Source organism: Ixodes scapularis, unplaced genomic scaffold, assembly GCF_016920785.2.
Source record: "Ixodes scapularis isolate PalLabHiFi unplaced genomic scaffold, ASM1692078v2 PGA_scaffold13__105_contigs__length_92229423, whole genome shotgun sequence".
Taxonomy (NCBI): domain Eukaryota; kingdom Metazoa; phylum Arthropoda; class Arachnida; order Ixodida; family Ixodidae; genus Ixodes; species Ixodes scapularis.
In genome coordinates, this window is record NW_024609839.1 from 82,481,997 (window position 1) to 82,623,876 (window position 141,880).

At 47.8% G+C, this 141,880-nt stretch overlaps 5 protein-coding genes across 7 annotated transcripts; 2 read left to right on the forward strand and 3 right to left on the reverse strand.

Moving 5' to 3' along the window:
• Positions 1-1,564: 1,564 nt before the first annotated feature.
• On the reverse strand, positions 1,565-21,520 carry LOC8026399 (nuclear pore complex protein Nup54). The gene is made up of 11 exons (XM_029971283.3): positions 21,377-21,520; positions 21,142-21,261; positions 19,195-19,521; positions 18,084-18,409; positions 15,463-15,650; positions 9,000-9,196; positions 7,698-7,846; positions 4,830-4,937; positions 4,399-4,518; positions 3,678-3,791; positions 1,565-2,590 (listed from the first exon to the last, which is right to left on the reverse strand). Exons 1-11 carry the CDS (start codon positions 21,468-21,470, stop codon positions 2,471-2,473), a joined length of 1,863 nt encoding a protein of 620 aa, XP_029827143.1. The 5' UTR covers positions 21,471-21,520; the 3' UTR covers positions 1,565-2,470.
• A 1,137-nt stretch (positions 21,521-22,657) lies between these two features.
• Positions 22,658-50,553, forward strand: LOC8026398 (protein cramped-like). Of its 2 annotated transcripts, XM_029971291.4 has the most exons (21): positions 22,659-23,054; positions 23,470-23,789; positions 24,253-24,347; positions 24,908-25,070; positions 26,636-26,707; positions 26,779-26,827; positions 26,901-26,986; positions 30,533-30,729; positions 34,486-34,768; positions 35,943-36,442; positions 37,223-37,366; positions 38,555-38,734; positions 41,630-41,797; positions 43,966-44,179; positions 45,498-45,694; positions 45,759-45,861; positions 46,342-46,431; positions 46,618-46,707; positions 48,044-48,186; positions 48,628-48,774; positions 49,664-50,553. In XM_029971291.4, exons 1-21 carry the CDS (start codon positions 22,993-22,995, stop codon positions 49,772-49,774), a joined length of 3,414 nt encoding a protein of 1,137 aa, XP_029827151.2. In that variant the 5' UTR covers positions 22,659-22,992; the 3' UTR covers positions 49,775-50,553. The 2 variants fall into 2 exon arrangements, with proteins under 2 accessions (XP_040067211.3, XP_029827151.2); XM_040211277.3 differs by lacking the exons at positions 46,618-46,707; positions 48,044-48,186; positions 48,628-48,774; positions 49,664-50,553 and having other exon boundaries at positions 22,658-23,054; positions 37,202-37,366; positions 46,342-46,535.
• On the reverse strand, positions 50,543-53,515 carry LOC8026397 (steroid receptor RNA activator 1). Of its 2 annotated transcripts, none has more exons than XM_029971294.4 (6): positions 53,465-53,515; positions 52,985-53,140; positions 52,172-52,365; positions 51,965-52,073; positions 50,794-50,864; positions 50,543-50,690 (listed from the first exon to the last, which is right to left on the reverse strand). In XM_029971294.4, exons 1-6 carry the CDS (start codon positions 53,481-53,483, stop codon positions 50,592-50,594), a joined length of 648 nt encoding a protein of 215 aa, XP_029827154.2. In that variant the 5' UTR covers positions 53,484-53,515; the 3' UTR covers positions 50,543-50,591. The 2 variants fall into 2 exon arrangements, with proteins under 2 accessions (XP_029827154.2, XP_029827152.2); XM_029971292.3 differs by having other exon boundaries at positions 53,407-53,465.
• A 136-nt stretch (positions 53,516-53,651) lies between these two features.
• On the forward strand, positions 53,652-68,155 carry LOC8026396 (F-box only protein 8). The gene is made up of 7 exons (XM_029971289.3): positions 53,652-54,064; positions 54,268-54,347; positions 56,162-56,291; positions 58,488-58,614; positions 61,181-61,299; positions 62,762-62,946; positions 66,438-68,155. The coding sequence occupies exons 2-7, from the start codon at positions 54,284-54,286 to the stop codon at positions 66,635-66,637; spliced, it is 825 nt and encodes a 274-aa protein (XP_029827149.2). The 5' UTR covers positions 53,652-54,064; positions 54,268-54,283; the 3' UTR covers positions 66,638-68,155.
• Positions 68,156-92,078: 23,923 nt separating this feature from the next.
• LOC121046722 lies at positions 92,079-104,104 on the reverse strand. The gene is made up of 2 exons (XM_040501258.1): positions 100,050-104,104; positions 92,079-92,484 (listed from the first exon to the last, which is right to left on the reverse strand). Exons 1-2 carry the CDS (start codon positions 103,938-103,940, stop codon positions 92,185-92,187), a joined length of 4,191 nt encoding a protein of 1,396 aa, XP_040357192.1. The 5' UTR covers positions 103,941-104,104; the 3' UTR covers positions 92,079-92,184.
• Positions 104,105-141,880: the final 37,776 nt, after the last annotated feature.

Below are 141,880 nucleotides of genomic sequence, written 5' to 3' on the forward strand. Positions count from 1 at the left end.
GTGAGGAGCGGAGTCGCCAAATAAATTACTCCACCAGGGGAGGATTCGGCGCAGCCTTCGTTCTGTCTAATGCAAACGAGGAGAGTGTCCTGTCCCTTAGTAAAGCACTTGGCAAGCTCCTTCCACAAAGCCCCCCCCCCCCCCAATCTTTCCACTTTAGCAGAGCGAACGCTGGAGAGGCGAGTACACTTGCCTCCTCTCCAGCGTTCGTTCTAGTAATGTGTATAGAGTGGAAAGCTTTGCGGAAGGAGCCTGTCCTGCTTCTCGTAACCTGTAGCTTCCGAGACGAAGGGTGGACAAATTGATGTCAACTGCTTTATAAAAGGTGGTAGCTTTCGTCACCTAGCCGAAAATCCAAAACACATGCTCCTCAGGACATGGCCTCGCGCTTCGGGATCTTGGAGGCCCCATGCTCAGGAATGCAAAACCCCTCTACAGAAGAGGCACTGCTCTCCCTCTCCCAGTCGTTCCTCACACACGGCAAGGCTTGGCAAGGCTCTCCCTCGCTCCTCTCTTCCCCTCTGTAGGCCCCTTGTTCCTCTTGTTCTTGCTCCGGCAGCTGCCGTTGCGAAATACCCACGTGGTAGCGCTGTGCGGACACGCTCCCTCGCCTCCCCACTGCCCGCGCTCAGGTTATGTTCTGGTCTGCTCTCTCGCGTACATACAATCGCTTCTTCCACCGCAGGCGTGGTCACAGGTGCCCCCGTGCTAAAAAAAAAAAAAAAAAAAAAAAAACATTTAGGAAAAAGAAAAAAAAAAAATACACGGACGTTTTTGGTTTTTTTTTTTAATGCGGCGATTGGTTGGCGATGTTTGAGGTTTCGGTAAATATGGAAGTGTTACTAAATAAACTTCCAGCTGAGTTTGAGACGACACCTTCTGTTCCTGTCTCTTCCACTTTCGGCTCTTCTAGTTCTCCACCCAGTCTCAAGTAGTTCAAGAAAATGGGAAATCTACACCAGCTCGACTGCACCATTCCAATCTTAACGTTTTTGTGTTTTTTTTTACCAACAAATGCCACGTCTTGCACAATCGTTCCACCAAAGTAAACATCTCCTCACACGGCTCCTACACCAATTCCACTGAAAACAAAAAACCCATTGTAAACATACAGCACATTGGCTAAAGTCAAATCTCCTTTGGGAGATCGGTGGCCAAGTGGTCCAACGCACACCAGCTCGGAGCACGTGGAGCAAAAGCTCGCGCTACAGAACCCAGGGATCCTGGATTCGATCCATACCCCTGCCCATTTCGATCTGGATGAGCATCGGTACCGACGTGCGGTTGCGTATCACTACTGCGCGGTGCACGTTAAAGACCCCAGGCTAGCGGTTGTACTGCACTGGCTAGATTTCTCATCTACAAGTCACCTGTTGAGGCAGACTAAGTTCTAGGCTAAATAAACTTGGGCAGCGAGACTGTCCTCCGACTCCCGGTGACACACCATGGACCTCCTCCACCAGAAAAACTAACCATCAGTCTGTCTTCCTGCCAACTACCAAATGTGCAAATGAAAGCGGACAAAGTTTGCATTACAGTAATCATTTCCTTCTCCTCCTTTTTATTTTCTAATTTTATTACCCCCATAAAAACTCATTTTACATCATCGTTGCGCAACTCTAATTGCTCAAACATGACATGCAAATATATTTACACATTGTTTGGTCAGGCAATACCCGATGGCTGCACCAGTCGCCGACAAGATGAATATGGTAGGGCGTCGCTTTCGGATGCCGGGCCAGCCGCACTCATTGCCTTCCACCATGCTTTGGCGAAGGTAGGAAGCTTACATTGGAGGCAAGACAACTGAAGTACATCCCTTCCACCCTAATCCTGCCAGCGACTAGCAACAATAGAACTTAATAAGGGCTTATGCACCAGCCAAACTCCCGTGAACAGAGAGTCTATCCAGAAAAGTCACGTGGCCATGTGCCGTCAGATAATGCGACCACGTCGCAAGCCGCCAGGTCACGTGATTGAGTAGCACGGCATCGGGCCACGTGACAGAATGACTTTACGTGGTCTCAAATGTACCCCCGCAGACAATACAAGCCAAAACACCCGATCGGGTCCTTTTTCTGCGTCTGCGGTACGCGCACGTTCTATCTCTCAAATTGTCAAATAGTCCAAAGTATGATACCTCAACTTCACATTCTTGTTGTAGTTGAGACCACAGCTCTCTCTAAAACTGGTAGATCTCAAAAGCTCGCAGCACGAAGGACTGTTTCAGCGCGTATGTTTGGTGACAGTAAACTCCATCCGCGGCGTGAAATCTCCGCCTAGAATCGCCCCCTTCATAAACCCAAAACAGATCTCCCGTTAAAAACACGAGCCCATATACAACTTCGCCATTGGGAGTCGTCTTTATACAAATAAAAGCAGAGTTTTGCGGAACGGACATCCCGGCCACCCCTTTCTTCCAAAGGACAGAACGGGCCCCGCCGCCACGTGCAACCTAGGGGCACCGTCACTATCTCCGCTGCGCCGCTGCCCCCTGCTGGAGGCTGCTCTCGACCGCCTTCAAGTCCTCCATGTCCGTTTTCAGGATCTTAACCAGCTGTGAAATCCCGCACTGCTGGTTCTTGAGGTGCTGGTGGAAAGTGGGAGAAACAAAAAAAATCTATGTTGCTTGCGTCGTCGCGACAGCTGACGTACTGCACACTGCTGCACACAGTTACACTGTCGTGTTTAAATTTAGAGGACTTACGTCCTGCTGCATTTAGTGGACGGTGCTCATCTGATACTGTGAAGTCATGTGACACTGCGACATCATGTGACATGCTACACTGAGACATCATGTGACACTAACATCATACAGCACCAATACATCATGTGACACTAACATCATACGGCACCAATACATCATGTGACATCGTAATATCATGTGACACCACAACATCATGTGATACTGTGATCATGTGACACCATAAACTCATGTGACATCATGCGACAGTGACATCATGCGACACTGTAACGTCGGCTCAACAACATCATGTGACGTCAAGCGACACGGTGTTGTCAAGTGACAATGTGACGTTATGTTACATAGAATGATGTGACATTACAGTCTCAAGTGACACCATAACATCCTGTTATGCCTGAATGTCACATGACATCAAATGATGTGATGTCACAGTCTCAGAAGATATCTTGTCATATCATGTCACAATTTTTCCATTATATTTAGTACAGTAGTTTTTTTGCTAAATATAACGGAGAGTTTTTTGTGACATCTCAGTGTCACATGTCGATACCTTGCCAATAATGGCTATTGTCACAAAAAAACCTCTATGTCACGGGGTGCTAGAGTCAAAGAGCCAAGAGATCCTGCGGTTCGAACCTATTTGACATAGACAGCTCGACACTGAGAAGCGCTGATGTAACTTTTACTGGCAGCTCCTCGAATGACAGTTTTACACGACAGTTATGGGAGCCAGCCTATGCCAACTCCTGGTCACCAGGAGAGGGCATGGTCTCTCCTGGTGACAATGGCATTCAAATTGCAACCGCAAAGCGGATCCGCTTCTTTAATCTTTAAACAGCCACATTTGAAACTGCCTCACAAAGGTGAGGCAGTTGCAACTGTCAGTGTAAATGAAGCATTACTGCAAAATTAGTTTCTTGTCTGCCCCAGCCCTTCATTCTCGGCGAGGACAGTCGACACTTCGCAAGCTCACCTCTTTGAGTTGGTTCACGAATGCCGGGTCGAGAGTGCAGCTTAGGGGGGCACTTGCGCACGTCATATGGTTGTTCTGCATCTTGATCTGGGACATGAGCTCATTCAAGCGACCCTGAAAAAGGTGCGGTGGCTACATCATCATCGGGAGCCACACTGACTTGACGAGTTAATTCTCAACCACTTGAAAAACCACCAGCTACCAAGATTCAGAAAATATAATTTGGTTGTTGCAAAAGGGCATGCCCAACGGGAGACACTTGCCACCCGCACTTGGATGCTTTCTATTAAATAGAAGCGCTCATTTTAACTAAACAAGGCAAATCACTTTTGCGGGTAAAGGAAGGTGAATGGCACAGGCACTTCACTTGATTCTAAATGGACACACTTGAGGGTACCACTAAACTTTATAATCGTGCCTGAAACTTGCAGCTTTTGATAGGGCTGAGCATCTGCATTCTGTACTTTATAAACATCTTAGATAAGTTATAATGGCTCCATCGTAGCGAAGATAAACAGCCTCCGCTCTCCAAGAGCCTGCCGCCTGCCGCCTGAAGCAGGCTGAACGGCGACCACATGCATAGTACCACTACTGAATGGTTAATTGAAAATATGTTTCTAATTCTAAAATACTGAATATGATTGCTACTCATGAGCCACGAAGCTTGTGCCCTCATAAAGGCTCATGTACCTCTAGCTAAGTATGGTACTACTAGGCGTACCTTAAACTGTGTAGGGGCACTCAGTTCTGCCAGATTGCTTTCCAGAATTGTGCGCAGCTTCTCCTCTTCTGGCTGGATCCCAAATCCGAGCTTTCTGTTCACCTCTTGATGCACCATCACCTGCACGATTGGCCACAACCGATTAATCGATAAATCAATCGAGAAACGGCGAACCAATACACCTTTCCAAAAAAACTGTCTTAGGCTGCCGCCATCTATTGTATGCATAGCCATTCACTTGGCAAATCATAATTTTATCTTGTGTCATATTTAGATGAATTTCTGATAATTCAAACAAAATTTGTGGCTTCCTGGACTTTGAAAGGGTCTACTATATCAGAGTTCGAATTATAGTGAGTGCACCGTACACTTGTCTGCATGTTCGATTCTCGGCGGAGCGTCTGCGCACGGCAGAGAGCCGTCGGACGCACCTTGAGCACCCTGTGGTTGAGATCCGACTGCTTGCGCTTGTGCTCTTCGATCTTGGCCACTGTGGTGGCGTGTTGGCGCTGCAGCTCCGCGATGTCCTCTGCAATGATCTGAAGGATAGACAGATGCGCCTTATTAGCCCACTCTAGAGCCACTGAATAGGCTACCCCTTAGAGACATGACACTTCCACAATCTTAGTGATTAAAATTATTTTTGCCAGTTATCCAAGGCTCCATCTGAAATCTACCTAAACATGTGCCAAACAATAGCAAGGAGAAGAAAGTGGACCACACGGCAGGGCAGTAAAGAAGGGAGCAGAACATAATAAATCCGGGCGCTCACATCAGCGGTCCCGAGAGAAAGGATGAAAACGAGAGCGAGAGAAGAGCGAAGAAACGAAGCGGACGAAAGGTTAGGTGTGTTCATTTAGCCGGACGAGTTGAAGTTGCTCAAGCGCTTGTTAACCCTATTTAGTTTTATACAATGCATGATTTCAATAGTTTCTTGCCAAGTAAGCTAGAAAAGAACAAGGTACAGACCTTACAAGTGATATTTTGCTGCTTCTTTGTGCGTATTAAGGCGTCGCCAACGATATGAGCCATTTGGGACCGCCAACTAAGACCGCCGAAGTCCACGTCTATGTCTCCCCGTTCCTGAGAGGCTTGAATGCATGAAACCTCTCCCTCTAGATTATTATATTAGCTCTATACCATACGGGGCACAGGTCATCCTGCATCATACACTTTCTTGTCCTCGTGTTTTTTGTTTGCGCTTTCTTGGATGATTGTGACATAAGCCCAAATTGCCATTTTAATGTATCCGAAGTCGCAGGAAACGGTTCTCCATCCAGCTGAAATGTCAAAACAGTCCGTGACAGAGTAAAGCGACATCGCCAGAGCATCCCAACATGGTACCTAAAGGGTTGGTTCACGCATCTGCGTCCGGCCGTGCACGAGCGGGTCGCATTCTCTCGTAACCACTTAAAACACTGGCCCACTGGCACTATCTATTGGGTAGACCCAGAACAGTTACAATCCATGTATAACTAGACTGAAGGCTTTGCAGTATTTGCGATATCGAATCTACCCACATCTACGAAAAATAGCCACTCATACCATTGTTGGAATCATTTCAAGCCCCTGACTTAAGAATAATGCCTAAAGAATGTTAAAACCATATATACACAGGTCGAACTGCTCCAGGGTTGCCCGACAGATGGCGCCAGTGTTAAGCAAAGTGCCTAGATTTCAGTCTTTCCAACTGCTGGATCGGGGTCATGGGGTTAATACAATAGACTCATCACTTTTAACTCCAGTTGTCTAATATGGACTATTAAGCAGGGAACACACGAGCGATGAAAATGGGCACCCAGAAACAGTTTTCATAGCAAGTTGCACAGACGCAGCGACTTGGACCTATGCCACGCCACCACGTCACAGCGTCCGTGCAAGTTGCTATGGAAAGTTTCGTGTGGTGCCCGTGTCTATGGCTCATGTGCCCTCGCTCGAGCCCCAATGAGTGCGCTTCTCAGCAAGCACAGGTGCACTGCAGAGAAGCAACACCCGCGAAAGCATGCTCCGTGGGTTTTGCCTCTCTGCAGTGCACTGGTGCTCAGAAAGAAGCGCACTAAACAGGGCTGCGAGAACAAAAAGTATGAATTGCCGAAAACGCCGCTCGAATTAAGCGCCTTATGAATACTGTAAACGACTTATTTTTCGCGGGCTCAATATTTCGCGAATGAGGTCAAAGCTGAAGTTTTGGAATAATTTGCGGGTTTTCAGTTTCGCGACGCGGTGGGATCTCAATTTTCCGCTTACTCTTGCCCCCGACTGCCAGGTAGGCATATCCGGTATGGGCGACAAAAAAATATCAAACGTTTCAGCCTGCAAATAGTAAAAAAAATAGAGAGGAGGCAAAACGAGAATGTGTGACGGTTACGCTTATGTCCTAAATGCCTTCTATTCGCGTGGCGACGGCAAAACAATGTTTTCGCCCATACTGGAAGTGACGACAATTCAAGATGGTGGCGCCCTTGCAAAAAAGGTCTTAGATTCCAATGTGGTTACATTTTGCCGGAAATCTTTGCAAGACCTATTTTTTGCAAATTGTAGCTGATTTGCGAAATTCGCGAAAATTAGGTCCTGGAGAAAATTAAGTCGTTTGCAGTATATTAAAAACATAGGGGGACAACCAAAATTTTGAAATTTGTTTGAATTAACCAGAAGTACGAAATATCAGGGTTTTAATTATCGCGAGCCTACTGTATAGGCCGCGTTTGCAATATGAGCGGAGAGGAGGGGACGGAAGCCTTGGTCGTCTGCAAATGTCTGCCTTTTCTCCCGCTCTTCTCCTCTCCTCGTGACGATGCAACACATGCGCTCGAGCGACCAGTTTACCCAGGCGGCAATTGGATACACTCTCCGTAGTTTGAGTTGCTCCCTCTCTTAAATCTGCACTCTCCAGCATTAAGCGGCACAGTCACGCTCAAGCACAGTCAAGCAATGATCGGCAATAGCATCTGCTCTCCACCAAGCACCAAAATGGCGGCATCCACAAGAATGTTGTCGTTTATTTATTTACTTATTCAAATAGCCTCCAGGCAAGTGCACTGAAGAGGGGAAAGAGCTATGAAATGTTAAATACAAAGTGCACATATTATTAACACCATTTTTAAACAAAACATCAGGGATGTTAGCGTTTGACGAGGGAAGATGGTTCCAGTCTATCAACGTTTTAGAGATAAAAAATATCTAAATAACGAAGTTCTAAAATCTTATGGTTCTAGTCCACTCAAGCGTCAGCAGATGGCCCCAGAGAGCGCGCATCCAGGCAGATGATTTGGTAATGGAGGTGGGGAGGCCGGTCTCACATCTAGGCGGCTTTGATGCTGCTTGATCTCGTGCTCCTGGAGCTTGAAGCGCCGTCGGAGTTCAGCAAACCCGATCATCGGGACCGGGATGAGCCGATCAGGATCGGGGTTGTCCAGCTTGGCCTGCTGCCACAGCAATGGGTCCATGCCTCGAAAAACAAAGCAACAACCAATCAGAAACCCTAGTCCTCACACCACCCAACATGCCGGCACCTGCCTTTCACTGAATTATTATTATTATTATTAATAATAATACTAGTAGTAGTAGTGTAGGTGTTAGCATCTTCATTTCAGATCAACGCGAAGGGGAGGTTGAGGAAAAAAGAGCTGAAAAATCAGCTTGAAGAGTTCCCTTTTCAACAGAAATTAGACACTTATATACCAGAAGGCAGTCATAGAGTACACACATTTGCACAGACATGCTGCATAAAAACAAAAAGCAAAAGAATCAATATACGACACATTTAAACAGAAGAAAATATTTAGAGCCTAATGAAACAACTCAAATAATTATACAATGTAACGTGACAATAAATGTTAAAATAGATTCAAACGACTTTACTGTCGATTGTAAGATTAGTCCTACCGTCGATAGGTAAATGGTGGCACATGGAAAACTAAGAGACCAGATTCACGACAAGATTCTTAGGCCACAACAACCTAGCGAAAAAAGCTTGAAAGTTGCGCACACTGCAGCCTATGCAAAACCTATCATAATTTTTCGTTGTATGCACATCTTCCATCTTAAGATTGTTTCGTTAACGTGGGTTCAGATTGACAAAGAAAAGTGGCTCCATTTCGTAATAATATTTTAACTTGGAGGTCATTATGACACACAATGCCAGACTACCTAACGAAGTAAAGAAAACCTTAATACCTGGCACATGCACTGTTACGGTATAAAAACCGTTTGATGGATTGGTACGAGCAAGTAATAATAATAATGAAGACTCATCAGAAAAGCAGAAAGTGAACCAAAGCTAAGGAACTGTAGCCACTGATAGCATGAGAATGGCATGGAGCTGTTCTAGCTGTCCCACTTCTAGAGTAAGCTCCCTACCTAGAGTCACGTGTCTGAGTCTCGCGAGCCTCGAGCAAGCACGTGCATCCAAATCACGGCAAGACGCAATAGGCGCACACTGGAGGCAGGGCATCTAAAGCTGGTACCCCACTTTCATTAAATATGCGGCAATTTGGGCGAGATGCCAGTATACTACGTCAACAGACAGCTCCTTTATACTACGTCACGGCTCCGACAAAGTTTTCCGTCAACCACTCGTGGGGCCCTGCCCGGGTCCTCACCACAGGGCGGGTTGTCCAGGTACTGCTTGAGCCAGTCCTTGGAGGGTGCAGCTTTCGACACCACCGCCTGCACGCCCAGGGTCGTCAGCTGGGGCTTCACCGAGAAGCCGTCCATGAACGAGGCCAGCTCGTTGGACGGCACCCGGCGCACCGCCCCCGACGGCGAACGCTCCATCACGTACACCACCAACTCGCACCTGCGTGCATGCAGACGTTGGCGCCCCGATCGAATACGCCTTGAAACACAAAGGTGACGAAACTCGCCACCAATCGAACTTTGTTTCTACAGTTAGTAAAGGCCCGTTTGCACACTTGTGTTTGCTCGGGACTGAGTTTTTGCGGTTTCTCACGACGAGAGAACACTAGAGAGCACACTGGCACGCGGGTGTCATCTATGAGGTGACCCTGGAACTGCATTTGACTAGAGCGGAGGTTTTGCGGTATTTGCGAGATCAAATGTACATACTATCTATGAGAAATGGTAGTTTAAAACATTGTCAAAAAATGTTGGAGTAAAAAAAAAAAAAAAAGAATGCCTGAAAAAAAATTGTAGAGCCCTTCCACTTCACGTGAAGATAGAGGACCAGCGAAGCTGTTATTTTTACGACGTCTAGGACGGTGCCTGGAGGACGACGTCTTAGACGACCTCAGGGACGACTTCTGGGACGACCTCGAGGACGATGTCTAGGATGACCTTAAGGACGACTTCTCGGACGACAATTGAAGAAGACGTCCAGGACGACCTCAAGGACGACTTATAGGACAACGCCTAGGACGACCTCTCGGACAACTTGTAGGACAATCTCGAGTACGACGTCTAGGATGACCTCAAGGACGACTTCCAGGACGACCTCAAAGACGACGCCTACAGGACGACCTCAAGGACAACCTTGAGGACGATGTCTAATACGACCTCAATGTTGACGCATAAAGGACGACGCCTAGGACGACCTCTCGGACGATGCCCAGGGATGATAATAAGGGATCAGGACCTCACTATCTAATAGTGCCAAGAAAGGCTGACTCACACTGGTTTCCCCCTTTTTTTATTTTTATTTATTCATACTTGCCACGACCAATGGGGAGTTTTCTGTCAACAATGTCAACATCCGCGTATGCATTTTTTCCCAGATCCTAGCGGATTGCAGTTTCCCTGTAAAATGAGGAAATATACGGAATAGCCTAGTGTCCCACAGCTACTCGATAGAGGGCTCCAGTGTGTTCTTTCGTAAAAGATTTTAAGAGGTTTTAAGGCACACCGTCTTCCCCAGTTGTACGTCAGTGAACTAGCCTTAACTTCTTACGATACTCCGTTTCACTTTAAGTCTGACCACAGCCATTGCTAAAACTTGATGAAGCCAATCAAGCGCCTTCGTGCCTCCGCTATCGCCCACTCAACCAACCGAGTGCAGTGAATAAGTGCAGTGAATCTATGCGCGATAGGTTTAGCCCAGTTTTGGGTAAGTTACTTTTAAAAAGTAATTTGTTGCAGTTAAAGTTACTTTAAGAAAAGGTAGCGAAGTTACCTTTACAGTTACCGGGACAAAAGAGTAACTTGTTACGGTTACAGTTACTTTTAGAAAGTAACGACGTTACTTTTTTATAACACAAAAAAAAACTAGAAAAAACTAGAAAACGCCCCTCAAAACGTTTTATTGCATAAAACTAAAAAGTATGCCTTTTACTTCGTATTGTAACTTAACAGCAGTTGCTTCTCAAAGTTAGTGTTTAAAAGTTTCCACACCAGAGTAGTGGCGCTAATCAAAATACGAGACATGCGCAGTGCCCACCACATGTATTGTTGTTTCACGGTTGATTCACCCGATTAAAAAGCGTTTACACAGAAAAAAGAAAAACCACAACATAGATAGTGCTTCAAGACACTAAGATGTAATAGTTCAGTCACGAAGTACAATTGCGTGCGTAAAGATAACTAGATATTTTTTCATAAAATCTACATGTGGCTATATTTGGGTCGTGACTCGCGAGAAAGAATGTATTCACAACTTTGTGCAAGGCCAACTTGACACTCGAAATATCGGAATAGACGATTTGGAAAGTGCAAGGAATGGCTGAATTGCACTCGTTCATTGATATATTTTTCATAAAACACTGGAAAGTAACGACAAAAGTAACGTCGTTACTTTCATCGTTACTTCAGAAAAAAGTAATAGAGCTACAGTTACAAGTTACATTTTTAAAAATTAACTCGTTACAGTTACAAGTTACCAAAAAAGTAATGAAGTTACAGTAACGCGTTACTACCTAAGACTGGTTTAGCCGGCGATAGCAATTCCACAAAGACGACGAGCGCCGTGACACTCCGTTGGATCTTGGCATTAGCTGCGGTTGGAAAGTGAAACTGAGTGTAGCGGGCTAAAAAAAGTCATCCCTTTGCCGTAGTGGAGTGGCGGGGGCAGTGGTAATGCGGAATTTGACGTGTTAGTGTGGAGAAACTGCGTACACATGTGGAGACTGGATGCCACGAGGTGGCCCTGTGTCGTGCAATGTAAGCGCACGAGCGCTCCTTGGATGTTTTACTTGTGAGTACTATCTTCTGAGGTCGTGGCATACACGCGACTTTCTCGGAGCCTGTTAGAGTGCGAGACGCAGCAGACGGAGCGTGCGGAAAACGGAGCAATTGGGATGCGGCAGCGCCGAGCAGAGACCTAGCGCCAGATCGCGGCAAAAGAGAGCCATACAGTCAGATCTTCCTCAAGCCGTTGCAACAAAGAAGTCAGCTTTCTCTTTTTTTTTTCTGTTTTTCTCTCGCATTTTAATTCCGCTCCCTCTGTATGGAAGTCCGGAGCACGCTCCTTTCATGGAGCAGAATACCAATGTATGCCTGAACACGCGATGTATTACCCCCGCCGAGAGCGACACGGATGCACTCGAAGTAGAGGTTCGGCTGTCACTGGTGTCCAATCATTGCGGAGGCGAGCGCTGCGTCGGCATTTGACTGGCAGCCGGCCCATCGATTTCCATTACTGGCACCTAAGCGGATACGGTTAGGTGCCCGCCATGGAACACATTCTGCGTTAAAGACTCGTAGAATAAGTCACGTAGAGCAACGGGTTCTCGAACCGGGTTTCTAGCAACCAAGAGGTTCCTCAGAGTATCCTCAAAGGTTCCCTGCACTCCAAAAGTTTCTTGAACGTTCCTACCCTTATCTGTTTTCTCACTTTAAGCACTATCAGGGGTGGAAGCGGGCTAGAGCCTTTTGTATCAGGGCTGGGAGCAGCAAAAGTCCCACTATGGAGCAGTTTTGGAGCAGTAAAACGCTCGCTTTAGAGCAGCTCGGGAGCAGCAAAAATAAGTTTTGTAGCCGTAGAAGTAGGTTTTGGAGCAGGTCACGGAGGTCAAACAAATGTCTAAAAGTGATTTGTTGTTTCTAAATGTGAAAATGAAGCAAAAACATATGCATGCACATCCCAGAATAATTTTCAAGCAACATACATACACACCTTTCTATTTCTATTGCATTGAAATATGGAATATTGGCAATTTATGCAAAGGAAAGGCTTTGAGAACCATTCCGGCAGCAGGCAGAGTCATGATAGACTTTATATGGGAGGCCCCGACAATAAAAGCCTAGCTTGAGCCACGCCAGTACAAAACCGTCTACTTAATAGACCAATTGTAAACATGTATCCAGAAAACTAAACCACTGCAAGGTGTCAGATAAACTACCTTCGCTGACTACAGTTTTTGTTTATTAAAGAATACACATGTTCAATCACTACTTAAAAAGCCCTATATCAAGTTTAGTAACAAAATACAAGGCTACTGACATTTGACAAAAATTCAGATGCAAAATAAAATGTGTATTTTATATCTTTAGACTACCACAGTCACTCGTACATATGCAGCTTTAAGCATCGACTAGAAGAGCAACGCAACCTTATGTACTCCATAAAATGCTGTGCATTGCGTGTCTCCATAAAAAAAAACTAAGGTACCACAACATGTTTCAGAATAAAGCAGTCCTTGCTGACCTGTTTTCATTAAGGGGGGACACTGCCTAGAGCTCAAACTTTTTAACTACTCATGTGATTGGAATGAAATTTGCAGGGGAGATTTAGCTTCAGATGTAGGTGTATTGTGCAAACTTTCAGCTCTCTAGGACAAATTTACATACCTGCATAAGGTAATGTGTCATTTTTTATTAAGAAATCTATGATATGCAAATCAAGCTATTAAGCATCATTTTGACTGCTTGAATATAAAGTGGGGGATATGGGACCTCGGGCTATCTAGTTTTAATAACTTAAATGTAAATATTTCAGGAAGAGTTATTACCTCAAACTATGAGATACATACCTGTCCTCTGTCAATTTTTGAAAACTTGGTTTTTTATCACTGAAGACTTCAACCTAAAACAAAATAAAGTAGATAGCCCGATTCCTGAGTAAATTTCAGTTCAGAAACATCTTGATTGTGGTATCAGAATACTTTCACCTTCGAACAAAAGATTCCTTCGTAGGAAATTTGCAGCAAAAAGTGGAACTGAGAAAAATGCATTCAAACATTGAACTCCTTTACTTTGTTACTGCCTCACAATGTGTTGAAAATATTTTATATCAACGTAACTATTTGGCATATGGTTATCAAATTTGGTGTAAGGGTGTATAATTAGTTTCTAAAACTGAAAACCTCAAAATTAAAAAATGAATTTTTTCAAAAAAATTTAAAGTTTAGGCCCATGTCCCCCCTTAAATACAAATGTTCTTAATCCCTGTTCATAAAATACAGTAATCCCTACACCCAAGTTAACATACAAAGCTATATCTAATTACTTTGGATGGAAAAATATATTGTCTTAAAAATATCACAGCCACTAATACATTTGCAGCATAAACACTGACTAGAAGAGCCCACAGGCTCCATGTTAAAAAAAAAAAGGGTTGTGACTAAGCTGAATCTGTGTAATTTAGATACAACTGAAGTTCACCTTTTTTTTCACAGTTTGAAGAGCAGAGTCAATTTCTTTTATGCGCTCGAGTACTTTGGGCAGTTTAGAGTTCACATCTCTTAGCAGGAGGTGTCCACTCCCCACCTTGTCCATGTCCTTAACTGCCTCACACTTGCTTATGAGTTCTTGTGCACTCAGTAGAAGTGCTTTAAGAGAAGACAGTTTGAACGAGACTGAAAATGAGATGTAGCTGATCAGGCGCTGATCCCTGCGGGGCAGGCTCCTTTCTTACGTGACAAAAAGCCCACCAACTTCTCTCTACCCTACCCTACCCAACCCCCAACCCCCAACCCCCCCCCCCCCCCCCCCAACCAGAAACTTATACGAGTAGAGTGGCTATAGCAAGTTAAGGTGCGTTCTTGACAGGAATCGGCAGCGCGGGAGTGTTGTACGGCATTTCTGATGTAACCCCCACTCCTCCACGCTAAAGGAAAGAAACAAAAAAGTGTGTAGCACTGCCAATTAACCAACTCGCTTAAGATCGCGGGTATTGTTTTCGCCAGTGGTTTGACGGCGGTAGACAACACACGACAGCGTGCACATTCGCGCACACAATGATGGTTTTGGTTTCGTTTTGACAAGACAAATTGAGCTCGAGAACGCATGTGCCTGTGCTCGCGATTCTTCACGGCTAAGCGTCCAAATATGGTAGGCTACCAAATAACAGGTGAAGCTAGTAAAGACCACTTACTTCTGCTCATGTTAATGGCCAAGGTAGCCCACCGGTGCCGAGGCACCAACTCCCACGATCACGGCAAATCGGGACTACGGGCAACTGCATGCGCGCTCCAACCGCGCCAACCAACTATGCCCGAAACCAAACCGATGTGTTCGTATATAAACTCTTTGTAGTAAAAAACGACATCGCACTCTCGATGAACTAAAATCGACGCCTCGCCCTGAGGTTAGACATGGTTCGGAGCCCCAGTCGAGTTGGTACGAGTCACCCGCAGTGACACCTAAGCAAAAGTACACACCTCATGGTGGCCCGTGGCCAACCGTTTTCCGCAAAATTTAAAGAAAACACTAAAAAAAAACAAAAAAAAAAAAAGTTGAAATTGGCGTTTAGGAGCAGGCTGGCGCAGGGAAGTGAATTGGCGCAGGGTGGCGCAATTGGCGCAGCGCTTCCACCCCTGACTATATTAGCAGATCTCAGCAACTTTTCGATGCATAACTATGAGCCAAATACTGGCAGTGAAGCCGCAATATGGCATTTGTTCGGTAATTGAGGCCCAAAGTTGCAACACGAAAACCGAACAACTAGAAGTAATGCCTAACTCCAGCACTTGTTTGGCGATTTAGGCCCAAAGCTGCCAGACAACAGCCACACTACCCGCAGCGAAGCCTAACTTTGGCATCTGTCCGGTGAATTAGGGCCAAGACGCCCAAACTCTGGCCAAAAATGGTGACGTGTGGCTCCACCTTCGCCTATTTAATTCCTAGACAAAAACCTAATTTTCGCCCAAAGAACGGAAACGATCGAACACCCACTTGTCTGGGGAGAGGCTCTTGAGCCCATCCACGCAGACGGAGAGGGTGGGCTTGCTGCCCAGCACTCGATGGAGCCCCTCGACCAGCTGCGTCTGCACGGGCTGCACGTCCTCCAGTCGCTTCTCAAACACCAGGGCCACCAGGCCGTCCTCGGGCTTGGACGTTGGCAGTGCGCTGTAGCCGATCGCCTGCGAGTCAACGCCGTCAGAGACTGCGCCGTTGGAGATGGAGGCGCCGGGGACACGTCACCATTCCCGCCTGGACCTATGACACTTGGGAAGGAACGACAGCCCGGCTACGGAGAGGAAACAACCACGGCTGTTTTACGGTCTCTAAATGCCCAAAGTAGAGTGTAACTACTCACCCCAAAAAATCTTCACATCGGCCCAATGGGCAGTTATATTTTTCAAAAGCGTAATAGTGAGGTGGCCAATTCCGTGCAGAAAATTTCGATCTGCATTGCCCTAATGTTTTCAACACAAAATATACAGGTTATTGCACCAAAGACCGAGTGAGAGTAAATAAAGGGCACAAAGTAGAGAAATGATTTCTTCGGAATAATGTTGTCGACTGCAGCGGATGCCAGTGTACAAATGATAAGCGATACTTAGCGAACTAATGACCTAAAATCCACTCACTAACTTTTTAGGTATTCGCCTTATCTAAAACCTTCCAATTAGGATCTTGTTGCACGCCTTCCAAATCCGCTATAATAATTCTTTGAAGTCGGAAAATTAAAATTTTCCGCGCTATAAATAGAGAAGTGAGGCAGCCTAGAGCCTGCCATATTGAAGCTAAGATGGAAAATTGGCCGAAAGCTGCGAGCCCAAGGAGACACCAGTGTGTGGTGAGCCATTTAAAGGACCGCATGACACTCAGATATGCGAGATTGGTTCAGATTGGTTCGGAGGCTGAAGCCGGTTCCAGGTAAGATCGCTGACACTCTTTTGAGTGTTGGATTTGGTACCTCAAACTCCACATAAACTTGTTAAAGAACAGTATAGAGCAGAGCTTAGTTTTCAAAATTCTAATACAGTCGAACCCGGATACATCGAATTCAAAGGGAATCGTAACATACTTTGATATACCAATAATTTGATATACAAAAATATGTTAAATTAAGTTTGAGTTTAAATTTCCTGGCGCCGCTGCTAATGCCGAAGGCCGCGACAAACGGGAGTTTACCAAATGGAGCATCCAAGACCCACTACATACAGTAGAGCATAGTTGGCAGAGACCGCAAACACCGCCACGCTTATACGCACGCCTGGCCAGAACCTCCACACAGCATAAACGACAAAACACAAAAATAATAATAAAAAAAAAATGAAAGAAAAATGAAAAAGCGTGCAATGCAGAAAAGCCGCTTCCCAGATAACGGGAGGGGAGCAGACGACGATGCAAAGGTTGCCGCCGGCGGCCTTTGCAGCACGTCTGCGGCTTGTTCTGGGTGGCTGCTCGACCGCGGGTAGCAAAGTACAGCAATCTGCGACTTTCAAAATTTTAATTTCTTTTTTAAATATCAGAAAATTTTTATTTGCTATATCCGTGGGAGCTGTTCAATTTCCTTCCCTAAAAACATACCCAAACACATTGAAAAAGTGCAAACAGAATGGGAAATAGTGCTCGCTTCGCTATAGCCGCTATGTCATTACAACCGACTTCCTTATAAACGGTTGCGACAGTATGTCAGGAGGATTAAGGTCCGTAGATACGTACAGCACAGCGCTGACTTTGCACTACCTTAATATCCCGACTTAATGCCCACCCTCCCCGTGTGTGAAATTCGTCAAGAGAGAAGGGTGGGTGACGACACAATGTATAAATGCTAAAAAGCAATAAATAAAATCCAGAAAATAACCATTTTTCAGCACTTATCTAGCAAGGCCACATTGAAGATACACAAGTTGTTTTCCTGCATGCGGCACTTGTTAAAAAACATTTTACTGTCGCGCAAAATAAACTTCTGTTCGCTGCTAACATATGCGTAACGAAAAGCGTGGACGTAGTTTCATGCTCCACGATGGCGGCAACTGAAAAACGACCGTAAACCCGAGCGAGCTCATGTCTGTCGCTGACGCTTCGAAGCTGTAAAAAAAAATTGACCACATCTTCACGTGGTGAATGATGTTGATTGGGGCGAAGCTCTGCTGGTGCTTGTCTGCGTAGACGCTGAGCCGCAGCATGCCGAGCCTTTCGTTCGTTTTCATCCATGTCAGAAAGAGAGTGTGTGGTATGGAATGTGGTTATATACGCATTTGAGCATTTGACCGCAGCACCCTCTCGTCCATAAACGTTGAGCCAATGCATGCAAATTTAACGCGATTATATACGCATTTGACCGCAGCGCCCTCTCCTGTATAGACGTTGAGCGGCTACATGCAACGTTTCATCCATGACATCCCCAGCTCTTGAGTTACTACCACATCTCAGAGCCCCCTACTCGTCCCGCAGTCGTGGCTGAGTTGTTAAGGCGATGGACTAGAAATCCGCTGCCTGAGACTTAGCCATATCCTGTTTCCACACAGAACGCAAAGTTTACTCAGTGCTGGCACTAGCAATAATGCAGCACTCACTTGGCACCATCTCAGCATTGCGCTGTATGTCTGAAACGCACCTACCTTGAAGCAGCAGAAGGGGTTGTCCGGCGTAAAGGTGACCGGCGGCGCCTGACCGGAGAAGTAGCCCTTGCCCGTGCCCCAGAAAGCCTGCAGCTGGTTCCACTTGGCCAAGATGGCGTCACGCTCGTCGTTAAACACCGTGGGCAGGGACAGCGCAGCTGCCAGGTTGGCAACGTTGCCCGCCGCCCCGGCGCCACCAGCTTGGGCGGCGGCGCCGGCAGCTCCGAAGGCAGGTGCGGTGCCCGCGGAGGTCCCGAACCCAGTCGAAAAGAGCGACCCTCCGCCAAAGAGGGAACTCTGGGTCGTGCTGGTTCCCGTGCCGAAACCTGGGAAGGTATGCCGGCGGGGTCTTTGTGATGATGCATGTAATCAAGGTGAGGCACTTAAAGGAATGAAACATAAGGTGCCGCAGCTTCCGTGTAAGCATAGCACACTTAATCCAGTTGAGAATAAATGAACAGGGTAAAAACAAATAAAAAAATTTGCTTAGAAAAGCTAATTTATAAAGAAAAACGGAAGAAAAAAATCCAACATTGTCAGTGCCTATTTTTTTTGCAGATTTCGTCTTTCTTACAATAGTTTCTTTTAGCATTGGTAGTTTGGGGCATAGAAAACAATGAAAATTACAGGAGCCTTTAAGAGTGGAGTGTGATAGCTAAACATAAACCCCCGCTTGTTCCCAAACCGTGCAAGCATGTCTGCGTGGCCTATTCGGTAGCCTGTCTGTCTCGCAACCGAAGGGGCGTGGGCTCACGCGTCACGTCAGGTTTCACGTGAGTATTGTGGGTTGTTTGAAATGCTTGCGCGAGGCCATGTGGATGTGACGTCCTAACCCTATCGTCCAATCAGGATTTTCCCGTCTTACCGACGCCAACACCACCACCGGTGCTGACGTTAAATTTTCTGCGACACGAGCTCCTTAACGTTATTGCGTTAAAACCGTTACAACGGCCTGGTGCCAATGTGTATTGACGGGTGGAGGCATGCCCTTCACTTGTAGTCCGCAGACAAACCCCCCAATGGCGCTTGTTACTCGAAAAAAAAGATCCATTCTATAAGAGGCACACCCCAGTTGAGACAAAAATGACAGCACAACCAGCAATGCTCTTACCTCCGAAATTAAAGCCAGTGCTACCGGTTGATGTGATAGGTGCCGCCGTACCAAAGGAGAACCCCGGAGCGCTCGATGCCGTGCCAAGGCCTCCGCTAAAGTTGAAGGTCGGTGCGGTTGAAGTCGTCTGCGCACCAAAGCCAAATCCGGTGCCGGCAGGCTGGCCAAAGGCAAAGCCGGGTGTGCCGGTCGTGGCGGTGGTGGCAGCTGTGGGCTGGCCGAAGCTGAATCCGGTGCCCGCCGCCGCCGTGCTAGCAGGCTGGCCGAAGCCAAATCCGAATCCCGTGCCGGCAGTGGTTGCGGGGGCAGTCGAGCCAAAGCTGAACCCTGAAATGCGCGCCATTGATTCCGACAGTGAAAACAGAGGAGTTGACTGGAGCCAGTAAGTAACCTACCCTTCAGAGCAATGACACTCCAGCCGCATTAGTGTTTACAATTATTGTCACCAGTTCATCTGAAATTGCAGGAAATTCTTTTGCATCCTTCAGAAATGTCAAAACAGTTTGCAACAAAGCAAGACGTCCGTCCTGCTCTCAGCGCCAAAATGGCGGCGCCATCACACAAACATCGGGAAATGAAGTGCCAATACTCTAAGCATACCTTAGTTAGTAACTCCAGAGCTGACAAAGTGGACCCGTTCAGTGACCAAGAAATTGGGAAAAACATTGCTGTCTACAAAATGAATCAAGTCCTACGTGGTTTAGGTTGAACGCCCCTCCTGATGCCACTCTTTCTGATATCCTTCCTCATGATACGCTGCAAACTACCATCTTTCTCTTTCTAGCTGATTTTTTCCTAAGTGGCTGAGTCAGTGCCAACCATCATTCAACATGTTCTCTTTGTCTTCCTCTTCAGCTCTGTCTGCTTCACTTCATCTTTTTCAAAGCAGTGGCCATAACAGTGTTTGCATATATGGCTAGGACGATGCCAGTCTCAACGGCAGGGCTTTTTTTATAACATCATCTCCGCCTCCTCATTCCTTTGCCCATTCTCAATGCAACTCGAGATATATTGCACATACATTAATTATATAGGGTGTCATGAATTGAGGGGCTCACTCTACAATCAGCCAGAAAAATTGAGTCCGCACATAATGAGCTCAAGATTTCACCAATAGGGTGAAATCTTCCACCAGCTAGCCTGTACTTTGACTTTTTTCTCGTTTTTTTTCTACCCATAGGGTATTTCAGTGATCCAATTTACACTCCCCTCCTCCCCTCCCCTACCAGTGCCAGTGATATGACCCAACAATGTTTGATTTCAACATATAGTCAGATAATACAGCATTGCGTACCTACTGAAGCATGTACTCCGGGTTGGCCTTCATTTTGGCATGCATGCTGGCTTTGCACATTCACTTCAATCCTGTGGGTATATGTTTTCACATTTATACTGGTGTTGAACAGAGTGAAGTGTCTCTACTGTTTCTGAAATGTTGGCACCTGGCCAGATTGTTTGTGCGACCAATTTTTCCTGAATCGTAGTGCATTCAATAAGGTTAACCAGAGCCGAGGAATGCTTCTCAATTTTTGTCGCGCAACTTTACCAACCGAGTGGTCAGCTCAACTGTACTTCTAAAACTTTCTCTACGCAAACGGGATAAAGAAAAAATGCGCCAAAACAACAGACTTAGTAGACAGCCTCCCGGTACTACAAAACCTCTCCCATCATTAAAAAAAAAAAAAAAAAAAAAAAAAAATTACAAGCAGGAGATAAATGGCCATTCAAAGGCAGGGCACGCCACTCCCGCAAATCTCTCTACACTCCACGATTGGCGGTTCCCTCCTCTCCACTCATCTTCTCTCCAGGTTCAATCTGGTAAAGTGGAGAGGGTGCGAGGAGCTTTCCTTGCAACAATCTAGCGCATCGGCTCCCTGGCTTTGATGGGCTCAACAAGTGGAGCTCCCGGTAGCTCGCGACTCTCCCGATATTCAACCAGGTCCTCACCCGTGGTCCCAGTTGTTCCAAAGGTCGGCGCCGTCGTGCTGGTTGACGGAGCACCGAATCCGGCGAAACTGAAGCCGGTGGTCTTCGCCGGCGCACCAAAGCTGAACGTGGACGCAGCAGCTACAACGGAGAGAGCATGTGCCATGTTAACTCGGGCCTCCCCGGAGCCGCGAGAATAAGATAATTCTGCAACTTTTAGGGCAATTTTAGGGGCATGTTCCCATGATCTACGTACGTTGAGTCGCCGCAGGAGCACCGAAAGCTCCAAAACTTTGAGTTGTCGCTGCTGTCGGAGCCTGAAAAGAGGACCCAAATGTGAATCCCGCCATTTTGTTTACAAGGCTGCCTAGCCATAGCCTCCTGCCTAGCCAACCAGCTAGCCGACAAACGGCCGACTGTGCCAAAATATCATACTCTAATTTCTCGATCTCGTTTGAGCACCAGCATATTTCAAACAAAATAAAATAAATATATTTTAATTATGTTTATATATTTATAATAATTGGTAGTTCTACAGAAGAAAAATAAAAGTAAAAACTGGTTCGAGACAGGAAGCAGAGGAAGTGAACATCGGTTCCGATGGCGCAAGTTCTGGTTTCAAACGCGAGCGCTAAATGCCGTCAGCTGGCTGTGAGCGCAACAAGCGGGCCACACCTTTTGATAGCCCAATGCTGCAATATCGCACTCATTCCCGCCTTAAATTCACATTTTGCGGGTGAATATACATATCAGTTAATAAGTTTAATTAGTGGTTTGCCTTATGACGGCATGAGTTAATCGAATAAATAAAACTGGTAGAGCAAACCGATATTGTTTTTTTTTGTTATAATCCACTTATGAGCTTGTTACGAAAGCCATACAACTCAATTATTTGCCTCGTTAATAGCTTATGCGCCTTATAGTTATCAGTGCGAAGACTTTTCAACTAGGCTGAATTGTTTGTCAACTGGGGGTAAATATATATCCTTTATATCGGCACACCAAATAATACGTGCTGCAAAAATATAACGATATAATAAATATGATCGCGGAAACAAATATGACGAAGTATGCACACTGCGACGTATATATGTATATAAACGACGATGTGCATCTTATCGAAATAACATATTACTTCGGTAGAATAAATAGGATACATATCGATAGACCATATGTACAGATCGAAATAAGCGAGAAATTTATTGGTCGAGGCCTTTAGCAAACTCTCAGCAAACAGAGATTAAATTATTTTGCATAACTTAATTAAAACACAATTGGACATTTTCATAGGAATACAGTAATAATTAGATAATTGTTTTTGGCATTCACGCAGTGAACTCACAACGATGTACGGAATATTCTCAGCAGTTAAAAACGTCCTCACGCGGTTTTCACCGCGTTCAGAGTCAGGGGCGCGTAGCTTTTTACAAAAACAAACACATCCGATCGAAATACAAAATCCGGCGAGTGAACATAAGCGTTCGCAGATTTCTTTTTTTCTCTTTATGACACAGCTCATGCATACAAGATATGTCAGGGCGCACCACAAAAAGCCCCCATTCCAGCTATCGGGGGGGGTTGGCATTTCGGACCTCGAATAGCCGAATTGGCGCTCTTCGCTGCGGCCGAGCGATAGTTAGGCGACGTTGCCTCGTGCAGTTACAATTCCTCAGCCGTTTTCTTCTCGTCTTACGCAAAGCAGTCGGAGCTTTTAATAGCTGGCTGGTATCACAACAAACCGCGGGCGATCGTCATGCGAGAGGTGCCAGCGCACTGCATCTGACGTTTGGTGCGAGGCGTCGAGTCTCCGCATCGGCGCTTGGATACTGCCGAGTTCAAGATGCCGGGATCGTAGCCCACGTCGCCGGTTCGATGGTCAAGCGCAGAAGGCTCGGATCATGCTCTGCACAGGACGAGAAACGGCCAGAAGACATGTAAGCTTCCGATCTCCTTCCCTAAGCCTACTGTGGAGGGGTGATCCGTCGTTGTCGCCATGTTCGTGGGCTCGTTTTTTCGTCGTGTTTTGCCTCGCGTCGCTGCGAGGCCCACGCGTGGCGAGCACGGCTGGCGGGGCTATGGGCCTCTGACAGCGTCGGACGAGCGTGCCAGCTTCGAGGCGAGGCACTCCGAGCCGCTTTCCCAATGAGAGATGGACCGACCCGTCGCTGGCTGGGGTCCGATGTTTGAAAACGATCGGCGGCGGTAGCCATCTTACTTCCGACAGCACGATCCGTTTACCTCTCTCTTCCGGGGAATTTTCGTCGGTGCATTATTTACGGCAGTGTTTCGCATTGATCCCCGGCGTTCAGTGTGAGCGTGCACGTGCCCGTTCTTTGGCCGCTTTTGCAGATCGGAGGTCCAACGAGACGTTGCCGGGGAAGCTCCAACTCCCGTCCGGTGCAGCGAGGTAGCGACGACGACTACGGCGACGCAGCAGCTTACTCGGACCCGCTCTCAGAATGCACCGCGCGTTACGTCTCCGTGCGGAGTGCAGGGTTCGGACGACGGCCCGGAGAAACTCCAGCAAGAGGCCAAAAATGCAATGCCGGCTCAACGGTCCAGCCTGCGTGTGCTCAAGAGGCCGCGCAAGGATGTCAGCCCGCCGCCACCGGTCTCGGCGACCGGCGCGGCCGCGGCCGGCGGCGCAGCGGCCGGCAAGAAAGCCACCGGTAGGTTAATTCCACTGTTGTATTCCTTTCAACCAGTGAACATCGAAAAAAGTCAAGATTTCTGGTGAGAACCGTGCGTGCCGGATGTTTCGCGCGCTCAGCAGATTGCTGTCAGTTGAGCTCACTCCAACATGGATGTCGTCGGTCTTTTTAAAGCGTGTGTGCCGCAACTATGACCGATCGGATGCGATTGCGCTGTTAGACTTAACGTAGACTTGAAGAAGAAGAAGAAAAAAAAAAAACGGAAGAGTGAAAGCACACGGTTTGTTCGCACTGCAGGTGAAGGCGTTCCAACGACCCTTCTGGGATGACGCGAGCGAGTTATGCAATAAAATCGGCGTGCTTGGTTCGATAATCTTAAGCGCTCTGGCGTTTCTTCGTGTCTTTTCTTTTGACTTGGATGGAGCCTTCTGAAGAGGGAGCCGTCGAAATGCATTACAACGAGAGCTCGTTTCCCTCGCAGTGTCCAAACAAGCAGGAGACGTGGGCAAGACCCGTCGCACATGGGAGCAGTGGAGCGCAGATGATAAGAGCTCCTTCTTCGAGGCTGTCTGTGAGGTGAAGTCACTTTTTATAACTTGTGTTTTCATTTGGGGGTCGCGGCCCAGATTTCGAGCATGTGCTTCAAACGGAAGGCTGGGTTTGGGTGAAGGAGATAATTACGTAATTTTAGCTGAAACAGTGTGGATGTTCGATGCATGCAGCGAGTGGAGTGGTTCAGCGGAACTGCCTTAGATAGTCGCCTCTAAGACAAGCTGGATGCTTTCGGCAATGTTTTACAACACATGATCTAATTGACAGATCTGATCAAAGTGCCAACTATCGAAGGCGATGTAGATGAAGGGTGTCCAAAAGAAACACACGTCAATCTTTGTTGGTGTTACATTGAGTAATGTATCAACTAACTCAGAAAAGAAGCGACTAAGCCCTCAAGGTGCTGACTATGATGGAATGAAATCTGCTATCAAATTTTAAAATTGGGAATCCATATATGATAAATGTAGACTCTAGCGCACGCATAGATTAGTCTTGAGCTGTTTACTTAGCCCGTGAATGACATGCTAAATAAGCATTCTTTTTGTAACGGTGTCCGTTTTCCGTGACATGTGTGTTTCCAGTTTGGCAAAGACTTTGAGAGCATCCAGTCATACATTGCCCAGCGGAGCAAGAAGAAGGGCGTGCCGGCACACTGCATCAAGAACAAGGACCAGGTGCGCCACTTCTACTACCGGACCTGGCACAAGATCTCCAAGGTCATGAACATCGGAGAGGGACGAGAAGGTATGGGTCACCCGTTTCATTCACCTTCGACACCCGAGACTTATGGTGCTGGGGCAGAAGCCTCACAGTTCTGTTCATAAACCACTCTTTAAAGGGCCCCTGAAAAGAGAGAAAATGTTGTTTTTCTTTTTAAACAGTCTGGTTGGGACACACTTGTCAAAAAATAAATTTTATGCTAAAATTTTTTTTTAGAGCAATGTTGACGTCAAGAGATTTATTTGAAATTTTGCGCGCAAAGTCCATGACGTCATGGGTCATTCCGGAATGACCATCTCGGTCGTGAAGACGAAGCCGATCCACCTCTCCTCCACGCGCCCGAAATACCGAGAGAGAAAACAAGCGGAAAGGAGGTGACTGCCAACTAAATCGCGTCTTGCGCCCTCAATATTGTTCTAAAACTTCTTTTTTATTTTCGCGTAAAATTAATTTTTTGACACGCGTGTCCTACTCAGACTGTTAAAAAAAAGCAAAAAAACTCGAAGCGGAGCTTCTAAGGGCTAGTTTTCCCAGGATCGTGACCGGTATCATAGAAATGTCAACACAAAATCCTGGTTGCCGTTGTCGCTCATAGACGGCGGTAGCTGTCCCGAGTGTTGTGTTTGCCGATTGTCTGCTTGCTGCCATTGCTCATAGGTGGCAGCAACATTTCCTCGGTGGACGAAGAGTGGGAACGGAACGAGCAGCGATGTGCATAGCAGCACAAATGGTTCCGCAACCGCCGCGAGGCCCTTATCGCCTAAAGTTCACTGCGTCGAGCGCTTCAAATTCCCCTGCGAAAGAAGAGCAGATCGCTCGCCTGGAAAGCCACTGCCAAAAACGGAGCGAGAGCTCCGCTGCTCTTCCTTTTTCACCAGAGTAGAAATGCTGAAAGCTTTTTAAGAAGCATAAAATCACTAATCTGTATCGCTCAAACAACTGAAGAGTAGTTTAGAAATGTCACATCAACTCACGATGGCTGCACTCGCCCTGAAGTTTTGAGCCTGTGTAGGTGTTAGTTCGGCTCTGTTTTCCTTAGCTATGAACCAACCAAAGCAAATCATCACATTACTGCAGTCTGCTGAATTTTGGAGACAAAAGTTTGATAGGCCCCAGAAATGTCTCCCCAGAAATTTTTGAAATTTGGTCATCTGACAATTCCCAGGGTTTTAGAAGGAGGAGAGGGCGGCTGCTGCAACTTTTGGTGTTCACGGCACTTCCTGTACCGCAGAGCAGCAATTTCGTTTGCAGGGATTATGCGGCCCTATAGCTTAGTGCCAGACAAGTCTGCCAAACACAACAATCTGGTACGTCATGTACTTTCAAATTCAGCATCGTCTTGTCCAGCGGAGGCAAAATATAGAGGTGGGCTGGACATAGTAGAGATGGGCAGTCGGCCAGACTGGTGGGTGGCAAAACCACTGCCGCCCACTGCGGGGAGAACCCAGGTCCCACAGTTTAAGCAACTTACGGATTTGTGTAGACACTGTGCACATAATTACCTATTGTGAGAGCCAGTAGTGCAAATTCGTTTTTCTGATCAGTCTCGTGCACTCTTTAACGAACGGTGAAATTGTTACGCCCCGCAGATGTGAAAAAGCAGACGCAAGAATTGTACGGCCTCATCAACTACGCCGAGCTGCGCAAGAAGTACAGTGCGAGTGAGTAAAGTTTCTGCTCTTTCTCTGCCAAGGCACACCATTCTCTTTCACGCACGGCCTTCCTTTCGCAGGCATAAATGAGAAGAATGGGCAGCTTCTGACGGAACTTGTTCTAACTGGGTAAGGAGCTGCGACATTGCTTCTTGGGCCGTTGGTCCGCAGAAATTTGCATGGCGTCCCGTTGTTGTTGCAGATCTACGGTAGTGAAGATCCGGGGGAAGCGGATACGCATCAAGACACCTCTGTGCCGGGCGCTCAAGAAGCTCAACAATGTGGAAGGTGCCGCTCACTTCATACACAAAACAGTCCCTGCACTCGCAGTCCGTTGGCGTGGGATGAGAAACAAGTGTAGAGGAAAGAGTGTGCCTTTAAGGCAGACAGTCAACACATACCACATAAGCATTTGGCCTGCAGTCGGTGGCAGGTTAAGAAGCCAGTAGGTGCTTTGCCTTGAGCGCGAGTTTTCTGCCTTTGATGGCGCTGTGTCGCACGCACAGCCAAAGCCCGGCAGAAGGCAACAAGTGCAGGCTCAAGGCAGAGCATCTACTACCGGGTGAAACAAGGAGACGGTAGGCTCTTTAAATCGACCGGAAAATTTGGTTTCTTAACCTATCGCGCTACGACTTTGTGCAGCGTTGCCCACAGATGGTGCATTTTTTTTTTGTAAAATTTGCAAAGAGCGAACTTACCTGAGGAAAAAGTAAAGAAAGAAAAAGGCTTAGCTCCTATGGAAACGCAGCGACGCCACCGGTCTTCAGACAACACGACACCGTTTCGCACGGGAGACAAGAGATGGCGCACCAAACGCCGGCAACGAACGAGCATACGGCGCCGAGAGCAGGCCTTTTTAGCAGACAATCTTTTCGACTCAAAAGCGGCGCGCGTTCCGCAGGCGGCGACAGTAGCAGAAACAAAAAAGACAGGCGCGGTAACAGCAAGGAACTGCAGTTCCTTGTCTGCAAAAGGGCCGGCTCTCTGTGTCGTCTGCTCGTTCGTTGGCGGCAGTTGGCGTAATGACTGCTTGCGCCATCTCTTGTCTCCCGTGCGAAACGGCGTCGTGTTGTTTGCAGACCGGTGGCGTCGCTGCGTTTCCATAGGAGCTAAGCCTTTTTCTTTCTTTACTTTTTCCTCAGGTAAGTTCGCTCTTTGCAAATTTTACAAAAAAAAATGCACCATCTGTGGGCAACGCTGCACAAAGTCGTAGCGCGATAGGTTAAGAAACCGAATTTTCCGGTCGATTTAAACAGCCTACCGTCTCCTTGTTTCACCCGGTAGTTGACAGTGACTGTTGAACAAGCCAAACTGGGTTTCGTCACGTTCGAATTCAGTGAAGCTCAGAGATACCGTCTCTAGGTTTGTTTGTACTTCCGTTGGTGAAATGATTCTTTCAGGATATGTGAAGTTGTCATGAAATGCTTGATGATCATAGTGTTTAGGAGCAGTGTAATGTTTTGAGGGAACATATAGAAAATTATTGGATGACTCGTCAAATTGTACCTTAGTGCATGAGTTCCTAAATTGTGTTCCTAAGAACCCAATAATTCTGCCTTAGAGGTTCCTTCTTAGATCATCCCCCTCCCCAAGTAAAATATTTTACCTACTTAGGAAGATCTGAGCCATCACTGACACAGATTGAAGTACCAACAACCGCCTATTTATTGTGTATGTAGCCCATAGGATTCTGAACTATTCTGCTGCAACAGTGCTGAAACCTGGAGGCGTTTCCTGGCTCTCAATATAGAGAAAGTGGTGTTCCTCAAGATTGAGATGTTTGAGAACTGCTGCCTTAGTGGTAGGATTGCCACCGGCCCGATTTTTGACTGGCACGGTCAGTTTTTTCTGGATAAAAGGCTGGTTGCCAGTCTGTATTTAAAACCGGCTGTCATTTACCATTTTTTTCCAACTACCCAAGTGCAATTTTCTTTTTCTTGGAGGAGGGAGGGCAAAAGTAAAATTTGAGGGTTTCATGTGCCAAACCTACGATGGGCATCTGGCACGCCCCAGCGGAGGACTGAGGATTAATATGAACCACCTGGGGATCTCTTCACATGCAACCGAAAGCTCGGTGACACAACGCCTTTTCCGCAATAAGCCTTTGTCAGATTGCGGGCACCTTGGCCGGGATTTGAACCGGCCACCGTAGGCCAGTGCTTTGCCTTGGATCCACTGAGGTGGCTGGTGAGGGTGGGAGGGGCGGGGGGGAGGCATTTATAATTATAGTCTATACTCTGTCTCACCCTCCTACGATGTACTAAAGCCCAATGCTACAGGCCAATCACGAGCCTGTTAGAAATCGCGTGGTATATATTTGCTCCGTCGTACGTATCAGCGCGTGAAGATGCATCATGCGAGGCGAGTTTTTCGTCTGCTATCGAGCCCTCGCGGCGGCTCCGTCTGCTTGCTTCTACTGAAGACTACTGACATGATTAAATACCATCTGGAAGCGATGCGGTGAAGAGAACACTGGATCAGAACCAGTGACCATTAATAAATGAAGGCGAGTCGGATCGAGTGTTCGACACGGGAGCATATGTACGAACCAGGTGCGGAAGGGAGATACAGGTCCGGGTACGTTTTACCTTACGTACACAAAGATTAGATTGGATTTATTGTTATGGCTTAGGCGAAACAACTTTATGTCAGTGTTGCCTGCGCATCCTCTAACTTCTCTAAAGAGTTGACATGTTTACGAAATATGGCATGAATGTTTATGAAACTGAATACTATGTACCTTTACTTCACATATATAAAATAGAGTACTATCACATCAGAGAACCATATGCGCAAGAGTAGTGCTGTTCGTATTTTGCGTATCGGGATTTCTCTTGCGCACTCTTTCGCAATGCAGATGCTTTTTCTAAGGTAGTGCTCCGCCCGCCAGCCTTCGGGCCCTAGTCCATCGTAGGGTGAGACGGAGTGTAGACCATCAACGTTATCGGGTATGTAGGCATATGCATTGTCTCTTTCTAAAGACCGAAGACCAGATTGCGCTTCCCACTTTTCCCCCACTTCCTCCTCTCCCTCCTTCTACTTTGTCCACCGTTGCCTGTTTCCTCCTCCCCCATGGGGAGGAGGATCTTCTGCCTTGCAGAATCTCGAGTCTGGTCGTCGGCCTTTGAGCTCATTCCGTACAGAATGTCCTAGCCCCTGAAATTGTTTATTTAGCAGCAAAGAAGTCGTCACTAGGGTAAAAAGTTGGCGCGTTTACGATTCAGCGTAGCATGTAGAGAGTGCAATTTACCAAAGAAGATCTGAGGATCGCAGGCAAGACATCACTTTGAATTCGAGGTCACAATCCTTTCGTAATTCAGGATTCGCAAGCTATCAAAACATGTTTGTGTTAAACGCATTGAAGAGTGACCATAAACTTCCAAGCCAGAGGCTCGTGCCGAGGCTTGTAGTCTATAACGCATTCACTACGGAAACATCCAAAACCAGCAATTTTTAAAAAATAATAGATTTACGCTCGAAATCTGCTTGTAGGGCAGTATCGCGATACATTTGTATCGCGACACTGCCCAACCCTGACATCTATATATGATATTTGTATTTGTGTAGTTACATGTGCTATGATTTATTAATAGATCTATGTCAATAGATTCCACTTTGGGAAACTCGTGTCAACATAAACTACGGTAAATCTGCATCAATTAAGACTGTCAAAACTGTGTCTTCCTTTTTACCAGTTCAATCTCGCATAACTATGCCCCTGTCCCTTCCCGCTGGAATAGCCCGTTTTTTCCTTGAGGAAAGGTGGTAACCCTACTTAGTGGCACTGTTTCGAAGACACTTGCGGGTGGTTGACCGGGGTGTGTGCGTGCGCAGACGCGAAGGAGGAAGAGCCCAGGAAGCTTCCAGTGGAGGTGTGCATGGAGTTCCGCCCCAGGAACAACAGTGCCTGGGTGCACGTCCAGTCCCTGGCACAGAACCCCCGCGTGCGGACCAAGGCCAGCCTGCAGCGGAGGCTCTCCAACGTGCTCGAGCACCTGCAGGGCAGGTGGCGACCCATCAGGGCCAGACAGGTACACGTGCGGCCATCTCGGCTTGCAAACGTTGCTCGATAGACCCTTCTCGAAACTGCACACCATCTAGTGGCTGCCGCGCCAATTATTCGAGCATGCCATTGTTTGGGTACGCACTTTGAGCACGTCTTGGACACTAGGATTCCGTGTGAACCTGGCTCGACTCGTGTTGAAAACGAGTGCTACATTGGCGTTCGACGAGAACTCTGATCCAGTCACACGCTTTGTGCCCAAGGATGTATGGATGGATGATAACGGCTGCACCCCTTGTAACGGGTGGTAGCTTGTGCCACCTAGCCTAAAAACGGTAACAAGAAACCTTGTTCCCTTGTTCCTCTTCTCCAGGGATTATTATTGTCATTCTTGCCCAGCTTGCTTTTCCCTTTGCTTTAATTGGATTATAAACAGGAAACCTGAATTTTCCTTTCCCATTCCAATCCAGTGCATTTCTCTAACTATCACGAAACATACCTTTGGGGGATCGGGCAAAAAAAAACTAAGAACATCACTCCCTCCTTCTTCCCCTGGTGCGGGGGTCGCCAGTTTTCCTCTGGTCGAATCTCTGATCAAACTTTTTTTCGACACGAGCCAAGCCGAGTCCACGCCTAATGCTGACGGAGTCCTCGTGTCCAATGGTGACCACTGATGTTGGTCGATGAACGCTTGAGAAGGCCCTATTGGCGATTTTTTGTGACAGTGTCCGGCGCAAAAGGTGGTCCCACTTTGCCAAGGAGCGGCTGGCTGGCTTACTCTAGAGTGACTTCTTCCAGAATCGCGGAGTCCAATGTGAGCGTTGTACCAACAGTGTCGCACAGATTTCTTTTCCATTTAACGCTCAATAATTAATTCTTTGTTATCAAAATTGTTGACTGTATCATTGAAGATTGAACTTAACGTCATTTGAAGGACGAGGACAAGGAAAGCCGTATTGGCTTGCCTCGGCTTTGCTAATTTTTCCAATGTCAAGTGGATCACTCTGGCCATTGTCTAGAAATCTGTACTACCGTATTTACTCGCATAATGAATCATCTTTTCTCCCCGAGCGTTAATTACGTGGAGCGTCCATTATGCGGGGTAAACTTTTTGCATTTACACATTTCGTGCAAATGTCATTAGGTGCCAATCTGACGCGCTACGGTGATTATAGTACTTTCTAAATTGCAAACCTTTTTGGGCGCTTTCGGCTTGCCTTTTGCCGAAGGAAAAGTGCCCTACGAAGCTCACTCAGCACGGAGAGCAACGCAACTGTTCTCAGGCCTAACCACTTTCACGATTTCACTGTCCAAAAGCGGACCACAGACGACGGCGTGTTTGTTGACATTAATGCATCCGATAGGGCGAAGAATGTCCGGGGCTGGACAATTCCTCAACCCAAGCTTCGTCAAGTGTCAGGGGTGGAACGGCTGCGCCATTTGCGCCATTTTTCGCCAGACGCATTTGTCTGCGCCGTCCTGCGCCATGTTGCAGAAACTGCGCCACAGCCAATACCTCGCGCCATTATGCACCAAATCGCAAAGCATGCGCCAAAACAAATTGCATTTTGTCTTGGTTTCGGTTTTTATCGACTCGATTGGCAACAATGAGCGCGTTTAGCTAGGTTGTCCTTGCAATCCTTTTTTTTTTATTCTTCCTGTGTATTCCGAGTCAAAAGCGGGCGAAAAAACTCGGGGGTCGGATTCCAAACGGTGCAACACCTGCGACTAGATTGTTATTCTTCAACCATAAGCGGTTAAGCAAGTCGGCCGACGTGAGATCGAGTCGTTAATCGTGAGGTTGCCTGAGGCTGTGCGGCCCAGGATCCGGACGCCAGTCAGTTGAAAACAAATGAGCAAAACTTTCCTTTTAGTTCTTCATTGTTAGAAGTTGGAACCGTATTCCCGCAAGATATATCGTGAATCGATAGAACAGAAACGTGGTCCCATCCCAAAGCTTTGCCAGCCAGCAGCTTTCAGGCGAGCGGTAGATCTGCTCGGCGTATTTTAACCTTGCTCCCGCTTATCGTTTGAATACAATAACTCCTTTAATCATAGTCTAGTCTGCTGCTTCGATATTGAGTTGCACAATAGGATAAACTCGAAATTTGTTTCCCTGTTCGTCCACGCAACTGCACGTCCGTTGCTTACGCACGTTACGTGGTTCGCACATATAATTACTATGTCGAGCACGTGTGGGTTGCGCGATAAGCGGTGCTGGTTTCCATTTTGAGCAACTGAAAGCCACTCAGAAAATGTCAAGGACACTCTCTTCAGAAACATATGGTACTTTCTTTTTGGTTCTCATTAAGGCTCACAAAGTTTCAAGTTTTCGCATCTGTTACACTGTTATCGCATCTACCTAAGGTCCCTAACCACTGATGTTCATCTGTGCTGCTAAGCACAATTAAAATTGCCCCCGTGCTTGTCTAAGACACAAGCTGAAGTGCAATGAAAACTGATCTGGGCTGCTCCTAGCCGGCTCGAGAATGTAGTTTTAGCTGCTCCCAATCTGCTGCAAAACAGCTGTTTCAGTGGCTCCCGTGGCTGCTCCCAAGTTCATTTCATGAGTTCCACTCCTGAGTGTGCATGCCGCTCGGTTTCACGGTTGATCACTTCCGCAACTACTCACTTGCAGCCATTACGAGAGCAGCTTGGCTTGGCTTGACTTGGCCTGGCCGCTTGGTGGCAAAAGAAAATTGGCTTGGTGGCTAGCTAAGTTGGATACAAGTTGAGACTCTCAGAGCCGAAAATTGGAGATTCGTTCTGTATGCGAGGGGAAAAAAAGAAGACCATTTATTGGTACCTGTTGTGGGGGGTGCATTCATTATGTGAGTTCATTATGCGAGTAAATACGGTACTCGGTCAATTTTTCTCGTCTATGGTTTGAAGTGTTCCAGCCGCTGCTTTTCTCCGAAGTATTTGCTTGCAAATACCTATTCAATGAGTGTTATGGCATAACATGGAATCTGAGAAGAAAGTTTGCTCGTGAATAAATACACAAGGGTAGGACCATTTTGACTGGCATATTGGTGGCAGTGGGGTGTGTAAACATTTCGAGGTATTGCATTTTACTAATGCAAAGGTTTGCAGTATTTGAGAGATCAAATATACAGTTGGCAGCAAAAGTTTGCGGGGCACAGGAGCGTCAGCCGGAACGACTGGCTGTGCCTCTCGACGGCGCTCGGCCGCTCTCAAGACTTGCGCCTTGAAAATGTGCCTCCTTTTTCGTTTGGAGTCGTGTTTTTTCACTCTCTTCCCTCCGGTGCACACGAGATAACCAGGACTGGCATGAGGTGCCGCTTTGTGTGTCTTCATGCCATGCATCTGCCCAAGACATCCTGATGGGAGATGGAGCATGCATGCTCCAGATAACATTACGCGGCACCTTGCACCAGTCCCTTGTATCTCGTGCATGTCGGACGGAAGCGAGCGAGAAAGAAACACGTCTGCGAACACGAAAGGAGGCACATGTGCACAGTGCGAGTCTTGAGAGCGGTAACGAGCCATCAGAAGGCGCAGCCAGTCATTTTGTCTGGCGCTCCTGTGCCCCGCAAACTTCTGCTGCTGTCTGTACATAGTACTATTATAGCACAGTGATATGTAAGCACAGTAACATGTGGGTGCAGTAACAGGTAGGCACAGTAATATATAGGCACAGTAATATATAGGCCCAGTAATATGTAGGCACAGTAATATGTAAGCGCAGCAATATGTAAAAGATTTAACTTCATGTCCCACGGTTACCGAGTGACTGAGCAGACGGTGAATGTCTCAAATGCAGAAAGAGCAGGTCCTGGCCAGCCTGTCGACCGGCGGTGCGGACTCCGCCGCCGAGCCCGAGCCCGCCTGGGAGCTCCGCGTTTGGCCGGTGGGGCCCGTGTCTCCCGTGAGCATCACTGCTGTGGCGTCCAGCCCCAACGTAAGCTTCGAGTGCCACCGCAAGAAGGCAGTCGCCGACGGCGTCAAGTGCCGCAAGACGAAGCAGTCGAAAAGTGCCAAGCAGGCGGCCACCGAAGTTCAGCAGCACGACGGCAACCCCTCCCACGTGGGAAACATGTCTGCGAGTGAGGATGCCTCTTCGATGTCCGATAGATCCTTTTCGAAACCCCATCGAGCGAGATTGGTGATCACCATTCCCAGGCTAGGCGGTGCAAGCTACCGTCCTCTATAAAGGTTACAGCCGTTAGGATCCGTCCGTCCATCCTCGGACACAATGTTTCCGGTCGCGGCATTGATGCAGTAAATCAGTTCAGGAGCCTATGAGCTTGTCAACAATGGGAGCATGTGGCCTATAGTTGAAGGGACACTAACACCCGCCCAAAAGTTTTTTTAATTTTTTGCCTGGTGATTTTTTTTGGGTGTCAGAAGACTATCCAATCATTATTTTGCTACAGTGTCAGATATATTTTTAATAAAGTAAAAAAATGCAATTGCTTGAAACCGAAACTGAACTGGGGAGGAAGAAATATTGAGGAGGAGAAAGATACAGGAAGTCACGTGACTGTGCAAGTTTTTTTTTTTTTTTTTACAATCAGCATATTTGCAGCTTTTAAGAAGCTAAAAAAAAAAATGGGTATCATAGTTTTTGTCCATTCTAGTATTGAGTGTGTGACTTTGATAACCCACAACTTTGATTATCTTTGGTGGTTGTGTCTTAGCCATAGAAAATGCCACATGACCATGGAGAAGAGAGTGAGCATGACTCAAACCGGCCAGTTCTCGATTGGCGGTTTTAGGGTGGAAAGAAAACGAATATCGAGCCACAAATTGTGTTCTGGCTAGTTGGGCTCTCATGCGTCATGTACAAATGAAAACCTTTGCAAGCATAAATACCCTGTCAGTGTCCCTTTAAGCATAGATGGGTGGCTTAGATCTGCTAAAATTGGGCTTAGACTGGGAGAATGCTTTGCTTAGGGGCAGGTACGGCTGAGGAAACGGGAATTCAGGGAACCCATGTGGGTACTCTGGTGAACTTCTGTGTTGCTAGTAGCCCAGTTAGAAAACCCCCGAAATTGGGCGTGAAATGACCTTTTGTAAATGCCAGCACTGCCGGTGAGTGCCCCAGGGCCATAGGATTTTTGAGGTTCTCTCATCCTTTAGGCAAGGAGGCCAAGTGCCACATGGGAGTAGCAGACGACGGAGCAGTTGACACAGGTCCAACTTACCTCGAGAATCTCGGGCATTTCGAGCATTTCGTCCCAAATTAACACTAAGCGCCCTCGTACATTCTTTTTCCAGGCGCCGATGACAATGCCACGGACATGAAGCCCCTCGATCCCGAGAGAGAGGTCACGACGGCAGAGGACGACGCGGCAAAGTCCCTGACTCTGCTCAGGAGTATGCTGGAGCCTGACCCCGTCGCGGTCGAGGCCCCGGACCCGTCTCCCAACCCAAACCCGGCCCCTGACCCGCCCTTGGACCCGTCGCCGAACCCGACGACCTTTGCCATGTCGATACCGTCTTCCGTCATTGAGAATGCGGAGGACCTGCTGCCCGAGTGCAAGGAAGAAGGCGCTGAGAAGCTGACTTTCGGCGAGCTGCTGGGACTGGCCGCGGAGGAGGCCAGGGTGGGGGGTGAGGAGGAGGTCAAGAAGGAGGAGGAAGAGGAGAAGAAGGACGAAGAGGAGGAGAAGAAGGAGGAGGAGGAGGAAGATGACCAGGAAGCGAGGGAGAGGGCCAAGAACGGCTGGACGGCGAGCGAGGCGGGTCTCATGACGGTTGGGGAGCTCTACCTCATGGTGGGTGGCACTGCTCTGCTGGGCGGCGCTTTTGTATCGTGGGACTCTCCCCCAGACAGGCTGCGTTGCGTGTTTGTTTAGCCAGTGGGAAGTTAGTTGGCCCCAATAGGTGTCTGGTATCTCTACTCTAGGTGAGATATTTAGCCAGTGCAGAACTGCAGCTAGCCTGGGGTCTTTAACGTTTGCTATGCAGTGATCATTACACAAACACACGCCTGTAAGATGCTTGTCTAGATAGAAACGGGCAGGACTGAGGATTGGGCCCAGGATCCCTGGATTTTGCAGCATGATTTTCCTAAATGGGTTGAGGGGATTGGCTCTGGGCAGTTCTAGTAAGGTGTCTGGAATGCTTCTTCGACTGGTGCATTTGCCGCCCTATCCCACCCATGCCTCGAAAGTGCTCCCAAAGTGGCAACAGATCGCGTCCCAGGTGCTGGCACATGATGCTGTCCATTGTTGCGATCCTGGTGGTACGTTGTAGAAATGCTGGCAAAAAAGATGAGTGGATGCAAGGGTTGCTGTCGTCGCGGCGACAGCAACCCTTGCTGTGGTTTTCCTCGACTGTCTGACTGTAACTGTTCGTGTCCGTTCGTTTCGGGTGCCCTCTGTTTGTCCGTGCTCACTGCAGTGCAGAGGTCTCCTTCAAAACATGGCTTGTTTCTATTGGGGGTGCACGGATGTTTCTCTCGTGTGGATCGTGCGCGGCTTGTGAGTGTGTCGACGGAAGTCTGGGTAACAAAGGGGGTGCGCTGTCGGCAGACGTTTCCCAACGTCTTGCAGATGGGCTGCCCGACGAAGATTGTGCTGCAGTACGACTTCTGCCCCGTGGAGGAGTCCAAGGAGGCCGTGACACGCCAGTGCACCGCCATGCTCAAGAAGCTGCTCAGTCTGGCCACCGTCATGTTTGCCGAGAAAAGCAAGCAGGTGGGAGAAAGTGACGCATTTTTCGGCGTAAAAGTCGCAGGTTTTTTTCCGGAAAGTTTATTCGGCGTGCCTCGTCTAACGGTGCCACTTCTATGCATTTCTTCAAAATATAAATATGCACTTTAATTACAGAAGTTTGCCTCGAAGGTTATATTCCTCAAAACGATTCGCTGACGAGAATGTTTAAAATTGCTTTCGCCTGTGCATATGTTGCAATCATAATACACATATGTGGGCTTTTCAATGCAGTTTCGCTGCGCCTACCGTACAAATATGTAGGTGGAACCTGTACGAATGTGCGACTTATATACCTTTAGTTTTTTTCTGAAAACTGCCGTGTATACGGTGCAACTTCTAGACTGGAAAATATGTCAGTGTCGTGTGTTTGTTTAGACAGCAAGAAGGTAGTTGGCTCAAATGGGCGTCTTGCATTTCCTCGGTAGATGATACATTTAGTCGGTGCAGTGCCACTTCTGACCCGGGGTCTGACGTGCATCATGCAGTGGGGAGTACACGACCCCACGCAGGTACGACGGTCATCCAGATCAGAACCGGGGTGAGAGGGGATTGCACCCAGGATACCCGGGCTGCAACATGAGCTTTTGCTTGCACATTATACACATGGCACCCGTACAGTTGACAAGTGAATCGTTGGCAAACTTTAATTCACCGAGAAGCTGGTGGATCATAGAATTCAGAGCCCCACGCGTATGTTCTGAGAGCAGCAAAATCAAGGGATGAGTCGGGCTTGTACATGGTAACTGGGGGTTCCCCATCACTGGTGCAAAGTGATGCGCACCTGCAGAGGATCGAGTCACGAGAAATTTGTGATAAGCAGGATAGCTGTGCAACATATGGCTAGCATTGTTGTGATGTCTGCTGTCATTGTGGTGGCCTCGCTGCTGAGCGTGTACCTTCTGCGGCGTGCACTCCGCATCGTCGAATTTGCTTTCTTCAGCAAGAACAAATAGGAATGACAACCCGCACGGCGCGACGACGTCGCACGCGAGCCACGTGTACCGATAAAACGTTGCTCCAGTGTCATTTCGTGCCATTAGCTCTTCAGTGAAAGTACTTGTCGGTGGGTGCAATTTTGAAGTGCCCCGCACGATCGCGACGACAGAAGGGAACGGTGCTACTGCAGAGTCACAGTATGCGCCACCCGACGTTTCCCGTGGCACGACGCAGGGTCCCCTGTCGCCGCCGGCGGGGAAGTCGGCGGCGGCTAGTGGCGGTTCGAGCGGCCGGGCATCTGGCAGTGCTGGCACCCCTCCGTCTGGCAAGGCCACCACGGGGCGCGCCATTGGACGGAGTCCCTCGAGTCGGTCGGTGCAGCGGCCCACACTTCAGCAGGTGCAGCAGGCACAGGTAGGGCGGACTCCCGTTCGGCATCCTGCCTGGCATGTCCTGTATGTCGCACCCATTGACCCACACTTATGCTCGTTTTCACCTCATGAAAAAAGGTAGCTTTGTGCATCGTTCATAAGCCGCGTGAAGTAGCTGTTCCAAGATTTCGTCGTCGGAGGAAGCAGGGATGGGGAACTGCTGCGCCATTGTGCGTCTAATGACTTTTCATGCGCCTCACTGATGCAAAAGTATAAGAACGAAATTGCTCCAAGGTGTGCCCAAATTGAAGTTATAAACGAGCCTCGTCGAAATTAGCCGTCTCGCAGTTTCTGTGGGCAACATTGGCACCGGAACTTCCGGCCCAAAGGAGACTCCAGTGGGTCCGAATCCGAAGCTCTGTATCAGAAGGTCGCTGTTGCCAACGTTATACTGGTTATACTTCGTTTCAGCTAAAAACAGTTGTCACAGCATCCCTCATTGTGCTGCTTCTGGTACCAGACCTCTTTCGAGCCATTCTCTGTCACTCTGCTTCAAGTCCAGACTAGGATGATGCTACAAGCGCGAGCTCCGGACTTCCAGTATCCCTGCCAAGCACGTGCTCTCGTGCAGTGCAAGCGCCGTTCAAGGCCAGATGCTCGTGCTTGTAGCATCGGCTGCGTCTGGACTTAAGCTGAAACGAAATGTTGCCGCCGTTGCTGCTAGCTTTTCTGGAGTCCCAGGGTCACTTCATCTGAGTAGAGGAGCAGACAGCTTTGGCATAATGCGATAAACTCAAATGTATTTAAGTTGGAGCACCTCCCCAAGCAGCACAGAGTTGGCCAGTCATCGGCCAATGGCTGGCAATGGTCCTTGGCCAAGTGGCCAGACAGTGGCCAGAAACTGGCCGGAGACTGGCCTTTATCTGGCCATTGGCCACTGGCCATCAGCCATCGGCCAAGCATTGGCCAGTGGATGGCCACTCTCTGGCCACTGGCCAAAAGACCATTGCCAGACATTGGCCATTGCTTGGCCAAAATCCGTGCTGCTTGGGTCGCTATTGGCTGTAGTTGCGTGACCATTGCAAGCCCACAGCCCGCGTTGGCCCGCCCCGCGCAGAGAACTTGGGAACATAACAAAGGCAAGCAAGCAGCGAGGCGTATGACGGAGCAAGGTACGAGCTGAAAGCTATTTCTACTGGTTTGTTTATATTTTCCTCTTTGCAAGTCGGTTCAATCGCGTGTCACACGGGCGTGCAGTTTTGCTTCATGTGTTTTGTGTAACTTCCGTGTAATTTTGTGAAAAATGTTTCAAATAAAATGTTCATCGAAGCTATTGTTAAAGGGCAACTCCGCTTGATTTCGGAAATTTCGAGATAGTGGGTGATATAAACGTGAAAAGCACTTCAAAACAACCCTAGACCATTTGTCTCATTAAAAGCAAAATATTTTTTGTGCGATCTTGTTATTTACCATAATCGCAAACCGAAACTGAAACTTCGGCACAGCCGGGCAACATTGTACCCTCAACGTCAGTTGCATACGCACCCACGTGGAATACAAGGGGTCACGTGATCTACTAGCGGTAACCCAAGAAAGACGCGTATGCGAGGGGAAGGGCGAGGAGGGAGGAGGGAGGGCGGGCCTAGCCGCGGCGGCGAGTAGGCAACGCAAGCAGCAACGAAGCAGGCTATGTAGGCGGCAACCCAGGCGGCTAGTCGGTTGGCACCGGTTGGCAGGTGTGTCAGCGAAACTCATCCCAGTGCAACTCTCTCTTCCTCTTTTTGTTTCTCTTCTTCTCGTTCATTTTTTTTTTTGTCGGTCTCGCCCACTTATCTCTATTGTAGTAGGCTCGCCTCTTTGCTTGCACAAACGTGGAGCGCGTCCGTAACGCCGCCCGGTAAGCTCTCCCTGGAAAAGAAAATACCAAGAAAAAAACTGCGTATGCAACAGACGTCAGCCACAACGGAAATACAACGTTGGCTGCGCCGCACGTCGCCCGCTAAACTAGCGGATTTTGGTGACTTCGCGCGTCTCAGTTTTTGTCGGCCGGTTTAGTGATCTTTTAGACGGCATTACGCTATAATATTTGACATTCGGTCTCTCTAGATGACACTAAAGAGAGTCGCAGTGCTTGGTAACAACCGAAAATGAAGCGGAGTTTCCCTTTAAGTTCACATGGAGTGATCTGCATGCCATATTTCCTTTAGTTTTGAAAACCAGGTGACATTTAGCCTCTATTTTAATGTCCTTAAAACTCATACGCTGCTCCCAACTTGCTCCAAGACCTCGTTTTTGCTGCTTCCAGCCTGCTTCAAACTGCAGTTTTTTTCTGCTCCCAAGATTGCTCCAAAGCTGTTTTGCCCAGTTCCATCCCTGGAGGCAGAAGCAATGTTCTTGACGTTTGAAATATGTATGTTTCAATAAAATATATGTCATGTAAAATGCACCTCCAAATATCTTTATTCTCTACGTAAAAAGGTAAATCAGTAGTGTTCCGCGAGGAGCCGGTCTTTTTTTTACTACGGTTCTTGAGGTGAACATGAGCATAGTGTATTACATCCAGTATGTCACACCTTGTTGCCCAGCCCGGTACGCCCCATCCCACGTCCCGAGAGAATACTGATTCTCTAGCACCCCGGTTTCGCCATGCACCAATGGGAGCCTCTATACATGTTTGCAAGTCCGGCTTCAGGGCGCTGCCATCCTGCTCGCTGGGCGCTTGGACGTGTCCTAATCCAATTAGGAAGCCTTGCTAAGGCGTCGTAATCGAAATATGGCCGCGCCCAAGCGCACTTCACTGGGCAAGATGGCGGCGCCCTGAGACCGCACTTGCAAAGGTGTATAGCCACTGGCAAAATGAGAACGGCAGGGCGTTCCGTAGAAAATGGCCCATTTTGGATTGCCAGGGCAGCCGAGCAAAAAACCATCTCCGACGCAGGTGCTGGAGAATGCGGCAGAGTCCGGCGGCTCCCAGCAGCACGCTCCGGGGACGGCCGGGGACCAGCACGTGTTTGTCGTTCCCATGGGCATGGCTCCCAGGACTCACAAGCAAGGAGTCGGGATGGTGCCCACGGCCGGGGCCAGCATCGCCCAGGAACAGCTGGACGTGAGTTTGCCCCACCGGCTGCCTCCCACAGCTGGAGGAACTCCCGACTTTGCGCACGCAGCGAGCGCCTTGTCTCGCTTCAGTCGGAGCCACCAAATGAGCTACTGTCGAGACCGGTTATAACGAAGCCAACGGGAATCGTAAATCGCTTCGTTATATCCGCTATTTCGTTATAACCGACTTGAGTTAACGAAGTGCAAAAGGGAATGGGAAATAGTGATCGCTTCGCTGTAGCCGCTATTACGTTATAACCGACTTCGTTATAACCGGTCTTGATAGTACGCCTCAGAGTGACAACACTTGAGCCGCCGACGGACGGATGGATGTTAAAGGCCCCTTATAACGGGCTGTAGCTGGCACCACCTGGTGTAGAAACCTAAAAGAATGTTTTTTTCCTCCCCACCAATTTCCTTCCCCTCTGTCTTTTTGTAACTTTCACCAGGCAGTGTGGGATAGTGCCAGGATGACCATTGGGGATTGAGCAGAACAAAAAAATCACCTCCCTTTGGGGGATTGAGCAACAAAACAAAAATATCACTTCCCTTTGCCTATTCCTCCCCAGTGAGCGAGTCGCCAGTATTTTTCTGGCCAAACCTTGTAGGCACCACGTCTCCACTGTGCCCACTGAGAGACAGGGTTGAAACTTCGGAGTACCACGTCTCCACTGTGCCCACTGAGAGACAGGGTTGAGACTTTGGGGTTGGGGGTCACGTGAGGGAGTCCCAGTTCTCCCTTGTCCCCAGCTGTGCTAGTTATTCGTACGTCCTTCAATTCTCCCTAGATAATTTCCACCAGTCTTCTAATCTCTTCTTTGTTATTGCAATGCCCTTTTCATCCATTCCTCCATTTTCATCTGCAAACCCCAATGCTCCAGCCAAATGCGTCGCCCCTTCCGGGAGGGGCAAGAGTAAGCCCCGCACACTTCCGAACTACTGTCTCGTCTTCCACTTGGCATAGTGTACACAGCCTATCCATTTCGTCATACTTCATGCCCTATATGTCCTAGTTCTCAATAGTGTTGCCGTTCTAACCTCAAACAGCGATGAACTCCGTCGTGAATTATCGTACCAATGTTCTTACCTGTTTTCGTCCCCTGTATGTAGTTAAAGCCGATTTCCCTGCATTCCTTCGTCCCACATTCTCCGTTCGACCTCTTTCACCTTTGTGCTTAAAATCATGGTTGCCAGTTGTCTGAAGCTCAATCTCAAATTTCAGGAAAAGGTCCTCCAGAAATGTCAACGGGGTCTGGGACAGACTGATACAGTATTGTATGAGCTTCCCGGCACCTTATTCGAGGCTCAGGAAGCTGCATTTTCGAATTGTGCCGATCACCAGATACGCCCGCTGTGCACTAAGCGTCAAAATGGCGGCACCCGGAAGAAAGTTGGTGAATGGATTGCCAAAGTCTAAGCATAACTCATTTGGTGGCTATAATTTTAATCTGTCTTGGTCTTTGCGTTTGTTTCGGCGCTGTTCTCTCATACACGATGAGCCAACTGGCCCGCACCAGCCCTCTGCTCCGTACGCAGCAGTTCTGAGCTACGGTTGCTCGAAGTAGAACTTCTCGGTGCTAGGCTGTGCTTGTTCACTTTCATTTCCACGGTATACTGGGGTCACTAGAAGCATTATGGTTTGTTTCACTTTATGTGTGGGCAAAGTTGAAGCTAGAAGCGCAAGTGTGCTGCCTCGAACGATGTTCGCACCATGAGAGAGTGCATCTTTAGCGGGTATACCGAAAAACTGGGGCTAGCTCTTGTAGCTTCCACAATGCTTGCACTTAAAATGACGGCATATAATAACGAAGCGCACTATGCATAAAAAACAGAAATGGGTTAACGAACAGCAGAATTCCAAACAGCACTGGTGTCAATGATCATGATGATGTTGGTTGTTGCACTTGCTGTCATTCTCACATGTGTCGGCAGTTGCCTCTCAGTTACATTTTCTTTTTCTTCGAAGTGATGCAGTAAGTATTGATAGCTCCTTTGCATTGGTGAATTTCGTGCTTTGGTTTCCTTGCCACTAAGTAGCGTAGAAGAGAAGAAAAAAAAGTACCAAGCACTAAAACGTGCTTAAAGGATTTGCAGTTGTTGATTTTGTCATACCGAAATCTGGAATTGTTTACCTACGATTCAGTGCTCTAACTTTTGCTTCAATGCCGTCACCAGAAACTGCTGCCTGGGCACCGGCGCGGCCACCGCATGCGCACCACGCGGAAGCCGCTGGTGGTGCAGCGGCCGCTGCTGCCCCGCGAGCAACGCCGCCCGGTCACCCTGGTGCAGCTGCTGCCCTCGGCACCGGCCACCATCACCACCATGTTGCCGCAGCCGCCTCCCACCATGGTGGAACCGCTGCCGGCAACCGTCAAGCTCCTGCACTCAGGTGGGCTCTCGCAGTGCTGTGGAGTTTCTGCGCCCTTCCATTTACATTCTTCTGGCATTTTTCTCTAGGTGCTTCTATTTATTAGCCTATTGTTTGTCACGATTGGTCATAGGACCTATATACATCTCACTTCACCACGTAAAGGGGGAATTAGGAAGGCGCCAGGTTTTTTTACTCTGGTTTTTGAGGTGAATATGTGTACTGTATACCTAGATGTAGAGCAGTGTCCATGCACAACATTGTTTGAGGAGCAGACATGTGATTGCGTGCTTTTAATGCAGAATTGCATTCTTACTGAAGCTAGCTCTAATTTAGCCTTGTAAAAGTAAGTCAAGCGTGCCAAGGTCGAAGAGAGTTGGCCTAATTGGCCACCTGCCAAACGCCTGTGCCATTAGAGCTCTGCTGGCAAGACAACTCAAATTTCGCAGAAAAGAAACAGGAAAGGTACAACAGAGGTGAGAGGGCTGTGAAATGCTTTGAGAAAACTTTGTCAGCTTCAATATCTTTAAAAAGAAGAAAAAAAAAAAAGAAGAATGAAAAGGAAGTCATGGCAACACTAGGCATGGCGTTGTGTGCCCTGAAACTGGAGTTGGCGTCTGCTGCATTGCTCGCAAGATGCGATTCTGCATGTGACGGTTTGATCAATAGATCAAAATACAATGGCAAAGGTTTTTTTTTTTTTTTTGAGAATCAAATAGTGTTTTTAAAACTATTGTTGGTATAAAAAGTGGCCATTCGGCGTGCTAACCTAAACGGTAAAATTTCATGCCCTCCAATACTTTTTCAAAGTAAGACGGTGAAAAGTGCTGATGTCATGTTTGCGCTAACAGTGCCATTCAGGAGACCTATATAGTGGTTCTTTCATTATGTTATGACATTACAACTTAACAGCTACAGTAAAACCTCGTTATAACAAAGTTGAAGGAGCGGTCGTAATTATTTCGTTATAACCATTAGTTTGTTATAGCCAATGTCCATTTCTTCCCACTATTAGCAAGCAAGGGGAATTGTGATTGCTTTGTTATATCCATTAGTTTGTTATATCCCGTTTTGTTATAACGAGGTTTTACTGTAGTTGAATGTTTGCAAGACATTCACAGCAGGTGTCTGCTGTGCAATGGACTCCACTGAGGTGTTGCATGGAAGTGGCAAATAAACCCAGGAACGCGTTATCTTGTTTTGTTAGACAGGACATGAAATCTTACCGTATTATCATTGGAGTGGAGCAGATGGGGATGAAGTGTATGCCTGTGCTCCAAAAGTAATTTTTGCTGCTCAAAAACAACTCTGACCAATCACACCACTGCACGACGTCCAGGGCCAGCATTCGAAGTCCAGACAATGCCAATCCTCGAACCGACGACCGTGGCTGTGGCGGCTCATCCCGTGGCGACCGAGGTGAACAACGCCGTGATGGCAACACAAGCCACCAGCGAGCTCACCAGCGAGCTCGCAGCCCAGTGCACCGCGCAGCTGAATGCCACTAGTCAGCAGGAGCTGAGTGCCAGGGTGGAGGTCGGTGTTCGATCGAGCTCGGCCTCGACGGCATTTCGCCACGGCGGGCTGTGTGCCATTTCAGGAGCTGGCGGCGCAGACGCTGGAGCCCAGTGCCAGTTCGAGCGCGCTGCCGTCGCTGTCTCCGCCCAACATTTCCTCCCTTCTGGACATCTCCCTACCCGAGAGTGAGTTCTTTTTGCTCCCCAAAGTTTTCGGCACAAGTGGCACAAAGGATTTTTCTAAAGAGACTTCTAACCGAGCACTGCGGCCGTGCTGAGCTTTCTGCTTACCTCTATGCTCCGTTTCACCTAACAATGGACCGCAGTGGATGTTACGAGTCGTCCCAACCAATCTAGAGCTGCGAATGCATCGCTTGGCTAGGCTCCCCACACGTCGTTGTGCTTCTTTTGGAGGTCACATGACACTTGCGTGGAGTTGGATTGGTTCCGACAACTCATAGCATCCGTTGCAGTCCACCGTAAAGTGAAATGGAGTATAGCACAATCTTGGAGCGATAGAAAAGTTTCAATTGGCTTTATCTACTGGGCTTAGTGTGAACAGTGGAACAAGCGGTGCTGTGTTTACTGCGGCCATCTTATGACTGTAGGTCCATTGTGTTCGTGCTTGCTGCGGTGGGTGATCTATTTTACGACTTTGTCTTCTAGGCATGCCATCGGATGGTGGACCTACGCAGCTCTTGACGGATGGCAATGCCCTTCCCAGCTTTGCAGATGCCTCTGGGGCGAGCCTTTCCGGTGAGTTCTGTGCATTTCATTTTGGCACTGTGGGCTGTCGACGAGGCCCATTCCCTATCTCTACGAAAGGTTTGTTTGATGGCAATTGAGTTGTTCCACTAATCGTCTGCTTGAAACGATGCCAGGCCTATAGGACTGGAGATGACTCTTATTAACTCGTCTTTGTATGTCTGTGATCTTTCACAGGCCTTGCTTCGTCTCTGGAGACTGGCTCAACAATGGAGGGCAGCAATCCTTTGTCCAGCTTTGTGGAAGCGTCCGACTCCAATTTAGCCTGTAAGTCTCGTCTGTCCCCGTCACTGCACTCCAATTAGGGTCAATTTGATCGAAAATTATGGTTTTGTCGCAATTATATAAGTAGCGTTGGAAAGCACTTGCGCCAATACTTTGAGTACTTGCATCTTTCTCCGAAGGTATTTGAGGAGCCTGTAATTCTACTTTACTTGAAGTAGTACCTTCCTTGCAGTAGTTTCCAACGAAGATACAATGCTTGGTGTCAAAATACATTTTCAGGTTGGGCCCTGTACATGGTTGAAATTATTGATAGAAACACTTGACCGATCATTACAAGGTTTACATCTTGTTTGTTTTAGTGTTAGCTAATGCCATAAACTCATTGCATTGATCTGTTTTGTGAGATTGAGTGAGTATCAGGCAAGATTGCATTAAAATAGTACTCATAGTTGACACTAAGAACTTTACACGACCCGGTAGTATAAATCAGTAGGGTACTGAATATTAGTGACACCCAATCTCTTGTGGTGTACATGGCATGGCACTTAGCACAAACAAGCGATTGCCAAGTTTTTCCGCTCATCTCTCAGAACCGAAGGGTCATCATTGAAACTACTACCGTAATATCCCAGGAGATGCCCCACCTCAGAAAGATAACCTACCTCCATATGCTTTTCTTTTTAAGCACCGAAAGATAGCCCACTCCTAGTAATCCTAGTGTTTGGATCAATGATGGCTTCGGCGTAAATGCGGTTAGTAAGCTACAATAAGATACAAGGAAAAAAAAAAAAAAAAAAAAAAAACGGGCAAAGCAATAGTAGCGAAAGAAAAAGGTAAACAAAGATCAAAGATAAGGTGTTCAAAGTGTGATTGCTCAACCGTAGTTGTCGACACACTCAACTTAACGAAGACTTTTTTTGTTTTTCTCTTTTTGCTTAGGTATTTTATTTTGGGGCTAAGGAGTCGCGTAGCGTAGCGACAGCAGTGTTCGAGGAAAGAGCGCACACTACTTCCAACGGCGGGCAGTTCCTACCCTCCCTACGCACGCACGTGCCTTTCCCCTTGCTTTTGCCATCCTCCACTTTTTTTTTTTTGCTGCGTATCCCCGTGCACGTATGCTGGCTTGGTGGTCTGCCAGCCCCACAACGCAAGCTATGTGCTCGCCCTGGGAGAAGGGACGGGAGGCCGTGAGTGTCCCCCCCATGGGAGTTCGATGCTACAGAAAAACAACGCTCCTATACTATTACATGTGATATTCAAGGGGATGTTTGGACTGTTCGATATAAACAATAATTCGAAATACCCAGGCTTGATATAACCGGGCTTGACTGTAGTTACGCTAGTTTTGTGCTAATTTTGTTATCGTGCCTCGCGACAGCCGCTTTTGGACTGGCCTGCGAGGAGGTGCGCAAGGCCAGTAGCCGGGAAGACGAAGCCAAGACGGAAGCCCTGACCACTCCTCCAATGAGCCCCTTCAAGCTGGTCCCCTCGGCACCGGACCCAAACTGGCTCAATGGAGAGGTGCGTGCGTGACCTCTCCCGTCCACCCTACCCCCGTTTGCTCCGGGGTGCTTTGTGCATAGGGTGTCCACAATGAATCCCACCGCTCGAAAACAAGCCGGAAAGCTCGGTGCCTGTGCATAAAACGCTCAAACTTTCACCGAATGTGCACCGAGGTGAAGGATTTTACCTGGTGAAATTTCAAGGCGTAGCTCGCTTCCTGCAAAAATTTAGGCAAACAAATGGTTGGGTTGGCGGCCCGGCCAAGAGCGAGTTAGCGACAGTCGCAACGGGTGGTGCCGTCCCCTGCTAAGCGCAGTGAGCAGACGGGGCTACGTCGTCTGCTCGCCGCGCCTAGCGGGCGACGGCATTTCAATGACAATCTGCGCAACGATTTTGGCAGCAATCCTTTTTTTAAGCAGACTTTTCCCTTCTCACGTCGTTGCTTTGCTTTTACGGCAGAGCTCGGACTTCTCGCTGAGCAGCCTCCTCAACACGCTGGACTCTCCGCTGAAAGGTGTTCAGGGCTCCGGCTTGTCGACGTCCGGAGCCCCAGTCCTGGCGTCGGACAACTCCACGCTGGACTCCATCACGAGGCTGGTGCCCGACGTAGGTTGAAAGCCTGGTGCTCCACCTGCTACTATGCTCGCCGTCAACTTTTTTTTGCTCGATATTGCCGAGGCTGCTTGCACGAGCGTGTAAAGTCTTTCGCACAAGAGTGCATCTCAAACAAATGAGATGCACGACGTAGTCACGTGCAGAGTGTGCACTGTGCAAACAAGGCTAGCCTTGACAACATTGCACAGAAAAGTTGACGCCGAGTATAGTGCCCAATTGTAGTCCATGCCTGTTTCTGTTTGAAAAGTGTCTAAAAGTAGAAAGAAGTGTTCAAAATCGAGAATATGTTCATGCCTGGAAGTTAATTCTGTAAAAACAACTGTTTGCCAAGCAAGTATGAATATTCTCAGCTTAGGGAAAACACTTCCAGCAGCAATGCTGCAAACATTGTTTTTAATAAATACGATAAAATATCTAGTCATAACTGGCAAAACTTTCTTTCTCTAAAATAGCAGCCAAAGGGCAACACAATCGTTTGTGTTGTCCTTAAGACAAACACAATTGCCTACAGTTGTTTTCTGCGAGGGCTCACGAAATGAAAAATCTGTTAACAGTTGGGATGAAACTGTGTTTTATGCATTAATCTTTTCCTGTGCTTGAAATAATCCTGGCAACGTTTATAAGTGACCGCTTCTCATAGGTGGTGCTTAGATTCAAACCCTAATGTCTATTAAGGGGCTTCTTTTTGATCTTCGGGAATTCGGTCTGCCTCGAATGGCAGTAGAGGTTCTACGCCCAATTTCAGAGTCGGAGCAATGGAGCAGTACAGGATAGTCCAGACTTTGTAAACAATAATGCATATATACAAGGGAGTGTTTAGCTTACAGCTACTAGACCTGCGAAAGGGGACTATCGTGAAACGCACGTCGTCTCTTCGCAGGTCGACACTCAGCTGCAGTGCCTGATGAACGAAAACAGCGTCGACTACGTGGCCAAGTTCGCCGACCTTGCGGCTCAGATCGCCTCGTCCAACTCGGAGAGCAAGTCGTGACCTCGGGAGCGGCGAGGCTTCCTGTTGTACATGCTGTACCATTCTTCTTCCTGCACACGTCTCCTCTTGTGTTCTTATTTATTACGTGCAGCGTAGATCCTGCCTGTACATAGTATTATATTACTGCAACTGTTTAGGAATGCACACCCTGACGGCGTGTCCCTGCCACGAGGCCTGTATATAGGAGAGCAAGAAGGTTGGTTTTCGTGGAACTTTCCATTTTATGGTGCGAGTAATGCAAACCCAATATACAGTTTTTGTTTTTCGAAATTGCAAGAAAAGAATTTTTTTTTCTGCGAGGGTATGGCTTGGAGATATTTTTATGGAACTTCTAGAGCAGTCGCTCAATTCGATGCTGGATCCCTGCCGTAAAATTAAAGAGGAAAGAACTCTGGACGATGGCTCCCCGCTACCATCATCATCATCAGCATCAGACATTTCTGTTTGCAGGTTCTCGTGCACTATACTAGTGGCAGTTTGGATGACTCGGACATCCTTGCAAGTCTTCCAGCATTAAAAGAAGTGTTTGTTTGGAGAACAAACAATCTGCATTGCTCTGTTACTGTACATTCTACGCATATTTATTATGGCACGCGGTTTTTGTATATAGCGCAGCTGCAGAACATTCATTAGTGGGTCAAGAAACGGACGTGGAAAGTGACCCTTTTGTTTACGGCGAGAAAAATATAAGGTACCGAAAATAGCACCCAGGGAATGTCGGGTGCTTCGACCGTTGTTGTGAACGATATAGAACGCAATAAAAAAAAATATTGACGTAACCGGTGGCATTCTTTTATGTGTGCTGGAAGTTTCGGTGTCAGGAGGCTTCGGTGTCAACACCGGCTGGTGACAATTCCCCTGGTGTTAGCTGGGCAGCAACAATGAGCTGTTTGATGCCAACCATCCACTGGCTCACCTGTTGCGAACAAAGGTACAATATACAGTTTCAAAATTCAATTGAACGAACTAGATTATAATGCACACAAATGAAATTGAATTCTCGGTGCATAGCAGCTTACCTCACTGACGTAATCGACCATAAGAGAAACGTGAAGTGTGTTTGCTTTCTCGCAGTTTCCGCTGCACAATTCTGTAAATGAAGTGGAGTTAAAACCTGATGCACTCAATTGCTTGAAAAAAGCATTCTTCAAATTAAAGACATTTATGGATGATGTATACAAGGCATATATCTGGATTCATGCTTTTTGTTGATGCACTGATGTGCAGACACCGAAGGATCTGTTAGCACTAAAGTGATCAATACATGGGCACAGGTAAATCTTTGTACGAGCTAATAGCAACTGCTTACAGTGACCAGAACTGCTTTGCACTGCTGCAATATCTTCTGGTGTATGAGAAATTACTATTTCTGGAGCAACCATGTTCCCTACCTGAATAGAACATCGACCTTTGGCAGACACTATTTACAGGAAGATAGATGCCTCATGAATTGGGTCATTAGGAAAGTTGTGCGATCATACTTCGCAGCACTTGCCGGCTATTTGCTTCCTCTCTGCAGTTGACAATTCGCACATACTATAAATGCTCCCAAACGTTAAGACTACGGATGATCTCCAGAAGTTATTACTGATGCACTGACATATATTGATTGTCATTTTGAAAACGACAAAACATTTCAAAGCAGTTGATGGCTGCTGTTTCAGTAAGTTAACATTATTGTCTCCTCAAAAGAAAAAGGGGAAAAGAAATGATTGGTGGATTTTTTGGGGTTATTTTCATCTACTTGGGAGTTCTTAACTTAATTAGGGTTAAGTGTCACAGCTCAAGACGAGAAGAGGAAGTTCATTTCTATTTTTAACATGTTAAGGCAGGTCCCCACATACATCACAACATTAACTCAACACTAGGAATAGCACTAATGCAGTGCTGACTCAAACATAACTTAGCAACGATCACTATGCTGTATCACTAATATAAAGACAAGTCTGTGGAGCATCAACAAGATCGGTACTATTTTTGGTGCTGATCAATAGTGCTAAGGTAGTGCTGTGGTGTATGTCTAAATGGGCCTTGAACATAGCACTATACTTCAAGCTCATATATGAATATATTTAGTTTTACTGAGCACTATTGTTTGAGAAAGGATTCAGAATTGAAAAGCAACGACGGATGGCACTGGCTAGGCAGGCAGCGACGAGTAGCAAGATACATATATAATCGGAAGCTCACCTGATGTCAACTCCCGCATCTTGTGTTGGACGGGGGTACTGAGACTTCCCTGCTCCCAAGCCTGCCTGAGCAGGTCGAGACGCTTTTTTACATCCTCCTGTCTACGCTTCTGAAAAATTGGAACAAAAAGCGCTCTTATAGCTCCTCTGACAACCCCTTGCCATACACACTCCCATCTCAAAATGGGTAGAAGATCAAGACACTAGCCTCTATGCCATCAAAAAACTTGGACATTATTATCTCAAGGTTCTCGAATGTTTCCTTCTTCAGTTCATCGGAGGCGGAGCCAGTGTTGGGCGGCTGTTCGCTGGGAGATGGCTGTGAAGTCCCCGCTCCAGAGGACACATCCCTTGCCTCCAATGCACAGGGGTTCAATGGTGGTATTCCGATAGGTGCTGAACCTGAAAAAGTGGAAAGCGCAAACTGCAGACTCAAAAGGAAACTCGTGCCCATGTAGATACTGCTGCGCATACTCTCGTCTTCTGTTTATAAGCCCAATAGGCAGTCTCCCCCCCCCCCCCCCCCCCAGATTGGAAAAACTCTTCTCTTCCCTAACGCAATGCCAGGCAAGCAACTGCGAAGAGCAGTTGGTTGTATGCTATCGCCTGCTCGCCAGCATTTTCTTTGTCTCCTCTGCTGTCTGCTTCTTCTATACAGGATGTTCCCAGCAATCCTTATGGCACCCCAAAGGGCACCGAATGTTTTGGAAAAAGTATACTGTCGTCTGACAATGCTAAGCTACCTTGGCACATGCAATGCTAACATAAGGTATGTGCCGTGGAAGCAGCACTCCAGCGATTTAAGAGTACAGTGTCCCGATCTGGTCTTTCATTAAAACCCTCTACAATAGACCCAATTTTCGATAAACTACCGCTTTCTTTTTTTTTTATTGGTCGTCAATTTATGGCAAAAATAGGAAGTGAGCGATCTTTAGGGGGTGGGCGTTCGTTCGGGGCTTTACGGCATATTGCAACTGCTTTGTGCTAAGATGAGCTGCCCCTTGTCTGATGGCAGACACACCTAGGGTGGCGGCAGGCGTGGTCGGCGGCAGGCCTTCCTGCGGGAAGGGCACTCGTTTGTTCAGTGGCGTCCGCTTCTTCGGTGCAGCCGCGGGGGTGCCTTGCACCTCCGTGTACGCGAACACCGGCGGGTCGTTCCACGCCTTCTCGTCGTTCCCTGCCACACGGATCAAGCGAGTCATCAGTAAAACACTGTAGCGCTTAGAAGGGCAAGACACAACCGTATGCATTTGTTGCCAATGTCATCCGCACGTTTTTGAGTGACCGGTGCGGTGCAACATTCACATCGGTCAAAGCTCGCCACGAGACCGTCCGAAAAGATCTCAACGTGGTAGCCCGAAAGCATGCTACAGAGCTCTGAAACTTTGTCGAAGAACTATTTCTTTTCCTCAAAATTCACTCTGTTAAATAAAATAAAAATACCTGCTTTTACAACAGAGAAAAAGAATAACAGCTGTCTAACGCAAAACGAAAACATTACCTGGCCTGAGTGCCGCCATCTTTGTTTTGCTGCAAGACTATTACAACTATTACACAATTTCACGCACCAAGTATTTAATTAATACACAACAGTAAATAAAATGAAAAATCAATATAAAACAAAAGTAATAAGAACACGCTTCATTTACTGATAAACTAAGACTCGTATGTTGTTAAATATAATTTGCGGGCGTCCTATTTTGCTCGGTGCTGTGACAGGGGCCGTATACTAACGTAATTTCGTCATCCTAATTCTCGTCCGAGTTTTGTTGACGATTTCTTCGCGGCATCGCGGCTTCGTATATGGCGTACAGGTGTCACGCGCCGAGATTTGTGAAAGGCTGACGTCACCTTCGTTGCAGAATCACCCATGAGTGCAGTGTGATCAGCCGAACACAGCCCAACACAACATAGCCTACAACATAGCATCGGACGGAGCGACACCTTGCGAGTCCGATCATCGTCGGGGCCGCGACCACCGCTACGATGAGCATCAAAATTTTCCATCTCAGATGGACACAACATCCGATCGATATTCTGCCGGACTCGCACTGGCTCTAAACCCGATGCCCGACACCCATTCGAGCCGTTCCGATCTCTGGTAAGCAGACGCCTTCGATCGCTAAACGCGTCCGAACGGGCGCCGAACCTCGGGAAGCGTTTCGAGGGATCTTCGGAAATGAGCAAAGCACGGGTTGTTATTGGCGCTGTTTGCCGACCGATTGGATCAGTCAAGTGGTGTTTGGAAGAAAGCAGCTTGTCGCGAGGCACTGATTGCAGCGATCGCCTCCGTGTCTGTTTCAGGCGATAGCGCACGTCCATGGGACAGGTCCTCAAAAAAGTCAAGGAAGACGCTGAAGGTAACGAAGATGGTCATACCGAAGGTAACTGATCTTCCCACTATCTTTCCCGGTCACCCTGAGTCCTGACCCATCGGGGGAAATAACGTGAATTAAATAAACAAAATGTAAACAGATTCGTCGAACGAAGCGCGAGCAGTCGGAAAAGCTCGTATGGTGGGCCACCCCAGTCACTCCGACGAGGGAGCTACCGCAGCGGTGTTTTTCGTGACCAGAGCTTGACTATATATGCACCCATAGCCTTATCTACAAGCACAAAATAAATATGCACCCATGCCCATAGAACCTGTTCAGCTTCTTAAAAGTGTGACATCTAAATGGACAAAAAGTAAGACTGCAAACGAGCTGATGCAAGTTAAACGTACTAATTACAATAAGCCCTTCGAGATTGAGGCAAGAGAAGGGCAGCAGCACAAACACAAAGCCTTCATGTTTGTGCCTCCCTCAAGGTTCTTTGTAGTTATATATGTCGGAATCCTTGATATACATTTCGAGAGAGCACTATTTACTCGGACTGGTTTGTGTGCGGAGTTTATTTCTCTCGACCGCCGTAAATAACATTCTAGCAATCTTTGGCTCGTTATCTTTCCTCGGTCGTGTGTGTGAGGGGAACTATGCTCTATCAGGCTTGGGCTTTGGGGCCAGTTTTATGGTGTCGTTCATAGTTCCACTTTGTTCAGGCCAAGCCCCCACAGCTTTCCCTGTGCTGCGAAGGGTTGCGGGTAGGGACACTAAATACGCTATGCTTCAGGGTAACGGCGCTACCGTCGTCTTGCCGCTTAAAATCATTGTTGCCAGTCATGCAAAGCTTTATCGTAAACCGCAGGACACATTTCTGTCCTCCAGAAATGTTAAACCGGTCCGTTCCAGAGCGCACCAATATTGCCCAATCTCATAAAGGGGCATCTTTGAATTGTAAGCGTTGCCAGTTGTGGGCAACAATATGGCGGCGCCCGCAAAATAATCGGGAAATGGGGTGTTGGTAATGTAAGGGTAGCTTGTTTAGTGGTTCTAGCTGGAGAGAGGTAGTACCACTCGACTGGGGTTTCCGTCTAAGCACTCTTTGATCTTCGTACCGCGCTCGAGACACCTCCCAAAGCGATATCTTTCTATGAGAGCTCTGCATGAACTTGGCTTGCTCATGGTGGTGCCGGTAGCATGGTAGAAAAGCCAAGGGAGAGAGCAGCAGCAGTGGAGAGCAGCCATTGTGTTGACGTCGTAGCACGCACGATCCATGGCGTAGCACCGCGTGGAGAGGGGAGTGAGGGGTTAGCAGTGCGCTTTCTTCTCTCTCTTTCTCTCCCCTCTCTGCTGCTTAGAGGTGTGGGCTGTACAGCAGGGTGACTTGTATGTAACTTCGTATAGCCATGTAACTTCGTATACATGGCTTGGGCTGTACAGCAGGGTGAGAACTTCGTATACATGGCTTGTACATGACGTCAGTCTGCTTCTCTTGGTGGTGGCTGGAAGCGTCTTGTTAACGCAGCGGAAGTTATTTTCTCACGTGCCCTTTCCCCCATAATGTCTGACCAAGTAATGTCAGTGCAAGCTATGTATCACTAGAGTAATCTAGTAGGCATGGAAGTATTCCACGGTCGAACTGTACGCGTATCAGTGTTTTGGAGATAAGGATGCAATGCTTCCAAAGAGGAGGTGCATGGATGAAGTACTCATCTATACATTTCCCAAGTTCCTTCACCTCATGTTCGTTGCATATAATTCCGATTGTGAGTACCGCTAACAATATCCCCGTCAAATGCCGTCGAGTCTTCGCTGCCCCTGACAGAACGTTTGAGCGAGGGGATTTTTTTACTTAGTTGCGGAGCGGGTGCGTGCAGGATTCCCAGACCTGGCGAGCTGGCCACCGGAGCTGAGCCTGGCCGTCCTGTCGCACCTGAATGCCACCGACCTCTGCCTCGCCTCCTGCGTCTGGGCGCAGCTGGCCCAGGACGAGGTGCTCTGGCACAGGTACGCCACGCAGGCACACTCCATAGACCAATGGCAACTCTTGGCGACGCTGGTACCGCAGTGTGAGAATCGTGCTCCTTAGCTCCTGGACGATAGGCTTCACAACGAAGATGCTTGTTTATCAATTCTTGAGGTGGAAGTGTGAAGTAAGGTCCTTGTATCGCTCATATTTACGAAACTAGAATTGCGCCTCGTGGACCTAGCCTCGTACAGGTGTTCTGCTACAATCATCCAGATGACAGCCATTTTGGTGGGGACCAGTGTGCCCCCATACGTCGTGAAACTTGCGAATAGTAAAATACCGTAATTGTGTGGTGTGTAAGTTCAGACATTGGGACGTTGGCAACCCCACTGGGCGACCAGTGTCTGCTCTAGCAGGCTTAGTGCTACTGGTAGCCTGGGGTCTTTAACGTGCATCAAGCGGCAGTGTTACACGACCGCACGCCAGTACGATGCTCATCCAGATTGAAATGGGGAGGCATGGGGATTGTGTCTTGCGTTCCGCAGTGCCAGCCTGCACTCCTCGTGGTCCGAGCTGCGGCGCACTAGCACGCTCGGCCACCAATCCCTCTAATTAAACAGTAGGCTCTCACACTGGGTTCCTGGGAACCAAGTGCTTCCCAGAATTTCCTTGAGGGTTCCCTACCTACGGAATCGTCTTCTGCTGGGAAGAAAACCGGCTCTCAGTTTGCTTCTTTCCTTCCCTCTTGCGCTCTTCTCCCCTTCTCTCCCCACAGAAGCGAGTTTCTTAGCTGTTCCCTGCAAGAAGGAGGAGGGTCTCCTTCTTTCTTGAATGGAAAGGAGGAATTGAGAGAGAGTTTCCTGGCTTCCTGGTTGCTTGTCAGCCTTTAAAGGGATGTTGAACTAAAATTTGGAGCTCACAAAGCAAGGCTGGTGCAATAGACAGGACACTGCAAAACCCAGAAACATCACTTGTACAGCGATATCTCTAACGGAAGGCCGTATTTTTGGAAAAGAAGCGCGCGACTAAACACGGCCGACTAGGCCAATGGGACATGTGGCTCCACGATTCTCATTCCCTCGCCTCTTTGCCTTGTCCCCTCGACCAGGTGAACCGAAGTGAGGAAAAGAGAAGTGACGCCGCTTCCCCTCATTCTCAACTGTTTGAAGAGAATCGTGACGTCACATTTCTCGCTTGACTGCGCCCTTCTTTTCCAGAAATACAGCCATCCATTTGAGATATCGATGTATGAATGATGTGTTGGAGTTCTTGGCGTCTTGTTCAACGCTTCTGTGGTCTTATATTGCAAAATCCAAATTTCGGTTCAGCATCCCTTTAAAGGGGCACTGACACCCCAAAGGTCGTATTTATTTTTATTGTCTAAAACGATGCAAGTTGCAGTCATAGACACGCAAAAAAAAACGCATCGCGAAAAAAAAATTTTCCTGCGCGCGCGCGCCTTTTTATTTTTGGCGTTTGATTTTCCCGCCTCTCGCCTCCTCGCTTCTTTTGATCGGTGACGTCAAAAATCAGGAAATTTAGAAGCTTTGTAGGCGACATCTCTATAACATTTAATTACGGCAATCCTAAAACATGTTTTTTAACGCAATTGCGAACGCACTACGGCCCTTCTTTTTGCAATACCAAAAATCGGGAGTTCGTTGTGGTGCCGTCTCCTGGATTTGTATCCTCCAACGGAAAACAGGCGACACCGCTCAAAACCGGTCCGCCGCAACGCCGGGCGCTCGCTCCTTTCCTCCTCGCTCTGGGTCGCCATGGCAACAGCAGGGAGTGGTGAAAGGAAGTGGACTCTCAGGTCTCCGCAATTTTTGACGTCAAGACACCGGCACCGATCGCGCGGGAACTTCGTATTCGGCATTTGGAAATTGTTTTTTTACTTCACGAATACTGAATTCCCAAATCTCAAATTTTGAGGGTAATGTCCCGGCATCGTTTTCAATCGTTTCGGATAATAAAAAAAAATATGATTTTGATGTGTCAGTGCCCCTTTAAGTAAACTATTCTCCCAATACCTTTTTAGAAGATCTGAACCATAGATTGACGCGTGACCGTGTGTCACGCGTCAATGCTGAGGCCGGGAGGGCTTCTTCGGCCGTCGTCAAAAAGAGCCGAGCTTTCCTTGAGAAGGGAAAGTTTGGGAGCCCCCGGCTCGGAGAATGTGGGGCAGTTCTTCCAATGGACCGTTGAGGGCACTCTCTCCTCTTGCCGTGCAGCCTGTGCGTCAGCCAGTGGGGCTATGCCAGCATCTATGCCATGCCCAAGGAGCCTGGCTTCTCCTACCGTCGCCTCTATCTGCAGTTGGACGAGGGCACCGTCACTTTCAACGCAGACGCCGAACTGGTGAGCAGTTTTCTAACGCAGAACGTGTTTGACGAGTCATTTTTTTAACGAAAGACTCGTTGTGCACGAGGAACGACCGACAAGCTTATGCGACATTGAGGTTATGTGTAAAGCTTACAATGGGCCCACGTAAAATCAACGTAAGAAAGGTGCCTCAGCGGGGCTCGAACCTGGGTCGGTGCGTTGGCAGTCGGATACTATTTGGAGAGCAAGTCGTCTGCTTCTTGTGCAAAGGTTTCGATGATGTCAGAACGACGCCGAGTTCTGATTGGCTTTAACTGCTAGGATAGTGGGTTGGGTAGACCTCAATGCTAGATGTCTCGAGGTCTACCCACTATGTTTTCCAATCAGCCAATAAGAGTTCGGGGTTCTGACGTCATCGCAACGACTGTGCAAGAAACAGACAAACTTGCGCTCCGCATAGCCACTGAGCCGCGATTATATTTGAATGCAAATGTTCCGGCAATGCGCCACATTTCGAACGAAGCTTATAAAATAAGATCTTAATAAAGATATTTAAATAAATAAATATAAATAAAGGAAATGAATAAATATTAAAATATTAAGGTGGGCTAGTTGGGTAAGCGTTATAAACAATAAATAGCGTGGGGGACAGGCTCGGACAAGAACACAAAGAGGTGAATAGCGCTAGTCCCGTCTTCATACTTTTGTCTTTGTCTGTCCTTTGTGCTATTTATCATTTATTATGAAGAGTAATATAATTCAAATTAATAAATGCAAAATAATAAAGAAATAAAAAAGGGAATAAAAATAAAATGAAAATAAATGAAACTAAAAAGATGGATAGTAAAAAGAAGAAAAGTAGCACAAACAACACATGGAGTGTGTGGGACACATTCCATGCTTCCTGGTCTTTGGTAGCATCATCGAGCCTGCAAAAATTTTTTTTTTTTTTTGCTTGCGCGTTATCAAGTTGCATTTCTCGGTCAAAGTCCTTTCACGTCTCCTACACTACTTTGGCGATTTCAGCCTTGTACACATAATTTAGTTTGGTTTTACTACGGTGCCTGTAATGTATTTCCATTCGTCACGTTTACCGCATCCTCAAATGTGGTCCCCTCAATTTCTGCCCGATGACGTCGTCAAAGTGTCGTGCCGTGGCCTGCCACGTTCCCGGCGGTGACCCCGTAGCAGTGCCTGGCAGACGCCCTGTCCTGTTGTAAATCATCCTCCACTTTAGCAGCCCGCACAAACTTCGGCAGCCAGGAGTTGGGACTCACGTTCGCTCATACGTTTTGCTGCAGCTTCCACAACCCAGGACGGTGACATCCAACAGCATGACACGCTGGCTCTCGTAACGTCATTTGTTGTACTTCGGGACCACTTTTGACAATGAAGTTGCTAAAGAACTTAGACACGTGTTGCGGGCACCATAAGTTGATGTTTCTATTTCTAAAGGTCTCTAATCCCGACTTGTTGAATTAGTACGCCATGATCTTAGGTGCCCTGTGCAGTTCCAATGAGGAACACCGAAAGAATAAGACGCAGGTGGTACAAGGGACGACATACACTTTCTTTCGGTGTTCCTCAACTTGACCGACACGCTCATCGGTCTACACAGTTTTGTTAAAAAAGCTACAATTGAAAATTGTAATGAAAAAATATTTCTGGATGGCTAATACCAGGGCAATGCACACATTAACAAGATGACTCTTTTTAATACTGTAAAATGATAACTCTTCCCACTTTGGCCATTTTCGGGCTGATGTTGTTTCATATGAACTAGGTAAACTATTTGTGCATTGTACTGAAATTTTGCCATTTCAGTTGCATTACTTTAACTTGACCTGTTTGTTGATGACTTCTGTCTTCCCTCTAGTCTTGTTTTGTAACTTAGGTTTTTCTTACAGCTTATGTAATTCCCTGTTTTTTAGTTTTAATCAAGTTGCTTAGTTTTTGTGAGCGATCGCCTTCTTGTTTTCTTACGTTTGTTAATAGCATGCATGTAATGTACCGTTGCCGTGGCTGAAAGGATGGCAGGCGTTAATCTACCTTTAGCCGTGTCACCCAAGACAATGCTTGTAAACAGAATTGTTTTAAATAAATGCGAACAATTAAACATTCTAAAATTGTACGTGAAGACTGTCTCATGCTTTCCTTAATTTTTGTTGGATTATGGAGCAGGCATCTGGAGGCTGCTCAAGCAAATGATCGGAAAGTTACCCATTAGAAACAGAAATAGATCTTTACCCCTTGCATGTGGAAATCACTGATATTTCTGGTACGCCTGAACGTACCATCGACAAAGTTTAAACAGAAATACATTAGAACCAAGACGAAGTCCAAGATAAAGGGATCCTCTATCCTCGTCCATCTTAACCTTTTGTGACCTAGACATCCTTCTTTCGAATAAAATATTAATTATCACTTAATTCATCTTTTCAAAAAAATAGTCTTTGCTTTGTCAGTCGGATTAATCTTTGTGAATGAAACTAACTTATTGCCGCGAAGGTATGGTACATGAAAAGGATCTTTCGTGCAAGTTTTATGACATGCACGGTTGAGTGTTACTAATGAACCATTTCATTTGGTGTTGTCGTCTCAGGGGATGCAGTACTTCATCAGCCAGCGGCTTGTCAGGGACGTGCCCTTGGAAATTGCCAGGTTCCTTCATCACACACAGCTACTCAACTCCCGGCAGATGCGGCTCTACTTGCAGTCGAGGCAAGTGCGACCTCGACTTCTCTCTTTTCGCTTTCACTGTTTACCGAAGAATACCGACACAAGTGTGCACCGAGGAATGAATGTTTGTGCTTTGTCTGATCGGTGGAAAAAAGTGGTGCGGAATCGATTGTTCAGCATGATTGATAATTATATCCCTACATTATTATTTCTAAGGAGGTTGGAATGTACTATTCGTGACTCCAGCCAAACGGACTGCACTTAGCGGGAAAACACTGAGCTGGACGAAACGGGTACTTTAGCGATTTCTGCTTGTCACTTGTGGCTTCTGCGATTGCATGTTGTCGGCGGTTGGCGCGATGGAACAGTTGTCCCGGTGGCTCTGTTGCTACTGTCGTATCAGCGTGTTGCCCAGTGGCGTACCAAGTTGTTTTTGAGTTAGGGGGCAATCCAGAACCCCCCCCCCCCCCCTTAGTGCCGGGGGAGGTGCCTTTGGTATCTTTTGGCGGCCGCCAGCCAGTGTGTCCTGCCCAGTGGCGGCTGTTTCAGGGGGGGGGGGGGCAAAACACATGCCTTGCCCTCCCACTTTGAGAACTGGCGGGGGGGGGGGGGACAAGCACCCCCCTTGCCCCCCCCGGTTGGTACGCCCATGGTGTTGCCCAGGCTGCTCCGAATGCAACTTGCACAACCGCGGGAACCAGACAATGCGTGTTTATCTACGTTCATCAGCACCATAGGACGGTAGGCAGTCCTTCTGTCGCTTCCCCGAAGACGGTTAAGCCTCTGGAAGCCCGCTTGCACTGACATGTCGCCGCACGTTTTGGATGTAGCGAATAAAAACCGGTGCAAACCATTTCGAGTCCAATGCTCGCCTGCTGAAACCCAAGTGTCGCGCATTGAGCTGGCTCGTGGTACGGCACAACTTGTTTTAGACCGCCACATTTGCTCAATAGTGGCGACTACAGACTTTGGCGTGGATTACGACAACAAATCGAGCTTCTGCGACCTCCAACAAGAAACGATAGGGAACATGCGTTATATAAAGGGGACAATTATCACCGGCGAGTGACAACGGCCGTGAGACTGAACATTTCCTCGACACCAAACCAAAGTGCATGCATGGTTGTCCCTGTCCTTGATGCCTTTCCCCCTAGGGTGCGGCAAACTCCCTCGAACAATGAAAGAAACAGGATCTGTGGAAACATACGAGTGCAAAATGGTTCTACTGTACGTATGGAGACACAAGGCTGCCAAACCCCAAGCTGTTCTTTATTCTGAAATCCTTTGGAATCGCAGAAAAGGGCGGAAGGGAAGGGGAGGGGGGGGGGGGGGGGAGTCCCCTTACGAGGGATCTGCGAGCCGCACTTGGACCAGCGAAGAGCCGCGGTTTGGCCACCCCTGCTCTATACGTTGGCTACACACGACGTGCAGTGATCAGAGATGCTGAATCCGCACAATCTTTGGGAGGGTCCCTGAATGTGCGCGTGTGGTGCCTTTGTTGCAGGCGTCAGGTGCTGGACCACCTGATTGAGCTGCAGAACTTCGAGAACCAGCTGCTGCCGCAGGCCCTGCGCCGCTTCTTCCGCAGCCTGCAGGCTCCCAACACCCAGAACGGATACCTGAGGGCGCTGCTGGAGAAGTTTTCCCTGCGCTTCTGCAAGTGCAACCCCCACCTGGGGCTCAGCTCAGGTCAGGCCATAGAGTTAATGTAATAGCCTAGGGTGGGAGGTCCTGTGCATTTCGGCTGCTTCGGAACGGCGGGTCATAGCCGTGGATATCGGTGGTCCCCACAGAACCATGTTGCTGCCGACGCTTCAATATACAGGGTGTCTCCCCTAAAAAAATTACAGGTTTTTTTACACCCAATAGAATAAACTATGCGTTGCTGAATGCTCATACTCTGCCGAAATGTAGCACTTGCGGTCAGAACCGGATGCGAAAGTTACAGAAATAACCGTTATATGATTTACAAGTTATTAGTGGTTTTCTGAAAATTTCTATGAGAAAATTGGGCCCGTTTTTGCTCGTTTCCGGTAACTGGTGCCATTCTGCTCCATCTACTATTCGAGAGGATTAATGGCTGCCATTTGCCATTAAAAATTTCAGAAGATCTTATATAACTTTTCAATAAAGTTAAAAGTTGTGGGTGATAATTACACCACTTAAAGCTTCAAGCTCTGAGTGGTGTAATTATCCTTGGGAAGATGGTTGTTTTATGAAAAAAATAATTCCCATGAAACAACAATTTTCAAACACAACAAAACAAATCGGACCAAGAATCAGGTAGGCGGAGTTGATGCGGACACCGCAAATGTAGGAACGTAGGAATACAGTGCCTAGGACGGCTCACCAGCGACAGGTGCCATCTTGTTTTGAAAGCCACTGATGTCACGTCAGCGTCACATTGCAATTGGTTGCCAGTTCGCGAAAGCAATCGGGAGGAATCGGTCCCGGAGCGGTTGGCAAAAACGCGCCCCAGCCGCTTTGCCATTGAAAACGTGTGCATCCGCTTTGCGTTTGTGGATCTGCTTTCAGTGTGAACGCGTCATTACTTTAAACTAAACTGTACATAAACATTTCATAATTTGTAGGTATAAAAGCACAGTGGACGAAGGGAGATAACTAAAGCTCCTTGTTACCGGATGTATTTTTGTGATACCTTTGATAACGATACCCAATAACATTAGAAAGCTTTAGTAAATCGTTCCAATATCTCCGATAACGATACCCAACAACGATCCGACGCATGCGCAAAGGCGCCGACGGAGTATCGCTACTGTTATGGGTGCTGCAAAAACAATCTATAAATGGAAAATTCCTTAAAGGGATACTTCAACGAAATTTGAAATATTCCCGTCGTGTTCAAAAATAGGTTGATTATGATCCACAACATCGGTAAATGACAATCACACGTTTGTATTTTGATCCTGGTGGCTGTATTTTTCGTTATAAACGGCCCACTCTGGCAAGCGCTCGGAGAAGGCCCAGCTTAGAGCACGTGACATCCAACGCAATCGTGACGTAGGTCGTCTCAAGACGAGCAAAGCTACGGCGAGGCTGACATAGAGAGGATGGCCTAGTCGTTCCAGCCACCGAAGCGGTTGCTTTTGTACGAATTTTGAGTGACGGGTTAATCTTCTATAACCTTCTAGGGGGACAATAGCGACTTCTGCGACACTCAAAAGGGATTCTCGGGAAGAGGGGAATTTTTCCTTCCCCCCTTCTCTCGTCGTGGCTGGAGACGAGACAACCTCCGTCACTAGCTGTCAAGGTTTCAGACGAGCATTACAAACGAAGCGTTAGCGACATCCACCAGGTGCTCTTTGCTAATCGTTTAATTCGTTTTAAAATTCCTTTTCGAGACTTTTTTAACAAGATAATGGTATGTTCCATGTGATACTGCTCTTTTGAACACATATAGACCAAAAAAATGAGCACCGAAATTTCGTTGTAGTATCCCTTTAAGTGGATTTGGAGCGTTCCAAAAGTGCTTCACCCTTGTGCCTTCGGAGCAGTATATGCAAGCACATGCGAGAAGATACCAACAAAAAGTGTTCCGAAATCACTTCAAATCCACTGAGTGAAGGCTGCATAAAGCTCACCATTAACCCTGCTGCCTGGCAGAAACGAGCAGTGAGCGCGCCACTCATAGCTCCAGCCCACTGTGGCGGTGGAGCAGGGATTAATCTTTGATAGACCCCTTTCAAAATTCAGTCTGGCAACGTAGGTTTGTACAATTTTTTTTGCATAGCATCGGGCACTATGGAATTACTATAGATATGAAATGTTAGGCGAATATGAAAAGGAGTCAGGGTGCCGGGGCTGTCTTTTGGCAATGCGTTATTATGCGTAAAATGTGACGTCCAGTCGAGCTTAGAGAGCCGGCAGAGGAGCGTGGGCAGACTGGCACTGGGGGCACATGAGAATACACCAAATGAAGGAGTGCAGGGAGACATGGGCTGGGCATCTTTCGAGGCTAGAGAGGCGATCAGTAAGTTGAAATATGAGCAAAGGCTAGACACACTTGAAGATACACGAGGGGCAAGAGAGGTATAGTATAGGCATCTATACATGAAAAGTCTGAACACTAAGTGGACAAACCAAACCCTAAAACTGAACTTTAAATGCCAACAGTCAAGTTCAGGTGCAGAGCAGACTACCTCTGTGAAAAAGGGAGTACTAATAGAAGCCAAGAGAAAGATGGGGCAGGAAAGAATGCAGGGAAAATTAGCTTTAATTATGTATAAGGTACAAAAAGGAGGGAACATTGGTATGATAATTCACGGGGGAGCTCGTTGTCCTTCGAGGCTAGAACAGGAGTATTGATGACCAGGACGTACAAGACAAGGTCTGAGGAAATTGATATGCGCTGCGCCGTGTGACAAGGGGAAGTTGAGACAATAGAACACATAGTGTTGAGGTGCACAAGGCTAGCTGTGCACCTCAACACCAGAGGGGGCGGCGGATTTAGCCGGAGCGCTTGATTGGAAGACTGGTGGAAATTATCTAGAAGGAACTGAATGATGTACAACTAACTGGCACAGCTGGGGATAGGCGGGACAGAGGAAAATTGTGACTCCCTCCCGCATGGCTCCGGCCCAAAGTTTCCACCCTGTCTCCCTGTGGGCCCGTTGCCGGGGTAACACCAACTAGGTTTGACTGGAGTAAAATTGGCGACTCCCTCGCCGGGGGGAAAGAGCCGGGGGGCGATGTGTTTAGTTTTTTTGCCCAATCCCTCGAAGCTCATCCTGGTGATATCCCACACCACCTGGTGATAGTTACGAAATTGCAGAGGGTAAGCAAATTGGCAAAGGAAAGAAATTATACTTTTGGTTCTTAGTTTCTGGCTAGGTGGCGCAAGCTACCACTCGTTATAAAGGGTATAATCATTAGCATCCATCCATCTATTCATTACTGTATGGCATCTCTGCCAAACTAATGGTGGCCTTCTTGAGGCTGATGAAGGAACAAGTTGAAAGTACTACCAAGCACAGGATTTATAACGCCTGTATGTTTGAGACGTCAGTACAACATGACGCACAAACTAGATACAATGGCTGAATCGGCATTTATTTTGTAGTGTGGTCCAATTGATCTTTTGGTACAAGTTTGACTGCTTTTTGAGCCATCAGATGGCACAGAATTTTAAAAAAGGTCCATTGGTTGGTTACTCTGTGCAGACATGGTGTACATCCTGTGCTTCTCGCTCATCATGCTATCGGTGGACCTGAGCAGTCCACACATCAAGAACAAAATGTCCAAGCGAGAGTTCATCCGCAACGTGCGCCAGGCCGTCCATCGGGCAGACGACGAGCTCTACGGTCACCTGTACGACGACGTCTACCTCCGAGGCCACGTGGCCCCAAACTCCGAGGACTGAACTGCTCTTTCTTGTCTGTCGTCCTGTCTCGCGACGCTCCCCCGTCGAGTGTCGTCGTTACTCGTGTAGTCTTGCGAGGCCGGGAAGGGAGTGTCCGTGCCCCGTTGCTTCCCCCTAATGCCCGACTCGCACGGTGTGAATTTGCTCGCGACTTTGCAGCTGCAACATTGAGCACTACAGCTTTCACCATGCTTAGTTTGGTCGCACGAGCGACGTCGCAACTGCAGAATCGGAAGTAAAATTGCATCGTGCGCATAACCTGGCAGTGGGGCGAAGGTCACGTGTTTGTTGGACTTGTCATTTGTCGGCCGTAGGCGCGAAACACACGTAAGCAAAAATTGCTTTGCGTCCCACCGTCGAGCAGCATAACCATAGCAACCGCCGCTGACGCTATGGCGTGTTGCATGCCGCGCCACCACATTAGTGTTAGCGACGATCGCCATGGTTGCACCGCTCAGCAATGTGACGCAGCACGATTTTCGCTCACAAGTGTTTCGCGCTTCAGGCCACACGACTGAGATTCCCGCCGATACACTCGCAGGGATTGCAGTCACGTGGCGCAAGGCCAAAGTTTGATCGCTCGGGGGAGCGTTTGTATCTCGCTCCACTGCCAGTTTACCGGCGACATAGTTGTGGCTTGACTACTGGAAGGAAGAGCGAGCTTAGAAGACCCTGTACATAAGAGATCAAAGTGTAATGCGAGTTTAACTGTTATTTATTTGGGGCAGGACGCTCGAAAGGTGTTTCGTGACGTGCGAATTGTGGACAGAGCTGCTGCAGCACTTATTTAAAATCACCTTTTGACAGTTTATACGAAGGGCCGCAGAAAATGCCGGCAGCTGTGATGGAGCGTGACATTGGGAATGCCGAATACTGTTTGAACAACGCCCGACGCAATTCCTAAAGGAACGACGCTACATATTTTATGCATGCTCAAAGTATAACATACTCCTAGACTTCACGCTGTAGCGCTGCGAAGGTTATCAAAGTGGACGTTGCATCCCTTGTAATCTCGTCACTATGTACTGTTTGTTGTAAAAAAAAGAAAAGTTCAGCATCGCCTTGATTTTGCGGAGACAGTTGCAATCAATATGCCAAATATTTTGCGGGTCAAACAATTTATAATGTTAGGGAATTTCAGCAGATCGTTCAGACACTTCCAATAACAGTGTGATGCACGCACAAAAACGTCGGCGAGTGTCGGAGTTATCGGAACGACCTACTATAACTCCCTATTTTGCCATTCGTCACAGAAGCTTGGGCAACCGCGTGTAGGCTGCACTTGTTTGTGCAAAACCGTTCTGGTATATATCTATATATAAAAAATGCATACAAAATGCGATTAAATTGAAACGGTCTTCGCAACAGGGAGTACGCCGCTAGTCAGAAGAGCATCTTCGCTACCATAGCTCGCCAGTCCGAAGCTAGCAACGGTGCGCAATAACTATTTATCGGGTTTCGTTTCGATGCAATTCAAGCTGAAAAAAAAATTATATTAAAGTATCGTTTACCAGAGCACATCTGACCTCATCCCTTTCTAGCGACAAAGAAACTGGCGTCCTGCGACGGTTACCATAACAACGGTTTCTGAGGCTATGACTTGCGGCCAATCGCAGCGTCTGCAATCGTTGTCATGGTAACCGTCACGCGATGCCAGTTTTCGTCGCTTATGTGTTGTGCTTGAAAAGCGTGTGAACAAAAACCGCAACGCTGAGCGACGTAGTCATAGCAACCGTCGCTGACGCTATGACGTGGCAGCTCTGTATCTGGCCACGTCACAGCGTCAGCCATCGGGTAGTTGCTGTGGTTCTCGGCGGCGCGACACTTTGCGATTTTTGTTGACAGCTCTTTAGGCTGGTTCACGCACTGGGTTTGCTTGCGACCGAGTTATTGTGATCTCTCACGGCGAGAGAACACGCTGGCGCCATCTATGAGGTGGCCCTGAAATCGCAATTCAGTGATGAAAGTTCTTTTTTTTTTTTTTTTTGCATTATTTGCGATAAGGTGTATGTACTATCTATGAGAAAATATTGTTTATAACATTGTCAAAAGTTTTTCGGGGCAGCAAAGAAAGATTGATGCGGGAAAAAAAATATAGAGAATATATGGAAATGCCAGATGTTCCAGGCTATCAGATAGATGGCGCCATCTGTTCTCTCGTCCAGCATAGCTCCGAGAGATCACAAGTGTGTGAACCAGCATTTAAGCGTTGGGTTGTTCATCGTTGAGGAAGACAGGGCAGCGTTTGCGGCCGATCATTGGCGACTCCTGCTGGCAGGAGAAGGCCTGTGCAAACGCCTCGAGCTGGGAGAGTGGAAAGTTGACGCGGTCTTCCGGGGGAAGCTGAAACGTCGTGTGGAAACGGTGACTTCGGAACAGGTCGTCGCTGGCTTCGCAGTTGTCCAGCGCGTACGCCACGAAGAACAGCTGCTCTGAGCTGAGTTGGGGCAGACCCGCGAGCCTGAAGTCGGACCTCCAGACACGCTTAATGTTCAAAAACTCCTGCAAAAAAAAAAAAAAAAGAGTAAATTTTTGGCGATAGTTTATATGCTACACACTCTACTCTGCAAAGTTACACTACAGCGTGCACATCTAGCAGACTCGCATGCAGTGATGAAAGTGTTGCGCCTAATTGCGCCATGAACGAAAGTCTGTTACATCTTGCGCCAAGGCGCCGTTTTTGCTAAAAATTGCGCCCCACCCGCCCCGAGGTATGCTTAAACACACTAAAACACAAACACTATTACTGCTTGATTCTATTATTCGGAGAAGTAGAAGGTTACAAAAATGGTACAAATATGTATCTCACAGGATCTTTAATCACCGTATGGTTTGTTTCATTTAGCACAGTCGAAAGTTCAAACACGGGCTAAAAGTGCGAGTCTAGAGGAATTCGCTGCGCTTGGATGGTTTATAGAGGACAAAAGAGCTTGTGCAGATAGGCGACGAATGTCATGATGTGGCGCTTTTGACGCAGTTTGATTCGTCCCAATGGCTCATAACACCACCCACACTTTGCCTGTAGATGAAACGGAGTGTAGAGGTTGCTTGTCAACCGTGCTGTCTTCGTCATTGTCTTAATTTTCAGACAATGTCGGCGATGTCACGAGAAAGATATGCAAAGCAGTGGGATGGCGGCTACGGTAACGAGACAAAACCAGGGCCTTTTACTCCCGATGATACCCCTTAACTATATATGACACATGCATCCATGTCATGGCTGCAGTGTACCCGGCACAAACGCCGCTGGCGTCAATTTTCACGACTTCTCACCAAAGCGCGCGCGTCGAGCTTCACCACTTTGCACCGGAGTGTAGGAGCAGCGCCCGAAGTACGACGAAACTGTCCGATCCGACGTGCGAACTGCCGGAATGACCTTCGGGGGCGAGGGTTTTCGTAGCACCGGAAAGCGTTGAAAACCCTCGCTTCCGACCGTCGTATTGCCTGATCGAACGTCGGATCGCACGGTTTCGTCGTGCATGTGTTTCGCGCTTTAGCCAGATTGGCTCGGAAATTACTCTCAGTACTATTACAGGTCCCCCTCTTAATTTTAAATGTAAAGAAAAAAAAAAAAAAATCCTGGAGGTACACCTAAGCATTTCTTACGAGTTGTGAATGCGAAAGCGCGCGTGCCATTCTTCCGCTCCCTGATTTCGTCTGCGGTGTATTTGCGTCGACGGCAGATCGCGCGCTTTCTTCGTTGCTCTGCTGACCTTGGACGCTTCGTGTTCCCGGCGCGCGGACACGCAGCGCCGTGGGGTGGCGGTCGTTGAAACTGACACGCAGCGGCCACTGGGAGCCTCGTTCCTTGAAACAATGACGCGCGCCAGCCAATGGGACCGAAGCCGAAATCCATCAGCTTCACTCCGCTTCGCCATTTGGCTAGGCTTTTCGTATGGTTTCAAAGCTGGGAGCCAGTGGCGTGGCTTCAAAGCTGATGACGTCGGCTCGCTCCATAAAACAATTAATTCTTTCACATAAAAAACAAACAAACAAAAAAACGCGGGTTTATAATTTGATACATATATTAGTCAAGGTAGTTCCCGTGCGGCGGTCAATCGAAAGGACAACAAACTTTGATTCAACTCTGGTTCGAACGCCACTAAAGCGCAGTGTCTCTTTTAATGTACAAGTGAAGATTTTTATAATATTTGTGGGTGGTTGTTTTTGCAGTTTATAAAACTAAAATTTTTAGTCCAGTGTTCTTGAGGGGGGGGGGGGGGGGTATATTTTATTGTTTTTTAATGTTCATAGCGGGATATGCTGGTTTTTGCCGGCGTTTTACGGAAATTATATTTACCGACGAAATTAATTACGGACTGTAGCAGAGGGATAGAGAGAGAAGCTTCATCACAACCTAACTGCGCTATGCTTCATTTTCCAACAATTTTCTAAACAACCATTGTAAATGGAACCTCCTCTGACTGGAGCCTCAGCTAGAAAAACGAGACCGTGTGTTCTTTTCGTGCCCCATCTACTCTTACTACAAAATGTAATACGTAATATGGCCCACTATCAATGAAGAACCCTCGATTATTATCAGATAGGAACTCATTAAACAGTTTATTTTCAAGTGACTCGCTAACAGACGTCTGCTCCAAAAGCGTCAGTGGCTGCTCTGAACCAATACCTCGCCTGCTACAAAACCTGCCACAAAAAAGTCCAATGCCGTTCCCAACACTGGGACTGTGCTGATAGGACACGGTGACGTGATTACGTGACACTAGACTCCCGCTAAATTTAGAGGAAAAATTGTAGCGTCACGTGACACTGTGATGCCACGTGACACTCTAAATTAAGCGGATAAATTTTTCGGCTAAATTTAGCGGGTAATGACCTAGACTCCAGCACACCCCGGGATCCGCTGTGAAACTTCGCTAATGACTGTCGCCGTAAAATGACAAGGACACTGAACATTTACACCTCTAGATACCGATCTGCCCTATATCGGGATATTGGTTCAACGTCCCTTCATATGTTTCATATCGAAAAGGGCAGAGAATTTTAACTCGTGGTGTCCGAGCCTGCAGTGCGCTACGGCATCCTGCGAGAGAAGCCACTGCCGTCAACACCGTCAGACTTGTCACACTCGAGTACCAGTCCGATAGTGTTATATTATGCACAACTCCAACGCCCTATTGGCGGTGAGAAGCTCGCCAGAGGCGCTTCTGTTGTGCTCACTATGGGCAGTACACGTGCTACCCACGTGGTTATGCTTTCGTTCTCATTGTGCACGGAAGCTTGTCCTTGCACGTGCTTGCACCAGCAGAGGAAGTTGAAGTATCCTCACTCTGGGTTGCGAAAGAATTCCACCACGCGGGGATAATTAACCTTCTCGCCGAGAATGGATGGCGGAAGAGACGGGGATATATTAAAGCCCCTTCATGTTTTAAAAATAGCGCAAGGTCATAGCCTCCTCTATACTCTCACAAAGCCTGGCAGTTCGACGACGGAGCCATAGAGTGCCCGGTCGCAGATTTGGAGCGCGAGGATCTGGTAGAGCAAAGCATTTCTCGGGGAACATTGTCGTGAGCGCACAGCTTTCGCAGCGGCGAGGACCCGAACCATGGTTTTCAAACCCGACGAGAAAAGAAGCGGCAGCGCGAGGAACGCGAGGAGCACGAGCGGACATCCCATCGCTCGGGAGAAGTGTGTTTTGGCGTCTCGCCGCAGCGGGGCGCGCGTCGCCTGGCTCTCCTCTTATCCGTTGTCTGCCGCTCTACCTTTTCAATTTCGGCGGCCGCGTCTCGTGGCGATTTGCCAGGCTTTGCCAGTATAGTAAAGGCTATGGCAAGATGCGTCGATACACGAGGCACGTGCAACGTGCAGCCCGTGGGAAGATCATGGCGGCACAGCGCAGCACAGAGCTGGATATCAGACGCCATGTTCTTCCCAGAAGGGGCGCGCAGCACGTGTCTCGAGCATTTCCACAACAATGAATGGCGCCACTTTTCCCAGGATAGAGGGACTTTAGGATAGATTCTCCAGGATTTCCCATGCGCCTGCCATATGACGCTGGTCAGTGGGCTAAAATTGATCTCTATGGCTAAATACAAAACGGTCAGGGCAAAAGCGCATATCACAGGTGACGGATATGTTTTTCGTGCGTTAAGAAAATGAAAATGTTGATTTTTAAAAGTCGCGGAACTGAACAAAAATAATTTCTATTCTAAGGCACTCGTATTTTTCGTTAGAACTGCATGATACACGAACACGCCGACGGGAAGCATAGGGTGACTGCAGCACCAAGGCCAAGAATCCCTGCCACCGCCGCCGTCCCCGCTCCTCTGGTTTTTCGTTCGTACGCGTGAGGGAGCGAGCGACGGAGCTAGTCAATTCTACTCTTCTTCGTTTTAAAGTCACTGCACTTAAAAACATGTTTTTAGAAAGGATACGTACGTCACAAGATAAAATTTAAAAAAAAAATAAATACATAGATTTATATATATTTTTTTTTTTTTGAGACGTAGGTTCCGAAATAGGATCACGTCTCGGAATGGCTAAAATTAGTCTCGCGCCTCCTAAAAAAGAAATTAGCATAATACTTTGGCGCGAGACTAATTTTAGCGATTCCGAAACGTGATTCTATTTTGAAATCTATGTCTCAAAATAAAAGCATAAATATTGATTTTTTTTTTTATCGAACTTCCTTTTTTTACGTACGTATCCTTTCCAAATAGTTTAATCGCTTTTTTTTTTCTTTTTCTGGGGGCCCTGTAGCCTTTACTGTGACACACCTTTAAGGTGCACCGCAGTAAAGGCTATACAGACGGCCCCAGACGACGCTCGTTACTGGAAAGAAGGTCTTTAGAAAAAGGTCCATTGCCAAACTGTTTTCTGCGCTACATTTTCATTAAAGGGGCCGCGCGCCGATATTGGGTAGGAGTGTTTCTCATTGTACGCAAGCTTACTGGCACTAGTGGTACCCGAGAATACTCGCAACCAACGCCCCTGACCAAGAAGCTTCTTTGTCGCCTTCCAAGAATAAAAGCGGGACAAAGTTCTAACTTGATGAAGGAGTTGTAAGGATAGCATTTTTGGCGTTATTAACAACGCGGCCCTCGCGGTGAGGATATTTCAATGCGACTCATGCCGTGGAAGCATTGCGCGAGTACTCGATTTGGGCTCGTGACAATCAATGCCTCGACATGCATTCGAGCCTCGTGCCCAATCGCTGCGATGGCGAGAATAGCCTTAACGATATTGTCACGAATGACGAGGCAATGATAACGGAAGAAACTAAACGTTTAATGGGGCGAACTTGTGCCCCCCAAAATAAAAAGGGAACAGAAGAAAGTAGAGCGTCGCGGGCGTCGAAGTCGGCGTGACAGCAGAGTCCAACGCTGGGGCGAAACTGACTGTGGCTCGCCACGCGGAGCCCCTTATGTATTTTGGAATACATTTTACATGTACATGCGTGGGCTTCTGCAATAATCGGTGTAGAAAATTCGACGCGTAGAACATTCGGACCTCGAACAAGCAACAGGATTCTCGAATTTACCAGAATACTAGTCTGCAGGAATAAACAGAAAGATGCGTCGCTCCCACGAATCGAACCCTGGCTTTTCGCGTGCGAGCCAGGTACGATAACAGTTAGGCCACGCGCGCGCTGCCTACTTGGCCAGCTGCGCGCGCGGCAATATGTGCAACTCAGCCCTGTGCTTGGCCATGATAAGCATTACTGGCATATAATATAATTGGTTCCAGGTCACGTGGCCACTTGTTCTGGCTGCCAGATGAGGGTGTAAACGCTGCTCGTTTTTCTCCAGTGATTTTTTTTTGTCACTGCCACTGCGTTGAGAGACAATCTAACGCGTGCTTCGCAAGTTATGAATCTTAATGAATTCATTTAAGCGGTATTCATTGAAACTACAAAAATTGTTGCGTCATCCTCCTTTTTTTAGATCCCCAAGGTAAACACAATTTTACAATACCCAAGTTTTACTCTTTTTGGTATGCTATTTATTATTTATAAGTGCAAAATAGCCATTCAGAGAACGGCAGATGAAGGTTATGCCAAAACCGTTAAACATTTCTTCGATGTCACATGTGTAATTAGTTCATCGAGAAACCGTGCAACAAACATTTTGCGCGTGCTTCTTTTTTTTTTTTGCGTGCACGTAATTAGTTTTTATTGTACTTCATAAAATTTTCGACGTTACGGATTCAGTGTCGCCAGTAGATCCTCTCAGCCCAAATTTAAAGCTTCAATAACTTCGCAAAACAACAACGACAAAACAACAACTTGTTACTTGTAATTTGGGTTACCACTTTTTATGTGTCTGTTAATATGGTTAACCAATCTTAGTGCAAATCGGTGACTAACAAAATTTGGCCGCAGCTCCCATTCCCAGAACAGTTTCTAAAAATCTTGAAAATAAATACCAGCCATAAATTTTTCCTTATTGTTTCGCGGTTTCACTGCGGAGGGGGCAGTTACAGAGCCGTGGTGCCTGAAAAAGCCTCTGCCCCCTAAAGGTCAGCAGCACAAGATAGTTAGATGGTAACAATAATTCAACAAAACATTACATTACACTTCTACAAACCAAATCAAATAAAAAAAAAAAAAGAAAGTAGGCAGCAGCAGATTCATTTGGTAGAAGATGCTATAAATAAACGTCATTAAATGTTAGTCGTATTACAAGTGAAAAAGAAAAGAAAATGCAGTTATATCATACATCTCCAACATGTGAACAGAACAGCTTATTCAGATGAGATTGCTACGAATATATATACAGTGATGTCTCGTTAAACCTCCTTTCCCCCGAAAAGTGGTCCATGATGTGAGTTGTCCACAATAACGAGACAAATGCATACATTTACCCATTTCGTTCCCCAAGACGTCGTCCATATAGCGAGGTATCTATATTAACGGGGTCCATATTAACGACGCATCACTGTATGTATAGTGATTACGTTCTGGGATTGTGAAAAGAGCGCATTCGTTTTCAAAACTCGGATCCAGTTGAACAAACCCCAAAATACTTCTAGGGATGGATATCACGTACCTGGAAAGTCCAGTAGGCCTGCTGAAGAGCCAGGGTCTGTTCCAGGATGGCGAGTCCGGCCGATGTGAGGTCTGGGATCCCTTTCAGGAATGTGCTCTTGAGTTGCCCAGCGAGGAGTTTGTATTGACTAAGAAGACAAGAGACAGTGTCCCGCAGGCGTTCCTGGTAACCGTCGGTGTATAGCAAGGGGCCCTCATCGTGCTGATTTGCCTCGTACACGTATTCCTGGTACAGGGCCGGTATCAATGCCTTGAATATGCGGACGCCGTACCGAGAAATGTGCACAACAAAGGCCGTGCTGTTGGCGGGCACCGACGCGTTGATGATGGCCATCGGAACGTGCACGTTCTTTCTCTGGACGTCGTATCTGGCTTCGCTGTCGAACACAGAACTCGTCGTCGTGTTATTGAGCGCCCAAGGCTCCCGCAAGCGCTCCCGTTGTACAAGTCTAACGAAGAGTATGATGCGTTTCAGAACGCTTGTGGGGTCCAGACTCAAAGACACCTCCAAGTGGTGAAGCAGTGCACGGTGGTACTCTAGGAAACTTGCGTTTTGCAGAACCCAAGCTGGAGTAGAAGGTTGGATCGTGTGACTGAGAATTTTATATTTGGCCATCCGGACGTCACTGTCAGAAGGCGCTGTCGTGCCCCTGGGGTCCCGCGCCCAAGCCACGCGTTGAAGTTGCTGGATGAACGTTCGTTCCAATTTCGACGTCCACGATTTGGGCAAGAGACTGGTTTTTGTCATTTGGAGCGAGTAGGCACGCAAGTAAAAAGCCGGGAGGATACGCTCGACTTCTTTCGTGCAAAACCTTTCCAATGTTGTGTTCTCCTGATAGGAAAAGCCGGCTTCAATAGCCCGCAGTTGACGTAAGAGTCGTTGTTCAAGGAACGTTCCAAAATACACCATGACCCTGAAGCCGAGGTAGTTGAGCAGATTTGTCGGACTGAATTCGGAACTCTCCGCATGCTCGAGTCTCTCGAAGAACAGGGGCGATTTGACCATAATGTCCGTACCGTCCGTTACAGCGACTGTGTCCAAGAAAGCGGCGCCAAGGAACGCTCTCACTCCAGACGCCAGGAGGCGCACCTTAGAGAGGCGGTAGTTCTCTACGCCCATGTATCTTACGTTGGGACCAGCGACCAGTTTTGCGAAGAGCACCATAGTTTGCTTGATATTAGAGATGTGGAGCCGGACGTTGGCGTCTGCGTTCATGAACATGATGGACTGCTCGATGGCGCCTGTTAGAAGCTCTGTGTAAGCCGGCTTTGTCCAATCTCCGTCCCGGTACAGCAAGTTGGGCTCGTCAATTCCAATTACGTGGGCGGCCTTGTTTTCGGGATGTACATCAATGGAAATGGCGGCAAAGGCTTCCAGCTTAAGATCTCGGACCAGCCGCCCAGCCATGGCCCAAACTCCTTCTGACGTCACGGGCTTATCGTCCACAGGCCAGGTTGAACCGAAGTACTCGAAGAAGAGTTCATTCATTTCCATACGGTGCCAGCTATCAGAATCGCCGCGGTCGGTGCACGCCTTAAGAAGATCTTTGGCGACTTTCATATCGTGGTGGTTCTTGTCTAAAATGTAGCTTGTGATAAGCTTTTCAGCCTGGTCCCCCAGCAGGGTGTCTCTAGAAACGGAGCTTCCCAAGCTTGGCTTCCAGAGGTTGGTTTCTAGCTTGCAAGCGTAGCTGTAAAAGTTTGAGCAAGGGTTGCCGGTGAGCAGGCTCCGTAGGTAAGATGCTTCGCGTTCACAGTACGGCGTATTGCAAGCGTAGAATGACCGCGGATACGTCGGGGAGGTTGCTTCGTCCGTCATGGTCGTATCCACCGTCGTGTCTACTGTCGTGTCTTCCGTCGCATTGGTCGTTGTCCCGATCGCCCACGTGTCGGAAGTGTCCCTGTCTGCGAGGAAACGAGGTTGTGGTGATACAGTCATCTTTTTTGGGGCGATCTCAAGAAGAGTATGCTTATTTGGATCCATCGGAGTCGTAAACATTATGAAGAGCACCCAGAGTGTTCCGGCAGTACTCAGGGCCAAGATAAGTCGGCTTTCCGGGTACAGCCTGGCGGGCCCCCCTAAGTCCCAGAAGCTGATGTCCTGCGCTTCGGGGCCTCTCAGCGGGGCTGGCCTGGGTAGCGACTCAAGTTGAATGGCCCGCGCGTCATTCACCTCATGTCTTGGGAGTTCCTGCGAGAACGACTGTTGAGCAGGGTTAATATCCTTTCTTGCAGCTGGTTCTGGTTTTTCATCCAAATCTACGGAATAAGTTTGCTGAGTTTCTTCCAATGAACCGCCCTCTGGAGCCCCATCTGCGACGCTCTTCAAAGCCTCCACCTTATCTTGTTCCGCGGACTCTCCTGAAAGGTGTCCTTCAGCTTCCCCTGGTATGTCTGCTGGGTGCCCTTTCGTGATCTCTCCGGAAACTTCCTCATCGTCAAATGCTCGGGCACTGAGACCAGCGTCGAGTTGTAAGCCTTGGCGGTCTTGGCCACCCATTATACTGTCGTTCGGCCGAGCAGGTTTTTCTTCTATTAGGCTGTCATGCCTTCTTTTTCCTTTGGAGGCCTCATCCAGCGGTTTTGTACCGTCCGGTTGACCAGTATTTAGCGCACGCTGAGGAATCGCTGCATCACCACCAGGGGGAACAGCATCAGTGGTCGAGACTGCCATCACGTACGTTTCTGATGGCAAGACCTTGGGCTTTTCCGGAATGCGAAGTACAGCTGCATTTTCTTGTTGCATCTCAGCCTCAATGCTTGTGGTGCTCCCCCACGAAGGTGTAGACGTGTTGGATCTTGTGCTTCGTTCAAATATGCTCGTCCTTGTGCCCATGTGATTTTCTTTCGTCTCTCTTGCAGCTTTCTTTTTCGTTGCTGCTTCTTTCTTCGTCTTGTACTTGGCGATAGTTCGAGAGCTCACTTTGGGCAGCCCAGAAGCTTCAATCTTTGACAACCTCCTTGCGGATGCGACGGAAACAGCGTCAAGGCGTTCTTCACGCTCCTTGTTTGACTTTGTGGGCTTCACAGGTTTGGGTTTTTTGACGGCCAATTTTTCGGGTCTTCCACCATTGAAGTACAAGTGTACTTTCTTTTCTTCCGTCTGCTTGTCAGATTGCACGTTAGACATTTTTGTTTGGCTACTTCCGTTTTCTACAGGTTTTGCTTGGCCACTATTGTCATGAAAGACCAACTTGACTTGGCTTGGCTGTCCCATTAATGATACAGTGGCATCTTTCGTGGGTATTACATTTTCAGCTTCTGGGCGTTGTGTGGTTATAGTTACTGCAAGACCAGCGATATCATTGAAACCCGCTTCTTCCTTAGTACGATTGTCTCGGGATTCGCGCCTTTTCAACGTGTTCTTCAAAGACTCTTTGGATTCTGGTGTTTCCTCAAAACTCTTCATTGACAGGCCGTCGTCACATTTTTCGCTTGTTCCGGTGTCAGGTTCCCACTGTATGTTTTTGGCTACGACATCGTTTTTCTTTAAATCTGTCTTTATGGATGACGAAGAGTCTGCTTTGGATTTGTGAGATGGCTTTTTTGGACCTGCTTGTTTTAAACTCCTGGACTTGTCCCTTCGCGAAGAGGGCTTCTGCGTTGATTTTGATTTCTGACTGGGCATAATCTCAATGTCTAATGATTGTTCAGACAGACCTTCGATAATTTCAACACCCTTCGTTGAACGAGGTTGGGGCACGACACCTTCGTCGATGTATGTTTGAGTCTGCTTGGTGTCCCTTGAACCCAGGAAGCTGCTAAGCCAGCACGGTGAGCGCGGTGAGCATGGAGAGCACGGTCTGCCTCGAGTCGAGACGACAGGTGTACCTACCTTTTTGGATGCCGTAGTAATTGGCGGGGGTGTTATCTTCACAATTTGCCTACCCATTACTACATTCGGTCCCTCCCTTTCCAGTTTCGACAATCGATCTGACCCGTCATCATCTGGACAGCTTATCTTTTTCGATGACACGCTGGCTCTTCGTGCAGTTCTCACCTTATGTGAGACGCTCTCTAAAGCGGATACTGGCCCCTTTTTTGTTGGGGAACTTGTCGTCGGAGTGATGTCAGCTCCGTGCGCAGCAAATGGCAGATTCGTCGCGGGCTCTGTCGCAGCAGACAAATCTCGAGAAGCTGTGCTCAGCCTCCGACGCTCAGTTTCAGTGGTGTAGTCTCTAAGTTGTTGACTCGGAGCTACGCTGGCTCTTCTCGAAGAAAAAAGCTTTGGTGTGGGATTCTCTTGGAGTGCAGTGGCAGAAACCACGCTTCCTTCTTTACCTGTTATCTTCGCTGTCAGGATCTCTTGCGAAGAAATTTTCGAAGTTTCATCGCTAGGCTTTTTTTGCACCTTGAACTCGAGCCCAGCACCGACGCTGGCTCGTCTCGCGACGTGACTTCTAAACTTGGGTTGGGAATCTGTTGTGGGCAGTTGTTCTGAAAATTTGGCTTGTCCTTTTCCAGATGTTTTTTCCTGAAGCTGAAGAGCTGTCGGCGCTGACATGCTGGCTTTTCGAGAGGGAGCTTTGAGTGCCGGCTTGATCTGAGAAGTGGACTGCATTGCCTGTACCGATGGTTCGTGTTGAGGTGCCATGGCAGAAGATGCTGTTATGCTCGCTTTTCTGGAGGAACGAACCTTAAAAGGAACTTCCGGTTGAACGCTGCGGTCAGCTCCAAAATAAGGGGTGCGGCTCTCACTGTCCATCGCACACCTGTTGATGTGGCTTTGGGATGCCACTGCAGGCATACGAAGACCGTAATTCTCTTTTTGACCGTCGTATAATTTTTGGTCGGGTTCTACTGTCGTGCCTTTAGGAGGACCTTGAAAACGAGGGGTTGTGTTTTGGTGCACACCTGCTGTAACTTCTCTGTCCACAACGTTGGAGTTGATCTGTGCGGCCCCTGCGAATCGAGGGTCGTAAGGTCCTTCCTGGCCACTCATATACAACGATCGGGAATCATTGCGGTACCTCCTGACGTCACTAGACCTGTCAGAATTAGAGAGAAAATCATTCTGAACGTAGAAAGGCTGTCTTGTCAAACATTCGCTTTGCTGCTCAGGAAACTTCAAGGCCCTGGTCTCAGAGAGGATAGCGGCGGAGATCTTCTGCAGCTTGTTGGCCTCTTCTGCGGCTTGACGGGCCTTGTTAATTGCCATGTCCGCCCCTCTGACCAGCGTGGCTGCGGACTTTACAGGTACGGATCTGTCTCGCCTTGTGAGGACCTCGGGAGCGCTCGTCCGCCGCGATCTTGAGCCACCATAGACGGGGTCAGAGAAAGGTGACGGTTGGCGATATGAAAGCGGCGGCCCGATCAGTGGATCGTACGGATGAATGCAAGGAGGGCCAAGATAACGAGTATCAAAAGCAACTGGCGCGCCAAAATCAGACGTGCCATATGGAGGTAAACCATGAGAAGGTAGTCTAGGCGGAGGTAGATAACATGGGAGTGGACCAGAAGGATACGAACCAGGTGGCGGTAGACCAGCTTGCGGGGCATCATACAAGTGTCTGCAATAAGGACCAGGGTCTGTAGTGATGAAGTTGGGTGTTGATGCGTACCGTCTTGCTTCCCTCGCCTGGGCTCCGTCGGGAGTGACGGCAAGGAATCGACACCGTCGCGTTTCGGCATCTTGTGATAGCAAGGATTCGAGACTCATAACATCCTCGTTGCGCGTGATTTGGGCGATCACCCCAGGGTTCCTCCGCGCTGCCTTCTTAAGGACACGGTATTTCGCTAAAGCGTCACGTGCCATCTTGGCCTCCACCACTGCCCTTTCCATCAGATCTTTGACGTACTGTCTGCGGATTTTCAGCTCACTGTCAGTGCTACACTCTAGCGACTGTACTGTCTTGGAGGCCGTCCGGAAGTCCTTGGCTGCCTGAATGGCCCTCTTGGCCTCACGCGCTGCCACAACGGCGCGCACGGCGACGGGTTTTGATTCATCGGTGAATTCGGCCAGGTCGAGTAATGTTTGCTCCGACCTGAGCAAGGAGATGGCGGACGTGTCGCTACCGCTCATCGCCAGCTCGGTGTTGTCCGGCACGTCGGTGGATGCATCCCTCTTCAGAGTAGTGTGGAATCCCGTCTTCTTGTGGTCGGCGTTGTCGCAGCACCGCATGCAGCATGTGTCACAACAGCACAACTTGTTGATGTAACGGCGGGGAGGGTAGTCGGCCGGGATGGCGGCGAACAAGTCGACAGATTTCCAGATAATGTCTCGTTCATGGTCTGATAGTATTTCGCAGGCCGTCGCTAGATCGCCCTCGACCTCTTTGTAGTAGGCCTTGCTGATATCCTGAGTTGGCAGACTCGTTTCAAGCTTTAATGAGGACTTGGACGGCCTCGTGGCTGCCCGCTTGAGGCGTTTTCCCTTGTGCTTCTTTTCTGGCGACTTGAGTTCCTCTCCATCGGAAAACTTCTTCTTCGTAACCTGACGGCTCAGGTACTCGTCCACGTCCAAGTTTGATTTTGTCGACTTGCGGCGCGCCTTCAAGTCTATCTTGCTCATTCTTCTAGAAGCCCGTCTCCGGTCGTCCGGTACCGTCGTACCACCTTCGTCGTCCATGATCTCGGGGCCGTGGGAGCCTGCCGCGCTGCTGAGAGGGCTTCGACGATGCCTCTGGGTGCTGCTTGGGTCAAACACGTTTGTCTGAGGGACGAATCGCGATCCGTTCGTTCGATACTCTTCCAAAATGCTGTACGAAAAAAAGGAAGAAAAAACGAGAGCGCGGATTGTGAGAGCGTGATATTCGCGATTCCATGATGATGATGATGATGATACTGCGGCTGCTCCCTTTATAACGGGCGGGCTCAAATAATCGTGCCCAAGCCTGGGGGTGAATTCAGCGCCCCCTGTGTTGTGTATGATGCCACCAATCCTCCACTCGTCTTTTCGTCTGCTCGATGGTCTTCCAAAAGGCTTCAGTAGTATTGGCTGCCTCGCTTGTTGACGAGAAGCCCAACGCTGCCGCTAGAGGCGGGACACCTTCGTGTAGTCGGTCCAGCGACCTACAGGGGACGCCACTATCGGGCAAATATGGCGGTCGAATCCAGGTCGTGCCGTGCCATGTGCCGGCTCAACGCACAACGCTGGGGCACCAGCAAGTAAGCATTGAACTCAAAATTGGTTCTCCCGCTTTTTATCTTCCACGTTTCGAACCTGCTGCGATCTGTTGGCGTAAGCGAGCTTCCAGAGGCTTGACCTTTTTTGAGGAAGCGATGAAAGGAGTGCCCACTGTCTTTCCACGGTGCTGATGAACGTTGATAAATGCGGAATGTTTGGCTCACGCGGTTCCATAGGTCGCGTGCAGAGCAACCTGGGTCACAAGACGATACTACGGTTGCGACACAGTTTCCGGTAGAACTGTTCTGTCGCGCAAACCACCGACAACATGTAAACACGAAAGCAAGAAGAAACGAGCAGAAATCGCGAAGGGACCTGTTCCGGCCAGTTCAGTGTTTTCCCGCTAGGTGCCGTTCGTTTTGCTGGAGTCGCGATATTCGCGACTCCAGCAACTTGGCAGCAGCTACTTGACAAGCAGTTAGACATCGGTTCTTTTCAAGTAGAAAACTTGCGTAATTTTAAAGAAAACAATGTTTTTAAAAAGCACAGGAAGCTTGCTTCAACTTTTTACAGGACAGGCGCGTAAGGTTCACGTCAGTGGTCTCTTTTCTACCAACGCACTTGATTAGATCAACTCAGTTACGAAACTGCCCATAGCCGCTGCCTCCACAAGCTGTACCCCCTCCCCTCCCACGGTCCGCCTCCCGTCGTTCGACATGCCACTGTTTTGAGGACGGCTACCATGGTAACTGCAGTGTATTCTATGGGCTCGAAGCGCGAGCTCATTGAATATCGTTGCACAGCTCCTTTAAAGGGGCGGTGCAACGATATTCAATTGGAATGTTCTTCACTTTACACGAGCTTACTGGCACACCTGGGACTTAACGATACTCACACGCAACGCCACTGTCCAAGAAACTCCTTTGTTGCGGTGTAATTTCAAGGACAAAATCTATCATTTTCTTTCAATCTCTCCCTTGCAAAAGTTGATGACGTAACGTGGGTATCGCAGTACACCCCATATTACGATATTTGAATGCGGTTCATAGATTGGACCCGAGCATTGCGTGGGCACTCGATTTGGGCTCGTGATAATTGCTAGCTCGAGAAGCATTCGGGTAGTGGTCCGTGTCCAACCGCTGCAACGACGACAATAGCCGAGCCATAGCAATGTCTGGAACTCAGCGCGTGTCCTGTGCTTTGCCAACCCCACCGCGTGGCTATGATCAACATTGGCGGCTTGTTCTGGCTGCGAATTGAGGGGGTGAACGGTGCTCGTTTTTCTTTAATTTTTTTCCGGAACTTCTATTGCTTGCGGTGTAACGAACGGGTGTTTTATAGGTCATTAACGTCAGGTATCCGTTTTAAGCGGTATTTGCGCAATGTACAAAAATTGTTGCATCGCCCCTTTAACGCACGAGACCGTATGCCGGCGAGATCTGCCCTAGGGCAAGGAGCTCGCACTTGTAGCCTTTCCTGCGGTACATCATAAGATGAAATAGAGTATAGTATAGATGGTGCTTCGCCGTCTTCATGGTAGAGTGCCTACTTGATGGCAGCTTTACGGTAAAGCCCATTGATAAAGGCGTTTTTTACAAGTACCGCTAACCATTGTTGTGGAAACTCGCAAGGCACGTGCCACGAGTGTACGGGTGCTCCGCTGCCATTCGCTTCCAGGGGCCGCCCATTTCAGTGGTGCGCCGCCATATTTGAGTGTACTAGAAGGAACGAGTGGGACGAGCTACAGGCTCCGCTCATGCTTTCAGTTGCACCTCAAAATGTGGAAAGCGATCAGGTGGACCCAAGTCAAATAAAGCCTCTTGATAAAAGCGTTTGATAAAGCCTCTTGATAAAAGCAAGACAAACGCAAACACATCGAGGGGCTTTAAAGTCAAATCGATCGACCTTCATAGAGTGTACTAGAAAAGACTGGAAGCGTTTTTTTGGCGCCGCCGCTTGTGGAACGATCTTGGCGTTGGAACCACACCGTGGTTGGGACGCAGCGCGTTTTTCATAAAAACCGGCTAATCCGAACCGCTTCGCTCGGAGTGCCCGAGAGGGCGCTACGGGCGAAGTGGTTTGGGCTAGCCGGTTTTTTCCACATGCGGAGGTACCTAAATAGCACTCCGGTCGTCCCACTCGGTCCTTCTAGTACACTCTAGCCATATGCTTCCAAGGGCCGCTCGAGACACGGGCCTCGTGCACTGGCGCATTTGACGCTACTTGCAAGGCAAAGGCCAAAACATCGAGGGGCTTCAGGTACTTCCCTCTGCGGAAGCTCGACAACTGAGCTACAGTGTTCTAGAGAGTTGTAGTGGCAAGAGCGGCGGCCACCGCGTGATAATTTTGCGCGTAGGCGGCACCGTAGCGCTGCTGTTCTGAGCCCTAGGAATTGTGGCAAGAGGCTTGAATAAAGAAGAACGAAGCACCGGCGAGACACGCGCTTCATGTCTAGAGCCCAGCCAACATTACTGAACCACTCAGTTGGGAAACTGCCACAGAGACTGCTCTAGAAAAAGTGGCCCCGATCTGTCCTCCAGAACCGAGCTAATGGCGCAGTAATGGCGAACACAACGCCGCCATTTCTCCCGCAGCGGCCACTCAAGGAACTGCACGTGACTTCTATTTTGGCTTTAGTCGGCCATTTTGGCGCCGAAACAATTACAGCGGGAGAGGTTACAGGGGTGCCACCCCCGTCTCCCCAGTGGACGCGCCGCCTCTTCCTACCGAAGTTAAAATGCACCTAGGTCGGGACGCGCAACATGAAAGCACGGCTGAGGCATGGCTGTATAAAAACAATATTAATTGTGCCCCAAAACCTTGCAAACTAAAGATTTTAGAAAACATCACGCGCCCTTCGTTTTGTACTAAACTCCAATAAATTTCATACAAAAAGAGTCTTTTCCGTTTGTTTTTACGCAAAAAACATGCTTTCTAAAAGCTCAAGGTGACCACAGTACAGACAAATGATAAAGAGTGGCGCTGTTGTCGTATTTAGCTCGGTCTCGGTGGACGCCAGCGGCCCAGGTTTCGACGGCGAGTTTCCCAACTGAGTGTTTTAGTAACGTTGAGCCCAGCGGACATGGCCTCGTGTCGTCCTTCCCAGATATTGCTACAGGAGCGTGCCCCTGCCAGCCTCGTCGTCTTCTTCGCTCATCGCCACATCTGTCACGTGCCACAAATTCTCCTAGGGCACGGAACTCCAGTGCCACTTGCGGCATCTACGTTGACAGTCTTCACGAGGCCCATTGTTTCAAGTTTCAAGTTTCTTTATTCCTCTTCAAGCAAGAAGAGAGGGAGGGGGGAAAAAAGCAGTACAAAACTGCTTGACAGTGCCCTCTCCTCCCCCAACAGCAACAGCAGAAGAGGCACTCAAGACAAAAAACACTCTCAAGAGTACACAGTCAGATTTCTCACGAAACTATTAAAGATAATATGCGTTTGTTAGAACAGTTTTCAATTGTAATATTACGCGACAAAAAATAGTTTAACATTTTGGGCAGCTGGTATCTCACCATCTGATTTCCATAGTTTGTTCTCGAGCGCGGGACCGTCCAGGCGTCAGCATGGCGGGTGGCATACGAAGTGTTTTGTGAGTGAAGGCAGGAAAGAGAAAGAAGACTGTTTCCCGGGTGGTTTATCGCTGCTTTATATGCCAGGGCAAGTTTATACTCATAATGATTCGTGATTGGAACAATTCCTAATTTCTTGAATAGTGGTGCCGCGTGGCTATCATGTGCTTCGTTACACAAAATACGAACTACTTTTTTCTGAAGTATATGAATACGATGAATATTTGCAGAAGTAGTATTTCCCCATACCAAGAAACAGTAATTAAAACAAGAGTAGAATAAAGAGTTATAAAGAAGTCGTAGTACAGACTGGGGTAATGTTTTTTTATGTTTATAAATTATACCCACCACCTTCGATAGTTTTTTCGCTATCATCTGAACTGTTTCATCCCATCGCATGTATTCATTAAACATGACACCAAGGACTTTGACGCTCTGCACAATTTCTATACCACGTGAATCTAAGGAGAGAATCTGACTTCCGCTCATTTTTACCCCCTTTGACCTGAAAACAACAGCTTTCGTTTTATTACTATTTATCACTAAAGAGTTCTGGACTGTCCACGTATAAAGTTTTTCTAAAAATGTATTACCTGTCTTCATAATGTCCGAAATATCGGACCCTGCAAAAAATATACTAGCATCATCTGCATAGATTATCATGTTTGCTTCATCGTCAATGTTAGCTATGTCGTTAATATACAGGTTAAATAAAAGAGGCCCTAAAATACTACCCTGTGGAACACCTGCATTAAGTTTTCTAGACTCAGAACGTTGGCAATTTATTACAACTCTTTGAAAGCGAAACTGTAAGTAACTCTCGAGTATTTTCAGGGCTATTCCCCGAATACCAGAAAGTTCTAGTTTTTGAAGAAGAGTTTTATGATTAATGCGATCAAAAGCTTTTGAAAAATCGATAAAGATTCCCAATGTGAGAAGTTTATTTTCAATGTTGTTTAGAATTATCTCTTTTTGGTTAAGTAACGCTAACTCTGTCGAGTACCCTTTCCGAAACCCGTACTGCCGGGGACTCAGAATTGAGTGTTTCTCAAAAAAAGTGTAAAGTCTTTTATGTATGATTTTTTCCAATCCTTTTGAAAATATTGGTAAAATGGACACTGGCCTGTAATTACTAAGATCGTTCCTATCACCTGCTTTATATATGACAGAAACTTTTGCTATCTGCATTTTACGCGGAAAAACACCAGTCTCGAGACATACATTAAATATATGAGTTAAAATAAAAGCAATAGACTCTATAACATATTTAATGGGCTTTATTTGAATGTCCTGAGAATCGGAACTTTTGCTGTTTTTTAGACTCATAAAAATTGAAATAACTTCTTCCTCGCTAGTTGGAGAGAGGAATATGCTGTCAGAAAGACATTTAACATATTTTGAAGCTTCAGCAGAGTGAACGCTGTTAACTAAATCGACAAAAAAATTATTGAACGCGTCTGCAAGAGCTTTACCTTTTTTAATATCCCCATCAACCGCAAGCTCGGTTGTTTCTCCAAACTGACGTCCTTCATGCAATATCGAATTTAACTTCTTCCACAAAACATCCGTTCTCTTTTCATCCCGAAAAAGCAAAAAATAGTATGACCGTTTGGCTCGCCGTAGCTCACTTGTTATCTTGTTTCTTTGACTCTTAAAACTTGACAATACAACTGGATCTCTTGTACGCATAAATTTTCTATAAAGTGCATCTTTTTTCTTCATCATTTTTAATATTTCAGCTGTGACCCATGGTTTTCTACACTTTTTATGAACTATATGCTTTTTGTACTTAAATACACGGTTATATATATCACAAAACGTTTCAAGAAAACTCTCGTATGCCTCGTCTGCCGACACCTTAGACAGAACCACACTCCAGTCTGTTATGTTAATTTGTTCTTGAAAATATTCGAGACTTTTTGTACTAATATCACGGTAATGAAGGTTAGGCACACATATTTTCTTGTGTTTGATATCATCTAGAGTTATGAACATAAAAATAGGGAGATGATCACTTATTGTCGCCCCTATAACACCAGCATGCGCATGTTCCTCGGATACATTTGTTAAGAAAATATCTAACAATGTTTCATTCGCACTACTATAACGAGTTGGTTGACAAATGGTACAGATATAACCATACGACTGATAAAGCGTGAGAAATTCTGATTGCTGTGTTGATGGCAAAAGCATATTGATGTTAAAATCACCCCCCACAACAAGCTTCAGGTTGTTCTCACCGATAAAAAAAAAGAGTTCATCTAGATATTTTAAAAAACAAGACATGCTGCCACCGGGAGGGCGATACACGACACAAAAAACGTTATGCGCGTGCTGCAACGTCAGAATTTCATAATCCTGGGTAATTACCGAAAATTCATCTATAATACTGCAGTGCAGGGTATTTTTTACGTACACAGAAACTCCCCCTCCTCTTTTGGAATTTCGACATAAACTATAGTTTTCATAGTTACTTAAAATTTCAACAGTATCATCTGGAGTATACCATGTTTCCGTTAACATGATAACATCAAAAGAAAAATCGAAACTCTGCAAAAATGCATCTAACTGATCAAATTTATTACGCAAGGACTGCGCGTTTAAATGAAACAGGGAAAATACAACGCTGGTTTGGGACCTAAACACGTTCCCAACCTCACTCGGCAAGAAACTGATTTGGTTAGCCATTTCAAAAAGAAAAATCAAAATAATGACAAATCTTCAATATTTCTACTCCAGTTTCCGCAAGTCATCTTCGTTCCTGATTACGAGCACGCGCCCTCCATCTTGTTTCCTCAAGAGTACATTGCCATTCCTGTACCAGGCATACTTGTAAGCGTTTGCCCTTGCCCATTCTTTTGCAGTCCAAAGTAGCGATCGTTCGTGCCCCGTCAAATTTTCCAAGAGGAAAACGTTTGTTTCCGCTTCTTTCAAACTCAAGCGCTTACGGAACCATAGATCCCGTGTTATCTGGCTTGCGAAGCGCACGATAATTCCAGGGACCTTATCAGACTTCGAGGCAAGTCTGTGCGCTGACACCATATCACTAGCGGTCAACTCTGGTACGTTCATCATTCTTGCCACACTGTTTACCTTTTCCAGTACGTTCTCTCTCTCAGTCATCGGTACATTATGAAGTTCCAGGTTTTGTCGGCGTGACCGCCATTCAAGTTCATTCACCTGTTTCTTTAGTTCTTTGATTTCTGCCTTTGCATCGCTTTTTTCAACTGTTTCAACTCTTTTCCTCAGTTCTTTTATCTCCTTATCGTGTTCGGTCATGTGGCTTAGCACCGCGTCATACTTGTCTGACAGCATCTGAATTGAATGTTCTATTCCATCCACTGTGTCTTTAAGATCTAAAAGGGTGTCTAGCTTTTTGTTCATTGCTGCGAGTGTCATCATGACCGCAGAGGGATCCAGATCGAAGTCACTTTTTTGTTTAGCGATCTGTCCACTTCGCTGCCTATTTAGCCTGCAGGTTTGACAGCGCCATTGTTTATGCCAGCTATCACCTTTCGATTTAAACGTTGATTCGGCTATCCCAGAGCAATCACCTAAGTGGTACGGAAACTCACACTCGGAACACACCATTTTTCTATCTTTGTCTGAGACGATAACTTTACATGACATACAAATGTCATCGGTACCGTTGGCCATTTCACACGTGAAGTAGCAATTAAAAAAAAAAAAAAAAAAAAAGAAAACAAGATCACTGACACAACAGCAGCAGCAGCAGCAGCAAAGGCGACAAATAAACAAAAGAACAAGTATAATAAACTATTTCCAACCTGTGATATAGCAGATGACTGTTTTAGTGACGAGGTTGTCTCAGCGCCACTGCTGCTAAGCGGGCGCTGCTCTTGCCACTACACCCTCTAGAACACTGTAACTGAGCTAACTGAATAACGTCGTCTTCTAGTACAGTGTACTTCTAGGGATGTTACTCAACCCGCGAGAGCTTAGGTTCACACGAGCTTCGTGGTCAGCTACAAAGGTGGAAAAACAAGTTACTCTCGGTAAAAGCTTTTTTTTTTTTTTGTTTTTTGACAATAGCTTGTTAGCTTTTTCGATTTTCTTGCCTTTCTTTTTCTGCAATTTAAAGGTGCGGGAGCGAGTGCTTGGGCGCATATTAAAATTCGGCAGGCGCACTCGTCATCTCTTCTGAAATGCTGCGTTTTGCACTTCGTGTGCTTTGAAGTGTTTTGCACTTCAAAGCACACGACTGAGATTCCCGCCGATACACTCGCGGGGATTGCAGTTACGTGGTGCAAGGCCAAAGGTTGATCGCTCTAAGGAGCGTTTGTATCTCGCTCCACTACCAGTTTACCGGCGACATAGTTGTGGCTTGACTACTGGAAGAAAGAGCTTAGAAGACCCTGTACATAAGAGATCAAAGTGTAATGCGAGTTTAACTGTTATTTATTTGGGGCAGGACGCTCGAAAGGTGTTTCGTGACGTACGAATCGTGGACAGAGCTGCTGCAGCACTTATTTAAAATCACCTTTTGACAGTTTATACGAAGGGCCGCGAAAACTGCCGGCAGATGTGATGGAGCGTGACATTGGGAATGCCGAATACTGTTTGAACAACGCCCGACGCAATTCCTAGAGGAACGACGCTACATATTTTATGCATGCTCAAAGTATAACATACTCCTAGACTTCACGCTGTAGCGCTGCGAAGGTTATCAAAGTGGACGTTGCATCCCTTGTAATCTCGTCACTATGTACTGTTTGTTGTAAAAAAAAAAAAGAAAAGTTCAGCATCGCCTTGATTTTGCGGAGACAGTTGCAATCAATATGCCAAATATTTTGCGGGTCAAACAATTTATAATGTTAGGGAATTTCAGCAGATCGTTCCGACACTTCCAATAACAGTGTGATGCACGCACAAAAACGTCGGTGTGTGTCGGAGTTATCGGAACGACCTACTATAACTCCCTATTTTGCCATTCGTCACAGAAGCTTGGGCAACCGCGTGTAGGCTGCACTTGTTTGTGCAAAACCGTTCTGGTAAATATATATAAAAAAATGCATACAAAATGCGATTAAATTGAAACGGTCTTCGCAACAGGGAGTACGCCGCTAGTCAGAAGAGCATCTTCGCTACCATAGCTCGCCAGTCCGAAGCTAGCAACGGTGCGCAATAACTATTTATCGGGTTTCGTTTCGATGCAATTCAAGCTGAAAAAAAATTATATTAAAGTATCGTTTACCAGAGCATATCTGACCTCATTCCTTTCTAGCGACAAAAAAACTGGTGTCGTGCGACGGTTACCGTAACAACGGTTGCTAAGGCTATGACTTGCGGCCAATCGCAGCGTCAGCGATTGTTGTCATGGTAACCGTCACGCGATGCCAGTTTTCGTCGCTTATGTGTTGTGCTTGAAAAGCGTGTGAACAAAAACCGCAACGCTGAGCGACGTAGTCATAGCAACTGTCGCTGACGCTATGACGTGGCAGCGCTGTATCTGGCCACGTCACAGCGTCAGCCATCGGGTAGTTGCTGTGGTTCTCGGCGGCGCGACGCTTTGCGATTTTTGTTGACAGCTCTTTAGGCTGGTTCACGCACTGGGTTTGCTTGCGACCGAGTTATTGTGATCTCTCACGACGAGAGAACACGCTGGCGCCATCTATGAGGTGGCCCTGAAATCGCAATTCAGTGATGAAAGTTTTTTTATTTTTGCATTATTTGCGACAAGGTGTATGTATTATATATGAGAAAATATTGTTTATAACATTGTCAAAAGTTTTTTGAGGCAGTAAAGAAAGAATGATGCGCGAAAAAAAAATAGAGAGAATAGTATATGGAAATGCCAGATGTTCCAGGCTACCAGATAGATGGCGCCATGTGTTCTCTCGTCCAGCATAGCTCTGAGAGATCACAAGTTAAGCGTGTGAACTTAAGCGTTGGGCTGTTGATCGTTGAGGAAGACGGGGCAGCGTTTGCGGCCGATCATTGGCGACTCCTGCTGGCAGGAGAAGGCCTGTGCAAACGCCTCGAGCTGGGAGAGCGGGAAGTTGACGCGGTCTTCCGGGGGAAGCTGAAACGTCGTGTGGAAACGGTGACTTCGGAACAGGTCGTCGCTGGCTTCGCAGTTGTCCAGCGCGTACGCCACGAAGAACAGCTGCTCTGAGCTGAGTTGGGGCAGACCCGCGAGCCTGAAGTCGGACCTCCAGACACGCTTAATGTTCAAAAACTCCTGCAAAAAAAAAAAAAAAAATTTTTTTTTGGCGATAGTTGATGCGCTACACACTCTACTGTGCAAAGTTACACTACAGCGTTTGCATGTAGCAGACTCTCAGTGATTAAAGTGTTGCGCCGAATTGCGCCATGAACGAAAGTCTGCTACATCTTGCGCCAAGGTGCCGTTTTTGCTAAAAATTGCGCCACATCCTCGCCGAGGGGGGCTTAAATAAAGCAAAACACAAACATATTTTATTAGTGCTTGATTCTAATATTCGGAGAAGTAGAAGGACACAAAAATGGTACAAATATGTATCTCACAGGATCTTTAATCACCGTATGGTTTGTTTCATTTAGCACAGTCGAAAGTTCAAACACAGGCTAAAAGTGCGAGTCTAGCGGAATTCGCTGCGCTTGGTTGCAGATAGGCGACGAATGTCATGATGTGGCGCTTTTGACGCAGTTTGATTCGTCCCAATGGCTCATAGCACCACCCACACTTTGCCTGTAGATGAAACGGAGTGTAGAGGTTGCTTGTCAACCGTGCTGTCTTTGCCATTGTCTTAATTTTCAGACAATGTCGGCGATGTCACGAGAAAGATATGCAAAGCAGTGGGATGGCGGCTACGGTAACGAGACAAAACCAGGGCCTTTTACTCCCGGTGATACCCCTTGACTATATATGACACAAGCATCCATGTCATGGCTGCAGTGTACCCGGCACAAACGCCGCTGGCGTAAATTTTCATGACTTCGCACCAGAGCGCGCGCGTCGAGCTTCACCACTTTGCACCGAAGTGTAGGAGCAGCGTCCGCTGTGATTGACTCGAAAATTACTCTCAGTACTATTACAGGTCCACCTCTTTTAGTTCTAACTGTGAAAAAAAAAATGGTGCCGAGAAAGGAGAGAAAAAAGGCTCGAGGTATACCTAAGCACTTCTTATGAGTTGTGAATGCGAAAGCGCGCGTGCCATTCTTCTGCTCCCTTATTTCGTCTGCGGCGTATTTGCGTCGACGGCAGATCGCGCGCTTTCTTCGTTGCTCTGCTGACCTTAGACGCTTCGTGTTACCGGCGTGCGGACACGCAGCGCCATGGGGCAGCGGTCGTTGAAACTGACGCGCAGCGGCCAATGGGAGCCTCGTTCCTTGAAACAATGACGCGAGCCGCCAGCCAATGGGACCGAAGCAGAAATCCATCAGCTTCACTCCGCTCCTTTGGAATGGGGGAAACTACCGGGTGAAACAAGGAGACGGTAGGCTCTTTAAATCGACCGGAAAATTCGGTTTCTTAACCTATCGCGCTACGACTTTGTGCAGCGTTGCCCACAGATGGTGCATTTTTTTCGTAAAATTTGCAAAGAGCGAACTTACCTGAGGAAAAAGTAAAGAAAGAAAAAGGCTTAGCTCCTATGGAAACGCAGCGACGCCACCGGTCTGCAATCAACACGGCGCCGTTTCGCACGGGAGAGAAGAGATGGCGCAAGCGGTCGCGACGCCAACTGCCGCCAACGAACGAGCAGACGACGCCGAGAACCGGCGTTTTTAGCAGACAAGGAACTGCAGTTGCTTGTTGTTACCGCGCCTGTTTTTGTTTCTGCAACCGTCGCCGTTTGCGGAACGCGCGCCGCTTTTGATTCGGAAAGATCGTCTGCTAAAAACGCTGGCTCTCGGCGCCGTATGCTCATTCGTTGGCGGCGTTCGTTGCGCCATCTCTTGTCTACCATGCAAAACGGCGCCGTGTTGATTGCAGACCGGTGGCGTCGCTGCGTTTCCATAGGAGCTAAGCCTTTTTCTTTCTTTACTTTTTCCTCAGGTAAGTTCGCTCTTTGCAAATTTTACAAAAAAAAAAAAAAAAAAAAATGCACCATCTGTGGGCGACGCTGCACAAAGTCGTAGCGCGATAGGTTAAGAAACCGAATTTTCCGGTCGATTTAAAGAGCCTACCGTCTCCTTGTTTCACCCGGTATAGTGCCGTTTGGCTAGGCTTTTCGCGTAGTTTCAAAGCTGGGAGCCGGTGGCGCGGCTTCAAAGCTGATGACGTCGGCTCGCTCCATAAAACAATGAATTATTTCACATTAAGAAAACAAAAGAACAAAAAGAAAAAAAACGCGGGTTTATAAAACAATTAATTCTTTCGTATTAAAAAAACAAACAAAAAAAAAAAAAACCCCGCGGGTTTATAATTTGATACATATGTTAGTCAAGGCAGTTCCCGTGCGGCGGTCAATCGAAAGGACAAGAAACTTTGATTCAACTCTGGTTCAAACGCCACTAAAGCGCAGCGTCTCATTTAATGTACAAGCGAAGATTTTTATAATATTTGTGGGTGGTGGTTTTTGCAGTTTATAAAACTAAAATTTTTAGTCCAGTGTTCTTGAGGGGGGGGGGGGGGGTATATTTTATTGTTTTTTAATGTTCATAGCGGGATATGCTGGTTTTTGCCGGCGTTTTACGGAAATTATATTTACCGACGAAATTAATTACGGACTGTAGCAGAGGGATAGAGAGAGAAGCTTCATCACAACCTAACTGCGCTATGCTTCATTTTCCAACAATTTTCTGAACAACCATTGTAAATGGAACCTCCTCTGACTGGAGCCTCAGCTAGAAAAACGAGACCGTGTGTTGTTTTCGTGCCCCATCTACTCTTACTACAAAATGTAATACGTAATATGGCCCACTATCAATGAAGAACCCTCGATTATTATCAGATAGGAACTCATTAAACAGTTTATTTTCAAGTGACTCGCTAACAGACGTCTGCTCCAAAAGCGTCAGTGGCTGCTCTGAACCAATACCTCGCCTGCTACAAAACCTGCCACAAAAATGTCCAATGCCGTTTCCAACACTGGGACTGTGCTGATAGGACACGGTGACGTGATCACGTGACACTAGACTCCCGCTAAATTTAGAAGAAAAATTGTAGCGTCACGTGACACTGTGATGCCACGTGACACTCTAAATTAAGCGGATAAATTTTTCGGCTAAATTTAGCGGGAAATGACCTAGACTCCAGCACACCCCGGGATCTGCTGTGAAACTTCGCTAACGACTGTCGCCGTAAAATGACAAGGACACTGAACATTTACACCGCTAGAGACCGATCTGCCCTATATCGGGATATTGGTTCAACGTCCCTTCATATGATTCGTATCGAAAAGGGCAGGGAATTTTAACTCGTGGTGCCCGAGCCTGCAGTGTGCTAAGGCATCCTGCGAGAGAAGCCACTGCCGTCAACACCGTCAAACTTGTCACACTCGAGTACGAGTTCGATAGTGTTATATTATGCGCAACTCCAACGCCCTATTTGCGGTGAGAAGCTCGCCAGAGGCGCTTCTGTTGTCCTCGCTATGGGTAGTGCACGTGCTACCCACGTGGTTTTAGTTTCATTTTTATTGTGCATGGAAGCTTGTCCTTGCACGTGCTTGCACCAGCAGACAAAGTTGAAGTATCCTCACTCTGGGTTGTAAAAAAATTCCACCAGGCGGCGATACCCCTTCATGTTTTAAAAATAGCGCAAGGTCATAGCCTCCTCTATACTCTCACAAAGCCTGGCAGTTCGACGACGGAGCCATAGAGTGCCCTGCCGCAAATTTGGAGCGCGAGGATCTGGTAGAGCAAAGAATTTCTGGGGGACCTGGTCGTGAGCGCACAGCTTTCGCAGCGGCGAGGACCCGAAACATGGTTTTCAAACCCGACGAGAAAAGAAGCGGCAGCGCGAGGAACGCGAGGAGCACGAGCGGACATTCCATCGCTCGGGAGAAGTGTGTTTTGGCGTCTCGCCGCAGCGGGGCGCCCGTCGCCTGGCTCTCCTCTTATCCGTTGTCTGCCGCTCTACCTTTTCGATTTCGGCGGCCGCGTCTCGTGGCGATCTGCCAGGCTTTGCCAGTATAGTAAAGGCTATGGCAAGATGCGTCGATACACGAGGCACGTGCAACCTGCGGCCCTTGGGAAGATCATGGCGGCACAGCGCAGCCCAGAGCTAGATATCAGACGCCATGTTCTCCCCAGAAGGGGCGCGCAGCACGTGTCTCGAGCATTTCCACAACAATGAGTGGCGCCACTTTTCCCAGGATAGAGGGACTTTAGGATAGATTCTCCAGGATTTCCCAAGCGCCTGCCATCTAACGCTGGTCAGTGCGCTAAAATTGATCTTTATGGCTAAATACGAAACGGTCAGGACAAAAGCGTATATCACAGGTGACGGATATGTTGTTCGTGCGTTAAGAAAATGAAAATGTTGATTTTTAAAAGTCGCGGAACTGAACAAAATAATTTCTATTCTAAGGCACTCGTATTTTTCGTTAGAACTGCATGATACACGAACACGCCGACGAGAAGCATAGGGTGACGGCAGCACCTAGGCCAAGAATCCCTGCCACCACCGCCGTCCCCGCTCCTTTGGTTTTTCGTTCGTACGCGTGAGGGAGCGAGCGACGGAGCTAGTCCATTCTAGGGAGACCTAGTCAATTCTACTCTTCTTCGTTTTAAAGACAGTGCGCTTAAAAAAAATGTTTTTAGAAAGGATACGTACGTCACAAGATAAAATAAAAAAAAAATATAGATTTATGTGTGTTTTTTTTTTTATTATTTTGAGACGTAGGTCTCGCGCCAAAATATTGCGCTAAATATTTTTGTTATTTTGTTCGTTAAATGTTTTTAAAAGCCCCTGAAAAGAAAAAAAAAAGTTTTTTTAAAGTGTGGTTGGGACACGCGTGTCAAAAAATAAATTTTACGCGAAAAAAAACCAAATTTAAAGCAATATTGACGGCGAGAGATTTATTTGAAATTCTTTGCGCGAAGTCCATGACGTCACGGCTCATTCCGGAATGACCCTCCCGGTCGTTGAAGGCGAAGCCGATCCACCTCTCCTCCACGCGCCCGAAATGCCGAGAGAGAAAACAGGTGGAAAGGGAGGTGACTGCCCACTAAATCGCGTCTCGCGCCGTCAATATTAATCTAAAGATTTTCTTTTTTTCACGTAAAATTAATATTTTGACACTCGTGTCCCAACAAGACTGTTAAAAAAAAATTTTTTTTTTTGTGTGTTTTTTTTAAAGCCTCCTAAAAAAGAAATTAGCATAAAACTTTGGCGCGAGACTAATTTTAGCGATTCCGAAACGGGATTCTATTTTGAAATCTATGTATCAAAATAAAAGCATAAATATTGATTTTTTTCTTCAATCGAACTTCCTTTTTTTACGTACGTATCCTTTCCAAAGAGTTCAATCGCTTTTTCTTTTTCTGGGGCCCTGTAGCCTTTACTGTGACACACCTTTAAGGTGCACCGCAGTAAAGGCTATACAGACGGCCCCAGACGACGCTCGTTACTGGAAAGAAGGTCTTTAGAAAAAGGTTCATTGCCAAACTGTTTTCTGCGCTACATTTTCATTAAAGTGGCCGCGCGCCGATATTGGGTAGGAGTGTTTCTCATTGTACGCAAGCTTACTGGCACTAATGGGACCCGAGAATACTCGCAACCAACGCCCCTGACCAAGATGGTTCTTTGTCGCCTTCCAAGAATAAAAGCGGGACGAAGTTCTAACTGGATGACGGAGTTGTAAGGATAACATTTTTGGCGTTATTAACAATGCGGTCCTCGCGGTGAGGATATTTCAATGCGGCTCATGCCGTGGAAGCATTGCGCGAGTACTCGATTTGGGCTCGTGACAATCAATGCCTCGACATGCATTCGAGCCTCGTGCCCAATCGCTGCGATGGCGAGAATAGCCTTAACGATATTGTCACGAATGACGAGGCAATGATAACTGAAGAAACTAAACGTTTAATGGGGCGAACTTGTGCCCCCCAAAATAAAAAGGGAACAGAAGAAAGTAGAGCGTCGCGGGCGTCGAAGTCGGCGTGACAGCAGAGTCCAACGCTGGGGCGAAACTGACTGTGGCTCGCTACGCGGAGCCCCTTATGCATCTTGGAATACATTTTACATGTACATGCGTGGGCTTCTGCAATAATCGGCGTAGAAAATTCGACGCGTAGAACATTCGGACCTCGAACAAGCAACAGGATTCTCGAATTTACCAGAATACTAGTCTGCAGGAATAAACAGAAAGATGCGTCGCTCCCACGAATCGAACCCTGGCTTTTCGCGTGCGAGCCAGGTACGATAACCGTTAGGCCACGCGCGCGCTGCCTACTTGGCCAGCTGCGCGCGCGGCAATATGTGCAACTCAGCCCTGTGCTTGGCCATGATAAGCATTACTGGCATATAATATAATCGGTTCCAGATCACGTGGCCACTTGTTCTGGCTGCCAGATGAGGGTGTAAACGCTGCTCGTTTTTCTCCAGTGATTTTTTTTTTTGTCACTGCCACTGCGTTGAGAGACAATCTAACGCGTGCTTCGCAAGTTATGAATCTTAATGAATTCATTTAAGCGGTATTCACTGAAACTACAAAAATTGTTGCGTCATCCTCCTTTTTTAGATCCCCAAGGTAAACACAATTTTACAATACCCAAGTTTTACTCTTTTTGGTATGCTATTTATTATTTATAAGTGCAAAATAGCCATTCAGAGAACGGCAGATGAAGGTTATGCCAAAACCGTTAAACATTTCTTCAGCTCTCTATTGGGATGATGTCACATGTGTAATTAGTTCATCGAGAAACAGTGCAACAAACATTTTGCGCGTGTTTCTTTTTTTTGCGTGCGCGTAATTAGTTTTTATTGTACTCCATAAAAATTTGGACGTTACGGATTCAGTGTCGCCAGTAGATCCTCTCAGCCCAACTTTAAAGCTTGAATAACTTCGCAAAACAACAACAACAACAACAACAACAACAACAACAACAAAACAACAACTTGTTACTTGTAATTTGGGTTACCACTTTTTATGTGTCTGTTAATATGGTTAACCAATCTTAGTGCAAATCGGTGACTATCGAAATTTGGCCGCAGCTCCTATTCCCAGAATAGTTTCTAAAAATCTTGAAAATAAATACCAGCCATAAATTTTTCCTTATTGTTTCGCGGTTTCACTGCGGAGGGGCAGTTACAGAGCCGTGGTGCCTGAAAAAGCCTCTGCCCCCTAAAGGTCAGCAGCACAAGATAGTTAGATGGTAACAATAATTCAACAAAACATTACGTTACACTTCTACAAACCAAATCAAATAAAAAAAAGAAAGTAGGCAGCAGCAGATTCATTTGGTAGAAGATACTATAAATAAACGTCATTAAATGTTAGTCGTATTACAAGTGAAAAAGAAAAGAAAATGCAGCTATATCATACATCTCCAACATGTGAACAGAACAGCTTATTCAGATGAGATTGCAAGGAATATATATATATACTGTGATGTCTCCTTAAACCTCCGTTCCCCCGAAAAGTCGTCCATGATGTGAGTTGTCCACAATAACGAGACAAATGCATACATTTACCCATTTCGTTCCCCAAGACGTCGTCCATATAGCGAGGTATCTATATTAACGTGGTCCATATTAACGACGCATCACTGTATGTATAGTGATTACGTTCTGGGATTGTGAAAAGACCGCATTCGTTTTCAAAACTCGGATCCAGTTGAACAAACCCCAAAATATTTCTAGGGATGGATATCACGTACCTGGAAAGTCCAGTAGGCCTGCTGAAGAGCCAGGGTCTGTTCCAGGATGGCGAGTCCGGCCGATGTGAGGTCTGGGATCCCTTTCAGGAATGTGCTCTTGAGTTGCCCAGCGAGGAGTTTGTATTGACTAAGAAGACAAGAGACAGTGTCCCGCAGGCGTTCCTGGTAACCGTCGGTGTATAGCAAGGGGCCCTCATCATGCTGATTTGCCTCGTACACGTATTCCTGGTACAGGGCCGGTATCAATGCCTTGAATATGCGGACGCCGTACCGAGAAATGTGCACAACAAAGGCCGTGCTGTTGGCGGGCACCGACGCGTTGATGATGGCCATCGGAACGTGCACGTTCTTTCTCTGGACGTCGTATCTGGCTTCGCTGTCGAACACAGAACTCGTCGTCGTGTTATTGAGCGCCCAAGGCTCCCGCAAGCGCTCCCGTTGTACAAGTCTAACGAAGAGTATGATGCGTTTCAGAACGCTTGTGGGGTCCAGACTCAAAGACACCTCCAAGTGGTGAAGCAGTGCACGGTGGTACTCTAGGAAACTTGCGTTTTGCAGAACCCAAGCTGGAGTAGAAGGTTGGATCGTGTGACTGAGAATTTTATATTTGGCCATCCGGACGTCACTGTCAGAAGGCGCTGTCGTGCCCCTGGGGTCCCGCGCCCAAGCCACGCGTTGAAGTTGCTGGATGAACGTTCGTTCCAATTTCGACGTCCACGATTTGGGCAAGAGACTGGTTTTTGTCATTTGGAGCGAGTAGGCACGCAAGTAAAAAGCCGGGAGGATACGCTCGACTTCTTTTGTGCAAAACCTTTCCAATGTTGTGTTCTCCTGATAGGAAAAGCCGGCTTCAATAGCCCGCAGTTGACGTAAGAGTCGTTGTTCAAGGAACGTTCCAAAATACACCATGACCCTGAAGCCGAGGTAGTTGAGCAGATTTGTCGGACTGAATTCGGAACTCTCCGCATGCTCGAGTCTCTCGAAGAACAGGGGCGATTTGACCATAATGTCCGTACCGTCCGTTACAGCGACTGTGTCCAAGAAAGCGGCGCCAAGGAACGCTCTCACTCCAGACGCCAGGAGGCGCACCTTAGAGAGGCGGTAGTTCTCTACGCCCATGTATCTTACGTTGGGACCAGCGACCAGTTTTGCGAAGAGCACCATAGTTTGCTTGATATTAGAGATGTGGAGCCGGACGTTGGCGTCTGCGTTCATGAACATGATGGACTGCTCGATGGCGCCTGTTAGAAGCTCTGTGTAAGCCGGCTTTGTCCAATCTCCGTCCCGGTACAGCAAGTTGGGCTCGTCAATTCCAATTACGTGGGCGGCCTTGTTTTCGGGATGTACATCAATGGAAATGGCGGCAAAGGCTTCCAGCTTAAGATCTCGGACCAGCCGCCCAGCCATGGCCCAAACTCCTTCTGACGTCACGGGCTTATCGTCCACAGGCCAGGTTGAACCGAAGTACTCGAAGAAGAGTTCATTCATTTCCATACGGTGCCAGCTATCAGAATCGCCGCGGTCGGTGCACGCCTTAAGAAGATCTTTGGCGACTTTCATATCGTGGTGGTTCTTGTCTAAAATGTAGCTTGTGATAAGCTTTTCAGCCTGGTCCCCCAGCAGGGTGTCTCTAGAAACGGAGCTTCCCAAGCTTGGCTTCCAGAGGTTGGTTTCTAGCTTGCAAGCGTAGCTGTAAAAGTTTGAGCAAGGGTTGCCGGTGAGCAGGCTCCGTAGGTAAGATGCTTCGCGTTCACAGTACGGCGTATTGCAAGCGTAGAATGACCGCGGATACGTCGGGGAGGTTGCTTCGTCCGTCATGGTCGTATCCACCGTCGTGTCTACTGTCGTGTCTTCCGTCGCATTGGTCGTTGTCCCGATCGCCCACGTGTCGGAAGTGTCCCTGTCTGCGAGGAAACGAGGTTGTGGTGATACAGTCATCTTTTTTGGAGCGATCTCAAGAAGAGTATGCTTATTTGGATCCATCGGAGTCGTAAACATTATGAAGAGCACCCAGAGTGTTCCGGCAGTGCTCAGGGCCAAGATAAATCGGCTTTCCGGGTACAGCCTGGCGGGCCCCCCTAAGTCCCAGAAGCTGATGTCCTGCGCTTCGGGGCCTCTCAGCGGGGCTGGCCTGGGTAGCGACTCAAGTTGAATGGCCCGCGCGTCATTCACCTCATGTCTTGGGAGTTCCTGCGAGAACGACTGTTGAGCAGGGTTAATATCCTTTCTTGCAGCTGGTTCTGGTTTTTCATCCAAATCTACGGAATAAGTTTGCTGAGTTTCTTCCAATGAACCGCCCTCTGGAGCCCCATCTGCGACGCTCTTCAAAGCCTCCACCTTATCTTGTTCCGCGGACTCTCCTGAAAGGTGTCCTTCAGCTTCCCCTGGTATGTCTGCTGGGTGCCCTTTCGTGATCTCTCCGGAAACTTCCTCATCGTCAAATGCTCGGGCACTGAGACCAGCGTCGAGTTGTAAGCCTTGGCGGTCTTGGCCACCCATTATACTGTCGTTCGGCCGAGCAGGTTTTTCTTCTATTAGGCTGTCATGCCTTCTTTTTCCTTTGGAGGCCTCATCCAGCGGTTTTGTACCGTCCGGTTGACCAGTATTTAGCGCACGCTGAGGAATCGCTGCATCACCACCAGGGGGAACAGCATCAGTGGTCGAGACTGCCATCACGTACGTTTCTGATGGCAAGACCTTGGGCTTTTCCGGAATGCGAAGTACAGCTGCATTTTCTTGTTGCATCTCAGCCTCAATGCTTGTGGTGCTCCCCCACGAAGGTGTAGACGTGTTGGATCTTGTGCTTCGTTCAAATATGCTCGTCCTTGTGCCCATGTGATTTTCTTTCGTCTCTCTTGCAGCTTTCTTTTTCGTTGCTGCTTCTTTCTTCGTCTTGTACTTGGCGATAGTTCGAGAGCTCACTTTGGGCAGCCCAGAAGCTTCAATCTTTGACAACCTCCTTGCGGATGCGACGGAAACAGCGTCAAGGCGTTCTTCACGCTCCTTGTTTGACTTTGTGGGCTTCACAGGTTTGGGTTTTTTGACGGCCAATTTTTCGGGTCTTCCACCATTGAAGTACAAGTGTACTTTCTTTTCTTCCGTCTGCTTGTCAGATTGCACGTTAGACATTTTTGTTTGGCTACTTCCGTTTTCTACAGGTTTTGCTTGGCCACTATTGTCATGAAAGACCAACTTGACTTGGCTTGGCTGTCCCATTAATGATACAGTGGCATCTTTCGTGGGTATTACATTTTCAGCTTCTGGGCGTTGTGTGGTTATAGTTACTGCAAGACCAGCGATATCATTGAAACCCGCTTCTTCCTTAGTACGATTGTCTCGGGATTCGCGCCTTTTCAACGTGTTCTTCAAAGACTCTTTGGATTCTGGTGTTTCCTCAAAACTCTTCATTGACAGGCCGTCGTCACATTTTTCGCTTGTTCCGGTGTCAGGTTCCCACTGTATGTTTTTGGCTACGACATCGTTTTTCTTTAAATCTGTCTTTATGGATGACGAAGAGTCTGCTTTGGATTTGTGAGATGGCTTTTTTGGACCTGCTTGTTTTAAACTCCTGGACTTGTCCCTTCGCGAAGAGGGCTTCTGCGTTGATTTTGATTTCTGACTGGGCATAATCTCAATGTCTAATGATTGTTCAGACAGACCTTCGATAATTTCAACACCCTTCGTTGAACGAGGTTGGGGCACGACACCTTCGTCGATGTATGTTTGAGTCTGCTTGGTGTCCCTTGAACCCAGGAAGCTGCTAAGCCAGCACGGTGAGCGCGGTGAGCATGGAGAGCACGGTCTGCCTCGAGTCGAGACGACAGGTGTACCTACCTTTTTGGATGCCGTAGTAATTGGCGGGGGTGTTATCTTCACAATTTGCCTACCCATTACTACATTCGGTCCCTCCCTTTCCAGTTTCGACAATCGATCTGACCCGTCATCATCTGGACAGCTTATCTTTTTCGATGACACGCTGGCTCTTCGTGCAGTTCTCACCTTATGTGAGACGCTCTCTAAAGCGGATACTGGCCCCTTTTTTGTTGGGGAACTTGTCGTCGGAGTGATGTCAGCTCCGTGCGCAGCAAATCGCAGATTCGTCGCGGGCTCTGTCGCAGCAGACAAATCTCGAGAAGCTGTGCTCAGCCTCCGACGCTCAGTTTCAGTGGTGTAGTCTCTAAGTTGTTGACTCGGAGCTACGCTGGCTCTTCTCGAAGAAAAAAGCTTTGGTGTGGGATTCTCTTGGAGTGCAGTGGCAGAAACCACGCTTCCTTCTTTACCTGTTATCTTCGCTGTCAGGATCTCTTGCGAAGAAATTTTCGAAGTTTCATCGCTAGGCTTTTTTTGCACCTTGAACTCGAGCCCAGCACCGACGCTGGCTCGTCTCGCGACGTGACTTCTAAACTTGGGTTGGGAATCTGTTGTGGGCAGTTGTTCTGAAAATTTGGCTTGTCCTTTTCCAGATGTTTTTTCCTGAAGCTGAAGAGCTGTCGGCGCTGACATGCTGGCTTTTCGAGAGGGAGCTTTGAGTGCCGGCTTGATCTGAGAAGTGGACTGCATTGCCTGTACCGATGGTTCATGTTGAGGTGCCATGGCAGAAGATGCTGTTATGCTCGCTTTTCTGGAGGAACGAACCTTAAAAGGAACTTCCGGTTGAACTCTGCGGTCAGCTCCAAAATAAGGGATGCGGCTCTCACTGTCCATTGCACACCTGTTGATGTGGCTTTGGGATGCCACTGCAGGCATACGAAGACCGTAATTCTCTTTTTGACCGTCGTATAATTTTTGGTCGGGTTCTACTGTCGTGCCTTTAGGAGGACCTTGAAAACGAGGGGTTGAGTTTTGGTGCACACCTGCTGTAACTTCTCTGTCCACAACGTTGGAGTTGATCTGTGCGGCCCCTGCGAATCGAGGGTCATAAGGTCCTTCCTGGCCACTCATATACAACGATCGGTAATCATTGCGGTACCTCCTGACGTCACTAGACCTGTCAGAATTAGAGAGAAAATCATTCTGAACGTAGAAAGGCTGTCTTGTCAAACATTCGCTTTGCTGCTCAGGAAACTTCAAGGCCCTGGTCTCAGAGAGGATAGCGGCGGAGATCTTCTGCAGCTTGTTGGCCTCTTCTGCGGCTTGACGGGCCTTGTTAATTGCCATGTCCGCCCCTCTGACCAGCGTGGCTGCGGACTTTACAGGTACGGATCTGTCTCGCCTTGTGAGGACCTCGGGAGCGCTCGTCCGCCGCGATCTTGAGCCACCATAGACGGGGTCAGAGAAAGGTGACGGTTGGCGATATGAAAGCGGCGGCCCGATCAGTGGATCGTACGGATGAATGCAAGGAGGGCCAAGATAACGAGTATCAAAAGCAACTGGCGCGCCAAAATCAGACGTGCCATATGGAGGTAAACCATGAGAAGGTAGTCTAGGCGGAGGTAGATAACATGGGAGTGGACCAGAAGGATACGAACCAGGTGGCGGTAGACCAGCTTGCGGGGCATCATACAAGTGTCTGCAATAAGGACCAGGGTCTGTAGTGATGAAGTTGGGTGTTGATGCGTACCGTCTTGCTTCCCTCGCCTGGGCTCCGTCGGGAGTGACGGCAAGGAATCGACACCGTCGCGTTTCGGCATCTTGTGATAGCAAGGATTCGAGACTCATAACATCCTCGTTGCGCGTGATTTGGGCGATCACCCCAGGGTTCCTCCGCGCTGCTTTCTTAAGGACACGGTATTTCGCTAAAGCGTCACGGGCCATCTTGGCCTCCACCACTGCCCTTTCCATCAGATCTTTGACGTACTGTCTGCGGATTTTCAGCTCACTGTCAGTGCTACACTCTAGCGACTGTACTGTCTTGGAGGCCGTCCGAAAGTCCTTGGCTGCCTGAATGGCCCTCTTGGCCTCACGCGCTGCAACAACGGCGCGCACGGCGACGGGTTTTGATTCATCGGTGAATTCGGCCAGGTCGAGTAATGTTTGCTCCGACCTGAGCAAGGAGATGGCGGACGTGTCGCTACCGCTCATCGCCAGCTCGGTGTTGTCCGGCACGTCGGTGGATGCATCCCTCTTCAGAGTAGTGTGGAATCCCGTCTTCTTGTGGTCGGCGTTGTCGCAGCACCGCATGCAGCATGTGTCACAACAGCACAACTTGTTGATGTAACGGCGGGGAGGGTAGTCGGCCGGGATGGCGGCGAACAAGTCGACGGATTTCCAGATAATGTCTCGTTCATGGTCTGATAGTATTTCGCAGGCCGTCGCTAGATCGCCCTCGACCTCTTTGTAGTAGGCCTTGCTGATATCCTGAGTTGGCAGACTCGTTTCAAGCTTTAATGAGGACTTGGACGGCCTCGTGGCTGCCCGCTTGAGGCGTTTTCCCTTGTGCTTCTTTTCTGGCGACTTGAGTTCCTCTCCGTTGGAAAACTTCTTCTTCGTAACCTGACGGCTCAGGTACTCGTCCACGTCCAAGTTTGATTTTGTCGACTTGCGGCGCGCCTTCAAGTCTATCTTGCTCATTCTTCTAGAAGCCCGTCTCCGGTCGTCCGGTACCGTCGTACCACCTTCGTCGTCCATGATCTCGGGGCCGTGGGAGCCTGCCGCGCTGCTGAGAGGGCTTCGACGATGCCTCTGGGTGCTGCTTGGGTCAAACACGTTTGTCTGAGGGACGAATCGCGATCCGTTCGTTCGATACTCTTCCAAAATGCTGTACGAAAAAAAGGAAGAAAAAACGAGAGCGCGGATTGTGAGAGCGTGATATTCGCGATTCCAGCTACCTATAGGGGACGCCACTATCGGGCAAATATGGCGGTCGAATCCAGGTCGTGCCGTGCCATGTGCCGGCTCAACGCACAACGCTGGGGCACCAGCAAGTAAGCATTGAACTCAAAATTGGTTCTCCCGCTTTTTATCTTCCACGTTTTGAACCTGCTGCGATCTGTTGGCGTAAGCGAGCTTCCAGAGGCTTGACCTTTTTTGAGGAAGCGATGAAATGAGTGCCCACTGTCTTTCCACAGTGCTGATGAACGTTGATAAATGCGGAATGTTTGGCTCACGCGGTTCCATAGGTCGCGTGCAGAGCAACCTGGGTCACAAGACGATACTACGGTTACTTTTATTTATTTATTTATTTATTTATTTATTTCAGATACCCTCAGGGCCAAAGGCATTAGAGAGGGGAGTGGGTACAATGTATAAGTATAAAGTTAAAAAAAAATGCAGTGGTTATTAGTACAGTAAATTGACTCTTATTTATACAATGTTAGCTATGGCGTTCTTGAACTGCTGTTACGACACAGTTTCCGGTAGAACTGTTCTGTCGCGCAAACCACCGACAACATGTAAACACGGAAGCAAGAAGAAACGAGCAGAAATCGCGAAGGGACCTGTTCCGGCCAGTTCACTGTTTTCCCGCTAGGTGCCGTTCGTTTTGCTGGAGTCGCGATATTCGCGACTCCAGCAACTTGGCAGCAGCAACTTGGCAGCAGCAACTTGGCAGCAGCAACTTGACAAGCAGGTTAGACATCGGTTCTTTTCAAGTAGAAAACTTGCGTAATTTTAAAGAAAACAATGTTCTTAAAAAGCACAGGAAGCTTGTTTCAACTTTTTACAGGACAGGCGCGTAAGGTTCACGTCAGTGGTCTCTTTTCTACCAACGCACTTGATTAAAAGTCGGTTGCAAGCTAAGAAAAAATCGGAAATGCCTCTCAGAGGAAAATGTAATCCTCCGCCGAGAAACGCCAGCCAATCGTTTTCATGACGTCCGTGGACCAATCGCGATCCTTTTTTAAAAAAATAAAAAAGCTCAACATGGCTGCTGGCCTTAGCAACGCGACGCTAGTTTCTCGTGACAATTATTCTGCTTTTTTGCACCGTGTTTTACGTGCCCAAGGTTACGCCACGAAATCTTAATGGTATCGGCTTGCGTTTGCAGCAGTTTTGCGCGACAACGTGAGAATCCAGCGACGCTATCGCCAACGAAAATTTCGAAGCGGGCGCGAGGCTTAGCACTGCTGAGAGCTTGAAGACGGTATGTTAGACAGTATCTTGGACAGAAAATGAATTGGGAAGACGGTACATTGGACATTACTTTCTTTCTTTACTAAACAGCTATTTCGTTGACCAAAACGTATTCTAACTTATTTAAATGTCCTGAATGAATTAAATAAATATTGTAGTAGTTTAAAACACGTTTCCTGGAGGAAGAAAAAGCAACGTTGCTAGCGAACTACTTTCTCGACGGCGGAGGCACTTCAGATGGGCGCAATGCGCTCGTGGGTGGAGCTAAAAGAACTCAGTTACGAAACTGCCCATAGCCGCTGCCTCCACAAGCTGTACCCCCTCCCCTCCCACGGTCCGCCTCCCGTCGTTCGACATGCCACTGTCTTGAGGACGGCTACCATGGTAACTGCAGTGTATTCCTTGGGCTCGAAGCGCGAGCTCATTGAATATCGTTGCACAGCTCCTTTAAAAGAGCGGTGCAACGATATTCAATTGGAATGTTCTTCCCTTTACACGAGCTTACTGGCACACCTGGGACTTAACGATACTCACACGCAACGCCACTGTCCAAGAAACTCCTTTGTTGCGGTGTAATTTTAAGGACAAAAACGATCATTTTCTTTCAATCTCTCCTTTGCAAAATTTGATGACGTAACGTGGGTATCGCAGTACACCCCATATTACGATATTTGAATGCGGTTCATAGATTGGACCCGAGCACTGCTTGGGCACTCGATTTGGGCTCGTGATAATTGCTAGCTCGAGAAGCATTGGGACAGTGTCCTGTGTCCAATCGCTGCAACGACGACAATAGCCGAGCCATAGCAATGTCTGGAACTCAGCGCGTGTCCTGTGCTTTGCCAACCCCAGCGCGTGGCTATGATCAACATTGGCGGCTTGTTCTGGCTGCGAATTGAGGGGGTGAACGGTGCTCGTTTTTCTTTAATTTTTTTTCCGGAACTTCTATTGCTTGCGGTGTAACAAACGGGTGTTTTATAGGTAATTAACGTCAGGGATCCGTTTTAAGCGGTATTTGCGCAATGTACAAAAATTGTTGCATCGCCCCTTTAACGCACGAGACCTTATGCCGGCGAGATCTGCCCTAGGGCAAGGAGCTCGCACTTGTAGCCTTTCCTGCGGTACATCATAAGATGAAATCGAGTATAGTATAGATGGTGCTTCGCCGTCCTTCATGGTAGGGTGCCTACTTGATGGCAGCTTTACGGTAAAGCCCTTTGATAAAGGCGTTTTTTACAAGTACCGCTAACCATTGTTGTGGAAACTCGCGAGGCACGTGCCACGAGTGGGTGCTCCGCTGCCATTCGCTTCCAGGGGCCGCCCATTTCAGTGCTGCGCCGCCATATTTGAGTGTACTAGAAGGAACGAGTGGGACGAGCTACAGGCTCCGCTCATGGTTTCAGTTGCACCTCAAAATGTGAAAAGCGATCAGGTGGACCCAAGTCAAATCGGTCGCAGCGCCACCTTCGTAGAGTGTACTAGAAAAGACTGGAAGCGTTTTTTCGGCGCCGCCGCTTGTGGAACGATCTTGGCGTTGGAACCACACCGTGGTTGGGAAGCAGCGCGTTTTTCATAAAAAACGGCTAATCCGAACCGCTTCGCTCGGAGTGCCCGAGAGGGCGCTACGAGCGAAGTGGCTTGGGTTAGCCGGTTTTTTCCACATGCGGAGGTACCTAAATAGCACTCCGGTCGTCCCACTCGGTCCTTCTAGTACACTCTAGCCATATGCTTCCAAGGGCCGCTCGAGACACGGGCCTCGTGCACTGGCGCAATTGACGCTACTTGCAAGGCAAAGGCCAAAACATCGAGGGGCTTCAGGTACTCCCCTCGGCGGAAGCTCGACAACTGAGCTACAGTGTTCTAGAGAGTTGTAGTGGCAAGAGCGGCGGCCACCGCGTGAAGATTTTGCGCGTAGACGGCACCGTAGCGCTGCTGTTTTGAGCCCTAGGAATTGTGGCAAGAGGCTTGAATAAAGAAGAACGAAGCACCGGCGACACACGCGCTTCATGTATAGAGCCCAGCCAACATTACTGAACCACTCTGTTGGGAAACTGCCATAGAGACTGCTCTAGAAAAAGTGGCCCCGATCTGTCCTCCAGAACCGAGCTAATGGCGCAGTAATGGCGAACACAACGCCGCCATTTCTCCCGCAGCGGCCACTCAAGGAACTGCACGTGACTCCTATTTTGGCTTTAGTCGGCCATTTTGGAGCCGAAACAATTACAGCGGAAGAGGTTACAGGGGTGCCCCCGTCTCCCCAGTGGACGTGCCGCGTCTTCCTACCGAAGTTAAAATGCACCTAGGTCGGGACGCGCAACCTGAAAGCACCGCTGAGGCATGGCTGTATAAAAACAATATTAATTGTGCCCAAAAACCTTGCAAACTAAATATTTTAGAAAACATCACGCGCCCTTCGTTTTGTACTAAACTCCAATAAATTTCATACAAAAAGAGTTTTTTCCGTTTGTTTTTACGCAAAAACATGCTTTCTCAAAGCTCAAGGTGACCACAGTACAGACAAATGATAAAGAGTGGCGCTGTTGTCGCATTTAGCTCGGTCTCGGTGGACGCCAGCGGCCCAGGTTTCGACGGCGAGTTTCCCAACTGAGTGTTTTAGTAACGTTGAGCCCAGCGGACATGGCCTCGTGTCGTCCTTCCTAGATATTGCTACAGGAGCGTGCCCCTGCCAGCCTCGTCGTCTTCTTCGCTCATCGCACATCTGTCATCTGCCACAAATTCTCCTAGGGCACGAAACTCCAGCGCCACTCGCGGCATCTACGTTGACCGTCTTCACGAGGCCCATTGTAAGCGGGCGCTGCTCTTGCCACTACACCCTCTAGAACACTGTAACTGAGCCAACCGAATAACGTCGTCTTCTACTACAGTGTACTTATTGGGATGTTACTCAACCCGCGAGAGCTTAGGTTCACACGAGCTTCGTGGTCAGCTACAAATGAGAAGAAACAAGTGACTCTCGGTAGTTTTTTTTTTTGTTGACAATAGCTCGTTAGCCTCCTCAATTTTCTTGCCTTTTTTTTCTGCAATTTAAAGGTGCGGGAGCATGCCGCCGCAGCATGCCGAACGAAAGGCTCGGCATGCTGCGGCTCAGCGTCTACGCAGAGAAGCACCACCAGAGCTTCGCCCCAATCAACACCATTCACCACGTGGAGATGCGGTTTTTTTTTTTTTTATTACGGTAAGTTTTGACGGCCTTGCTCGATTAGCCGCGTGTCGAACGACAAAGCGCTTAGCTGTCGAAAATAATTTAAAACAGAAGATAGCCGAAAGGCATGCATTTTTCACGCTCACAAATAACGTTTTTACCGATGGACAGGACACGGACATACAATATATCAAGTGGTAACATTCGAACAATGTTTTGTACGTACCACGCGATGCAGCGTTATTTGAAAATAATTTATTTGAGAAGGATCTTAAATAACATAGTCACAGTCGTCGACAGTCACATCTTGACGATCGGAGGAATCCAAGATGACTTCGTTTTGGAGCACTTTTTGAGGAGAGCATTCTTTTTTCACACCAGCACCGAGGCAAAGCAACGGGCACGACTGAATCCAACCCGAAAAACTATGTTTGACTATGACTGAGAAGGACTCTACGCAGATTATCTCTGGGAGGGGGGAGAACAGTTGTCATTGTTTGCAAAATCGCGTCGAGGGCCGTTCGATGTCCTTTTCCTCCTTCGTTTCCCGTGAATGGCGAGCAGAAATGCTTGAATGGCAGGCACTTACCAGCCATATTTCTCGCAGTGGAAGATAACACAGAAAGGGTACGGAGCATGCATCAGAAAAATTAAAAGGAAACTTTCGAGAGGGGCCAGAAAACGTCCAATGCAAAACCACAAAACATAGGTAGAGAAACGCGCTGAAGGGGTTTCCACAGACCAAGAGCGTGGGCAGAAGACTTCTAGCTGATAGGGGGTGCGAGAGCCGCACCAGGCAGCTACACCAGCTGTATCAGCCGTATCAGCATCAGCAACATGGCGGCGGCCTAGGAGCGTTTTCAGGAAGGCTCTCGGGGAAGAAAAAGAGACAGTTGCCGCCGAATACCGCACGCCTTCCTCCAAGTTTGAGGTCAGTCGTAACATATACCAGAAATCATGGATGAAGAAAGAATAAGATGCACCAATCACAGACTCCGCGAACATCACAACGAAGTTTCTAAGGCCTCTCCAGATTCTTATCATCCCATAGTCATACATGCCCGTTCGTGTTTGCGTTGTCATCCCATCTTTGATGACACAAAAATCCTGGGGGGGGGCATGACAGCAGATTCGGCAGGGAAATCATAGAATCATTCGCCATGACCACAGCAAAAAACAACGTGTCAAACCCTTTTCTCCTGCTGACGAAAACTGAGGTTGAATTTCTAAAATCCGAGATAACCCTACCACCCTGACTTGCACTTTGCGTTTCTTTTCTTTCCTTCTCTCCCCCTTCTCTCCCCTACTCCTACTGGGTATAGTCGGCTGCTCGCTGTTTGAAAGTTTACTCGTCTGTTGCTAGTTGAAAGATGTGGTTGTGTTGTCCCTGTTCTAATGGTTTTATTCTTTCTTCATCCATGACTTAAACCAACACGCTCTTCTCCCAAGTATACCAGAAAGCCCGTTGCAATGTCCTCCTCTTCATCGCTCGTACTAGATATCCGCCCTGGTTCGAGCGGAGTCTTGCAGGCAGAAGGGTCGATCACGGAGCCGCTGCGAAGAGGGAGCAAGGCAGCTCGATTAAGGAGGGCGCTGTCCCTAATTGGTCGAGAGCGCGCCAACGTGCTTTTGGCAGACGACAAATGAGTCGTTAATCGAGCTCCAGTAAACATACCGGGCCTCCGTTGACCCACCTCGCTCTGCGAGCAGGGGAAATACAAGCTAGCAGACAAGGCCTGCAGCATGACGTCATGCTCAACGCTAGACGCCGCAAAGCAGGCAGACGCGTCCGTCTCGGCGTCGCCGCTCGCTTGCGCCGCGCTCGTTGTAAGACGACGCGAAACGCGCTGGCGACGACGCTGACGCAAGCTCTAGGCGGTGCTGCGCAGGTCCACTAGTGATGACGTTTGGCGGAGAAAGGCCCGGGCGCTGTCTTCTAGGCGGTATCGGATGGGGAACGCTCTCGCGGCTGTCGGCCCCGGAGCCGTCCTTTTTTTTTTCTGCGAGAACAGGAGTCGCCATCGACGGGTTCGCCGAACTCGTGTCGCGGTGCTGACTGCCGAAGGACTCTCCGCGTGAGATTCCCACGAGTCAGACTATTTGTATGTACACTCTGTTTTATATTGGGGAGTTTTAGGGAACCGTTTTTGCAGATCCGATGCGGTACGGTGGGTCTTCCGGTACGAGCTGCGCGTATGAGAGTCTTCTGCGGTATAGCGCATGCGCAGTTCGTTCCGGAGAGCCAATCGTACCGTATCGGATGTGCAAAAACGGTTCCCTAAAACTCCCTATTACGTTTGACCGCAGCCGACGCTATAGGATCCTCTGGAGCCATTCAAGCCGCGCAAAAAGTGCATCGTCACTGCGCTCGTCGTCTTTGTGCTATCCGCGGCTGAACCGATCACGCACAGCGCTTCGCTTTTCTTTTTTTTTTTTTCTCTGCGTGTGATTGGTTTAGTGATTAGCAGAAACAACGGGGGTTACGACGATGCACTTTTCGCGCTGCTTGATTGGCTCCATCGAACGGTAGCATCGGCTGCGGTCAGGCGTATTGGGGACTTTTAGCAATCCGCTACCGTGTTCCGCGTACTCCATTACCGGAGTCGTGCTTTTAAGCGCGCGCTGTAAAACGGAGATTATGGGCCGAGATGCCGAGGGAGAGGAGGAAACGAGAGGGAACGTCAGAGCGCCGAGCTCTGATTGGAAGGATTAGGGGGTAGGTGTAAAGCTGTAGCTGCCTTTGTCTCCACTGCACCCGTTGAACGTCAGAACGCGGAACGCTGGTGTTTGGCTCTCGCATTCCAGCACTTGTGGAAACAAAGGCAGCTAGGGTCTACCTAGAGCCACTAAATGAGCTGCGCTTAGAGTATCGGCACTCCGTTCCCCGACATTGTTGTCAGCGCCGCCATTTTGGGGCTTGTGCAGAGCAGACGCAACTGCCAATCGTCATGATTCAAAAGTGAGACTCCCTCAGCATTATACTCGGTGCTAGGACGCTCATGTAATATTGATTTTCTCTGTAGCGAACTGTTTAATCCTTGTTGAGGGCAGAAAAGCGTTTCCTATGATTTCAGATAAAGCTTCAGATAACTGGCAACCATGATTCTAAGCCACAATATGGCCAAATGTCGTTACTCTGAAGCGTAGCTTATTTAGTGGCACTAGGTCTACCCTCTAATCATTCCAACCAGAGCTTTGCGTTTTGACGTCACCGAGCGCTCTCGTCTCTTCCTGTTTCTCGGTTTTTTGGCCCATAGTGGTTCGAGAGACCCTTTTTGGGTTTCTCGGAACGGCAAAGCTACTTGCGCGAGCGCTTGGCTTCCTTTGGTGTCCCCTTCGCGTGGGAGAACACGCAAAATGGCACGCGAGACAAAGCCACCTGGACTTGCACCAGAGCTGCGGAATTTTGAAATCTACGCTAGCCTTTTTGGCAATGTTGAAAAAAATAGTTGACGCCGAGCGCTCGGCCAAACTATCCCTGCTTTGGGACCGGTTGTCCCAAAAAGGATATATTTTGGAGTATTTTTCCATTGTAGCAGGATGGGATAGAAGACTCTTACTTTTTCATTCCGCCTTTAGTTGGAAACTGGGTTCTTCTTAAAAGGTTCCCTGGCGAGGCGCGGGTGCCCAAACTTCAAAAGATGAAGAAATGCGTAAAAACAGCCGAACTATGAGGCGACGAATAACTGAGTAAACTGAACGTTTAATGGGGCGAACTTGCGTTGACTTGTACACCATTATCTTCGAATCTGTATTAAAACAAATATATATTTATGTATGATGTACCACCCTACAACAATCCCGAATGGGATTAGTAGTATTGAAAAAAAAAAGAAAAAAGAGACGTAGGTTAGCGTCGCAGGCGCCGATGTCGGCGAACCTGCAAGAAATAAAACAGTGCAAACAAACACAGGACAAGTAGAGGAAGGGACTCAGACACAGCGCTGACTCACGACTTACTTTCTTTCTCATCTTTTTAAAACATATCAACATAAGAAAACAAGAAATGAAAAATAAAAGAAGAATCCAGCATGTAGGACATCCTCTCTGTCATATGCCATCTGAGGAATTTTTTACACAAACTATACATTATATACCATTACAAAAAAAAAAAAACATATTAAAAAAAGCCGAAAACCACAGCGCGAGCCCTAATGCTCTGTGCGTACCTGTCTTGCACGCGGACTCTTGGTATGTCGGAACCTTTTTCTGGCTGCATGTAGTCACGCGCCTGTGGTTATAGACGCTTTCAGCGCGCGCCAGATCGAGCCGCCATAGCCGACCTTCTCTTGTCTTACCGAGATGCCGAGCCACTGAAGCGGGCGTTGCCGAACCTCCACAAAGGCCTTGGCTGGGGAGAAGGACGCAGTAGAATCTAAAATGGCAATAACCTGTCCTGCGGTGGTAATGATGAAGTGAAGCGAACGGAATAAGCGGGAACAAAAACTGAAGGTGGGTTACGGCGGCGCCCATGCACAGGTGCCTGAAAGCGTGAAGCAGAAAGAAAGTATTAAAGAAACGTGCCCAAACTCCGAAGAAACTCGAACTCTTCACTGTATAACGTCACTGACTCTGAACTGACGCATAGATCGGGACCGTGTTGTCGAATGTAAAACGCTTCATGAATTTCCCTTGCCATTTTTTGTGAATGTTTAGCCAAAATTTCAATGTCACTTAACCGTGGGGAACAACCACACCTATCACAATGAATGGCTAGGTGACCCGAAGGTGAAGACCTCAAAGACAGATAATGCTCCCGAGCTCGAACATTAATACATCTGCCCGTCTGCCCAATATACACTTTACCACATGAAAAAGGTATTTTATAAACGACCCCCACAGCACAAGCTACATATTTTATTTCTATGTTTACAATGCATCACCGACTAGCCCACCTCCAAACATTACTGCAGAAGCAGCAAGATCTAGCGATGGGGCGAAAACTGACCCCGGCTTGCCACGCGGAGCGCCTTTTGAATAGCCGCGTGGATTTCTGGAACATTCGACCTAGAACGTACGGCACGTAGAATATTCGTAACTCGATCACACGAGAAAGCTCTCGAATTTGCGAGAACGCCACTTAGAAAGAATAAACAAATAAAAAAAAAATCATCCCGCTCGCTGGAATGAACCCTGATCCTCTGCGCGACAGCCAAGTGCGGTAACCATTCAGCCACGCACGCGCTCGCTCAGCCACACGCGTGGCAATGTGGTATTCCTAGGGTGCCTTCATGTGCGCTTTGCTTGGGGTGGAGACATCTGGCCATTTTGTTCCCACTTTCACATTTATTTTTTGTTCAGAAGCGCGTGAAAGAGCTTGTCCCTGCACGCGTCTGTGGCGCTGGCTGTGCTATGGCGACATTATGTTTTCGTCGATTTCTTTGTATTTTCCTCGTGAGCGCGTGCAGTCGGCATCGGGTACTACAAAGGGTGGCATCACTCTAAACAGAAGGTCATTGAGGCACCCTAGGTATTCCCAAAGTCAAGCTGGTGTGGACACTGGGACACGAGTCCGTCGAAGGAAATAGGGAAACACATGCTGTAGCCCGAGCAAGTATCATCCGGGCACTTTCATTACAAACCATCCGGAGCCGGTACCAAATCAGTTCTCAGAGATCCTTGCCCATCAGAGGGAAATGAGACATCATTTCCCACCTCCCGACCAGAATCTTTCTCGCGAGGAGGCTGCGGCCCTGGCGTCAAATACAAACAAATACATACACACACTTAGCTAACCTACTACACATATTCTATCCCGATAGATACTCCGATAAACGCCCGCGTTGTGGGGAGTATCCTACACTTAACCATGTAACGTGGGCATGCCTATCTAGTCCCTCTCTCCCCCCTAAATCCAACACCACCTACGAGACCTGGGACGCTGCGCTGCTCAGCTTGTCTGTTCAAAGCCAGCGAAAGCTGATTGAGCGGGCGGAAATGGCGACGGAAAGCACTGGAGCCCTTGACTAGGGGCCCCACCTAGAACAAGTCACTTTTCTTTTAATCAAGTTATTTCCTCCTCCTCCTTAATGACGTAGCATGGGGGTCGCAGTATCCCCACGCGACGGTATTTGCATGCGGCTCGTAGATTAAATCCAAGCATTGCACGATCACTCCATTTGTGCTCGTGATAATTGCTAGCTCGACAAGCATTCGGGTAGTGGCCCGTGTCCAATCGCTTCAATGGCGTCAATAGCCGAACCATAACAATGTCTGGAACTCAGCGCGTGTCTCGTGCCTTGCCAACCCCAGCGCGTGGGTATGATCAACATGGGGGCTATTAGCGGCGAGATTAGGGTGCCTAGATGTCTGCCTACATGTCTGTCTGTCTAAGGGTGAAGACATCCATTGTTGCCCTGAATGTGCCAGCGCGTGACGCTCTCGCGCACTCGGTGCGTGACTAGGTCGGTAAAATGGCGTCTATGCATTAACCAAAGCTACGCGCTCGAGCTGAGTGACATCAGATTGCGCGCGCTTCAAAATGCATAAAAAAACGATTGGGTGGAAAAATGGCTGAGATGTCACCACTCAAGCAAAAGCGCGCGTGTGTATGAAGGCACTCTAGGCGAGATGTTTTGGTGGCGCCCTCCTATGGTTCCCCCTTGTGACGTCATTACTTTGCAAACAACAAGTTCGATGGTGTCTGTAAATAGCATGGTGGAAGCTTGAAATCGTTGCGCTCTCAAAGGAACACTGCCAACACCGTCAAAATTAAAGTTCTTTCATTCCTCTTATTTCCGTCGATGATAAATCCTTTTCCCACGTCATAGTCAGCGTTCGGCCAATCGTGGAAGGCCGACCACAGCGACGCTTTCGGTCGCGCACGTCGCCAATAGTATAATCGGCTCCAGATTACGTGGCCGCTTGTTCTTGCCGCGAATTGAGGAGGTGAACGCTGCTCGATTTTTGCGTCTACACACGAATCATTCCAACCAGAGCTCGGTGTTTTGACATTCCCGTGCTCTTTCGCCCCCTCCGCTCTCACTCAATTCCTTGCCCGCCTAGGTTCTCTAGGCTGACCTTTTTGTTCGCGAACATTCCCGAAACGAAATAGAGGTGGCGCAATCAATGGTACCGCACAACGATAACTTCCCGAAATTTGCGGTTGCGTTGTCGACTCCTCTTTGCCTTTTTTTTTTCTTTTTTCTTTCCTATTCCGAGTCATCGCCGCATATATACCTCGAGGGCCTCCGTTTGGTTTCTTCGAAGCGCGTCTCCCAGATCGTTTCCGCCACCGCCGCTTTCGTCGGTTTCTTGGGCGCGTTATCGTCCCTCGCGGGTCACCCGTGCCGCTGGCTGAGGTTCCTGTTTCGGGAACGCACGGTTCTGCTAACACTGCCACGTCTGACGGCGCAATTCCACGGCGGAAATGAGCTGCGAAGAACCCAATGCGCGAATGAAGAAGCGAGCGGCTGCGCGTTTCCAGTAAAAACGAACGAGCAAAAGGGAGAGTTCTTTGAACAGGTTGAAAGGGACATTATAGGATATTTATGCGTACCGAACATTTTACTCAAAAGGAAACTACAATGGCTAGACTGCTACACAACAAGAACAACAACAAAAACTTGCTTCTCGAAATCCGTTTTTTTTTTTTTTGCACGAAAGCAAACGATTGAGAAATATAGTTTAGTAAGGTACGTGGTTGGGCTAGTTGGTTCATCTTAGTAAAACATATAAAATAGCGCAACAGGAACAAGGACAAGAAGTAAACAGGACAGGCGCTAACTTTCAACTAGTTTTATTCTGGAAAATCGAACACATATATACACACGACAGGCAAAGCAGCTCCACGTAAAAGTTGATTAATTTTTCACCCGATCATTCAAAAACTGATATTCATTACAATGAAGAACAATAGAAGTGTCGCTGACACATGCCGTCCCACATTTTTTGATAAAGAAAGCTTCCAATAGCTCTCGAGCGACCGTCTCTCGGCTTCTTCCTAGTATCCGCATCTGCTGAAGTCGCGGAACACAGCCACACGTGTTGCAATGTATCGGCAAATGAGGAGAGCCATATTTATTTTTTATTGATAATACGTGCAGTGGGTGTGGTCTACGAAATCCCCCTGAGTTGTGGTAAGGTATACATTGGCCAGACGGGGCGGTGCATCAATGACCGAGCACGGGAGCACGCATTATCAATAAAAAATAAATATGGCTCTCATTTGCCGATACATTGCAACACGTGTGGCTGTGTTCCGCGACTTCAGCAGATGCGGATACTAGGAAGAAGCCGAGAGACGGTCGCTCGAGAGCTATTGGAAGCTTTCTTTATCAAAAAAAGTGGGACGGCATGTGTCAGCGACACTTCTATTGTTCTTCATTGTAATGAATATCAGTTTTTGAATGATCGGGTGAAAAATTAATCAACTTTTACGTGGAGCTGCTTTGCCTGTCGTGTGTATATATGTGTTCGATTTTCCAGAATAAAACTACTTGAAAGTTATCGCCTGTCCTGTTTACTTCTTGTCCTTGTTCCTGTTGCGCTATTTTATATGTTTTACTAAGATTGAGAAATATTCAGAGCTGCTCTCACTCTTTCTCTTCTGGTCTAATGCGGTGATGACTGAGCGAGCCAAATATTTTCGAAGTTTCGGGCCATACAATTAAAGGTAGTACAGTCAACGAAACATAATTTTTCTGTCTATAGGGGCTAGTAACTGGCATAGCCTCCTCTATATTCACAAAGCCTGGCAGTTCGACGATGGAGCCACGGAGTGCTCGGTCGCAGATTTGGAGTGCGAGCATCTGGTAGCACAGAGCATTTCTCGGGGAACCGGGGAACCTGGACGTCAGCGCACAGCTTTTGCAGCGGCGAGGACCCGAAGCGTGGTTTTCAAACCCGACGAGAAAAAAAAGTGATATATATCGCGGTCAAGAAAGACGAAGACGAGGCTCAAGAAAAGCACGCGCGCACCCGCGATAGCAGAGACAGCCTGATTCCAAACGCCATGAGCAATGGCTAGCTTCTTTTCGACTTAAACTGTACATAGTGTAAATAAACGCAGATTTAACAGGAAAAGATGTATTAATTGGCGACGAGGATGGGATTCGAACCCACGCGGGCACAGCCCGCGTGGGTTCGTAGAGGTCCAGACGCTCGTCTGGACCTCTACGTGGTTAACGGAAAGGGAGCAAGTCTGCTTGGTCGGGACTGGTTTCCTGCGTTGAACATCAAGGTTTCCGGCGTACACTCAGTGTCTCCACCAAACCTGGAAGATCTACTGAGAACCCATGAGCAGGTGTTCCAGGGACAGCTCGATGGTCATGTCGGCGAACCGCTACACATAGACCTCAAGCAGGACGTAGCTCCAAAATTCCTGAAGAGTCGACCTGTGCCTTTCGCTCTGCGAACAGCAGTACATGAAGAGCTGAACAAGCTTCAGGCCCAGAACATTTTGGAGCCGGTAAAGTCGTCGTCCTGGGCAACACCCTTAGTCATCGTCCGAAAAAAGAACGGTACACTACGGCTATGCGGGGACTATCGGTGCACGGTCAACCCAGCACTCAAGGCAAACGCATATCCGCTTCCCACAGCACCAGACCTGTTGTCCATCGTACGGGGAGGAAAGATCTTCTCGAAGATAGATCTGCAACAAGCGTACCAGCAATTGCGAGTGGACGACGCCACAGCAGAGTTACTGACTGTAACGACACCGATGGGGCTCTTTCGCGTTAAACGAGTTCCTTTTGGAGTTTCAGTTGCGCCTTTGCTGTTTCAACAGTTCATGGACACGCTGTTGGCAGGCATCGAGGGCACGGGAGCATACCTTGACGACGTAATGGTCACAGGGGCAACTGAAGAGGAACACTTAGAACGCTTGAAAGCCGTTCTTCAACGCCTCGCGGAAGCCGGACTTCGGGTCTCCCAAGCCAAATGCAAATTCGGGGTTCCAGCGATAGAATTCCTAGGCTACCACGTTGACGCTAATGGAGTGAGACCAACCGCCGAGAAGGTAAAGGTCATCACGGAAGCCCCGGAACCGAGCAACAAAAAGGAGCTCCAAGCCTTTCTTGGAATGCTGAGCTTCTACAGTCGTTTTCTGCGGAACAGGGCATCCACCGCCGAAAGGCTGCATCGACTGCTTGACAAAGACGCCAAGTGGCGCTGGGAGAACGAAGAGCACAAGGCTTTCAAAGAGCTGAAGGTGCTGCTTAGTTCAGCACCCCTGCTCGCTCACTATGACGACAAGCGGAAACTTGTTTTGTCTTGCGACGCATCACCATACGGTGTTGGGGCAGTTCTGTCGCAGCTGGACGACGCCGGAGAAGAAGCTCCAATTGCCTACGCATCCAGAACACTGGGCAAAAGCGAACGCAATTACGCTCAGCTGGATAAGGAAGGACTAGCCATCATCTTCGGCATGAAGCATTTCCACCAGTACGTCGCCGGGCGACAAGTGACCGTGTACACCGATCACAAGCCACTTCTGGGGATAATGAGCCAAGGTCGACAGATTCCGGTAATGCTGTCACCACGCATGACCCGATGGTGCCTTCTACTTGGCTGTTACGACTACGAGTTGTGTTACCGACAAGGCAAGGCGCACCAGAACGCGGACGCACTCAGCCGTCTACCACTGCCAATTATGAAGGACGAAGCCGCACCACCAGGAGATGTACTTATGCTCGAAGCAATGGAGTGCCCACCCTTGACGGGTCAACGCATCGCTCGTCTGACCAAGGAAGACTCCGTTTTGTCAAAAGTCTACCAAGGACTACAAGACGGAACCACCGCAAACTGGACAGGAGACGAGTTCGCACCGTACAAGCGCAGAGAACTCGAGTTGGCAACACACAACGGCAGTGTGACGTGGGGGGCACGTGTTTTTCTACCAAAAGCAGCACGCGAGCAAGCTTTGAAAATGCTGCACGCCAACCACCCGGGTGTTGTTGCCATGAAAAGTACCGCTCGGAGCCATTTCTGGTGGCCGAGGCTTGACGCAGACATCGGAGCAACCGCAGCTGCTTGCGAGACGTGCCAACAACATCATCGGGCCAAGTCTACGGTGCCAACGCCTGACTGGTCACCTGCCACTCGACCCTGGGAGACAGTTCACATCGACTTCGCCGGACCAATCGACGGGATATCGTACCTCATCGTCGTTGACGCTTACTCGAAGTGGTTGTAGGTGAAGCCGATGCACTCCACGACGTCTACACGCATCATCGACGCCCTTCGCTCCACCTTTGCAACTTTTGGAGTACCCAGAATCCTTTTCTCCGACAACGCACCAAATTTCGTGTCGAACGAAATGGATGAGTTCTTAACAAGAAATGGCATCAAACACTACACCAGCGCCCCATATCATCCGGCCACAAACGGGCAAGCGGAGCGTATGGTGGGCGAAACAAAAAAGGCCCTCCTGAAACTCAAGGAAGGAACAATCCAGTGTAGAATCGCCAGGTTTTTGTTCAGGCAGCATACGACAGTTTCGACCTCCACGGGGAAAACACCCGCCGAAGCAATGTTCGGCCGACGGATCGCCACACCTCTCGATCTCATGAATCAAAGCTCGTCGACAAGCGAAGGCCGAGAGGCTCCGACGTACGGAGTAACGGCAGATTACTCGGCAGGCCAAACCGTCTACGTGAGAAATTTCGGTGGAAGACCAGCATGGGTTACCGCGGTAATCATGAAACCGCTAGGTATTCGATCCTTTCAAACAAGAACGGAGGACGGAAAACTTCAGCGGCGACACGTTGATCATATTCGCCCCAGAAGATCACACTTGGAAACTCTAGAGGGCAAAGAAAAAGCTTCGCCATTCTTAATCTACCCAGCCACGGAGGACATAGACGAGTCACAAATGACACAGCCCGAGAACAGATGCACTGGGGACAATAATGCTGACGTCCAGTACAGAGGCACCATGGACAATAATGCTGAAGTCCAGGACAGAGACACCGTGGACGACAACGCGGACGTCCAAGCAGACCCCGGTTCAAGGACTACCCGAGGGGGTCGCCAGATCAAGCAGCCAGCACACTTTAAAGACTATGTACTGGGTGTTAATCAAGAAGGGGGATATGATATATATCGCGGTCAAGAAAGAAGAAGACGATGCTCAAGAAAAGCACGCGCGCACCCGCGATAGCAGAGACAGCCTGATTCCAAACGCCATGAGCAATGGCTAGCTTCTTTTCGACTTAAACTGTACATAGTGTAAATAAACGCAGATTTAACAGGAAAAGATGTATTAAAAAGCGATAGCGCGAGGAACGCGAGGAGCACGAGCGGACATTCCATCGCTTGGGAGAAGTGTGTTTCGGCGTCTCGCCGCAGCGGGACGACCGTCCCCTGGCTCTCTTCTCATTCGTTGTGTTCCGCTCTACCTTTTCACTTTCGGCGGCCAAAGATGAGTGTCTAGTTTTGATAAAAACCCGAAATACAGCACCGCGGCTGACGGCATCTAGCGGAGTCATTGCAAAGCTGCCCGAGGTTTTGCGTAAACGCAGATTTTTGACTTAAAACAAACGAAACATAACTTATCTCGTCGATACTGCTATTGAAGATCAATAAGCAATTATTTGTGCGCGGTACTTTGTTAAAATCGAAACGTAAAATTTTAAGGTCCTGTGTCTAGTGGTCAAAAATGTGCAACATGGCGGCGACCAATTGGGGGTCACTTTTAGCTGCCAGTTTATCGCTCTGAGGCCCTCTACCTCAATTGAGTGAAACACACATACACACACACATACACACAAAAACAAACACGGTGATTGAAGCAAAATATGAGCACGCGTTCGTGGGGCGTTACTCCCACCACGAGCATATTGTCGTGAACGATACCATAAAAGGGAGGCTACGCCGATACTTGCACTCCACGAGCGTGCGTGCTTGGCAGGAACGCTGAAAGCCCAGAGCACACTTTTGTAGTTTTTGCCACTTCCAGAAACTACAAGAGCGTAGACTGCGATGTCATAGCGTCACAATTAATCCTCAAGTTTCGAATTGATTTTTTTTTAAAATCAGAAACGTAATTATGTTGTGAATGAACGAAACTAAAAGTATCCTTTTCTTCGTGAAGTAATTCAGAATAGCTGGCACGCTTTCTTTTAGACTTTAACGCATCCTCGATGGAATACCAAACTTTTCAGTTTTCATGTGTACGGTTTTCAAAAGAATACCTATAATGTCTGTTTTGCCCAATAAGTTAACAAGAGACTTTGTAGGTATCCTCTTTTCAATGCAAATTTACCGCACAATGTTTGATGTACCACGCCAAGTGAAGATATTCATACCGCTTGCAACAAAAACTTTATTTTCAAACTACATTGTCCAGTGCTACCCAACAAACTACGTTGTCCAGCGTTAGACGCATGTAGAGTACGTTAGAGGCAATGCAAGCCACATGCTTGGATACCTGAAACGAATTTTATTTTAAGCTCTTTCATTATGAAATCCTATTCTGTATCGAATGCAGCCTTGGAGTTCGTGACCAGCCAAGGAACTCACTACAGCGAGACTCCCTACAATCACGGCGAATGTGTCTTGACCGTCTGCACTGCAGGCAGAGTGGTGCACGTTCCAGAACCACCACAAGTGCAGGTCCTCCGGTGAACCGAAGCAGATGAGGCAGGCTTTCCACGTGTCATGCCTTCCTTCAGAGACAAGCGTGCCACCTGGGTCGACGACTCGACGCCGTTAAATTTGTCGATGTGCCATTTATCGCGAGTTATTTCCCTCACCACTCGGAACTCCCCCAGTGCCATTCTTAGGTCGTCATCGGGCACGTCGAAGGGCACCCAGTGAAGCTTCAGTCAGACCTCTTGCCGATCAGGGTCCATTGGCACACACCAACCTCCTTTCACCTGGAACTTGCCAGACATCGCCAGTTTCTCCATGGCAGCAATCCACTTGAGGTGGACAATCCAAACGTGCCCCATCTGGACAATCTCCATACCGGTCACGTCACTCAGGTCGCCAAGTTGCCGTTAAGGTTTCCTGAGATCTTCAATGCGGTACGGCCACACTCGAATGTCAGCGTGTACAAAGGCCGTACATGTGGAAGAATCACTCGCCGTTAGCGTCGGCAGAATAAACCGACAATCAGCCGGAAGATCCAAAACCCCATTACCGCGGCCATGATGGCCGCTTGCTCAGCTCCAACGAAGCCCATGATTCCGCGTTCGATTTCGACGGCGTTCGAAAATGAAATCGGCCACCGATCCCCCGCCAACTCCGCAATTGGCCCCGAGCACGACGCCGAGAACCCTTCGACGCGTTGATTGGGCACGAGGCTCACCCGAGCGCTGACGCGGCTCTCGCGTCCAGTCTGCGTCTTCGCTCCATCTCAACGTGATGACGTCAAACCTATAGCGTACCAGCTTCGATTATCGTAGGTGGCATTGGTCCAATCCCCAATCCCACCCGTTTCGACGTGGACGAGCACCGTGTCGGCTTGCGGTCGTGCGGCACTGCTGCGTGGTGCACGCTTAGTGCCCCAGGTCAGCGGCGGTAGTGCACTGGCTGTCCTCTAACCGCGGAGACACCAGGCACCCATTGGGGAAGATCAACTTCCCGCTTTTTACTTCTTTCTTTCTCTCACCGTTTTGTTGCGACGAATACGTCACGGAAGGTGCGCAACGGTGTATAAAAGAAAGGCGAAAAAAAAAGAAAAAAAAAAGAAGTTGCCTAGCCGCGGCTCAATGAATTCATTGACCGTGGTGGAGAAGGAGACCATGGACCCGAGGGGGATGAGGAGGAGGAGGAGGGCAGACGCCGGGGCCGGAAGAGCCGTGGGTCCGCGAAATCGAGCGCCGCTCGGCGCTCACGTGCGCGCCGCGACGGCCGGCGCTTCCCGCAGAAAACCGCTGGCGTTGACGCCACGCGGTCGCATGGACTGGGAACAGCGGGTCACACGCCGCGCGCCTTCGCAGAGGAAAGTGCCATCTCGCCCGGGCTGCCGGACCACTCGGCAGGGACACGTACGGCTTCGACATGGTGAGTTGCAACTGCCCTCTCTACACTACAGTGGCACCTCTCATGTATACATCGTACTATACTCTGTTTCATACTTAGCGTGCAACGCTGTCAAAGCTACTGGCGCGAGCGTGGGGCTTGATCTCGTTGATCATTTGCACGCCTTCTCGCGCAAACAAAACCTTAGATGAAGCCACGCGCTCGCGCCAGTAGCTTTGACAGCGTTGCACGCTAAGTATGAAACAGGATAGGGACGCGGCGTTGGCTGCAGGCACCGTGACATGTGCGAAAGCGCCTCGGGCATGTTCCAAGCATGTTTGCTTCATACGTGCTTCGAAAGTGTCTGGAGACAGTTTTTTTAGGACCATTGAGACAATCATACGACGAACGCATCGGACACTGTCTGCATGCAGACTGCCTTTTGTACGATGTATAAGCGGTGCGACCACGGCTTAAAAAAGGAGTCGGTTCCTTCGCTTTTCTACAGCCAATCACGGCAACAAAGTGTGAGGATCCTAGCAAATGACGAAAATTGTAATACGATTAGGTACGAAAAAAAAAAAAAGGTAAATGCCCCGTGCGAAGCGAATACTTGAAGCGTCACGCTCATTGCCTCTGTGCACGTCACAGTTTTTGGCCTAATCGTATTGCTAGCCTCGTCGTTCGCTGGTACCTAGGTGGTATTCCTCGCCGTGGTTGGCTGTCTCGTGTTATGCGGGAAAGTGAACTTAAGGACCTTTGACGCATTTAAAAACACATGAGCGAGAAGCAAAATTAAAAAAAAAAAGGGGGGGGGGGGGGGGACACACAAAGAATTAAGGCCTGTGTGTCTGTCGTTCCATTTTTGTTCCTATAGAGTTTGGGTTTTCGAGATGTTCAAAGTTCACCAGCTCACCTACATGTTCCTTACTTCCTTACACACACTTTTTTTTTTTAATTGAACTTGACAGAAGGGTTTATGGGAAGTGTGCAGATTTAACGGATGTTTTATTTTTTCTTTAGTATTATCGTTTCTTGCAAGGAAGTATAAAATGAACCTTGAAAAAGTATCCCCCCCCCCCCCCCCCCCCCCCGCCCCAAATAATTACGAAGTTTCTTTCCATTGAAAGAAAAGAATGGACTACGGGTGGCCGAACGCTCATTCTCCACTCAGGTGTAGCGCTGGTGGTCCGAACCGAATGCCAAAGTTTCAGAACTCCCCGCTATCTTAATCAAACGTTATAAACGATTCTTTGTGTACAAAATGGTGAACGACGGAGCTGTTGAATACCTGGATCTGAATAGCGCCCGTTACCGAAAATGGGCGAAAGTGGGTTCCCATTTTTCCGTCAAAAATTTCAGACAATCCCTTATAACTCTGGAACAAGATAATGGCGAGTTCCGAAACTTTGGCACGTGTTTCGGACCGCTAGCGCTAAATTGGGGCGCAGAATGACCGTTCGGCGATGCATCGTTTATGTTTTTCGGTAAATAAATAAATAAATAAAAAATTCTAATACTTCTGTTTTGCTGGAGAAGACACCCTGTAGGTGAGCTGCCGGCCAGCGCCCGTTTTCATCTTCCTGCGTGTGTGTCTCCTCGGTTGTCTTATAATCTGCGACAACCTCAGAAACGCTGGGCGTAACTTATTACGTTAATTTTTCTCGCTTCGGGATTGGTTCTTCGTAGCTTTTCTTTTTTTTTTTCTCGTCCGATGTCGCAATCTGAATAACTGCAGGGCGACAATGAGATGCTAATTAGATGCTGGGCAGTGGTTACGCCCCGTGGTTCTAAAGCCATCAGTGACCATAGACCTTTTTCTTGGTAGCGTTGGTGCCTAAGCGAGCAGAAAGTGAGGGAGAAGAGGAAACGAGAGAAGGGACGTCAGAACGTCGAGCTCTGATTGGAAGGATTAGAGGGTAGACCTGAAACTATAGCTGCCTTTCTCTCTCTCCACTGTACTCGTGGAACGCGTTTCAAATGCAAAAGCCATAAGCCGGTCGCCAGCGTTCCACGTACTAACGCGTTTGACGAGTTAGTAGAGACAAAGGCAGCTAGCTTTACGTCTACCCTCTAATCCTTCCAACCAGAGCTCGCCGTTCTGACGCCCCATGTCGTCTGCTTCTCTGCCTCGGTTTCTCGTGGCATAAAATAGTTGGACGCGTCACGGTACGGGGTCGACGCCGAGAGGACGCCTGAAAGTCGTTCAGAATCGAGGCAGGGGGAGACCCGCGTCCGACGCGCTTGTTAAGTTCGGCCTGTCCCCCCGTCTGTATTGGAGGGAACGTGATTGACGAGTCGCGTTTCTCTTGGTCAATCTCAGAAGCCTCTGGTTTCCCGTAATGCGATCGTCCAAGCGTGGAAAGCGGACGCTTCAGATTAGAAAGTTTTAGTAGGTCGTGTTTAGTAGGTTGTAGATGGAGCTCGCGCAGCTTCTGGAACGGAGTGGCTCGCCTTTCGACGGGGCGGACTCTTTAAGGGGAAGACTGACATAAAGGGTCCTGTCAAGTCTTCCCAAGGGATGAGGGGCCCTCGCTCGTGGCAACCTCTGCGTGGGAGCCGAGAGATATCAAACTAATCACTGGCGGTGGGGCTGCTTGGTTCATAGTGACCGCGTCGGACCCACTGTGATGCACGCTTATGACCTAGTAGCGAAGTCGAACAGGGGTCGAGCACTGGAGGAAGGGCTCTTCCTCGCTGGTTTTCCCCGGGCTGTTCCTCTGGCCAGTCCAGATTTTTCCCCCGTTCCAAAATTGGATTTACTGTGAAATTTACATTTCATCTCAGGATCGAATTAATTTTATTTGGATTGGCTTTAAGTCTGCGCTGCGTTACGGCGGGAGTGGACAGAGGCATATTATTTTCATTTCTTCTTCTTTGGCCTCAGATCGAATCTGCCACTTCGATGTATGCTCTGAAGCGCGCGCCCGTAGCGGCAGCGGACCTATGAAAACGATCTACAAAAGCTCCCTTTTGCCGAGTGCCCTCACCTAACGGCCTATGATTTGAATTTGAACGCGCTTGAGGCCGGAACAACGTCCTTTCGGCAGGAAGTTGCTGCTTTCGTTACGAAGCTCGCGGTCGTGCATAACGACGCGAGGTCGTTATGCACAACCTCGCGTCGTTACTCTCCACGTCAGCTTTCCAGCCTACGCTACAAGCGGATAAGGCCAATCAGGCAGCGTCAAAAGCGTACCGTCATGGTGTTCCAATCAATCATAAACAAATGTCATGGTCGTGAACCAATCAGAAACAAAATATGCCCGGTAACTTGAGCTATTGACGATGATTGATTGGTCCCATAAGTTTGGAACGTCGGCTGCGTCTGAAGTTATAAGCCGAAAAAAACTTTGGGTTCCGCACTTTTTTCACTTTTTCCGCAAATCTGTGTATGGTTCCTAAAGAGTGTCTTACACCGCGGCGAGAACTCTCGAATAGCTAGTTTCGAAACAGCGTTTACATGATCGCGGTATTCGTAGTGTCAACTCGCGCCTTCACCGCGAAGCGTGAATTCAATTGAAACGCGCCGGCTCGTAACAAAATTTACGAAAGAGGCTATTCCAAAAGTCATTAGCGCGCGTTGAGGTGCCCCCGTGTTTGACCACGTGTTACGGCAACGGACTTCTGAATGAGTCGACCATAGAAACGAACCGAAGCGCGTTTGCATAATAAGGTCGCCGCTCCATTCTACTCAAACCGCTCGCGTGCGGGTAAAATCGCGAGAGTAAATGTGGGCTCCTACGCAGCAGCTAACGGAGCTCTCGAGGGACGACCAAGGTCGGCGACTAAATTTGGGGCATCGAATGTTTCCTTCCTGGGAGGGCACAAAAAAGCAGAAGAGTGCGCTCAGTCGCAGACGATAATCTCTGCGGGAGATAAAAAGACAGAAAAGGTATTTGCCGAGGATGAACAGGAAGGCGACGGGTGGGCGGCGTCTGCTTGAAACGCGCGTCCGTTTTCTCTTTTTTCTCGCTGAACAACTTAAAAAAAGAAGAGAAAAATAAAATAAAACGTAATTTCGTTTATTGTATGTTTTCTTTTTCGGGAATTCAATCTGTAAACACCCTGGTACCCACGTGTGGTTGGATATGTACATAAAAACCGGCATACAACGCTCCCACGCGAAATCCGGCGCGCGTCTGCGTATATGTATATTGTAGTAGCATATGTCATTCGTAGTTTGTCCAAAGCAGAAAAAAAAAACATATTTCACCATTACCGAAAAAGAATGCCGCGCTGTCATTTGGGTGATCGGCAAATTTCGACCTTCTAGACACCTTGGACGGTAGAAACTGAAACTCCAAGAATACGACGTGTTTCTTTTTCGTAAATCCGGTGAGCTACACGACGCACCTGACTGTGTATTTCGGGAATCCGCTTTTAGCGTCCTCAGACCATCTCAGACCTACCTTTGCCGTTATTGCCTCAAAATTCACGTCGGATCCCACTGTTCAGCAACCAAAAGACACAAACTTGCGGAAGTTATTTTCGCAGTCTCAACGAAACCGACCTCACCCGGAAGGAACGCCTTGCCGGACTCTACGCAATACAGAACAACGTATTATATCGTCGCAAGTATGGTCCGCAAGGCCCCGTTCTACTATTTGTTGTTCTCAACAGGTATTCGAAACACCTCCTACTGGCATATGACACGTATCGCGACATCTTCGAGTATGTGGCATCATCAGTGTCGGCCGTAACGTGTTTCGTGTAACGGCGTTACCTGTAACGCGTTACTTTTTTGTAACGTAGTAATGTACTCGTTACGCTGCCAAACAGTTGCGGGTAACGCTACTTATTTGAAGTAACGGGTGACGTGGTTACGTTGATCCTTATGTTTTTTCCCCACGTCCTGAAAAAAAGGACACTAAAATTATTTTTCGTGTTCCTATACTTCATTTTACCTCAAGTCCAAACGCAGCCGACGCTACGAGCTGATGGGATCAATCAGACAGCGTCAAAAGAATGTACCACCTTGTTGCTCCTCCTGTTTCTGTACGCGTTCTATCATCGCTCAGGCAATCATTAAAAAAAAAAGTAACGTGCGTTACCTTTTATCGGCAACGGTAACGCATTCATTTTATTTTGCGGTGGTCGGTAACGCGCTCCTTTATTTCGCACGTAATGAGTGACGTATTTCGTTTTTTTTTTTTTCGGTAACGCCCACAACACCGGGCATCATGCATCGCGTGTCAACATCGAAAAAAAAAAAACGAAAAAAACCTTTGACTGGACTTTTCCGTCCTCTCTCACCCGCCTCATTACCCGTTTGAACAAGTTGGAATCGATCTGTTAGGAGCCCTTACCCGTGACGGCAAGCGCCGGATAATTGCGGTTATGGACCGCTTGTCCCGCTATGCGGAAACGTCTGCCTTGCCATCTGCAAACGCTGCCGACGTCGCCAGTATTGTTCTCCACGACATAATGTTCCGGCACGGTCCACTCCGTCAGCGATCGCGGCACGGCTTCTCTCTAACGTGATGCAAGAACTCGTACACCTCTGCGGAACTATACGCAATCCAAAACAACATGCCACCACCAAACGTACGGCTCGGTGGAACATTTTAACCGCACCACTATCGACATGGTCTCCATGCACGTCCAGTCAGTCCAAAGCCAATGGGACACTGTCCATCCTTTCGTAGTCTAAGCGTATAATACAGCTCTTCGAGATATTCACGGGTTCACTTCGTTTTTTCTTGTGTACAAATCAGAATCCGAGAACATTTTTGGACACTCTTCTACCCTACCGACAAAATCGAGAACTTCCCGACTGGGTAGCGTATTCGGTGAGTTGAGCCGAAAAAGCGCGTCCACTTGCCCGTGTCCGCACAGGGACGTGCTAGCAACGACAATGTCAGCGTTATAACCAGACACGTCGTTCTGTCGCATACTAATTGGCAGATCTTGTTTTGGCTCTGGACCCCTCACCGCATTTAGGGCGAGGCTATGAAGCTCCTGCACCGCTATGTCAATCCCTACCCAATCGTGCAAAAAAATTGTCCGACCTCACGTGTCGCGCGCAGTTAGAGCGGCAGATCACTGACCAACGCCGAGTCACCTCCGACATCGTCCACGTCACCCATAAGAGCCCGTACATACATCAAGAAGCTCCCCATCATGTTTAGATTTTCATTGCGATCGGGACGACGTAAACAAAGGGGGGGTTGGGGTAATGTTTAGGTAATGTTACTGGGAAGAAGAGACCGGGGGCGCACAACGGCGCGAGCTCGATTGGCGGGCAGTTTTGGAATAGACTTTTTGCTAAATTACTCCAGATAAGGGAGAGTGCACGAGTGTATGGTTACACGCGCTCCGCATACTGCCTTCTGAAGCAATAACCGTTCTAAAGTAAAAATTCAAAACAAATGACACTTTGCACGCGCGTTCATCAACGTCTTAATTTGGTTGTTCTCTTCGAATACGTATACAAGGCGAACTCGTGCAGCGGGTGTTCCTACGTTTCGAGCATTCTTTTTTTGATGCTTGGGAAATTCAGCTAAATTTCTATTAAACCCACGTTCGCAGACGTCAGCATCGGTTTTTTTTCTCTGAATAGCATCGTAACAATATGCTATTTTGGAACTTCGGCGGTGTGCCTTCAATCCCCATTTCGCGGTTTCAAGTTTCGGCCGCTAGGCGACGCCAGTTTTTGTTGCACATCAGCGTGAACGGTAGCTTCCGGCTCCTTTTCTTCTCGTGACTGCCGCTCGGTGGCATTGCCGTCTCTGAAGTTGCGTAAAGAGCCTAGATTTAAGAGAGGGAGCAACTCAAACCGTCGATTTAATGACGGACGCCTTCTGGGGAGATTGGTCGCAAGGGCGCAGGCGCTGCGTTGTTGGTTGGCAAGGAGGCAAGCGGGCAAAAAGGCTGAGACGCTTCCAGACGATCAACGCCGATCGAGCAGTTGAAAACTCCGCAATGTACGGGTCTCCTCATCTCTCTCAGTTTCTAGCCTTCTATGCTCTCTAGAGTTACGCATGCTCGAAAAAAAAATAGAAAAGAAAAAAAAGCACCTTATGGCGAATTTTTAAAGACAAGAGAAGTGCGCGTGCGCTGCTTTAGTCGGTAATCAGGCGTACGCTAACGATCTTTTGAGTTTATTACCGCAGAAAGTTGTCTCTGAGTAGAGTCGAGTCGGTTTCGCTCTCCTAGACGTGTAACAAAGGTTTTCGTAGCTGAGGCGGACCAGATACTTTCTTTCGCGCTTTTTGACATCTTCTCATGAAGGCTAACTAAGACTAACTAAAAAAAAATATTTTTTTTTCTTAAACGAATGCAAACGAATCGCGTGGCCGTGCTTGTCTCCCTCGAGAAACATTTGCCGCTCGCTTAGGGAGTGCCCGGTCACTCAACTTTTGAATTTCATCGTGGGAAAATGCACGTATAAAGTTGACCTAATTCGCTACTCAACGTTAAATATTAGGCAGCGTATTGCGTCGTTTGTAGACCGGTTTATCTGCCAAAGTGGTGTTGCGCAAGTGCAAGTCGCAAACAAAGTCGAGTGGCAAAAATAAAAATAAACCTGCAACCCATCAACAAATATATTAAGCACAAACTAGGGACAGCACAAAATTTGACCCAAACTTTGTGTTGAGCATTTGCTTAAAAATATTTGTTTGTCGATGAAATGAAACAACAGCTGCGAAACTTTTTTCGGCACATCATACAATGTCACGGGAGATACGAAACTTTCGAATTATCTGCACTGATCTTTTCTGCATTAAGTATGGGGTTAACAGAGAAGCAAATTATTTTACAAATCGACTTATTTTAGAGGATTTTAATATGGTCGGCTTTTTCAAAAATGGCAACCACTACCGCTTTCGCGCAATAGAGAGAAAAGCCACATTTCAATATTCCTCGGCATTCTTGGATTTTCTCAAACGGCGTCTTGAATGAGAAAATCGTCAGATTGAAATAAATTGAGGGAACGCTGTGATTAAAAGTTTGCTAATTTTTTTTTTACCGTCTACATTAGTTTTTATTTTTAATTTATGTTTTGTTTGTTATGTGCAAAATATTAGCGCTGCATTCTGCCACGAAAGGGGTGCGCTTTATTTATTTGCTTTAAAAAACACTCCCGTGACATCCTTCTAAACAAAACATCGATGTTTAATTACAAAAGTGCTTTCGGAAAGAAATGCTATCTTAAATTAGGTATCTTTTTTTCTTTTTCGGGGAAGTTTAACATTTTAATTACACTTTTCGCGTCACGCTTTTTATTTTATTTCTTCAGCGTGATTAATAGCTGGCGGATTCCACCAATAAATTTGTATCGGGTTGGGGCTGAGGTCGCGCCAGGCTCGGTGATCTTGTTCCTCTTCCTCTCTTCCGAAAGTACGCCCGGAAGAAAAAACTAATAATACAAACGTTTCAAACAAAACTTATCCATCCTAAAAAAAAAAAGAAAGAAGAAAACAGGCGGGATTAGCTTTTATAAAACCGCAGGATTGTTCGAATTTCGGAAACATAAATTGCCATATGTTTACGACTCTTTGAGAAATCTGAAGCACCTAGTTTCCCGCAAAGCAATGACGAAAAAAAAAAAAAAAAATTCAGCGCTGCGAAGTTTAGCGGTGTTCTCCATCTCGTAGAGAAGAATAATATACAGTCGCCGGCCATATGAGCTTCCCCGGCCGAACACCGACCGGATTAGCAAAAAAATTCCGCACGCGGCGCGTCGCGCGTTGCCGCGTTTTGGAAGCCGGGAAACCATTCCGCCATCAAAGGGGTGGACGCATACCATTTATCGGGATTCAAGACTTTAGAAGTTTGAATCACAAAAACATGGCCGGTCAGAATTGCCGTCTTCGGGTGTTGGCCCCAAGTGTTCGGAGATGATGTTATAACTGCTGATAAACTGGATATTGCTTTAGGCGTAGATAAAGCAGCAGTGTTCGATAGATGTTTACAAATGTAAAAACCTAATGTTTGATATATTAGGCGTGACAACAATGATCCCTCGGCAAGCGAGAAGTGGCCGACCAGGAAGCCATCTGCAAAGTCATCGTGGAGAGAATTACCCTTGGCGAAGCAACACGCAACTGGGCGCAGAACAATTGAGTCTCCTCAATAAAACGCGTTCATGAAAAGCGCCTGAATCTTTATTCAGCTTCAACACAACTTTTTTTTTGTTATCTGTAGCATATACTTATAGATTAAATAAATTCTTTCAAAATCGCTCGTCATTGTCTAGTCTAGGTTTAAGAAAGATTGTAAGGGGGCTTTTGCGTAGGATTACTCTTCGGGTAGGAAATATGTAAAATGACACACCGTTTTTGCAAATAAAAAAGTAGCATATAACACATCAGAGATATTATGCAGTGACGAATTTCGATAAACCGTCTTCGTTTACCTACAACCGAAAGCGGGATTGTAATCGGCTGTGCTTCAGATTCACGCTCCAAAACGCGGAATGCTATTAATTCCTGCGTCCACCCCTTTGATAACAAAATGGTTTGGTCCCAATAGCCCAGCTCCCAGAACGCGGCAACGCTCGACGCGCCGCATGCGGGATTTTCGCTGCTCCGGGCGACGTTCGGCCGGGGGACCTCATATGGCCGGCGACTGTACGTCGATGTAGGTATAAATGAAGCAACCCGAATTCCATTGCGCAAGGTAGGCGGCTCTGCTACGCTCCGAAGCACACGAAGAAACACAAATAAAAGAGAAAGAGGGGGGGGGGGGGGTCTTTCGCGATTACATCCGCCCGGGGGGCCTCTGATTGCGGTGACGACCTGTCTGCTGCATCGATCCCTCCGCTGCCATTGTTCCATCTTCGGGACGGCGCTCGAGGGTGCGAGCGGCCCACTCGATCGGGCGGTGCCGCCGCGCTTCCCGATCCCTGTCGACAGCTCATCGACGCGCGATCGGGATCCGCTCGGGTTTCCACGTGGAGCTGTCGGTATTCGGAAAACGTGGAAAACACAACCTACAAACGGTGTCCGTTTGAGACCGGAACCGTTGTAATGTCGGAGAAGCGCGAATAAAGAACAAAAACCAAACGCGAAAATTGCATGCAAGAAAAAAAGAAAAAAAAAAAAAGAAGCAGACGTTTTCAAAAGTGGATGATCACAGCGCTCGCCTACAGAGATGCACTTGGGCTAGCGCCGTCACAGTTGCCACGCTACGGCACCGCGCAGTTCGCACGGGTCTCGTCTTATCACAAGGTTAGGTCCATAAAGAAAAGGCGGGGTTCCGAATGCTATAGAGGTGAGAGCAGTCCTCCGTCGTCACCGTATATGGGCGGGGTTGATGGCTTCGCGAACTCGCTTCAGTGTCCGGCGTCGCTAGGAAACAGCGTGCGCTGCGACACTTACGAGGACTATAGGACCCGCGCACGAGCTCCTCGAACGATTTGACACATCGATTCGACAAACGTCCGCGCCCGGGTTTTTTTCTCGTACGTGTCGGTTGCGGCGAAAGTGGTTCTAATACCTGCGGTGTTTTTTTTTGGGTGACAACCGAATTGCTCGTAAATAGCAACGCGAGTGTGAAAGATACCGTGGTCAGTGCCTGGTCGGCAAGGACAGAGTATCAACTTTTTTTCCCCCCCTCAATCTCGCGAGGGCAATGCACACACTCGCCATGAAATGTCGTAAAATGTGTATCGTTCTCGAGAGTGATGACCCGTGACTCGGGAAGCCGACAAATCAGCTCGCTGCATAACAGCACGTTCGGAACGAGACGGAGAAAAACAATAGCGCGCTTCAAAGTAGCACGTGATAGAACAACAGACCGTCGGAATTGCGCAAACACACACACATACAAAAAAAGAAAAAAAAAGAAAGAAAGAAAGACAAGGGAGAGTACAACACGGCTTAACGGCGTGAGCAGGAAAAATAAACACAATGATCGAATGAATGAATAAATTAACGAATACGAACACCGTACCGACGTAATTCAACGTGCACGTAGGTTATGCGACGTGAGCAAGCACGTAGTGCGTCAGAACGAACGGTTAATTTAGTCTCGGAAGCAGGCGCGGTTGGCGCGTTTAACAGAACGTGCCGAGTTACAGCCTGTGCCGTTCGTTGTCTTATTTAACCACTAGCACTCGCGATAGAATAGGCATTTTAAGTACTCTTTCGAGGCTACAGGATGGTAAAAGCACTCGTTAAACACGAGCAAAGAAAACAAACCGGTCGGGGGAAGGGCTAGTAGCGCCGATAATTTAGGCAAAGAGTCGAAGCGTCTGTCTGAGTGCCTGTACCTTATACATCGTACGAAAGATACGGAGTGTTCTCTGCCGTCATACGACGAAGGAATTGTCTGCGTCTGCAGACCAAATCGCCAAGGTCGTTCTACGAGAAAGAAACATGCCTGTGACAATGTCTGGAGACTGCCTTTCTCGTATAATGTGTGAGCATGTGTGAGTGCGACTTTTTGACACGATCGAAGGAACATACGAAAACATGCTTCGAACATATTCGGGGCATGTCCGCAGACGCTTCCGTCATATTGTCTGCTTTGAGCACCGTGCCTTTTGTACGGTGTATTAGCAACACGATGAAAGCATATGTGAGACGTCCGTCCCGAATGAGAACAGTGAACGTCCAAGATTGTCGCGATGCTTTCCAGAGATCCACGCTGTGTTCCGTGGGGTGTAGCCGTTTGGTTCCGCGTCGTACCAACGTCACCCAGAGAGTCTAGATCGAATTAAGAGAGGGGAACGATTCAAACATGGAGAGCGCTCGCAATTTAATGGTGCGCACCTCCCGTGCCGATGGGTTGCAAGTGCGCAGGTGCACTGCGTCGTTTGCGCGGCGAAGGGGGAAAACGGCCGGAGAGGAGAAGACGCTGGCAGACGCTCGACGCTTTCGTTCCTCGTGGCCCAGAAAACGCGCTACCCCGCTCGAGCAGTTGAAAAAACCCCGGAATAGAGACACACTATTTATGTCATCTATCCGAAACATAGAGTTAATATAATTATATAAGGGAAAAGGTCCCTCCGGCCGCGTCGGAAAGGTTAAGCGCAGACATCGTTGGACCCGTTCGGTGGTCTCGATGGTCCCATATCGCTGGCGAACGCTTTAGTACACTCACAGAAGCAGCAAAACATCACCTGTAAAGTCTGCACCTATAGATCTTTTCTAGCTTACTTCGCGTGCGTTCGAACGAGTGTTCGCACAACTTTATCCCATCGCGGGGAAACGAACACGCCTGACCTTTTTTTCCCCGCTTTTCTGTCGCTTTGTTTCTTGTTTTTCTCGAGAAAACCGATGGCAGCGCCTATGATTTGCCGCGTTCTACTCCCGTTTTCACCTTCCCTGATCCGAGATCCCCGTCCTCACGTCTTCGCTCTTTCCTTCTCGTGCGCCGCACCCCCGTCAATCTCGCGGATAGATATCCAGGACGCGTAACAATGCGCGTGCTCTTATCCAGTTCGCCTTCCAAAATGGCCGCCTTTTGATCGGGCCCAGGGGGGGAACCTCTCTCATTCTGGGTCGCGGAAGTATGAAGAAACTCCGCGGGGATCGCCCGTCAACGTCCAATCGCTTTCTTTGAAGTGTTGTCTGTAACGCGGAAGGACACGCGAAAAGGGAGTGACTAAGCGAAATCAGAACGAAGGAAAATGAAAACCACCGGAGCCTCGAGTGATTTCGTGTGCCTCTGTGCTGATGATCCACCCTAAGAAAACTGGGGCGCCTACTTTCACGTAAAGCCCTTGTGGGAGCCAATAGCTGCAATTTACGAATGGCTAGCTGATATCACTTTTAGACCACTGTTGTGCCAAATACTCAACAAAAGTATCGAAGATAAGATACTAATTACCCATTTGAAAATGTATTTAGAGTGGTCTTCAAGTTACTTTTACTTCGAACTATCTTCATTAGAGTAAAAACGCTTCGAAGAAGTAATTGAATTACGTTCGAAGATACTCGGCATGTAGGTTGCAAGTTGCTAATCAACGAATAAAGTACTCAAAAGAGGCTGTTCTACTTGCGATGACATGACTGATATATCACATTCTGCTGCGATCCTTTAGAGTTTCAAGAATCGACTTCGGTGCTACGGTCCAAGTTTACTTCGAAATAGTTCGAGACATGCAACATAATGAGCACCGAAATAGTTTAAGAACAAGTGGGGCTCACGTGTTGTAGGCATGGCAACTGGCGTGCTTTAGTTTGGCAGCGGGCGCGGCTCATGACGCATTCCGTAGTAAGTTCGTAATCCAGGAATTCGGGGCCAAGTACTTACGCTGCTTAAGTCATAAGTAGTTTATCTATTTAAATGGCTTTTCGTCTAAAACAAAGTCTGTTTTCTCCGGTTTAACACGGCAGTATTTTGGGACCTTTGCTATTTAACATTTATATTAACGATATTGTTAACATAGATTCTCTTGCTAAATTTGCTATATACATAGACGATAAAACCCTTTTATTTTCGGCCAAGACTAGTGATGAAGTTATCAACTGCGCAAATGATACTTTAACAGAGCTGCAAAATTGGACATCAGACAACGGACTTAAAATTAATAGTAGTAAAACCAAAGCAATCCTCTTTCAAACCAAAAATAGAAGTGTTTTTATGTCGGAAAGTCTCGTAATAAATTAAAATGTTATAGAAATAGTGGAGAATTTAAAAAAAGAAAGTCTGGGCGTTATTTGTAACCACTATGTGTCTTGGGACGACCATGTGAGCGATATACTTCCTAGATTGTCCAGGGTCATTGGATTATTCTCACGAAACCGTTTTATTTTACCAAACAACGTTAAACTACTTGTATATCAAACTCTGTTTATATCCCACTTAAACTACTGCCACCTGGAATGGGGTACAACCCACCAGTTCAAACCTACAAAAAATACATATATTACAAAAAAATTTGTCCGCCTCATTGCGAACGTTTCGTATATTTCAAGCACCCACAGTTTGTTCGAAAAATATAATTTATGGCGCGTTTTTGATATCCATACGCATAAACTTATGGTGCGCTTTAAGGTAGAAAAAGAAAAAAAGAAAACAAACGGATATTCTGGCGAAACTTTCTAAACTACGGGAACATATTACCTCCTATCCAACTCGTTCGGCGGTACGTTGAGCTGAGCCACTTTGCCACAACAACTATTTCATGCAGTCTCTAAAGTACATACTACCTGCTTTACTAAACTTCCTCTTAAAAAAAAAAAAAAAAAAAAAAAAAAAGTTGATATTACGTTTGTCACAATGCAAGATTAATTTTCTTATTTGAATTGAATATATTAGTTTTCTGCGATATGACGTAGTCTTTTTTTTGTATACAATGTTGATATTTTGCTGTTGGTTTGCATTTTAATCTGTCATATGGAAGTGTAAGGGAGAAGAGGGCTCCGTCATGCTGTTAAACAGCTTTTTCTCCTTCTTTCCTGCATTCCTGTATTGAATGGGAAATAAGCTTTATTATTATTATAATTATATGCCTTGACGCGATTCGGAGGACTTGACACGTACCCCGGCACTGCGTATCCCTGACAGCCGAAACAGGAGCTGATTCGGCGGAAGCCAGACTTGATGACGAGTACGGGAGTGGACGACAAATCTGCGCGCTCACTAGAAACATCGGCCAGACGACAGCAGACTCTGTCGCTGATGAACGATCAGGGGCGGGTATTTAGCCTCCGCGGCCAAGGGAGACAAAGGAGGGGTGGCTGTACCTTGAAGGGAGCCAGGGGAAGAGTGTCTGTACCTTCAAACAGTCAACATATAATTAGGAAGGTCAGGAGAGGAGGAGGAGCACAAGAGAGCGCCCACGAAACCACTTTCAATCCCTGGCTCCACATGGCGGAAAACTGGGTTGGAGGATTCAGAAAATGAAACAACGTGTGCGAATTCGGAAGTAGATAAAAAGGAACGCTTTTCGACAAGCTTGGGAGTCGAAGGTAAGCCGCAATAGCCACACGAGTGGATTTCGGGGAGCCCAATCTAGGTCAGTGCAGCTCAGGAAAGGCAGCAGGATCCTATAGCTTCCTTGACCGAGGAAATGTATGCGCTCACTGGAAAACGTGCTTTTTCATTTTCGTGTCAAAACCCCCCAGAAGCTGCGATTTCTGAGAATCATTTATTGTGAGCGTAAACTGAGGGTTCGCGTCACAACCTTACGCTGACGGAACCGCTCTAGATTCAGACAAAAAGGTGTAAAATCCGGAGACGTCACCATCACTTTGCTAGCTCCAAGCGTAACGTGCTATTCTAAACAACTTGAAAAAAAAAGAAAAAAGAGTGGACAAGAGGACACTTGCGGGCGAGCGTACTTTGGGCTCCCCATTTGGTCAAAATAGCGGCTTGGGCGAGTTGGTTATCCATGTTTCAAAAATAACAGCGCAAATAGGAAATCCACATAAACACACGTCAGCACAGGCCACAAAAACAATCACACCGAGGGACATAATCACATCAGACAAAACAGCGTTGACTCACCACTCAATCTTATTCGCACTTCTTTTTCTTGTACGCCTTTGAGATACATTCGTGAATATTGGCTTCTTTTTCTTCTTCGGTATTTTTTTTGGCATTCGGAGACGTTTTGCTCATGCTTTGTTTTCTGTCCTGTCTTTGGTCGCTTGCTTCCAAGTCTGCACTCGGTTCAGCATCGCCCTAATGCCTGACCATGGGCGTACCAACGGGGGGGGGGGGGGGGGGGGGGGGAGGGGGGAAGGGGGGGGGGGGGGCAAGGGGCGCTTGCCCCCCAGTTCTCAAAGTGGGGGGGGGGGGGCAAGGCATGTGTTTTACCCCCCCCTGAAACAGCCGCCACTGGGCAGGGCTACAC

What these genes read in the sequence shown, in the direction of transcription:
- LOC8026397 (XM_029971292.3), bottom strand. Translation starts at nt 53,461, where the DNA reads ATGTTTTCGTTTTGCGTTAGACAGCTGTTATTCTTTTTCTCTGTTGTA. An exon ending in AGTTTTTTGATGGCATAGAG is followed by an intron (nt 52,074 to 52,171) that starts GCTAGTGTCTTG and finishes CCAATTTTTCAG; the next exon opens with AAGCGTAGACAGGAGGATGT. An exon ending in TGGTCGATTACGTCAGTGAG is followed by an intron (nt 50,691 to 50,793) that starts GTAAGCTGCTAT and finishes TGTTCGCAACAG; the next exon opens with GTGAGCCAGTGGATGGTTGG.
- LOC8026396 (XM_029971289.3), top strand. Translation starts at nt 54,284, where the DNA reads ATGGGACAGGTCCTCAAAAAAGTCAAGGAAGACGCTGAAGGTAACGAA. An exon ending in GACGAGGTGCTCTGGCACAG is followed by an intron (nt 56,292 to 58,487) that starts GTACGCCACGCA and finishes CTTGCCGTGCAG; the next exon opens with CCTGTGCGTCAGCCAGTGGG. An exon ending in CCACCTGGGGCTCAGCTCAG is followed by an intron (nt 62,947 to 66,437) that starts GTCAGGCCATAG and finishes TACTCTGTGCAG; the next exon opens with ACATGGTGTACATCCTGTGC.
- LOC8026398 (XM_029971291.4), top strand. Translation starts at nt 22,993, where the DNA reads ATGGTCAAGCGCAGAAGGCTCGGATCATGCTCTGCACAGGACGAGAAA. An exon ending in GAGAAACGGCCAGAAGACAT is followed by an intron (nt 23,055 to 23,469) that starts GTAAGCTTCCGA and finishes CCGCTTTTGCAG; the next exon opens with ATCGGAGGTCCAACGAGACG. An exon ending in AGCAGGTGCAGCAGGCACAG is followed by an intron (nt 38,735 to 41,629) that starts GTAGGGCGGACT and finishes TCTCCGACGCAG; the next exon opens with GTGCTGGAGAATGCGGCAGA.
- LOC8026399 (XM_029971283.3), bottom strand. Translation starts at nt 21,470, where the DNA reads ATGGCGGGATTCACATTTGGGTCCTCTTTTCAGGCTCCGACAGCAGCG. An exon ending in TGGAACAACTGGGACCACGG is followed by an intron (nt 19,522 to 21,141) that starts GTGAGGACCTGG and finishes CGCGCATTTCAG; the next exon opens with GGTTCAGCTTTGGCTCGACT. An exon ending in AGCATCAAAGCCGCCTAGAT is followed by an intron (nt 4,938 to 7,697) that starts GTGAGACCGGCC and finishes TCTATCCTTCAG; the next exon opens with ATCATTGCAGAGGACATCGC.
- LOC121046722 (XM_040501258.1), bottom strand. Translation starts at nt 103,940, where the DNA reads ATGGGTAGGCAAATTGTGAAGATAACACCCCCGCCAATTACTACGGCA. An exon ending in AGGCCTACTGGACTTTCCAG is followed by an intron (nt 92,485 to 100,049) that starts GTACGTGATATC and finishes TTTTTTTTGCAG; the next exon opens with GAGTTTTTGAACATTAAGCG.